This window comes from Botryllus schlosseri, chromosome 9 (genome assembly GCF_051294905.1).
Source record: "Botryllus schlosseri isolate E-star chromosome 9, Bs_hap1, whole genome shotgun sequence".
NCBI classification, from domain to species: domain Eukaryota; kingdom Metazoa; phylum Chordata; class Ascidiacea; order Stolidobranchia; family Styelidae; genus Botryllus; species Botryllus schlosseri.
Genome location: NC_137244.1, coordinates 24,877,372 through 24,981,562, shown reverse-complemented (window position 1 = coordinate 24,981,562; position 104,191 = coordinate 24,877,372). Strand labels below are relative to the sequence as shown.

Here is a 104,191-nt window from a genome sequence, read left to right as displayed (position 1 = left end):
TTCTTATGAATTGGTAGAAGTGTCCCCTTCCCCGATTCCAAAATATGGTAACCCACTGTAGAACATGATGGAAAGGACCGGTTGAAGTTTGTACCAGGGAATAGGAACTATCAATTTAATGTACTACACACCTACATCCATCAATGTCAAAAACGTAGTCATTATAGCGGATGCTGGCAATATAAAGCGATTGGTTCGCAAAATATTATTTATATATTTCGGTCAGACATGATATCATGTTGATATAAATATGGATTAGTAAGCGACTAATGAACTAAAACATGGGAACCACTACAACAAGAGCCAACTTCCCACCGTGAAATAGTCTTACGATTCGATTGAATGCCGCAAATAAGTTTGTTCCAACGAGTCAAATCACAGTATGATAGAAACATAACTTTGGTCCGAAGAATCATATGAAAACCTGGCCAGGTGTATTTCGAAAACCAACACATGGGTCGCAGCGTGCAATAGATATGTTAGCAATGTAAAATATCTGACTCTGAACGAATTTGCTATATAGTGGATTATTGTTCATAAATGCTGAATCGGAAATACACGTTAAGCAATTGGAGCATTATTTCCTGGGGGTGAATAGATGAATGGCGAGCTCGAATATAGTAACCGAATGGCCCTGCACGAATACGATAACCAAGAAGGAGGCGCCGCGTTATGTAAGGTTAACATATTTATGGATCCGGAAATACGAATATCCTGTTGTGTTGACTAAAAATAAAACAGGTCATTTTCCAGTCCTATTCCCAAAAGACCCGCTCTAAAATCCATTTTACAGATTTCCCGTCATTTATGGCGTTTTTAAATGTGGCAGTCCATCAGCCTGGCTGTTAGAGCTATAAAGGAAGACGAACTCCCGAAAAGGAGGTTATTTGGGTGTTCTCGGAGGACATTTTCGATTTCCTCAAAAAAATTGGACAAATCCTTCTAAAAGAGGACATATGGTAACCCCAGCTTTATGTGATTCAACAAGTATGACAACCGCAGTAAATTCTGTAGTATGGGTAATGTGACATTAGATCAGTGTTGTAGATCTGGCACTGAACAGTTATAGTGTTTGTACGTCGGGAGGCGGATTATAAATGAAGGCGGCGTAATAAAGCCGATATTATAGAAGAAGACAACTTCATAAAATCATTATGTACACATCGCATCGCATCGCTGCAGAATTCTATTCTGGGATTCGGCGGCTACGAAGGAAATCCCATTACCTGAACATGTTAGGGAAACTTAGCACCTAAATTAACCTCAAACAGGAAAGATTGAAAAACCAACAATATTAGTGGTAAGACAAAAGCACCGAGGCGCCGAGGTTTGATGATAATTAGACTTGAGGTCCAACATTCCACACCATCGCAGTCTGCGTTCCAATCGTTGAGAAATTGGATTACTAGTGATTCCACTTTTAACATTGTGAATATCTTCATTATATTGCAGGTAGAAATCGTCTCTCATTTTGGTGCTGCCCTATTTTGTAAAGCAGCCTCGTTCTTGAGGTTGTTTTTAAAACGGTAGGAAAATCCTCGTAAATTACATGATGCCGCATTGAAACAAAACTTGGCCAACATCTCCGAGAAAACAAATGACTCTTGAACACGCTTGGTTACCATAATGTAAACAAAACAAAGTAAACGCAATTTGCACGTTCCTCTCGCTCAGCAGCGACAGTATGAAACGAAACTTGAGTAGGGTAGCTTAGCTTGCGCAGGTACGCATAAAGCCAATACGCCCGAAGGCATTGCGAAAAACATATAAATCGAAAATAACGATTTCGTTGCCAGAAATGACGACGGTATTTCATGCTATTTCAGAATGCTGTTGGAGGTAGGGCTAGCTATAGTATTAGCCCTGCTACTGCGGGCCATCACAAACAAGCATGACGGCGCTAGGGATATTTACAGAAAGCCTGGTAAGTAGCCGATTTATTGTTCTGGTTTATGTATTAACGCGATCAATATTATAGTGTCATATCCCGAGGAATGACCACACCAATGTAATATTTTCACTACTCCTATTGCATGTTGCAAAGTATCGCACTGCATTGTGCGTGTCGCATTACGTATTGTGTGCTTTTTTCGATGAAAACATGGTGCACAACTATATAGTTATGGTTGACACCAGTGAATCCCAAACTTCTATACCGTCACACAAACCTCGCACATCCTCAAAATGTGCATCATGATACGTTTTTTGGGTGTATATGAAATAGACTAGATAGCATCAGAAAAACCAGTTGTACTGCGGTATAGGTTACGGCTACGCAGTTTTATGAAACATGATTTACGACAACATATTTATCGCGATGGAGATTAACTATGTAACTACTATTGAAATACTTCAACCGCTCAAAGTAATATCGAATATGTAGCTGTTTGGAAATTGGACCCTTTGCAAACTTGTACTTATTACTAAATATATATTTAGTCAACTTGAACGCGCCCGAAGAAAACCTAACATGAAAAACGAAATTGGCCAAATCAATACGAGCCGAATGTTTACGAGAGTTGTATTCGTACAAATACGGAAGTAATAAGATACATAATTGGCGCAATTGAATGAGCTGAGAACGCATCAGTCACAACATTAGCAGTCACCCTGCATATCAGAATGCACCTAAGAAATATTTGTCAGAAAATAAATATTTGTCACAAGCAGGCACTGTACAGTGTACATAGTACTCTACGAGTCTACGTGTCGTCTACAATATACTCATTACGTGTATACTGTATACTCATGTGGCAACTCACATGGATAAAATATTGATATTATTGGTGAAATGCATAATTGCAATCATGGCCAAATCACTGTCAATTCGCGTATTCAACATTCACATTTCTTCGCTATAACCTCCAAGAGCGGGACTCGACAATGCTGGCCGATTCCTTTCCAATGGAAAATTGAAAAAGCCAGTAATTTTGAGAATTACCATATCTAGTCCTCAATTTGAATGGTCAATTCGTGAAAGCTGAAAATTTGACAAAATAAGGACATGAGTCAAAAATAAGGACATATCTTATAGATAGATGTCAATGTGGTTTGATAGTTGTAGTTTCAACACCGGTCTTTCAGTAGCCCCTCAAAAGTAGTCCGCGGGCCGCAAAGAGTACGTTCAACAACCCCTCGATTAGTGGATATTTACCATCTGTGCAAGGAAAACAGGCCCACCAATGACGTTTAATCGGAGAGCACAGATTTATCAGCATCTATGCAACCCACCCTAAATGATGTTAACGGCGAGTCGTGAATTGTAAATTCGATGTACTGGTACGGGTTAACCGTCAATCGGCTTGCAAAGCTTGAGGCAATCGATACTGTTAACACTCAAAATGAAGACTTCGGAGGCATCCCAATCAACCAGCCCACATTTATGCATTGAAATCGTGATAAAACACTATCCCAGCTAAGCACCATTATATAATAACATGAAAAAGCAACACAAAACACACGAACTTCAACTTCAATGTACAGTTGAATAATATATTCATATTGAAAAAAAAACGCATATTTTCGGCTGACACTCGTCAGTGGCAATCAAATAAAACCATATGGCAGCATACGTCACTTTCCTCTATCGAATGTAACTTTTCTGAATATTATCAGGTTTGTTTTACCACATAAAATGGATTATATACTACGCAATTCACCGGTGGCGAATGAGGAATGTGTACGAAGAGAGCGAACGCTATGATCACGGTTCGGACCTACGTTTTCTCGAAGACAAGGGCGCCGTCATCAAGCCAGAGCTCGTCGATAACGGCCAGGGAGTGAGAACAAACATGGGAAAGGACTTGATGGAGAGAACGCAGACAGTGAAAGATTCGAAATTTGTAAGCTATATTGATTCCGCTCAAAGTTTGCCTTTGGTCGATCACATACACATTACACATACGAATCTCTTCGTCAACTAGATAATTCTGTATAATGAGACTAATTAGAGCAGCGCTTCTCAACCTTTTTGACTCGGTGAACCGGCAAAACTGCAAAACAAATGTTGCGGACCGAAGAACCTTAAATATACTTACAAATTAACCCAATATGTAATTACGACAAATGCATGCAAGATGCAACTCAGATGTAAATATTATAACTTCATTTCATACTGCCTTTTTGATATTACACGTGTCACACGTGGCTCTATTGACGTTTCTGTAAGGCGAAGACATGTTAAAATACTTGATTTTGATTGTTTAGATTCTTTGAAAGAAATGTGACTGTTGCTTGCTATCCGCTATTATATTGCAAAATGTCGCTAAATTCTACTATCGAAAATTACCGCAGTTTGTTTAAAAAGTATTCTTAGGTTTCACATATCACTATTGTCTTAAACGGGGCTTATTCAAGGCTACTTTTATGCAATTTCCATCAACACCTGTAACGTTACGTACGCTAAGTACAAATTAAACCACGAACTCTATATATTGCGAAACCACGTAGAAAAATACGTTCCAAATTTCTAAATCAATTTAAAGTTTTGTGTTTCATTTCTGTTATTATACAATTGAGTAGTATATTCGTAGTACCGGTAATCGTCAGCAACTAGAAGAGAATTGGAAAGAACATTGTATATCAACAATCGTATCACAAAATATGACGTCGCCAGCACGAAATCTCGAATGAAATTTCTGTTATTAATGGAAAGCCACAGATTTCATCCCTTTTCAAATTGACATATAAAATTCTGAAATAATTGCCGGATCGGCCGGAAAGTTGACACGGACCGGCGGTTGAAGACCACAGAATTAGAGCGAATGGCCAGTAATCTTATTCTAATCTAATTCGTGAAATGTTTCTGTGCTCTGTGCTTTTAATTCTAATCAATTTTCCGTTTGTCCTGAAATTGCTACAGAACTGTACAATGCGATACGACTCAAGCTTGGTGTGTACAGACATTCGCCATTCTAGTGCTTGCGGGAGTGAGCTCTGATTTGATATGAAGTGAACTTGAATTTTGATGTATTTTTTTCATTTCGGAATTTTATTCAATTTTTTCGAATTCAGTGATACTAATCATAATCTAATTAGAAAAAAAAACTATGTAACTGTAACTCTAATTCTGATCTAATTTGGAAAAAATGAAAATATTCTAATTGTTCAACTCTCGCTGCCCGTCGATCGAGGTTTCGAAAACTCTTCCCAGTTCTATGTTTGTTTGCGACTATGGTTGTAACACTTTTCGCGTGAAATTCGACTCGGAGCAGATCTCGAAAAAATGAACAAGTTGTAATGGTGTGAGAATAACAATTGAATCATCGATGAATCAACAACAGCCGGCGACTAATTCGAATCCACTGTTGTAGCGACAAACTGTAACAAGTTACGGAGCAGTGGCTCCGCCTTGTTAGTCACTCACCCCTTTCGAAAATTTATCAAGCATACGGAACACCGAATTTTTTGAGACAGCTGCTAAACCAATAAGTTTGCGAAACTCAGACGAATGTAAAATTGTAATAAAATTATATTTAAAATGAATCACTGGAACAATAACTTCAATCGACTGCAGGTGCGTTTTATATAACAGCAGTGTTTATTATTGCAATCGCACAAAATTACAGAAGTCTCATCGTTTTTATAGAGTAGATATCATATGAAAGGTCACAAATATTAAGTATGTCATTACTATCACTTCTATGACTATGATTCTATGATTACATTGATTACTACTACAAAATAACGACGCAACAGACAGCTACATCCCCGTGGAATTAGCTAAATCTCAAAAACATCGATTACCGGTAGCTGTGCACTTCAGAACCCTTTGTCAGCTCAAGAACCCCAAAATATCTGATTTAATTTTTCAAATATATATTGTTAGGTTGAATTGACATTATATTTAACGCTTAACCGGTATTTCACACAAAAATCCCAAAAAAATAAAAATTAAATATTAGTTATCTTGCTTGCCCCTTCTCAGTTCTCAATGAGATATTTGTTGCTGTTTCATTGATATCTTGATATGCATCATGATCCAAAAGCCACTTTCAGAGTATTGACTCGGGAATTTACACTGTCATGGCTTCCATAACAAGACTAGGTAGGTAAGGCTTTCATAGCAACAATCCAAAAATCTTCTCACTTTGATTCATTTATTATATCATTTACAATTACAAAAAAATACTGTATTGCGAAATCTATCAGAAAAGCTGCTCTGTTACCCACGGATCTTCATACCCCTTAACGTTCGTACCCCGGTTGGGAATCCCTGCCCTAAAGAGTCTGTGAACTGTGAATTCGGATCCGGTGTTACAGAAGATGAACGAAGCGAACATAAATAACGCTGATAAAACGTTGAACAACCTAGTAGCGATTGGTACATCCGCTACAATCGGAACAAAAAACTCTACGCGGGGTCTGCATTAAATGAGTGGCTATTGAAAAATTCACTCCGCGAACTATTTTCTGCGGTTGGACTATCGACCCAAAATATATCTATACATCTAAACTGCTTGTATTTATTCAGGCCATCGATGCCGTGTATTTCAACGGATTTCAAGTCAACAGTCCAACTATAAGCGAAGACGTGTCCCTCGTAATGGGCTTTACAAATAGATTCCAGGACTACGCAGAAATTCTGTTCTTCGTGAATGTGCCAGGAGTGGGCTTTTTACAAGTGAGTCTCATTTTATTAAGCACAATCGGGTTATTTCACGTAATTCCGATCAGTTAGGATTCAGCAAATATCATTCGGTGTCTTTATAGCACCCGGCGCATCCTGACAGAATCATATGCGACTCCACGTCTGACGAATATCAATATCACGGGCAAGGAATGACCTTGGAAATGTTGGAGCCAATGAGAAGATGGCGAATAAAATATAACGGACTTATGAGGTGAATTGTTATCAGCTAATACTGTAAATTTAATGTTTTACTGTCGTAATATAATATCTGCCCTATTTTACTGGCAATGTTCGAAAGCTTGTTTGCTTGAGACCTGTACGCCACAAAGACAAGATCTCCATCAAGATTTTGAGCAAGATTTAAACAGTGGGTGGGCCCTGGAATATTTTGAAAACGAAAAATGGGCTACTACTGCTGTAAGAAGTACAAGAAATACTTATTATTATTTATTGAGATTAAATCTGAATAATTCTGAATTCATTCTGAAGTATTATCCTACCAAACACGTCGTATAAACGCTCCTGACAAAATCATTTGATGCTGTGATTACAGTCGACGAGATCATCCGGTAAACGGCTCAGCCGTACAAAGAACCGACAAATCAGATTGCGTTTATACATAGTACGTAAATTGGGCGTAATAATTGTAATCCTCATTGGCGATACCATGTGTTGAGCAACAAAGACAGCTAAAAACACATGAATCAGAGCGCGCAACGTCAATTCGATCGGATAAATACCGCGCCGGAAGCAAAAATAAGAATTACGGAGATGTGAAACTCTGGGACACTTTGTTTGTAATTGCAGCAATCCCTATTCAATGAACGCGAATACGCATTCACCTATTTCTGTTGATAACATGAAGAAATAACCTTGAAGATATAACTAAGTCAACATCTCATATTAATGTCATTTCAAATCCATTTTTACAACAATGCATACGGGATTTTACGTATAAAAATGCATTTTCAGGTTGATGGACATGGATGGGCGGCATGTGACGAAAACGAGCGACAAATTGATCCACGTCAAATTTTCATTCACGTGAGTTATTCTGAAGAATAAATCATCATGCCAATATCCTATATCGGTGCTTCCCAAACAAAGGGATGGGAGTAGGGCTGGGCAAAATCGAGTACCTGAGTGATTCGATTCTGAATCACGTATTATGCTTCGAGTCGAGTCGAGTATTCGAGTATCACACATTATGACGTCATGACAGAATGTAATATGTCAAAGTTCAAATATGTACCTTGTATGCCACAGCAAAGAATATAATGCCTGTTATCCACCACATTAAAGATGCTTTGATATTTTTTTGACCATACCGATTTCATTGCACTTCGTGACATGGTTATGGGATGATTATGACTTCGAAAATGTGTTATTTCACGTAAGCTTTGTAGCTTTGTACTATGTTTCGTATGCTTCAATGCACCAATCAGTGTTTTAAGCCTTCCACATTGGAAACTAGCATCAAAACTATAATTCCCGTTGATAAATTAACTTTCAGTGGCGAGGAGCTTGTAATTTCAGTACTCGAAAATATCGTCTTTTACTACTCGACTCGAATCATTAAAATTAATACTCGATTCAGATTCGAGTACTCGAATCATTGTGCCCAGCCCTAGATGGGAGTCGCCAATTTTACACAAATGCTGCACATTATAGTATGCAACTATTGAGTATGACTCTATAATGCAACTATTGAACTTTCAATTCGGAGACCACATAAGCCCAGATCAATGATAATTGTTAATGATATGCAATGCAATTGCGTGTCGGCCGTGTGCATCTTGTTTTTGGTAAATGATTAGTGATTACTGTCGTTTAAATGTATGAAAATATACCGATATTAATATTTTGTAAACTGGTTCGCCGCCAAGCAAAATTCCATGGAGAATATAATGTGATTGCCACATTTTCCATCTCTAGATGCTCCGATACAGTGCAAGCCAAGGCAGACGAATCATAGCGACATATTAAAGTGACTCCAGCACTCACCGTTCCCAAACATTCAATTATTATGAACTATTTACTACATTTCCGAGCGCCTCACGCATATTGGATTATATATTTCATTCATGCAATCTCTTTAATCAGGTGGAAGTCCTACTCTGCCGTTATAAATTTCGACAAGGATATCAGTGCGTCTTGCATGGCTAATGCTTTCGCTTGCGAAGACTGGACAAGCGACTTTTTTGATAGAGTCAAGCGGTAAGTTATTCAAAGTGAAATACAACATATATTGCTGCGATAGGCCGATATTATATAAGCTAATGCTTTCGCTTGCGAAGACTAGACAAGCGACTTTTTGATAGAGTCAAGCGGTTAAGTTATTCAAAGTGAAAAACAACATATATTGCTGCGATAGGCCGATATTATACGTTAAAAACCGGTGTGCCACCGGCCAATATAACGTAACTCTAGTACTTATACAAACAAACAACGCAATGAAATACCCTCTTCTTCAATCCCCGTTTGCAAGCTTCCATGCAATGTCGCGACATAAACTCCATGCATATGGATATCTGGAAGGCTAAGCCTAGCTCACTGCACTGATTATACACAACACTGATTACGATCAAATTCTCAAGCAATCAAGTGATAGCTTAGTCTCCATGCACCACATCACATAAATATGAATACTCTTATATATTCATGATTATTGTCACCAGGGACCATGCGCATCAGACACACTACGAGCAATGGGGCCAACTTCAAGGGGTGCTGCAGATTGAAAACCAAGAACCCAAAGAATTGTTGATGAGGGGATTGAGAGATCATTCGTTCAGTAAACGGGAATGGAGACAATTTCACCGATACTTGATGTGTATGATCTATCTAGAAGACGGCACGAGCATTAGCCTTTCTTCGATATGCATGGACCGCACTCTATCAAGGTATACCGTATCAATCCAGCATGATTCACTACATAGGCTACCTACAACATGCAATAAAAGCTTGCAAATGTATGATTGTATAATGTATATATTCATGTTTTTCGAGGCTAGTGGTTGCCTTTTAGCAAGCCTTGGCAAATTCGCGCAATAGGTATAACTAAACTAGCCTAGTAAAGTCCCACCAAGTATTTATACAACGCAGTAGGCCACTGATAGCATGAATTATTATAGAGACCATCGAGCGACGTGTCCCTTACAATGCTTATTGCTTACGCAACCGCGATATCTACGTTATAGGTAGTAGCCTATGTAGGCCGGGGACTAATCATTAAGCGTACACAGATCACGCCGATGAAATGTGTTACAAAGTTGATGCGATAACGTTGCTATTCAAACATGGCATCTCGACACATAGGCTGAGTGATTTTTTACAACATCGCTTGTCAATATACCGGAGGAAACCACAACGTACTACACCAGATCGAATGCGGTCTTAGCGGCTAAGATAATATCTAATTCCAAAGCAAAACTGCTAACCTTTGACATTCGCAGTTTAATCCGATATGAATTCGTCTTTAAAGACTAACAATGGGATACATTGTACATCCGAACCACCAAAGAGAAGCTATCGACCATGTAGACATCAGGCTCTGGGAATTCGGCGAAGACGGGAAGATTCCGCGGGAAGTGTACTGCAACTTTACCGCAGGTATTAGATTGGGCGCGAAACTCGATGTTCTGCATATATTAGTACCGGAAAAATATAATGTTCCCTTGGTATGTATTTTCATTGTCCCGGTCATTTCGTTTCCGAAGTTTCGGGTAATCAAGTAATTTATATTCTCGTCATCTCTCGGCCTTTTTATAATCGAAGAGACTTTTTCAGGAGGAAAGAAGTATCACGTCGTTTGCCAAATACGAATTATCCCAGAATATTATAACGGATTCGAGTGGGAAGGAAAGATCGTGGAATCATTGGCGGATTACTACGTAAACGGCGTTCCTGGGAGAGGCGTTGCTGAGTTTACTTACAGGTATAGTTTTGCTTACGCGCACCAAGTAGGAATACTATTCTAATGGACCGATGCCTATCCTGGAAGCAGCTGTTGTGACGTATGACAAAATTCAGTAATCTTGTTGCTTCTGCTGACAGAGATTTTGTGCAGCAATTCAACATATCGCCCAATTGCACTCGTTCACCTTGCTGTCGGGCTCAAAATGGGTTGCGGTCAGGACCGTAACTGCCGCACCCCAAACCCCCCAATTGGGGGGGACGAGCTCGAAGGGGGCCCAAAATTATTTCGTGAATTAGCATAAATTATAGAGTATTTTTTGGAAATTAATACAACTTTTTCAAAAACTTTTCGCGCTCCGCGCGATTTCACGTTGCCAAATATCTTCATTATTGGGTACTCTTCACCCAAGAAAAAATACGCAAGATTTATAGAAATAGGCATATCGGCGTTGGCGATTACCGCGCCACTACGCACCAAGATATAAAGTTTGAGGCCATGTAACATGCGACTCCAAGAGGTGTGCCAGAACGATCGGCAGCGAGAAAACCTTGGCCGAAAAGGACTGCGCTTATGCTGATACATATAGGTTTAATTGTCCATAGGCGCCTAAATGACTGGCGACGAATGTTCCTGTCTTGGTAATCTGAACCAGACATCGGGTAATCGCGATTAGTAATCGTAATCGATTACGACGATCACAGCATTTTCAAGTAATCGTAATCGCAATCGATTACATTCGAAAAAATCCCGAAGTAATCGTAATCGACTACTTCCCATATTTAATCGATTTCTTTGTGAAAGAACGATTACTTGTTATTTGTACAAGGACTGTGACATAAACTGAACACTCGTGAACAAGAAAGAGATATTATACCAGTTATTGAGAGCACAAACTAGAGGTCGACCGATTATCGAGATGGCCGATTATCGAGGCCGATATTTAGAGCTTGTCCGATTATCGATATCGGTCTATGAAGGCCGATATCGCGGCCGATATTTTATATTAAAAAAAATTAAAAATATTGGAAATTCAATGCCCCGTGTTCTCAATCTCAAGAACTTGACGACGCAAAGGATAATATGTGACAGATTTACCATTGTATGACGAGTTTAATTTGGTGAGCATGCAGAGAAACTTTGCTTCCTGCATTACAATCTACCTTTTCTGAACTGATTTGCAATTCTGTATCATGTTTTGATTTTCGGGTAATCCCAAATTTCAACGAATGTTCACAATTAAGCAATAAGTCTTTTCAATTTCAGTTTTCTCGTTTGTTGTTCAGCTTTCTGTGGCATGAACAAGTGCCATCTTGCCTAATATATAATATTTTTGGCGCAATTGTTCTCTGCTCCTTCCATATTAATATCGGCCTATGATATCGGTTATCGGCCTTGTGAGCGTCGAAATATCGGTATCGGTATCGGCCTGTAAAAATCAATATCGGTCGACCTCTAGCACAAACGTCTGATTTTCAAATGCCACTGCTCATTATTACGTCAGACGTAGCCTATTAGCTTTGCTCGCCTTTGCGTAGGAAGTGTCCACACGTAGTAAATAGATATTCGATGTACATTAGTGTGATTGTAAGAAAGCCCACCGTGCTGTATATCGGTTTATCAATACATTTCAGACGCCACTACTTCGCATCAGGATAATTATTCTTAATCATCTCTCTGCCTAAGTTAAAATAGCAACTTTTGTATTGATGTTTGGTTATGCTTAGTTAAACTATAGAATGTAATAGTTCTAATTCTAGAGTTAAATGCAGTTTCACCGTTGCTGCTTGGCGAGCAGTAGGCCTATATGCAGGGTTGCCATACCGTCCTTATTTCTAAGATTTGTCCTTATTTTGAAGGGCCACGTCTTAGAAAATTCGACTGTCCTTATTTCTAAGAAATGTCCTTATTTTCGACTTGCGTCCTTATTTTGTCTTATTTTGAACCGCTTAAAAACTTCGATCGTTTTTCTCTGGTAGTGTTGCATAATATTCTAAAATTATGCTTTTACGTTGAGATTTTATGACATCATAAATGATAGGAACTCTCGTGACGTACACACCACAAGATTTGACTTCTAACTGGTGAGGGCTAGGGCAGTGAGTGGCGGTATAGCAGTTTCGTCTGCACCAAGCTACCGCAGCGGACGTCATTTTAGCACCAGTACCAGGTTCCTGCTGTTCGGTCTACAGCAGAATAAGCTCCAGCTGTGGGGAAGGCCGCATTTATTGCGTAGTGAAAAAAGGCGCAGTTCAGTCGACACATTGGTTAAAAAGTAGTAAAGCTATAAATCATTGATAAATTTTTCTAAATTATATTGCACTTGTGCATATAGTTTTAGCTGCTAATAAGGCTAAATCTGGTTAGTTAAAATGAGCAGGCGCAAAAACGTTTTTCGTGACGATTATGAGAGAGAATTCAAAGGTATCTAACGAAACTTGAAAGGTTTCGCACATTGTAATATCTGCAATTGTGACATTAACCTGGAGGCCCTAGGAAAGACCGCTATTTCAACTCACATTGATACCGCAAAACACAAGAACTGTGTCATAATGATTAATTTGAGCCAGTCTATGAATACTTTTTCCATAAGTCGATCAGCACCAACGACCACAAACTACAAGGCAGCTGCTGCAGAGGGTACCTGGGCATTCCATACTGTCAAACAACAGCAATCATTCCTCACCAACGATTGCACATCGTAATTGTTCAAAACAATATTCCCCGACTCCAACGTCGCAAATAAGTTTTCTTCGGCCAGGACCAACAGTACAAGCATTGTTACTGGAGTTCTTGCTCCATGCGCTCAAAAATGAATTTGTATAAACTTGGTGCACGGCATTTTTCCATCTTGGTTGACGCCTCTAATCACAACGAGTTGAAGAAGTTTGGTTTATCACCCTACGGAGGTGAGCGGTGCAATGCTGTTTCGGCCCAAGTAAACCTAGACCTATGAGCTGTCGTGAGATCCATGAAGCACTTTCTAATAACAAGGTGTTGCTGGAGCAGATTGTTTCTGGCGAAAAGTATGGTATGTGATATGCCACGGATCGAATAAATACAACGTATGTACAAAAACGCTTTTTCATGCTAATCTAATTTTTCGACTGTCCTTATTTTTGGGTCAATGTCGATGGCAACCCTGCCTATATGGTACGAACGCACAGCAGACAAAGGTTTAAATTTTTTACTCGTCAAATAAAACATTACGTTTTCCACGACGAAACATTAAAATCAACAGCTGCTGATATAGATCATAACTGGGCCGCTGTTTTGCCGTTTCTCGTAATGGCAGCTTGCGTTACATTATCTGCATTAAGTTGAACGCAGAATTTTATGTTCACTTTCTGATAATGCCCATATTATTTTACTCAAAACGGGCGCCAATCGCTATTTCACAATTCTTTACTGAAGATTTGGACTTGCCGCAATAGCCATCGGCTTATATACCATGTTAGCGCGGGTTGTAGCTAGAATCAGGATCAAAACAGCAAAAGCGTCCCCCAACCAAACTTTGGTCTTGGGCCCCCATAGGGTAGTCAATTTTGAAGTTGAAGATTTAATTTCGTCAATAATATTGGTAATTGCATTATATTGCATTTTTAATCCTATCTCAGCGCCCGATGGTCAGATTTACCTGAAGAGCGGGGGGGGGGGCGTAATTCATAATTATAACATCGGATATCTTGCAATAATTACTTTATTGTATGTTGTTAATTCGTGACCTCCGGTCTGTTATATCGCCAAAAGATATTGATTGTAGTGGCCCAAACAGCAGACCAAAAGAAAAACTTGCGTGAGACGCACACACAAATTGTCATGTCTAATGCTCTGTGGGTGCCTGGGTGGCATTTGCATCGTGAGCTCAGATTGGAAGGAATGTAACAATGGACACATACCCCAAGTTGTGGCCAATGTCTTTCTTTAATGGCACACTTCGTGGAGTCTCAAGTTGACCAAAACTGCATATGTCTTTTGATGTGTCGAGGAGCGGTATTGACTGGCACCTAAATGCCTATTACTATGAATTATGCATGCTTTATTTCTTGAAGCAGAGACGTATGTATTTCGAAATCAAGCTATCTAGAGATATTTAAATCGCAAAGCTCAAAGAGAAATTCCAAGTTAATGAAATCTCTCGAAAATACTCTATAATTTATGTTGGTTTACAAAATACGTTTGAGTCCCCTCCAACCACGCTCCCCACCCTATTGGGTAATTGGGGGTGCGGCAGTTATGGACCTGGCAAGAATGCAAATCATTGGGTGCGATAGACCGCCCTCTATAAAATGGGCAATGGGCACATTATGACGTAACAAGAAAATATCCCATCTTTTTTAAAGACAGTTGTTATATCATTGGGCCTTTCCAGCGAAATCCATGTATTGTCTTCCAATATAACTACTACGATGCAAAATAAATGTAATCGTGAGTAATCATGATTACTTTTCCAATGTAATCGTAATCGTAATCGACTACTTCCCGATTTTGCTGTAATCATAATCGTAATCGCGTGATTCAGAAGTAATCGTAATCGCAATTGATTACATTCATGAAGTAATCACCCCATGTCTGGTCTGAACCTCACAAGACAAATACTATCCCGCACTGAAAAATTATATGCCGCTGAAGAAATACCAATTTGAAATCGTGTGCTTCTTTTAGTTTAGTACAGGGGTGTCAAACTCGAATGACGTCGCGGGCCGGATTGAAACCTTCAGATAGCTTGCGGGCCACACCAGCATTTAAAGGATTCCAAAATAATACCTCAAAATCAATGTCATTGTTTTTCATTTGAATACTTGTCCTACACCATAGTATGTGACATTAGATTACGGATCATAGCGGTTTAATTCTAGCAACACTTTTATCTGCAAACAATGAAATTGGCAATGATACGAAGATTGGGCGGCTAAATACAGTTATAAACCGATAGAACAGTGGCCCTAACAACGATAAATAAGCGTTTCTCGTATTTCACGCTTATCTTTCTTATACTTCTATACCGCCTTTGTTTTAGTCGTATAATGTCGTCGACCGTGCGTATGCGTTGTAAGGAATACAAAAGTTTTAGCTGTAAACGCGAACGTTGCAATTAGCTTCATCATTATATATCGCGATTCGGGTGAATCAGAAGTGAAGCAGTAGTGCGACCACATTCATTTCAATTTATATTTATGTGTAACTATTATAATCGCTATGTAACCTGCATAAGGGCTTCTCATTGTCGTTTTCGCTCCTGTGAATAACTCGTTTTTGATCAGTTTGTCAAAAAGCTCTGATCTTAATATGCAATTTATTGCGTTCTACTAATTGGGTGTCAATGTAACAACTTGTTCCTAATGGTGGCTAGAAACCGCAACTTTGCAGTCTGTTCGCTATATAAAGTGACCGATGAACATACTCGACATTTAATGTCTTGAGGGATTATTTAATTGAATTATTTCTTCGTAAGAATCTCAACGTTTGTTAGAAATTTGCACGCATTTTTCAATCTACTCGAAATTGCTTCGCGGGCCGGATGAAATCATCTGGCGGGCCGGATGCGGCCCGCGGTCCGTATGTTTGACTCCCCTGGTATCGTAAGTTTATATGATTCTTCATTTTTTAATATTGCCGAGGTTATGAAATAACATCATGTAACTAAGTCATACCAACGGGTCCGCCCGCCCGAAGGTGTTTAATTATTATTACGGTTTGCAATTCTTCAATGACATTGACCATAAATTCAAATTGCAGACACGATCATGATCTGCGTACTATAGATGATTGCCCCAAGTCAGAAACAAAGATTTTCAAAGACTCGACTAGTCACCGAACAGATCAATCCCAAATCCTTGCGTTAACTCTGGAAGAGAACTTGTGCCAAAAAGAGTCATTGGTTGGCGGAAAAGGATCCCAAGTTGCAAGCCTTACGAACTGGTCGAAAGAAACGGATAAGGTGATAGATAGTTTCAACATAGATTTGCAATCACATAAATATTTATATACAGGTATTACTTGTATTTCAGTTCGTAGTTCCCTCTGGATTTTGTCTCACTACCAACGCTTATCGAAATTTCGTGGAGGTATGTATCAACAATTAATTGTGGTCGCATACGATGTAGAGTCCATCATTAAGAGTAGGCCAATAAATATTTAAAAACTGGCAATGTGGCATTTTTCAATCACCTGAAAAAAACATTCCATGATTATAGAATGAGACGGTTACGAATAATGTTTTAAACTGGATTAAAATGACGACGTAAATTTATGCTCAGCAAAACAAAGAATTGGGGAACTTATTTGAAGTCCTAGAGAAGGAAATATCAACATATTCAACAGAACAATTGAAAGATATGTGCTCAAGGTATTGCCGTCCGTCGAGTACGCATCTCTGTCACGCTTAACGTGTCTTCTTGCTATTCAGAATAATGCAAGCAATCGAAAAGGCAAAAATGAGTGACGAGTTGGCCTCGCTAATTGAGCAACGGTACACAGAATTGAATAAAAGCACATCCACATCAGTAAGTTGAAGTTATTTGAGACAAGACATAATCTGCAAATGTAAAAGTAATAGATTCATCACAGGTGGCAGTACGGTCCTCTGCTATCGGAGAAGATGGAGTCGACATATCAGCAGCCGGTCAGTTAGAAACTTTCCTCGGAGTCACAGGTTTGGAAAATGTGAGTATAAAATGACAGTTGTGTGAATTGAGCCTCGAAAACGGCTGAAAAACTGTGAATTGTATACATTTAAAGGTGAGGACGTACATCAAAAAGTGCTGGGCGTGCCAGTATTGCTACAATGCAGTGGAATATCGACGGTTTGCATCCTTTATCTTTTGATTGCAATAACCTTCGATAACGTGGATTTACTTCAGGCAACACGGACAGCCGACGTTGTCTACAATGGGTGTGCTTGTGCAATGCCTCGCACAGCAGGTCAAGGCCGCTGGGGTTATGTTCACTCAGCACCCCGTTACTGGACACCCAATGCATGTAATGATAAATTGCAATTATGGCCTGGGAGAGGTGAGATACAGAAAGATATAGGTCTTCTTTCCGTTTACACTATATATAGTACCGTTAACATTGGATGATTTAAGGGCAATCATTGTTGCCAAATTATTATCTGTTATGAACTGTATGGTCTTTGCGAATGATAGCAATTTTCTCATTTCACAGACTGTAGTTTCCGGGTCTGCAGAGCCCGACACGATTGTTGTTCATCACAGTCAAAACAACAACAAGAAAATCATCCAGAAAGACATCGGATCTAAGAAAACCATGATGAAGGAAATTGGTGAGTCCTTAGACAAGAGATACAATGGAAACTGTTTTGGGGGCAGATTTGAAGATATGTTGCAAGCTGATGTGTGTTATTTGTCGAAGAATCTTCAGTCAATCATACATTTGATACTCGTGTGATGATTTTGATTTGTGGTGGAAGTCCATAACTGACATGGAACTCTCATTCAGGAAATGGCACTGTGGAAGAGCTTGACGTGACACCGGACGAGGCATCAGCGTCTTGTTTATCTGATCAGGAGATATTCAACCTGGTGGATGTTGGTGATATAGTTCAAAGATTTTCGGGATCGGCCAGAGACATCGAGTGGGCAATTTCAATCGATGGGAAGGTGATAATGCTACATATTATTCAATCATTACTTATCATTAGGGCGATTTTTTTTTACCTAAAAAACGGAAGATTTTGACCTAGAAAATCTAAATTTTGACTTTTTTTGACCTAAAAAAACTGAAATTTGACCAAATTTTGACCTCACGTATGCAAATTAGGTGTTTTCGCACATAATGTTAAAATTGTACTACTTATCTTCATTTCTGGTTGGAACTGTCTGTTCTTACAAAGTAGATTGGCCTGAAAGAACGTTTTTGGCTCAAAAACTGACAAATTTTTACATGAAAAAACTAGTATTGCAACGAAAGCTGGCCCTATGAAGGATTGCAGTAGTTACATTACGTATTATGGTGGAATAATTAAAATTTGTTGTAGTACAACGAAAGATACTTTCCTACATTCTCGGGTAGAAAGTGTTTGTTTTGTTTGTTTGTTTAGTGGTATTCATGGTGTTTGTTAACTACTATGGTCATTTACACCAGGCCGATATTCTTCATTTTTTTCCGTAACTGCCAACATATAGCATGGCCCACCTCCAGGCTTTTTTGTAAGACACCGCTTACGCGGATGAGGTGGCGAGGAGGAGCCTAGGTAAACCTCCAACACTTAGCTATCGGAATTATGAAGTCGACCTCGGTCGGAATCGAACCCACACCCATTGGTGTTGCAGCCCCGGATTATACCACTGCGCTATCTCGGGTAGAAAGTGTCTGTTCTTACTAAGTAGCTTGTCAAGAATGGAGAAAGAACGTTCAACAGCAGCAGTTGTTAGCTGACAACACAGAAGTTGTGTGCACACTGCTTGCTGGTGATGCACCGTGTTGCTTCATTCTGACAATGTTGTCTATATCACAATTTTTCAGCTTGCGCTTCTTGATGTAAGAACCATGCAATGCCCAAGCAGTCTTGCTTCAGTTAGGATATTGCGGTACAATGATCATAAAACCATGTCCCTATTTGTTTCATTTGACCGTTTATGATTCACAATGAGCAGACGATGGGCCGCTTACAACGGTAGGCCTATAAAGTAGGCTACAGGCTGTAAATTATTAAATGATAAGTTCACAGACAGCGCAAAATCTACGATACAAACTAAATGTAGAGGTCAAAAAATGTTTGATTTTGTAAACAATTTTGACAAATTTTGACCTAACGCTACAATTTTGACCTAATTTTGACTTTTTTTGACATGTCAAAAAAAATCGCCCTACTTATCATTTGATAAATTATTGTCTGAACAGCCGACGTAAATTAAACCTACAATTATCTTACAAGTCCCAATAGTCACTTATACCTTGCAACAATATGAACACAATCCCTTATACATCATATTCATTACTTGGGAACGCATAAATCATAACAACAATCCGGTTTATTTGACAATCCTATAGGGAATGTTTATGCGAATTTTATCTTTGAAATCAGATCAGCCTGTTGCAAAGCAGGCCAGTGACTGGTGACCCGACAGAGACAGATTACGAGATGATGCACGAATTTGATTCTGCCATATCCAACAACAATTATTTCTACACTACTGCAAACATAGGGTAAGATGCACTCACTTTTATGGATGGTACTCATGATTTGGTTATACGGTCTCGTGCCCCAACTTGATTGATACATGGTTACATAATTGTCGAATATTATATTAAGTCATTGATACTCACTAATCACCTCCCGATGGTACGGGCACTGCCGTCACTGCTACGAGCCCAATTAAAAGATAGAGGAAAGACGGACAGCCTACCTTGCCCAATGAGTCTTTTGTTTACTTTCAGTGAAATGATGCCTGGGCCAGTTACACCCCTTACTGGATCAGTGTTTCTAAGGAGTTTGGAATACTCGATGCAGGTGGAACAATCTTCCATATTATCTAGCAAAAAGTTCATTTTGGCATATATACTGTGCGGTATATATACATGCGTCTATATATGATATATGTCAGAAATGTTCAGTATATGATCGAAATTTTCGATTTCACTCCAAATGTATGTATATTGTCGCATACCTAAATATTTCCAAAGCTATTAATCGACGACGTATCTGGTAATAACTTGAAGTGCTATGTATTTCGTGATCTCATCAATCCACTTTAAATTAAATGGTGGATTTGTTTCAAACAATGGTTCGTCGGCGGTGATCTGTACATTACACAATGCACATTTGCACAGCCTATGTTCATCACTTCATATACTTAAGAATCTTTGGTGTACTGTAGGGTTGTAAGGACTCGAGTCATTCTCTCAAAATACGGAAATGACCCGACTCGACTCGAGTCAATCTGTGCATTGACTCGACTTGGACTCTTGTCATTGCGCATGACTAGATCAAAGTCATATAACTCGAGACTCAGACGGTCAAGACCGATATTTAATTGTATATTCGAATAATAGTAAAGTAACCACATTATTGGGATTTCGTCTATTGGTACTGGCACTATGAAATGCGACCAGAAACTGCTAAAAGGGGGGAAACTAGTAGACTATAATATAGATGCGAACCGCTCGATATCACCAAACAGAGTTATAAAAAGTGGGTTTAAGAAGACTTTAACTCGAAACTGATCAGTCAACTCAATGACGTGGACTCGGACTCGACCCTCTGCCCTGCTCGCTGACTTGGACTCGGACTTGACTCGGTGGTGAATTGAAAATGACTCGACTTGACTCGAGTCAAAACTATAAAAGTGAGATTGACTTGTGACTCGGTTACAACCCTGGTGTACTGTAAACCACAACCAAAGACGACCACGTTATATTTGTAACACGATCGAGTGATCGCAGTAACAACTAGATGGAACTGTAACTATTCTCCTGAACTTCAGATATCTCTATAACAACTTCCTCTGCAGTTTCTCCCCCACTATTCAAAGTTCTATAATCTATTTCAGATGCTTTACGAACCTGCTGTACCCAGAGGTCCGTTTTGGTCCAACGATGTGTTTATCGTGTGTTGGAATGGCCATCTATTTATAAACTATACGGTAAGTGATGTGTTATCACTGCGAGACAGATTTTTGCAAATTTTGCGATGAGGCAATACAACTGGCGAATATACAAACAATAAAATATGTGTGTTGACAAGATTCTTTTTCCGTGAAGTATTCCCGTTTCAGTTTTCTTGGGTCCGCGCACGTCTGAAAATTGTGTAGCGTATTGATTCCAAAACAACGAATTATCACTGCATTCGTTAATTTTCATTCTGAACGTTTTTGTGCTGCAGGAAATGTTGAAGACAAACGAGTATCATGTGGCTCTCGTGAGCAAAGATTCCCTGGACGTGAATCTATTTGGGAAAGTCCGTACCGAAGTCTCACTTGAACACATAGCGAAGTACCATGGACGATCGGGATTTCTGCAGAGAATCATCAACTCGGTCAGGTTCTATCGGGTGAGCATCGCGGGATCATAAAGATATAAACATCAACACATTTGAACTACACGAGAGTGAAAAGTACATATTCTGGTAGAATCAGCCGAGATTGAATGTTTTCTGTCAGGGTGAATCGTAATCCACTATACCCCCGAGGTTTTAACTAACGCTTCACAGACCTGCTAATGTAGACGAGACTTCGAATGGGGCTCGAAATTATTTCGTCGGGCACAAAACCTTGAGTATTATTGGGCGGATTTCTTCAATTTGAAGATTTCGATACAATGAAAAGATAGGAAGATTTGGAACCACTTTGAGTAGTCTTCCAAACCAGACAACAGTAGAAAGTGACTACACGGTATAAAATGTAATGAAAAGTACAGTACAACCTCTTACAATCCAGTTTGTGAACAGTTTTGACTTTGTAAAGAAATTTTGCAGTTTTAAAATTTTTTTACAAACGTTATAAAATTGACGACTTTTTGGATTTTTTGATAAGTCATAAAATATTGGTCGTACTCGTCAGTTTAAATCACAATATTTTATATTCAGCATATGTACAACGCAGAACGCGACTTCGACCGCCTTGTACAGCGCTGCAAAGAAGATTTCCAGTTGAACGGCGATAATGCGAAGTCTCTTTACAAGTAAGCTACAAATCGATTTGAAAATCGCTGAAAATTATACCACGTCTCCTCGCTCAGGTCTATATCGGATCAGTTGCCCGATATTTATACCCAGGCGTGGCGGAATTATCTTGGATATGCCGCTGCGTCGGGAACTTCAACCACTGTATTGATGATGATACTGAGCCAAGGAAAATCAGGTGCGGTCGGCAACCCGTCATGGATATGTTTTGGTAATGTTTTTATCAACTCTTGCTCAATATTTCACAGAATGGAAAACGGAACACTATTCGGACGTAGCGATGATTTATGGAAGCTGCGAAAATCTGATGGAGTCAGTGGACGCGCCGACCTTGATTGAGAAAATCTCGGAACTTATTTACAAAAGCGATGACAGAGATGCATTTCTTAAGGAAACACCAGAGGTTAAATACAATACTACAATCAACTCAAAAACTTTTCCACCAATTAGAACACATTTCATTATTTTAGTAATATCCGTATATGAATAGAAACGCCCAGTGGTAACCAATAATAAATGTAGATCTTGTCAATTTCAGGGTGCTATCAATTGGTTGAGATCTCACAAGGGTGAGGCAGGGATAAAGTTTCAGGAATTCCTTCAGAATTGCGGTCACCGGTGCATTCGGGAAGCTGAGTTGCGAGAAGCATCTTGGGAGAGTGATCCAAACAAACTAGGCGCTTCGCTGCAAGTGAGCTTTGTTACTGTCTACCTCGTAAATTGTTCAAAATGCTGCGATAAATTAGAAACTAAGATGTAGTACATTGTACAATCACTTATTAATATCATGCACTTACCGATTCGTTTAAATATTCGGCTACATCTAGAACTATATGCTCAGGTGCATCGCACATGATATATGTCCCACGCATGTGCTTATACAGTATGATGGGACCAGAGGCTATCGACCCACGGCAGCCCGTGATCCTTTTGTGACATGATCTAGTCCTGGGGCAGTGACTCTCTACCAAGGAATGATCCGTCTTCGACTTAGTGTCTATACCTTGCATTTTACCTCGCACTCATGGCTTTTGTGGTAATTCAAATGAGACTATTGTCATAACGTATGATTTCAGTGATTAACACGTTACAGTATGTATTCTCGAACAAATAAATTCTTACTATAGCTCTCCTTATAACACTTTTAATGTATATGAATATGTTCGTGCGATATTATAACATATGGTTTAAAAATGCAGGCGTCGGTCAGAAATTACGTCGCAAAGAAACCAAAGGATTTGATATCCGTTGCAGACAGTATCTCAAAGATAAAGACTCCCCTTTCCTTTCTCGCAAGGTATGTTCTCGCACATTATGGCTATTAGAGTCAAAGCAACATAGAGATTAAGTAGGGTTAGCATACGTTCTCCTTTGGGAGGATTTGTCCTCATTTTTGAAGAAATCGAAAATGCCTTCCTATTTGGGAATCCGTATAGCTTTGGCAGGCAGGCGATTGCACAAGCACAGTCATAACAACGTCAAAAATGGCGCGCAAAAAACAGATTTCGACGACAAAGACGGCAAGGTTGACAAAACAAACTAGCGTTGGAGCGGGTCTACCGGGAGTAGATTTTTTTTAAATGACTTTTTTAAAATTTGTTTTTTAGTCAACACAAAAGTATTTCTAGTAAAAATTGTCAAATTACCCGTTACGTCGTCCGATTTTGTAAGTTTTGTTATGATTTGTCAAAAGTGTCATCGTTTCTGGATCTCAGAATATAGTACCGCTAGATTAAGTATAGTCCATCTGTGGAACCTATAACACGATAATCCGCATTGCTTCTTGTAAAAATGCTTCCAGCCTTGAATTTGGTTTCCATTTATAAATATTTTGATCAACTAATTTTAGTACATTACCTTATAAACAAACGTTATTATTTTTGTTCCTTTTTCTGAATATTTTTGTCTTAACATACTTCGCAACTATACATTTATGCCGAGATCGGTGTTCGAGTTTGTTCAGTTGCACCATCGTCAGTCGAATGCATCAGTACGACAGGCAAAACTATCGGATGCAAGTTTACTCTGATGCCACCTTTGTCTGACTTTAGGAATATTTTGAAACTGGCAATTCCAAAAGCAAGAAAATCCGTCGCGGGCCGCGAAAACGGCAAGTCGAGAATGATCAAGATCTGCGACGGATTCAAACGCGGCTATTGGAAACTCGCGGGCTTGCTGGTGAAAGAGGTAAGTCATATGAATATGCACCGAGGTGAGGGATTCAATTTTCAGCATACGATACATTATCCTACTACAGGGCTATCTGCCTGAAGCGGATCTTACATTTTTCTTGACTCACGGAGAAATCGGAAGACTGCTTAGGACTCGGTCTGCTTTGTTGGTCGGGAGGTGAGTCGAAAAAAATGAACTAAATAATATGGTTGTGTGGCCAGCTGATACATCATACGCCATGTACTCAGATAGGGTTAACATATTTTGGAATTCCGAAAGGTTAATTTATCTAAATTGAAAACAGCTGATTTTGATATAAATACTGCAAATCTCGGTGAGTTGACTAAAAACTCACTTTGACTCGACTCTCGAATTACCCACTTTTTACAATACTTCTGTGGTTCTGAATAATAAAAACTGATCATCACACTGATTTGACTCCCGAATGACCCGCTCGAACATCCCCATTACCTATTTCGCGTCATTTATGCCTATTTTCAGTCCATTAGTCTAGCTCTAAAAGCTGTGAAGAAGGTCGAATTGCCAAAGGGAGGACAGTCAGGCGTCCTCGGAGGACATTTTCAATTTCCTGAAAAAGAGGGACAAATCCGCATTCGAAAACCCGATCAAATCAACTTTTTGAAGCTACAAACTACTACCTTTCCCCCATTTATTTTCTACTTTGCCTTCATGTTGTTTGATTGCCGACATCTCGCTCTAATAGGACTAATTATAGACGACAACGCTTATCTAGTTGTCCGAATCTGATCGCAACGTTGGTACAGGGCGAACAAGCGCAGGAGATTTTACAACGACTCGAGAAAGTTGAATTTCGATGAGTTCTACTCTATTTACCCACCGCGACCGATTAATGACGAGGACGAAATCCCTATGATGATCGGGGACATTGTCGTGAACGGATTTCCGGTTAGCCACGGGACGGTGAAAGGTCAGGCCAGGATCGTTTTGAGCCTGGAGGATGCGCATGAGATTCAGGTGAGCAAAACTGGATCTTGGTTTGGTATGCATTTCCGCGTGTCCCTTATGTTCTTATGATTGTTGATGTACAATGTTCGTTTGAATTATTTACTGTAGTTGCTGACGATTGCCCGTGACGAATGTCATCTGAATATATTCGGGTTTATCTCAATATGAATATATTATTCGATTGTTTGTTGAGGTTCTGAACCTCTAAGAGTTCCTTATGCACTGTTAACGTGACTTTACACTTTGATTTTTTCGACGCATAAATACAAGGGTTGTTCAAAAATAACTTTTTTTAAATTTCACTCGCTTAGTGACAAAATTGTCTGGTTGCCTAAAAAACGCTACACACCAAATATATAGATTTTAGACGAGCATCATTTTATGAGAGGAATTCACTGGGCGTAATAGACCATATATCACCGGGACTGAATATATTTTCGAATATTGCACCTATTTCTTGGGGTCTTTTCATATTTTACGTAAGTCGCGAAGATGCATCCTGCAACTCCAATCAATTGTTAACAGTATACGACCCCCCATCCAAAACTACTTTCTGAAGCTACTGACATGAGTGCTTCGAATACCTTTACATTGTACTCTCACTTGAAGTAGCTTTGAAATGTTTCGGAAATCGCTGCTTCTATTCTTGTAATTGAGTAGAAATTGACGGCGTTGCTTATACTGGAGATCCAAGTTGACTACTTTAACTTCTTCGGATGGAATGATGCCTGTATTTGATATGCCCAGATAGTAAAGTACCAAACCTTAGGTAGAAGGCTCGCGCTGTGATATTACGAATGGGGAGTAGAGGTCGACCGATATTGATTTTTGCAGGCCGATACCGATACCGATTATCGACACGCTCACAAGGCCCATAACCGATATCATAGGCCGATATTAGTATGAAAGGAGCAGAGAACCATTTCGCCAAAAATATTATGTATTAGGCAAGATGGCACTTGTACATGTCACAGAAAACTGAACAACAAACGAGAAAACTGAAATTAAAAATAATTATTGCTTAATTGTGCACATTCATTGAAATTTGGGATGATAACCCACAAAGCAAAACGTGATATAGAATTGCAGATCAGTCAAGTAGAGCTAGATGGTAATGCAGGAAGCATACTTTCTCTGCATAATCACCCAGTTAAACTCGTCCTGCAAGGGTAAATCTATCACATCGCCCTTTGCGTCGTCGATGTCTTGAGTTTGAGAACACGGAGCATTAAATTTCCAATATTAAAAAAAATATATATAAAATATCGCCGCGGTATCGGCCTTCATAGGCCGATATCGATGATCGGGAAAGTTCCAAATATCGGTCTCGATAATCGTACCGTACCGTATCCACGTACCGTATACCTAGGGCTCTTCAAAAATGACTTTTTTGTCAAATCGTACTGGCTACTTGATAAAATTGTTAGGTTACCTAATTTAAGCCTACACACAAAATTTGGCTCAATTCCAGCTAGTAACCGCTTTGCTACAGGAGAAGAAAGTTTCTATTCATTATATAAAAATAAATAATAAAAAATTTGAAAATTTTCTGTTCACCCCATGAAAGTGTTAGGCTGTCTATAGAAACGATCCTCACCAAATTTGGTTCAATTCCAACCAGTGGAAGCGAAGTAATTACCGTCGAAAAATTTGGATTTAAATAAAATAGTATTTACGGTGACCGATTCTTTGTTTATTTATTATAGTTGTGCTCACCGTAAATACTATTCTATTCAAATCCAAATTTTTCGACGGTAATAACTCCGCTTCCGCTGGTTGGAATTGAAACAAATTTGGTGAGGATCGTTTTTATAGACAGCCTAACACTTTCATGGGGTGAACAGAAAATTTTCAAATTTTTTATTATTTATTTTTATATAATGAATAGAAACTTTCTTCTCCGGTAGCAAAGCGGTTACTGGCTGGAATTGAACAAAATTTTGTGTGTAGGCTTAAATTAGGTAACCTAACAATTTTATCAAGTAGCCAGTAGGATTTGGGGAAAAAAGTCATTTTTGAAGAGCCCTAATACACTCAAGCCTTCCAAATTGTCAATTTTGATTTGTGTTATGTTCCAATTGAGTCCTCAGAATACTTATTAACACTTATTAGAGGCGGAGTTATTGGAGTTTTTCATTGATAATTCTCGGATTATCCTAGATTGGTGATAATCCGAGGATTATCAACGAAAAACTCCAATAACTCCGCTTCTACTAGTTGGAATTGACTCAAATTTGTTTTGCATCGTCTTTGAAGACAGCTCAACAATTTCGTGGGGTCGACAGAAAAATTTGAAATTTTTTTTTTAATTTTTCATTATAAATTAAAAATTTTAATTGGATTTGCGGAGCCTTATACTTGATAGAATTGAACCAAATTTGGTGAGCAGCGTTTTTCAGGGTAACCTGACAATTTAATGCGTGACTGGCTGGAATCCAGAAGAAAAGTTATTTTTGAACAGCCCTACTGGTCCCCTTGTCTCTCGACGTTCCGTCGGGGTGAATTGAAGTTTTGAAGTTAATTATTATCCGAGTGCTTCACCGATATGTCCACTCTTCCATTAATGTAACGTATCTGTGCTTTAGAAAGGAGACGTGCTCATTGTACGAACTACAGACGTTGGATGGACACCATACTTCCCTTTGATATCTGGTTTGGTAACCGAAATCGGAGGATTAATTTCTCATGGTGCAACGGTAGCCAGAGAGTTTGGATTGCCATGTATCGTAGGTGCTAAAAGAGCTACTCAACTCTTTAATTCAGGTACGGATTTTCAATCATTTTCCTCTATTAGCGTATAATATCAAAGTTATTTTTATACGCAGGAGATCTTGTATTTCTTGACGGCGGAAAAGGAATAATACGAAAAGTGGAATCGACGTCGTAGAAGTTATGTCATCCACGGAAATTTATCTGAGCAAATATGTTTTTTATAATTGAGATATTTTTATCGAATTCATATAGATTTTTCAAAGTTCAGCTGCAATTTCGCTTTAAAGTTTGCCTATAATTTATAATCCTTCCATTCTGCTACATACATAGTATTTTCAAATGAAGCCTCAATTATTTTTTATATTCCATCAGCTTTAACAAATGTGATGCAATAATTCAAAGAAAATATATAAATGTTTTCGTCTTCATGGGTATGGGTATATGCGTACAGCAGGTTTTCATTTCGATGTTCGGAGCTTATGCCGCATGCCAATTATTTCATAACGCACAAGCGATGGCTAATACGTAATGCGGAGCAAATACATTCCCTCACTGATATAGCTGTTATGTGTTTTCCATCAAAAGCTACGTCAAATTGTGGTATGTGAAAGCTACGTACATAGCCTGCGTTGTCATTGTTTGTGGCCTTTATGGTGTTATCGACTGTAATAGCCGATATTCTATCTTTGATTCCATATCTGCCAACTTGTAGCACGGCCCACTTCGAGGTTTTTGCAAGACACTGCTTGCATGGAACAGATGGCCAGGAGTAGCCTAGATAGCCTGCGTGTGAAGATGGCTAATGTGAAAGAAACAGGACGCCAAATCAATCAGCTAATCTAGTAGGTTTTATATATTTGCGAATGTTAATCCAAGGAAATCTGCATCCCCAATCAAAATCATGAATTGAACCCCGATTTTCCAGAGTCTTAATGATGTCTTCAACCAAGTTTGATGTTGGCGAGTGACATATTTAGTTTTGCTGATGCAGTTTCCATTTCAATCTTGCAAACAAGGAGATTGGACGAGCGAAGGGCAATGGATAATTTGAAACCGAAATTAGGACCTCAAATAAAATATTTTCATGCTTTTCGTTTCCTCTTTTTCGTTTAGCTATATCGACACAGTGAAGACCAACGTGATTTTCACGACAACGCAACTGCTCCCTGCAACACGTAAAGACGTGCTACCCGCACTTCAGCAAAGCAATGTAGTTTACGAATTTAAGTGTCACTGTGATTTTGGCTACGTGGGAAGAACGTCAAAGCGCTTGCAGGAACGCATAAATCAGCATGTCCCTAGATTCATTAGAACACGCTCGGTGAAAAGCTCACCCTTAACTCATCCGCTCAAGATTGATGCGGAGCAATCAAAGGCCATAAATTCTGCAATTGGCAAACACTTGTTGGATAATCCCGCCTGTGCGAAAAATTATCGAGACGGCAGATTTCGCATACTCGGAAAGGGTCGCTCACACTTTCATTTGTGTGCCTTGGAGTCGACTTTTATCAAAATACACCAGCCAAGGCTGTGTCAACAAAAAGAGTTCGTGTATCATCTAAAAATAGTACATTGAACGCTCTCGTATTCGAGATTTCGTGCTGGTGACGTCATATTTTGTGTTACGATTGTTGATATACGCTGTTCTTTCGAATTCTCTACTAGTTGCTGACGATTACCCCTGACGAGTGTCAGCCGAAAATATTCGGGTTCATTTCAATATGAATATACTATTCAATTGTATATTGAAGTTCTGTACCTCAAAGAAGCTGTTAGCTATATCTGTATTAAATAACTCAATAGGCTACTTCATTAACGGCTAACAGGGCGCAGAGAAAACGCTCTCGCCTACACGCTTCTCCTGCTGCTGTTGTTATTCACATATTTGTGTATCTTTATCAGGTAGGCTACTTTACATGTGTGTGTGTATGTGTGTGTGTGATGGGGGAGGGGCTCAGTGCCTTACCTCACCGCACGTCACTGTATGGCATATACCTGCTTCCACTTGATCTAATGATCAACACAAAAGCAGAAAATAAAAATCCACATACATTTCCATGGCGCCATTATGCAGGGATATCGAGGCAGAACGACGACCGCTAAATACGAAAGCTGACTTCGAAGGCGTCTGCAACATGCAAACCTAACTATGTTTCGAAGATCAAGATACTGAGATTCATATTAATCTGCCAATAGCATTTATTCCTGTCGTACTATATTACTCGTTATTTCTTTTCCCACGGGTTTTATTGCCATTATTAAGGCCAATGTATAATCCAAAGTCCTAAACTGGCCGCATAAAAGCCGTAGTGCGGTAAAATTAGGTCGTATGGGTCACATTTTTACCATTTTTTAGTCAGCAGGCCCGGAAGGGTAGTATAGTTAAGTACTCGCTGTTATCCAATCCCGAAACGACACTTACCTACCAAAGCTATGAGATACGATAGAAAGCGTCAATCTCAATACTGTAGTGTAGTGTAGTTATTTGTTGTGAGTAAAGAATTGGACAGGAGATGACAATAATGTCGAATCATTGGTGCCCATCGATGTGTGACTGCTACCTGACAGGGTCTCGCTCGTATTCACAAACACGTTGAGCAGGGCTAAGGTTTATCAGCTTGTGAAGGTGGGTAAGAACTGCAGTAGGATTCGGATCATATCATATTATTGTCATTGTGAAGGTCATTACGCAGTACACACACAGCGTAATTTCAATTAATGACTGACTGACTGACTTCTTTTACTCGTCCATCAGTATGTATAGTGATAGACTCCACTAACCAGCAGGCTATTGTTTGTTCAGGGGAGTAAAGCTGTTGTGTTATTTTAATGGTGAAGGTTAAAAGAAATGATAAAGCAAATTTATGTTTCGTTCGACATGTTAGTGGTGGCGTTATAGTGTATTTTCACGCCATTGAAGAGCTTCTTGGAAGTACAGTATATTCAATTACTCATATTGAAATGAACCCCAATATTTTCGGCTGACACTCGTCAGGGGCAATCGTCAGCAACTAGTAGAGAATTGGAAAGATCATTGCATATCAACAATCATATAATTGTCATTGTCCAATACGGATACCTCTCGCTGGATTTTTTCGGATGATTATCGCGAATGCGCAACACCACATGAAGCAGTCAATATGGATTTTTTCGAGCATCTAAAATCGGTCTATGCCGCGATTCGTCAGAGGGACAATCATTTCGATATGCTAATAAACGAGGCTAATCAGAAATGTCGACAGGAGAAGTGGGCGATTTATAGAGATATGGGCTTCACAACCGCTGAAATTGATGCATTTTTTGCGTCGGATATCAATAATTATTACGAGGAATCACGGGTCGTAGAATATAAAGCACACTTAACTGTTATTCAAAATCATGATGCTGCTAACAGCGATGATAACAAAACGCTTAAAGGACTGGCGAAACGATTGCGAAGTTGCTGCGATCCTCACGGAAGAGAAATGCTGAGGAATTTATCGGAAAGCGCCAACTGCCTAATACTGATGGGCCGTATTTATATACTACGAGGTATGCAGAGTTGCGAAATGGAACAAAAACTGCATTTCATTCGTGCCGCAGTCCTAGTGAATGCTGCCATTGTACGGTATAGCGCTGAAGATAATATCGGTGAATACGTTTCTTCAATTGAAGTGTTGGCCTTTCTTCACCAGCAACTTCTGCGAGCTAGTTCATCGCAAGTCGGAGGAAACAACTTCATCCTACTTTCCTCCGACATAAAATGTCGATTAGAAAATCTCAGAAAGAGAGAATTGGCGACCTTGAGTAAAGTGAAGCGAATGAGAACCAAACAATCACCTTGCTCTGACACTGAATTAGTGGAAACAGCTGTAATAAATGAAATAAGAGAAATTGTGTCAGAAAACTCCCGTACCTATCGCAGTTTCATGTCAGATATCGCCAAAGAATGTCTCGAAGTTATGGGGAAGCCTCCGTGTGAATTTGCAATCGCGGGTCTCGGGTCTTTGGCTAGAGAGGAGATCACCCTGTCGTCGGATTTCGAGCACGTAATCCTTCTTAAAGACGGAACGCCGGACAGCTCCGAAATAAAAGAGTACTTTCGTTGGTTTACTATCATATTTCATGTCATTATAATCGGACTTGGAGAAACGATAGTTCCAAGCGTTGATATTGACTATATCTGCGATCATTATTCGTATGACAAGAAGAAGAATTGGTTCAAAGACTATTATACTCCTTGCGGAATATCTTTTGATGGCATGATGCCCCATGCGTGTAAATGTCCGCTTGGAAGGCAGCGGCCAACGAAAAAGTTCAACAACACCGTCGAGTTAATACAGACAGCATCGGGGATGGCTAAATTCCTTACAAGGGAAGAACAAATAAAAGACGGCTATATGTTACATGACGTTTTGAGTGTATCTTGCTTTGTATACGGTAGTAAAGGTGTTTATGATAAATTCGTCGAGAAATGCGCAGAAATACGAAGATCGTTTAATCCGACAGAATTGTTCGAGCAGCATCGGTACTTGTTGACTGATTTAGTGAAGAATTGGAAATCCAGTCGCACTGCAGGACTGCAATTCGTCGATGTCAAGAAATCTGTATACAGACCGATAACAGTTTTACTCCATTTTCTCGCCGTTATTTTTGATCTGCCATCGCGATCCAGTTTGGGCATTGTGGACGATCTCAGAAACCACGGCATCATCAGCGACGAATCGCATCATGCTCTGTCGTACTCAGTTGCGATCGCACTTGAGCTGAGGATGCGCTGTTATCAGACCAAACACGGACAGCGTAATGTCATCATCAACAGGGACATCTGTAAGATGGTCGGAAAAGAGTGCGCAGTTCATTACCGTGTAACCATTTTGACTTTACTGCGCGCTGTGCGTTTTCTCGCGTACCGGAAATTTCAAGAAAAAAGCGACGTTTCTTACTTAGTGTTTCCTACGCGGATTGGCGATATTTGGAATCGAGAAGTTGCTCTTTCGTCTTTTTATTTCAACGAAAATTACGGGGAAGTGATTGAGGATTCGCTTTCTTCAATCAGGATTCTTTTATCTCGTTATACGGACGGCCAATTATCAACTTCAAAGGCGAAATATTTCATCGAAACATACGTGGAGCTGCTGTCGGACTCTTTGCGCTGCTTGATTCAAAACGATGCCTTCTGTTCGCATAATCGTGAGCTTCTGGTGGAGCATGATCTCCAAGACATGTACTTTTGGTCTTGCTATATCATGGTGAGATTCGGTATTGGCGTCTCCACGAAAATTAATTTCCTTTGTGATCAGTGTTATTTACTTTTTCACCGGGAAAGGTATAGAGAGGCTAGAGATCTTTTAGAAAAGTCCAAGAAACTATGCATGAGTTCAAAAGGCGTGGATAAAGAGCATCTAAATCCTTTTATAGAGTTCGAGGTTAAGTTAATTGAAAAAATGTTTTCAGCTGACGAAGCGGTGCAACATTGTCGGCAGGCCTCTCAAGCATCGGAGCTAACAGCGTACCAAAGATGCTTGTATAAAATTGGGATCGGACAATCACTATTGCAAAAAGGCGATACTGAAAGTGGTACAAAGTTACTGCAAAATCTCATTTCTGATCTCACGACTAATTCCTTTGATGTCACGAAGGATGGGTACAGCATGTTACTGAGACTTATAAGCGAGGTGTTTGGAAAAAGTGGAAATCTTGGATACTCGATTAACGTTCTAGAACTGCGATGTGAAACATTGGATATGAAAATCGTAGGAAGTTATCCAGCGGAGAATGAGCTGTTTGTTAATATACACTTAACAAACGATTACAGATACAATTTTGGTCCTTCTTGGAACGTAGGAAAATATGCCAATTACACATACAACAGCTTGCAGCTGCAACGATCCCTGGCCAGAAACATGCAATTAATAAAATATTCTCACTCATTACAAATTTTCTCGTCGGTCAGTTACGAGGATATGATCACAATGATAAAATACACTCTTGGAGATGTGCTGGGGGGCTCGATCCTCGTGCTACCCGGATTCCCAGAGCTATGGAAACATACCCAGACTATTGCGTTGCTAGCATTATGCGAATGCGTCAAAGTAGAAGATTTTGAATTATTTGGTAAGTTGATCGGTGCTACATCCCATTGCGTGAGGGCAATTAAGTTGCTGCAACCTTTCTTCTATGCAACCTTCAAAGAATACACGACACGTCCCGAAGCGGATTTCATGATTGTCTCTTCCCAACGCGACATTTTTCGTGGTACCTTCTCAACCGTGCTCACCAACGAAAAATATATGCTGCCTACGGTTGTATCCAAATTCATGAAGTTCGAATTTGAGACGGCTGCAAAAATAACTTGGCGAGGACTGCACTGTGCGATCGCTGTAAGTGAAGAGCATAATGTATCAGACAGCATAACGGAGCTTTTCTTAACAATCGTGATGACAGTTATCATTGCCGGAAAGCGCAGCAATCCTGACTATGAAATGCGGAATTGTCGAGAGCTTTCGTTAAAACAGTCCGTATGGATGGAAGCGTTTCAAGTTATAGAATCGAAGAGAGTGTACGCTTCTACCTTATTTCGAAGGCATGCATCATTTTACTATCATCACCGTTCGCGGAGTACTCTATTGTACAATATGGCAGTGGACTTTGTGATATACGATCAGAGGTCGAGTGCAGCTTTAATATGGAAACTGCTCTTTTCTGGGCGGTTGAATGCTGCTTTGAGGCGCCGTGCAGTTTATTTGATTTATGAATCGGTTGGAAAAATCTGCGAGGGTACTCTGGAATTCTCTTATGCAAACAGGATGATATGACTTTGGCTTCGAGCTCGATACAAATTTTTGTAAATTGTTGCAGGCTTGAAAATTAGAACTGGCATAATACCCTTCATACACCAGATCTGTGTATAACAAGAATTTTTTTGCAATTGGAAGATCTCTTTCATCTAAAAATTTGAATTCCAGATTAGTAACACCGCGAAAAATTGTGGGACATGTTTCTGTATATTGATGAGGCCTAACTTAATTCATATATCTATGCTGGAATACATATGTGCTCGTGCAATCCATTACGTAATTCCGAATGTTCATCGTACTATATAACTATAGCATATGTGACATGGGTATATATATCGAAGAATTTGATTTTATAGCTCCATAGCCATGCGTTGATTGTGTTCGATAGGTACTTTTATCAAAGAGGTGGCTTTAGCCTCGGTGCCGTCAGATGTGCAGTTCGAAATCCTTTCCATAAAGTATCTGTTGAAAACGGTAATTTTCCACACTTCCAAGAGCACCAATAAACCGATGTCTCTCCATGATATCGCAATCTTCTATTGTACTGATTTGATTAATAAAAATGATGATGAATGTGTTGCATGCGTTATATGTAGCTCATAGCTATCATCCGATGCTCAGCAAGACTGGGGGATCAGGATCACAGATCACAGCTATTGCATATGAATAATGATTAGCCGTAGTTGAAGAAGCACTGCACTCTAAATATGATGTGGTCTCAAATTAATGATAAAATGGGGGAAAAAACTTTGGTCGAAGTCATTTCCTTCAGAAAGCCACCGTAAAGAAAATGCAGTTTAACGAAAATAATCTCTACTTTTGCGCTCAATTTATTTGTGAATTAGCGACGGAGGCTGAGTAAAACCAGGCTGTGCAATCGTTGAACGACTGGTTGCTCACACAGGTCATATCAGGGTGCCGAGAACATGAACGCACAGAGGCACAGTGACGTAGGCTATTTGACACCGATTACTTGATGACTTGAAAGTGACTCGAAAAGTTTGATTCGAGCCACGAGTCAACCCAAGTCAGGTCATTTTTGCAAAGTGACTCGAGTCAAGTCAAGTCATCTGAAAAACTTGACTCGAGTCAAGTCATCACTCGAGGCATCCCAACACGGGTACAAATTAATCTCATTCCGAGTTCAAGGAAGATCATTTCTCTCAGCCGGCTTAGCGCCCCCATCAGACGATTCCACGCCCCCAATTTGACAACAACTTACTCGACTACCAGTCAGTCCTCTTATTTTCTACTTCCCCTTGACGTTGTTTGATTGCCGAACATTTCGCTCAAATTAGACAACAAGAACAATCTATAGTTATCCAAGTATTATCGCAATGTTAGTGTACAGGGCGAACAAGCGCAAGCGATTTTACAACGACTTATGAAAATTGAATTTCAATAGCCTTAACTGAATATATTTTCGAATTTTCCACCTATTTTCAGTGTCATTTGTTATTTCGCGTAAATCGCCAGTATTTGCCCTGTAACTCCGACAAGACACGTCCAATTAACTGCTAAGAGCATATACGACCTCTCATCCAAAACTATTTTTCGAAACTACTAACCTGAGTACTGTGAAGACTGTCATGTTCAGCTTCCACGTAAAGTATAGTTTTAAATTGTTTTGAAAATCGCTGCTTCTACTTGCACTCTAATTGAGTAAAAATTTACGGCGAGACTTATTCTTGTGTAGCAGGTTGGCGATACTTTAACCACCTCTGATTGAATGAAGCATTGCCTGTATTCAGCACCGTAACTGCCGCACCCCAAACCCCCTAATTGGGGGGGGGCGAGCTCGAAGGGGGCCCAAAATTATTTCGTGAATTAGCATAAATCATAGAGTATTTTTTGAAAATTTATGCAATTTTTTCAAAATTTTTTCGCGCTGCGCGCGAATTCAAGTACCCATTTGTCTTTATTATTGGGTATTGGGCCATTACCGCGCCACGATCCACCAAGACATACAATCAAGTTTTGGGCCATATAACATGCGACTCCAAGAAGTGTGCCAGAACGATCGGCAGTGAGAAAACCTTGGCCGAAAAGGTCTATGCCTTTATGCTGGTCGAGGACTTCGTTATATATACAACATACATATAGGTTTAATTGTCCATAGGCGCCTAAATGACTGGCGCCGAATGTTGCTGTCTTTGCAATCTGAACCTCACAAAACAAATACCATCCCGCTGGGAAAAATTTTATGCCAGTGAAGAAATACCAATTTGAAATCGTGTGCGTCTCTTAGTTTAGAAGCTCACGTTTGGACGATTCTATATTTTTTGTTATAGCAGACTGGAAGTCACGAAATAACATCATGTAACGAAGTCATATCAACGGGTCCGCCCGCCGAAGATGTTTAATTTTTACTTGCGGGCCCTCCCGTTTGCAAGACACTTCACTCGGCTCTACCGGTGAATCTAATTACGTGAGTAGAGAGGACAATAAATTGATAGCATAATATGCAATCGCCGATCTGATTGACCGATTTTATCATAAATTATCGAAAATTTTCGCGCATCGCGCTGCCTCACAATACAGTACAGATGATTTCGTGACAAACGCGAGCAACGTGATGGCGGGGGGGGTCGTTTTACACCCTATGGGAGCCCAAGACCCACGTTTTGGGGGACCTGACGAGGTACTGTTTCGTTCCTGCCAATGTGTATACGCCCGAAGATGTTTAATTATTATTGAGTCGTCCTACCTTTTCAAACACACCTCACTCAGCTCTACTGGCAAATCTGATTACGTGAGCAGAGAGAAGATAAAAATTGATAACAATATATATGCAATTCCCTATCATACTGAGCGATTCAATCATGAATTCTAGAAATTTTCCGCGCTTCACGCGCTGAGGTGACATCAGCTGATTCACTAAACAAACTCCCAACAATTTGATAGACAGCGGTAAAAAGGGTATCGGCGGAGGGGGCACGCCCCCCAGAAGTTCGGCCTATAACCTTATGGGGGGCCCGAGACCAAAGTTTTAGGGGGGCCTGACGAAGTGCTGTTACGCCCCTGCCTGTATTTGATATTAACTACCAGTAAAGTTATCAAATCCTAAGTAGAGGGCTCGTGCTGTGAAATTGCGAGAGAAGAGACATCTTGACGATAGTCTATCAGTGGTTCCCAACCTTTTTCGACTCATCGCCCGTATCAAAATCGACATTTCGCCCCACATATTTTCGAAACCGAAAAAGAGGACATATAAACGGGAAAATGTATACAGCTTTTCAACATTATCCCCGAAACACCCGTCTCCGCGTATGATCGGTGGAAGTTTACCTTTTTTCAGTCAACTTTCGAGGCAGGTCTATAACAACCCGTTTTTCACGTGCATTTCGTGCCGGTTAGTTAACTATAGCCGTGCTAACGTTTTCGCCCTCCAATCGTCGACTTCTATATTCTCGCCACCCTGTTTCTCTAAATTGTCCACTGGGGGAGATATCGACCACGTTGGAACCACTGGTCTATACCGTATACTATACCCTCATACCTTCCAAATTGTCAATTTTTATTTTTGTAATATTCCAATTGAGTCGTCGCAGCACTTATAGCTATAATTGGGTGCCAATAAGATTTCATGTAGTATGCAATATGCATGCATGTAGTATGAGCCTACGGAGGATTTGCACCCAACGCAGTCGACGTATACGATATAGAGTGGCTGTATCTTCGAAATCGTCGACGGCTCAACAGTTATAGCATGTATATAAGAGATATCGGTACAGAATGGCTGTTCTGATCTGATAATGATGACCGTCGACCGTAAAATGCTGCATAATGATGTAGTCCTGGTTAGAGTTAATTTTGGTCTATTTATGACCGCGGCCTTTTTCGTCGAAGGAGAAATATTTACCGAATATTTTCAGTTGTCAATGTCAAACCAATGTGAAGCCACAATTAAAGATTCGTGGCTTCATGACTAAAAAAAAAACCATAAAAAACATTTTTGTTTTAAATTTATTCTCGTTGTAAATGCAACGCTGAGTACCACCAATGTGTTTCTTTGGTCACGCCCCTTCAACGTTGAATGTGACACTTGTAGTTGATAACCATCCCCTGATCCATCGACGTTGATGAATGCCCGAATGAATTGATGGATGTTTGTTTTTTATTCGGGATCCATCCCATGTGCTCATCTCTACGCAATGTTCCATATCTGTGCTTTACAAAGGAGATGTGCTATTGTACGAACTATACTGACGTTGTATGGACAGTTGGACACCATATTACCCGTTGATCTCTGATTTGGTAACAGAAATCGGAGGATTGATTTCTCACGCTGCAACGGTTGCAAGAGAGTTTGGATCACCTTGTATTGTAGGTACTAACTACTCAACTCTTTAAGTCAGGTACATATTTTGTATCAAACTTTCAAAATAGCGTTTAATATGATAGTGACATTTTTTCTATGCAGGAGATACTGTATTTCTTGACGGAGGAAAAGAGGATGATACGAAAAGTAGCATCAACGTCATAAAATTTCTGTCACCACAGAGTTGTATATGAGCAAAAATATTTTTAATAATTGCGATATTTTTGTCGAATTCATATAGATTTTCAAAGTCCAGCTGCAATTTAGCTTTACAGTTTGCCTATAATTTATAATACTTTCATTCTGTTACATACAAAGTATTTTCAAATGGAAAATGGAACCTCAATTATTTTCATATTTCATAAGTTGCGACGGGTACGCAGTATGCGCTTGTGCAATAACTCAAATAGTTTGCAGTTTATTACCGTCAATTAGGCTACTACAACCGGTGGATATACGAAAATGTCAATGTTTCCTCACACAGTCGATCTAGTGCCTCAAAGAGCAAAAGCATGCACCGTCCGCACAGATTGAAGTTCAATTTTCCGGAATATATCAGCTTCCACAATATCGCTGCACATGCTCTTTCGTCGTAAACGACACAATTCACAGCGAAATTATAAATTTGCGAAAACCGATCACTGCACCGATGATAAAATGAAGAAAGTTGAAAGCATGGATCGAATAGATAATATTCTCTGTTTTCTCCGAGATCGGCGCCTCTTAGCCATAGAGACTGCATAAGAGACATTTCACGACATTTTGCCAAATGCGGAAAAGGTTTTTCTCTTTTCCTCAAGATCATTACGGTGTAAACAACCGTTAGAAAAAGTTCTTCCAAGATTTCATGGTTATCGATATCGACGGCATGCAGCTGAAGTAGATTCCACAGAATGTTGGCACTTTTGCTGAACTCCAAATTCGTGTAAAGCGTGATAGCCTTATTCGCCGTGATGTTATATGAAGCATCAGTCGGTAGGCTCGTTTGAAAAATATATCGGAACAATACACTTTGATTATCAATAATTTTCAAATCAGACGCAGGGTGCGTCGCGTACCCTACAAAGAAACCATAAATAAATGGCTGCAAAATCTTTAACATTATTATGATATCAGGTGATTTTAATAATAATTCTGCGCACTCCGGAAGATCCCGATATTCTACGCTTTCACAGAGCACCATGATAGCAATTGATTTAGTCAGTAAACATTTTTTCGGATATTCTCCGACAACATTTCGCAAATAGCTTGTATTAAGATCTTTCGGCTCCTGCGAAAACTTGACCAAGGGCAGTATATCATCATAACGAACCGAGGAAATAATCATTGAGGTGTGCACCATTTTGACATTTAACATCATCAATAAAAGCGGAAGCTTATCATCATAATCACTTTGCATGAATGTAAAATTTGCGTATCTACCGAAGTTGTATGTTCGCCCGAAATTATACCTGTAATGGTTCTGAGTGTTGAGCTTGGCGACCAGGTCGGATTGGCCAGGAAATTCACCTGGTAGATTATGATCCAGAATCTCATATTTCATATCTAGTACACCTTCCTGGTATTTCGTGTTTTTGAAATCAGAAAACGCATCTCCAAGCAAATCCAAAATGAGTTTATACTCCTCACGCGAAAGCTCTTGAGAATCATAAAAGAGCTCTGACGTCAAATCTTGTAATTCCTCATTTGCTTGATGTTCTAATCCTTGCAACCAGCGCGACTTAGCAATTCCTATTTTGTATAAATAAGTCATGTACATCGTGATTTCGTTTCCTTTCAAGGTTTTTTCAAAATACCGGATCGCATCACTCGGTTCCAACGCGGCACATTTTATCTGAACTTCAATATGCGCGTAACGCTGCCATGGATATTTCGACCAGTTTGATAGTGAATCACGAAGCTGAATGGCCCTGTCAAAAAGTCGATTCGCTTCATCATTCTTAAAAAAGAAATGTTTGTATAGAACGTATGCTCTCATGGTGAAGTAAACCAGTTTTGTTGACGAATCTAATCCAAAGTTTTCAGCTATCTCATTCGCCCAAATATATAGTTTTGCGATATCAATATGTGACACAAAGGACCAAATCCCATCAGTATCACCAACTTGCGATCTGGTAATTGATTGATGGAAAGACTCACAAATGCATTTGAAATAGATATCCATATAGTAGCACGCTTGCGAAATCACAACACTACCGTGCTGATAATTGTTGATTACATCATCTATTGCTTTTAAAAGTTCTAAAATAGTTTTTTCTTGATCGCCGGAAAAATAAAAAGAAGATTTTAACATCTCACATTTCCAGATCTCGTCTTGTATAGATGGAAAAGTCAATGTATTGTAATCTTTCTTCAGCTTAAACCTGCGATAAGCAAAATCCTGTACGGCGATGACAAAAAAATGCATGGTGACCGTGTAGGTTGCGAGGCAATCTACTCCAACCTTCAGTGGCAAATCGCGGTATGATATTGCGTTTCGTTGGCGATGCTTGGTTTGGTAGCAGCGCATACGAAGTTCCAGAGCGATCGCAACAGAAAATGAAAGCAGGTGGTGAGTACTTCGGTCAATAACTCCGCGGGATTTCAACGCGTCGACTATGTCAAAACTACTCTGTGAACGCAAATGAAAATGAGAGGCCAGAAAATGCAAAAGAACTGTGATGGGTCTGTACAGAGTCTTCTTAACGTTTATGAATCGCAGGGCATCGCTTTGACTTGACTTCCATTTTTCCACAAGGTCTTTCAAAACGCCTTGTTGCTGAGAAAACAATATTTCCTGTGAGAACGCATTCTTTATTGTTTCACATTCTCCAAGAAAGCTCCTATATATCTCTTCACTTCCATAAACAAGGCAAGTTGTCCCGAGAACATCGTTAAGCATGTAGCCATGTTTAAGCTGCTCCTTTTCTGTGAGAAAGCTCCCCATTACCGACGATGTTTGTATTAACTCCACAACATTATCAAAGTTCTTTGTTGGTCGAGACCTTCCAAGCGGGCATTTGCAAGCGTGCGGCATCATGCCATCAAACGCAATTCCACAGGGCGTGTAAAAGTCTTCGAACCAATTGTTCGCGGTGTCCGCTGAATAAGGATCACATAGGTACGGTATGTCAACTCCTGGAACGATCGTTTCTCCGAGTCCGATGATTATTACGTGAAAGATGACCGTGAACCACCGAAAGTATTCGCGTATTTCTTCTGCATCAGGTGTTTCATCAGGCAGGATGATAACATGCTCAAAATCAGACGAGAGTGTTATTTCCTCTCTAGCCAAAGAACCGAGTCCGACAATAACAAACTCACACGGTGGATCCACCATGACTCCAAGGCATTCTTGAGTAATATCATTCATCAATCGAATGTAATTTTGCGTGTTGGCTGTTGCAATTTGCTTCACAATGGTTATAAGTTTTTTTTCGTCGTCAACGGAGCATGCTTCGACTGACATTTGTTTTCTGATTTTCTCGATATGCTTTAGTTTTTTATGCTCTTCCAGTCGAAGCTCTGCTATCTGAGCTCTTTTGCTCTGGCAAAATTCTATGAAATTATTTTCTTTCTTTACAAACATGCTCGCATTTGAGATAGTCCCGTGCAGTTCTTTTAATGATTCCATTGCTTTTTCGTAGTCTTTGCCTTCTGGTGACGTGATACGATATCTCTCAATTGCTGCATTTATTAGCGTTGCGGCACGAATAAAATTTAATTTTTGATCCATGCTATCCTCATGTTCTTTTGCAGCGTACCAGTTTCCATACTCGAGGAGAACTCCAGCAGAATTCCCTAATTTGTGTCGATATTCTCTGCCAAAAACGTCACAGCAGTTTCCGATGTCGTCCGAAAATTGTTTTGCTCGATTATTATTACCATCTTCATTTTCCACTGACAAAGAGACTTCTTCGTCATCGGTATCAGAACTATCCTCATTTTGATATTCTTCAACGTCCATGGGGCCCATACTACGGTTATCAGATGATTCGTGTCTATTTTCCTCCTCAAAAAATTCGAAGTCTTTCGACGCCATCAGAGCTTTAATCATGACATCAGGACCGCCGATTTCACTGTAGATGCCGTATTCTCCATCCGTTCGAACTAGATCGCTTGCATGTCGCCAAAGATTTTCCAACACGTCTCCACGCGATCGTATTCTATCATATATTTCCAAATAGTCATCCACAGGGATTTCGATATTTTCCGAGCTGCTTGATAGCTGGCAGTTCATATTGTCCGCACTTTTAAATGTATGAATGATATTCTTATTATATGTTAAGTAGCCTATATACAACACATGAAATCGTTTGTGCCTTTCCTTGCCTTGCGAACTTGATTACCGTTACCATACATGATACGATAATTTGATTGATTACTGATAACATACATATAATCTAAAGCAGGGGTGTTGAACTCAACTTGGATCGCGCGCCGGATTCCATCGCTTGGATCGCTGGCGGGCCGGACCAGTTAAATAATTCCAAAATGTCACCTCAAAATCCATAGCTACGTTTTTCCCTAGAAGGATTTTTTATCGAGCCTATGCATAACAGTTTACATTATATTACAGATAATAGGGTATATGTGTAATTTGCCCACGAAGCACTCACTACTAGGCCCGCAATATTTCCTCTTTTAGAGGCATTTGTCCCCTTTTCTCAAGAAAAGTGAATGGTCATATGACGACTCTTAAAAATGCCCAAAACTTCCGTTTATTGCATTTCGACAGTGTATCTTATAATTTCAACAATACGTTTATCCAAAAAAATATATGCATTCTCCAGCATATATCGTTGATGTACTCACTACCCATTTATTTCCATCCTTTCCCGACGCACGGATGCGTTGCTTGCAGATCATAGCTTGCAGAGTCCATATCGCCGCGTTGACGTGTTATACAGTTTAATAATAACAACATAAATTTCAGCAACGTAGCGAATTCAACTCGCACCGCTGAGTCAAACGGTAATGATGTTTTAACTCAATGGAAAATTAATTAAATTAAATCTCAATGCACTGATATTCAAAAATTTTCGCGCTTCCTGCGTGTAGTGTGTAGAGGCGTTATAACCAGATTCAGTAAACAGTAGGCCTATAACAGATCTCGCTGATAAGTAGCGGCAAAAAGGTACAGGCTGATGGGGGGGGGTATCCCCCTATGGGGACCCAAGGCCAACGTTTGGGGGCTGACGCAGTGCTGTTTCGGCCTATATGATATCACACAAGCCAAAGACAGTGCGGTATTGATGGCTGACCGTGATCGCTCTGTTACAATGACTTCATTTCATCCCAGCTCATCCTCGCTGTATGTCTACCGAATGACCTCCAGAATGACAATATAATCCTAATCTGACTACAATTCTCACCCACGTCACAAACTGATGACAATTCTTAGCAGCCCTTATAAACGTGAATATGAATACGAGCGAGTTTCTTAGCGGCCACACGCCATTCACGCTCTTTGTTGTTTGTGGTATTCATTGTGTCTTTCGACTGTACATTATACAATGGTCATTTACAGCAGGCAGATATTCTTTATCGTAATTCCGTATCTGCCGAATTGTAGCACGGACACCGCTTACGCGGATCGGATGACGAGGCCGAGCGCAGCTATAAACCTCCAAACACGTGGAAATGATTTCTGGAATCGCCCTCGGTTGGACTCGAACCGCGAGGCCGCGACCCATTTACGTTGCAGCTTGGTGATGCTGTTCTTGTGATAGGTTGACATAAGAGTGAGCACTTAACGGTCGAGAACAGGGACAACTTTCGTCGTATTCTACGTCAATATCCATCCCTAAGTACAGATATATGTATAATGTGCAGTAGGGATGGGGTGAACATGAGGTTCATGTTCGCGTTTTGTGTGTGAACCTCAGATATTTTGAGGTTCACGTTCACAAACGAACCTTGGAAGGTTCTGCACTGTGAATCTTTTTCATATATTACCATTTTCACTTCATTATACCGTCTTCGATTGAAATTTATTGCATTTCAGCTGCGGGCCACTCTATGCATGGCGCTGGAAGCATAAAAAAAATCAACACTAAACGAGCATGCACCTTGATAATCTCAAAAAGTTTACCTACTCTGTTGCAAAAATTTAATCGAAATATTCAGCTTTCCATTCGTGAATGTTTAGTGACTTTCGGCTGTGAGCTTGACCGACATGACACAACATCAAGAGCAAAATACACTACATGTAGTCAGCTGAACGATTTTTATCAATCAATGGAATTGCTATCGCTGTCTGATGTAAAAAATCTAGTTGGTGTACGGCGTCAATGTTGACTTCATATGATGGCCGAGACCTTTACCGCGTAAGCCTATATTCCCTTGCAAGCCCTTGTCGAAATTGTAGGCAAAACTACAGAAGATGTTGATTTTATGGGATTAATATATAATTTGATTGCCCCAGTTATTACATTTGGTGACGTTTAAAACGTCACTATGTACTTCAGCATGGTGGCACTACGTGGCCCGAGTCGTCACTAGGTATCCTGGACATTAATATAGGCTATCACTTCACTGAAATGTAGGGTTGGAATTGCCAATATGACGTCACGTGACGTCATGAGGTTCACGTTCGCGTTCACACAGAACCTTTCAAAAAGGTTCGCGTTCATACGAACCTGAACCTTTCAGAGGTTCACACCATCCCTAATGTGCAGTACACATATTGGCGTTGTCGCACTGTTTGAGATGGAATATTTTGAGATCATACTTCCTGATTGCAAGATATATCAAAAACGACGGGATCGTACATTCTATTTAAGGGCTTCTTGGAGGTACAGAACTTCAATATACAATGGAATAGTATATTAATATTAATATGAACCCGAATATTTTCGGCTGACACTCGTCAGTTGCTGACGATTACCCCTGACGAGTGGCAGCCGAAAATATTCGGTCTCGTTTCAATACGAATATACTATTCTATTTTAAGCAGACCAATCACAGGGCAGTGTTGTACAAATCATGTACCTGCGTAAGATTTGAAAAACATTCAATTGATCGAAGTCATATTTTTCGAACATATTCATTAGAAAACAACGTAAGACAATAAGAAATGTTAAAGACAAAATGTCACTGTTCAGTGTTCAATTGACTTGAATGAAGTCACGATGGTGGAATCTGACATTGCAAGCTAGGTATGTATGTGCGAGGCTTAGAAAAGCGATGAACTAAAGCAGGACGCATGAGTGCTCACTATCTGGCGATAGTTGTCACCTCGATCCACCAAACTGCTTAGTAACAAAAATAGATACTCCCGCTTCATCCTAATTACACCACACTTCCGCACTCTATGGCTCGTTTGCTGTTAGTTTGACTCGCACTTGGGCATAATCTCTTTAATTTAGTATCAATAACACCCGTTTCTAATATGACTGGTACCGATGAACGGTATGCCGAGAGGTCGCTGTTGGACCAATACATTACATTCATTGAAGGGACTAAAAGGGATTAAAAGAAACTAACAATAAAACCATAAAGGTAAATTAGCACATCGCTACTGTAGCTGTTAATTATGGAATAATAGAACGAATAGTTTACAGATGTGTTGAAGGGAATCTTGAGATCGATTAATATACCGCATCTACAATCTTGCACGGTTTCGGAGATGTGTGCAACAGGTTTACTACGTCCGTCCAGTCATTTAGTTCCCATTGAGTTAAACATCATTAATGACTCTTCGGCTTGAGCCGAATTACTTACGTTGCTGAAAGTTACGTTGTTAATATTAAACTGTATAAAACGTTGAAACGGCAATATAGATACGGTGATTAAATGCAAGCCAAGCATCCATGCTTCGAAAAGGACAGAACCGAATGGGTAGCCTATAGTGCGTGCTTCCATAACAAGTCGCATATACTTCTCTATCAACGCACGGATAAATGTTTGTTATGCTAATATTGTGCAGCTACCTACATCGTTCTTGTCTATTCTGTTTTAGTGTTAAGTGAACTGATATCTACACTTGTGTGGTATGGCAAACATACGTTTGTATTCTCGAACAGTAAGTAATAAATACTGTTGAAGCGATCTATACTTGGATCACGAGACAAATGTCCTCAATGTTCTTCCTTGCATGGTTGGCATCGTAAGTGCACTTAGCCTACGTGAACTACATGCTTTGAGCCGTTTGTATATAATTGCGCACTGAAATTGCGCACTAGAATCGTTTTATAATTGATTTGATGATTGAATATGATTCAGATTATATGCATGGTATCGGTAACGGAATCAAGTTCGCAAGGCAAGCAAAGGTAGTAACGATTTCATGCGTTAGCTTGGCATATTCATACAGTACAGACAATATGAGCAGCCCGCTATCAAAGCGCTCGGAAAGTATCGAACTCACCGCGGATGACTATTTGAAGGTATATGATAAAATACGATCGAGTGGACACGTTTTGGAAAATCTTTGGAAACATGCGACCGATCTAGTTCGAACGGAAGGAGAATATGCTATTTACAGTGAAATCGGTGTTTCTGGTGTCATGGTTAAAGCTCTGATGGCGTCGAAAAACTTTGAATTCTTTGAGGAGGCAAAAAGACACGAATCATCCGATGACCGCAGTATGGACACCGTGGACGTTGAAGAATATCAAAATGGGGATTGTTCTGATACCGATGACGAAGAACAGTCGCCGTCAGAGGAAAATGAAGACGTTAGAAATAATAAAGAAACACAATTTTCGGCCGACGTTGGAGACTGTTGTGATGTTTTCGGTAGGGAATTTCAAAACAAATTGACAACTTCTGATGGGCTTCTCCTTGAGCATGGAAACTGGTACGCTACAAAAGAACATGAGGATGAGATGGACCAAAAGTTAAATTTCATTCGCGCCGCAACGCTAATAAACGCTGCAATTGCCAGATTTCGAATCACGTCACCTGAAGGCAAAGACTACAAAAAAGCAATGGGATCTCTAAAAGGACTGCACGAGACTATTTTCAAGTCGACTATATATGTAAAGAAAGTCACAGATTTCATAGAATTTTGCCAGAGAAAAAGAAGTCAGATAGCGGATCTTCGTCTGGAAGAGCACAAAAAACTGAAGCATATCGAGACAATCAGGAAACAAATCTCGACCAAGGCATGCTCGTTGGACGACGAAATGAAAATTACATCCACAGTGAAACAAATTGCAACAGCCAACACGCAAAATTACATTCGATTAATGAATGAGATTACTCAAGAATGCCTTGGAGTCATGGTGGATCCACCTTGTGAGTTTTCCATTGTCGGTCTCGGTTCTTTGGCTAGAGAGGAAATAACACTCTCGTCTGATTTTGAGCATGTTATCATGCTGCCCGACGGTACACCTGATACAGAAAATATACGCGAATACTTTCGGTGGTTCACGGTAATCTTTCACGTACTAATCATCGGATTCGAAGAAACGATCGTTCCAGGAGTTGACATACCATACCTATGTGATCCGTATTCTCCAGACACCGCGAACAATTGGTTCAAAGACTTTTACACTCCCTGCGGAATTGCGTTTGATGGCATGATGCCGCACGCTTGCAAATGCCCGCTTGGAAGGTCTCGGCCAACAAAGAACTTTGATAATGCCGTGGAGTTGATACAAACATCGTCGGTGATGGCAAGTTTTCTTACGGAAAAGGAACAGCTTAAACATGGCTACATGCTTAACGATGTTCTAGGGACAACTTGCTTGGTCTATGGAAGTGAGGAGATATATAAAAGCTTTCTGGGAGAGTGTGAAACAATAAAGAATGCGTTCTCACAAGAAAAATTGTTTTCGCAGCAACAAGACGTGTTGAAAGACCTAGTGGAAAAGTGGAAGTCTAGTCAAAGCGATGCCCTGCGATTCATAAACGTTAAGAAGACTCTGTACAGACCCATCACAGTTCTTTTGCATTTTCTGGCCTCTCATTTTCGTTTGCGTTCACAGAGTAGTTTTGGCATAGTGGATGCGTTGAAATCTCGCGGAATTATTGACAAAAGTACCCACCACCTGATATCCTTCTCTGTTGCGATCGCTTTGGAACTTCGAATGCGCTGCTACCAAACCAAGCATCGCCAACGAAGCGCAATATCATACCGTGATTTGCCACAGAAGGTTGGACAACATTGCCTCGCAACCTACACGGTAACCATGCACTTTTTTGTGATCGCCGTACAGGATTTTGCTTATCGCAGGTTTAAACTGAAGAAAGACTACAATACTTTGACTTTTCCATCGATACAAGACGAGATATGGAAATGCGAGATGTTAAAATCTTCTTTTTACTTTTCTGGCGATCAAGAAAAAACTATTTTAGAACTGTTAAAATTAATCGATGGTGTAATCAGCAATTACCAGCACGGTAGTATTGAGATTTCGCAGGTGTGCTACTACACGGAGATCTATTTCAAATGTCTGTGTGAGTCTTTTCATCAATTAATGACCAGATCACAAGTTGGTGATGAGATAATATGGTCAGTTTTGTCAGATAATGATATCGCAAAACTTTATACTTGGGCCAATGAGACAGCTGAAAACTTTGGCTTGGGTTTGTCAGAGAAACTGGTTTACTTCACCACGAGAGCATATGTTTTACACAAATATGGCTTCCCTAAGAATGATGAGGCGAATCGAGTTTTTGACAAGGCCATTGAACTCCGTGATTCGCTATCAAACTGGTCAGAATGTTCTTGGCAACGTTACGTGCACATTGAAGTGCAGATAAAATATGCGGCGTTGGAACCGAGTGATGCAATCCAATATTTTCAAAATGCCTTAAAAGGAAACGAAATCACGCTGTATATGATTTATTTGTACGAAATCGGAATAGCCAAGTCGCGCTGGCTGCAAGGATTGGAACATCAAGCAAATGAGGAATTACAAACTTTGGCGACGGATGTTTTTTATGATGCGAAAGAGCTTTCGCGCGAGGAGTACAAGATTATTTTGGATTTGCTTGGAGATGCGTTTTCCGACGTCAAGAACACGAAATACCAGGAAGGCGTACTAGATCTGAAGTTTTCGGTAATGGATCCCAACGTAGCAGGTGAATTTCCAGGTCAAGTAGACCAGGTCGCCAAGCTCAATACTCAGAACCATTACAGATATAATTTCGGACGAACATACAACGTCGGCAGATACGCAAATTTCACTTTTATGCAAATCGATTATGATGATAAGTATCCGCTTGTACTGATGATGTTAAGCGTCAAAATGAGGCATGCCTCAATGATTGTTTCCTCGGTTCGTTATGATGATATACTGCCCTTGGTCAGGTTTTCGCAGGAGCCGGAAGATCATGATACAAAATATCTCCGAAACGTTTTCGAAGAATATCCGAAAAAAAGTTTACTGGCTAAATCAATTGCTATCATGGTGCTCTGTGAAACCGTGAAATGTCGGGATCTTCCGGAGTGCGCGGAATTATTGATAAACTCGCCCGATATCATAACAATGTTAAAGATTTTACAGCCATTTATTTACGGTTTCTTTGTAGAGTACGTGACGCACCCTGCTTCTGATTTGAAAATTATTGAGAATCAAAGTGTACTGTTCCGATATATTTTTCATTCGAACCTACTGACTAAAGCTTCCTATAACCTCACTGTGAATGATGCAATTATGCTCTACACGAATTTGGAGTTCAGCAAAAGTGCCAACATTTTGTGGAAAATACTTCAGCTTCATGCCGTCGACATCGATCATCATGAAACCTTGTTAGAACTTTTTCTAACAGTGGTTTACACTGTCATGATCGTGAGGAAAAGAGAAAAACCTTTTCCGCATTTAACAATATGTCGCGAAATGTCTCTCATGCAATCTCTGTGGCTACAAGGCGCTGATCTCGAAGACAACAGAGAATATTATATATTGGATTCTTCCTTTCAACTTTCTTCATTTTATCATCGGTGCAGCGATCGGTATTCGCAAATTTTTAATTTCGCGGTAAATTGCGTTGTGTACGACGAAAGACGATGTGCAGCGATATTGTGGAAGCTGATATATTATGGAAAATTAAACTTTAATCTGTTTGGGCGGTGCATGCTCTTACTCTTTGAGGCACTGGATCGAATGTGTCAGGACGAGACATTGACATTTTCGTATATCAACCGACTGCAGTAATTGTGCAGGCATGCACTATAGTCGGTAATGAAACTGCGAAAAATTTGTGCATAACCGTCGTGATTTCACTTTCGAGATTTTTCAAATGATTTTTCTTGCGGGATTTTGTGTTCAATTGTAATGATCAATAAAGTAGGCTATGAATCTATAGTCGTTTCTATTATTAGTAGGGTCATCACTTTAACCCAGGGGTGTCCGACGTTTATGCTATTCAGGGTCGCATTTCTATTACTTCTATAGCCAACAGATAGCCGTGAAGGACCACATGTAGCCCTACGCCAAGTCTACACGTGCAATTTGCTACTGGGGGACTTTGCATCGCGCCCGGCCCTGGTGGTTTCTGTGCCATCACTGTTTGCTTGTGAAGTATTTTTTTTTTTGATTTGTGTCGAGTAGTTTGTTTTTTCGAGGACTGAGATGATACGCTCTTCGTCATTAAGAGTTGATTTATCAATGAAAGTACAGTTTGAATACTATTTTATACTGTAGGGGACAGAGATTAGTCACATCGCAGCACACGAAACATATGGTTCAAAGCTATGCACGTTAGTGGAAATGAAATATCCGTGAAGATATATGTGAAGTCATCTTGTGCATGACGGGTAGTTACAGAACCATAACGATCCAGCTCAAAAAGGTTGGTCGCCTTTCTCTCCCGCAAAAGCCTCTTGCGAAAAATTTTGGCGTCGCCATTTCTGGGCATCATCAAAATGAGCCATATAGCAATGAGCAGTAGTATTTATATTTGCTGGCAGGTCATCAGAATTTATATTAGGGTTGCCATACGTCCGGAATTCCACTGTTTAAACTTGCGTCCGGGAGGAATTTCTAAAAAATACCTAAATGTCAGGAATTTTGAAGGCTTGACGTAGGCCTATAATTGTTTCGTAAATCATCATAATAACATTAATTTTAGTGATATTTATGCTGCATGATATTTTTCTTCCCGTTGCGCGTGATTTACTATGACATTTATTGATTTTAATATGGGGACTACCACCCTCGCAAAAACTGCAATTAAATATAATTAAAAATAACCTTCATTTATTGAAGTAAGCCTAATTCTAATCGCAATTATAGGAGAATGGTATATTCCTAGACATAGTTAAGGCCGTTAAAATGCTTTATTCAAAGATAGTGGTTCCAAACGCGCGGGTCGGTTTGTTGTGTTTTCATTCTGGCGTTTGCGAAGATGTGGCGCGTAATCAGCTTCCAAAATAAACCGTGAATAAGTCTGGGCAAAGGCGCTGATTTCCTTTAGTAATCAGCTCGAAAAATTATGATCTGGACCACGGAACATTTTCCCATTGGAGATGAAGTCGCAACCATAAGAGATTGGAAACCACTGGATATGGGGTGTAACGATGTACAATTACGCTCCCTGTATTGTCGAAGTCATCATCCTCCACCAGCTCTACCGCTAACTCTGATCATGTGGGTCGAGAGAGGATCAAACTATATATTAATATATGGAAGAACCAATATTATTGACAGAATTCATTCAAAAAATTGAACGACTAGATGGCAGTGTTGGGATGACTCGAGTCAGACTCGAGTCACCTTTTTCGTATGACTTGACTTGACTCGAGTCACTTTGCTAAAATGACTTGACTTGACCCGGCGTATCAAAAATGTGGATTGACTCGTGACTCGGAGCAAAATTCAGGAGTCAATTTCAAGTCATCAAGGAATCGGTGTCGATAAAAATTACTGTACCTTGCATATGGTCGGATTGCTCGCGAAACGCTCGTGTAACCCGTGAGAGCGACTATAATCATTCAATGATCGTGCGTTTCACTGTGCCTCCATTGTTCTTTCACAAATAAATTGTCCGCAAACGAAGTGATCGAAGCTTAAAGCTTACGATGTCGTAAACTAGTATTGTAAAGTAATGTAATAGCAAAATGTATATTTCTGTTTTCTGTTCTTACCTTAACCTAACCTCTTGTTTTATTGAAATTGAATTCGAATATAGTTTATATTGGCATCAACCATTGGCGCAGGCTCGAATTGTATCATATCAATTTGTAAATGGGTTATGTATTGCATCTTAACAATTCGTTTCTCTATTCTCTATTCTTGCTGGTAAACTGAGGCTATGCAATTACTTACGTAGTTTACCAGTTCTACGTATATGTGAACGATACAGCGCCTTCTTGCGTGTATATTTAACTCTATATTCGTTCATTGGTTCAGAATCAATGACCACTCAATCTGTATTTCAGGCAGCTAGCAAAATCCAATGACGTAATCATGCCTCATACTTCGAAAATGCAACTTGACTTGAATTGTGACTTGACTTGACTTGACTCGACTTGACTCGAGTCACCTCGAAAAATCGATTGACTTGACTTGACTCGAGTCAAAATGTGCAATGACTCGAAATGACTCGTGACTCGAAGGTAGTGTGACTTGATCCCAACACTGCCAGATGCATAGAGAAACCAGATGCATATAGCAAGTCCCCCAGAAGTTGCATAGATTACCCTATGGCGGGCCCAAAATCAGTGTTTTATTTGGGCGGAAATGGGCTGAAAAAATGTGGTTTCGGTCCAGGTTACGCAACACACAGTCACATACTCCTGCTGAACCGGATCGTGACCATTTCAGGTCTATAAGCAAAGCTTTGCTAGTGTGACGTCATATCGACACACAATGTGCTCATACCTCATTTTGAAATCCACTAGAGGGCGCTAAAAGTGACCGGAATTCGGGTCACAGAAATTTGGTAACCTTAATTTATATCCGATATACACTGTATTTATTACTTTGATGTTAGTAGCAGAGCTACTAATATAACTAACCATATGTTTATTTGCGAGTGCTGAAGACCTCCTCATGTAACTGATGATCAACGATACAGCAACTGCCGCAGAGACTTTATTAACCGTGCGACCGCCGATGCGGCTACATACCAAAGAGCACGTTAAAGCTCGTGGCACCGCTACTGCAACTGTCATAGGGGGCTGTGCAGAGCACGGCTGCTAATCATTAGGTATATAGGATATAATCGGAGCATTCGTTGAAACGACCAAGGGATAGGTCTAGAAATCACGCTCGTTTTTTTTTTATCGTTAGACATTTGTAATTGATCGCGAAGATATATCCTTCAGTGATGGAAGTTGTCGCCCGAGATCGGCTGCCACACGACCAACACATATACGTTTCCCTATAATTTTGTAGCACTACTGTCAATAGTTCTGTGTTTCCTTGGTTTTCTTTACTGATGCTATACTTCCCTAATATAAATTCACGACATTAGACTACCCTGCGTACAGTAACATCAAGAATCGCTCCCCCCCAAATACATCCGCCTACTGATCGAGTCACATGAAGATTCCGGGCAGTTACACCCGTGCCTGTTGTACGTCGCATCAGCTCCAAACACGGTTCAATTTATCGGACCAACCCTACATTAATCACCAATGGTCTGTACTCTTATGCAATGTGTGGAATACGCAGCCCTCACTGAAACGCGTGTATTCAATTACGTAATTTCAGTAACAACGTCCCTATATTACGAAAATCTGATTTATTATAAAACACGATAAATGCAATTTGGTAGGTTATCATTGAGGCAATTCGAGCCCCCCCCCGCGCTCGTCCGAATCCACTAAAGAGTAGCCTGCAGAGACGAGGACATACCCATTCTAGCGACTATACATTACAAACATCAAAAATGTGCTGAAAGGTAGTCCATGCAAGGTTGGTATTGCAAGTGGATCTCCTGAAAAAGTCACAGTTCAAATAAAAATTTCTGATTGCGGTGTGTCATAGTTATCGTGGAGCGATTGTGCCTAGAAGGGAAGTGTGGAAACACCACATATTACAGTGTCCTCCTTGCTAATCTGGGGAAGAAACTTCCAGAATAGGATGGAAATAGGCATAAATTAGCTCAATCACCACTCAACCCCATCAAATATCAGATGAAATAGCGGCAGTCATATATATATCACGGATGGTTGATTACGAATACAATAATTCTGCAGTATAAGGTGGAAACGAGATTTTATTTGATGTTAGGGACTTTCTCTCTAACCCAACAGTACATTTTTCAACGATTTATCATCGGCAAAGATATTACATATTCTTATATATTCGACTTTAAATTATATTATCAAAGATTACCTATATATAAATGAAGCAAAGCAGAAATAAACAAGATACAAGCGGGAAAAAAAGCATAGGATATTAATATAGTAATGCCTTTTGCCACATATTTAAGAGAACATGTTCACAGAAAGTAAAGAATCACTGAAATCCCAGACATTTATTCGGCCAATGGCCATGGCGTATAATTTGGTACAATATGATACTGTATCACAGGTTTGGGAACCATATCATTCGATTTCAGCGCATATCGCATTGACAACTTGTTGAAACTTCTCCGGTTGATCCGCAAAAAGATTATGACCGGCCGCTTTGATCGACTAGAATTAACAAATGAAATCATTTAATGCACTAGAAATGATTGTGATGACAAAATATATCTACTCGAATGTAGGTGCACTATAGGTCTTGAGAAGACACAGCCTAAACATACTTCCGTCGATTCGGTATCTGGGATAAACAGACACTTTATAAGAATTAATATGCATGAATACTTACATAAACATGAACATCATTTTCAGGAAGTAAATTTTGTGACTGATTTCCACAGTCTTTGTCCATCCATGTCCTAGCTCCATAAATAAAGCTAACTGGGATCCCCTGCTGCAGATTGCCTGAAATAAGCAACTGAATAATCACGTGCTACAGAACAAAAAAATGGAGTTCATGTGATCCATTACTTACCGATACGTTTCATCAAGGGGTACCTCGCAAAAGTGACTTTCGTGGTCAGGTTCTTGAAACCACACTCCCCACTGTGAAAGACTGCGTGATGAGATAGATCGACAAACAAAAATAATGGTTATCCTGGTTGCAATGCATGCAATCAGTCAAGCGAGAGAGATATTGTAACAGTAACACCACAGATGAGTTTCTGTTTTCTGCAGTGGACTTGAACGTGTGTTCTATAAAGCCATAGAAATTAAGTATATTGAAGTGAATGTCCGGATTCTTATAGCCTGGACAGTAACTTCCGTACTTTGATCCCCCGGTAGGGGACTAGCTGGATATGTACACAAGATTATTTCGCTAAACATAAAGTAGCCTAGAGAAGTGGTTCTCAATATTTTGACTTCGCGGACAGGTAAAACTTAACCAAAAATCTTGCGGACCGGTGAACCTTAATAATCTAAAATTCACCCTAAATATAGTTACGATAACTTGGGTGTAATATTGGAAAAATTTATTGATGACTTTTTGATACTAGATATTTATATGTGGTTCTATTTAAGTTTCTGCAGGGCGAGATTCGCGAAGTCCTGTTAAATACCATTAACTTGATTGTTCGGTGTCCTTTGGAAGAAATCTGACTTTGCTATTTGCTGTAGGCTCTATTATACTGTCCGAAACGAGTTATAGGCTACTTTTTGTCAGTTTCTTATAACACTTGTACCATTGTCCGAACGCCTGACCGTGACCATGAACTGTCTATTGCAGGGGTGTCAAACATACGGCCCGCGGGCCGCATCCGACCCGCCAGACGATTTCACCCGGCCCGCGAAGCAATTCTGAGTAGTTTAAAAAAGGCTTGATTCATTCAGCAAATTTGTAACAAATGTTGGCATATAGGAAATACTTTCATTAAGTAATCCTTCAATACAGCAAATGTTGAGCATGTCCAATTTGTTCATAGGTCATATTATATTCACCCAACTGCGGTGTTGTGGTTTCACTCTAGTTACCATCAGGAACAGGTCGGTGACATTGACACCCAATTTTGAGAAGGTAAAAAAGTGCACACCGATTTCCAAGTTTTCTGGAAGAATCAATTAAAACGTGTCATTCAGAAAGGCGAAAACGCCACTATGGAACCATTATATGCGGGTTACACGGATAATATATAAGTTCCGCAAAAATATTATTCCAATCTGTGGTCGTACTGCTGTGCCAATTACGACTCAAAAGGTCGCAAGAGAAAGTCGAATCGCGATTCAATAATGATACGCCACATCCAAATGTCCGAGTTTACGGTTAAATCTCATGTATTCCTCACGACGCCTACGCAAGCTGACGCCAGATTTCGACTGAATCCAAGAGAGCATAGAAATATGCCAACTTGTATCGTCGTTAGCGCCACTGTTTTAGCGTTTCATGTCTGCCGATTACCGTTTTTGTGCCAATTCCATTATTCACGAATAAAGGTTTTGCTAGAACGGTACCCTGTTCAAGTGAAAAACAAGGGTATGAGGTAACATATGGAGTCGTATAATTGGTCCGGCCCGCCAGTGATCTTAGGGTTTGAATCCGGCCCGCGACTCAATTTGAGTTTGACACCCCTGGTCTATTGCAAAACCATGCAAAAAATACGTTCAACACTTATCAATAAATTGAAACTTTGATGTCTATTTCTCTAATAATGGACAATCAGTCAACTTCGTGCATTTGGGAATTGAGATATGAAATTGTAATATACCTGTCAGGCAGGAAACTGGCAGTTAAGAACCACTGGCCTAGTATATTTTTGCATATTTATTTAACCTGGAATTTTTCTTCGCGCGTTTTAGTGCCTTTACCTTTTGTGATTTTAATATGGGTACTCCTTCACCCAAATAAATGCAATAAACTTTTAAAATATGAGACCAACACAGAAGAGCCGGTTTTGTGCATTATTAGACCTTTCTATAAGCTATGTTTAGAATCGTGAAACGTTTCATAGGGTCATAGAGAAAAGGTATATCAGCAAATGGGAATGAAAGGCATAGTTGATTGTACTATTTCATCTGGGAAAAGTCTTCGTAAAACAGATGGAAATGATAGCGACAATGTGACATACCCGATTTTTTTTCAGTATTTAAGGAATAATTTGGAATACATTTCATTTTAATCTATAGTGGAGTTGCGGTTTAACTCACCTTGGATTTTGGGCGTTGCAGTGATAGATGTAGTCGAAAATAAGGGGAACTCCATTTTCATCTTTCAGATCTACAAACTTTGCTCCCAAGTCCTTAGTTGAATGAACAAGCCTCGGCCCTGAATCGCACCAGATAGAATTCCGAATCAAACATATAATAATAACAACTAAGTTGTGGCGATACTACTAGAGTAGACAACCTTACCCAAATGACCAGCACCTCGAACTACAGCCAACGGGAGGAATGGACTGAGTATCTTCGTCAAGCCCTTCACCCAAATTGGTATCCGTCGCATCCTCTCTGGGTCTTCTTTATACTCCGGAAATCCCCAAGGATCAACCAATATTAGATGTTTCACACTGCATGACAAAATTTCGCGGACTGATACTGGACGGACGATCCATCAAATGAATGCAAGAACTATCACAGACCACATCCTGGTATGGTCTTCGGGCTTAGCAGTCATACTTTGCAGGGTGAAATACGTACATTGAATAGAACAATCAAGAATACAGAATTGACGTTTTTCAACATTCATTCTGTGCCACAGCATAGTGGCAATTCGAAAGCGATTGTAGCCGCATAAACAACGTTGGTGGATCATCCATAAAGCACAGTATCATTGGCTATAAAACTAACAATAGATTACCTTCACCTACAGGACTTTTTCTTACCTACTTGGATATTTGAGAGCATAACAGGCAGCAAGATACCCGCCAAAACTGTGGCCCATCAGAATCATTTTATCCAGCCCAACTGCCTCCCGCCATTCCTCGATTGATGCCACGAACTGACATTCGGATTCCATAGCATCATCGGGAAACCTATACTTTTGGATCATGTACCAGAGTTATTGGAAGATCAAAATTCCGAATGCAGTATATTACTGTGGATGACTACTCCGACCGAATCCAAGAAGATCGAACGAGTACACCGGTCGTTTACCAGTTATTGCATCGTAGTTGAGAGCCTGGTAATGAGAGATTAAAAAATATGGGTATACATGCTATTATAGTGTTATAAAATCTATATGTGTCAAGAAAGGATATTGCAGTGATCTAAAATAAGGATATGTGCACTTTGTGCATGGTTCAATTTTCCCATGGCATACCTACGATATTTAAAACGTACCAACGTGATTTCAGAGAGAATGGGTCAATTTTTGAAGCGGGGTAGGGTGAAATTATTAATTATGAAGATTTCATAGAAATGATCCAGTTTAAGTCGGGATTTAAGCTATTTGTTGAGATGGTATCCATTAAGGATCTTCCTAACAGCTTATCCAAGTCTAATAATCCCACCCCCACCTTGATCAATAAATACCGACAAAAATGAATTATAGGTTCAGCATCGGTGAATGTTTCAGCCTTTGAATTTGTCTCAGCTAACGGGGAGCAATAACAACCGTACTCAAATCACATGGTAAAATTATCGAAATAGCACATTTTCATTATCGATGTAGCAGATCTTAATAACACAATCAGGATGAAACAAACTATAACAGAACGCGAAGTATACTCAATACCCACCCAAAGGCCAACCCCGCCTCCCATACCGTGCACCATAACCAGTGGCGTTTTTTGTTTAATCTCTTCGTTAAATATTAAAGTCCGAATTCTATTGCCAGACTTCAGGTCAATGAATTCGCTTTTGTAATTTGATTTGACAACTGAAAAAAAAACAAGATATAGTTTGATTTCTGAGAGGTGAAGCAAGAAAATTGGAAAATATGAACGGTATAGGCAGACCTAATCAGCATACTTGAAAGCATTCTTTCTTCGGATTTTATCAACAGATTTGTTGATGTAGGTATCCATCGCAGCCAGCTGAACCATCCTTCGTCACAATTAGCCCTGAATGAAGACATTTGTATTGACAACAGAAAATAAAATAGCTGTCCGTCTCAAGAAATATTGTAGAGCATTATTTCCTTCCTCGAGATATCACTCTTGTATCACTAAATCAAACAGAATACGGTGCTATAAAGAAATGAAATAAACGCTTGGTTGTATGCGCTCAATAGGAGTAACGACTAATAGAATCAGAATAGAGTTTGTTCAATATAAGCACATCGCACACAGCTCAGACAAAGTGCACGATGGAACATTAATCACCAATAACGAACGAGGCTAGAACGAAGGAATAGGGAAAACATTTCGGTTAGTCTGGTACAACTAACGTTGGTGACATGTTGGTCATATATTTAAAAAATTAAGGTTACCTTTCAACCTGAGCACCTATGCTCGAGACTCCGCTTCTTTCGTTCATGTTCCGCTGGTAGTAACTGTACGGGCGATCTTCGCTTGAACGCGAACGTTACGCAACATTACTGTGTAAACATTTCTTATATTGCATAACCGACTGCGTGAATCAGCATGTTTCCAATGTCATCACTATTTCTAATATATAGCTGCGAATAGTCTGTGAATCAGACTATTTCAATGATTCAAATTAGATATGGCACAATATATTTTATTGGAATAACGACGGCAATAGGCCTACATAATTTTTCCGTGCGTTTTGTTCATTTTTGGTGTTTAATCTGAATCTTTGTAGTGAGATGCTCATCCCCGGTGTGGCGCGGCTTTGGTAATACCGAGCCTCGTCTATACCTTGCTTATCTGTATGTAGGCTATAGGCTACAATCAGTGCTTCTCAACCTTTTTCAGATCGCGTCCCACTTTTCATCCAAATTTCATTGCGCGGCCCACCAGACACCCTTTCGCGACAAACGTTCAAACCACTGCTAATGGGCGCCAGTTTTTATGTTTTCAGTGCGGTACAGTCATCTCGTCGCGCCTAGTAGTACAAAAACATCATGAATGCCACAGACAAAAAAGCGAATATCCAATCAGCAATTCGTCTATTACGTCGAATTAACGGGTTATGAGGAGCTTGATTTGCGGTAATTGGGCTGGATTGCTGCATTTCCCGATCAACGTTCGCAAAGACTTTGAAGAAAGAATGAATTTCAATCTCACGCATCAACAATAACGCACTGTCGGATTTCACGCTCCAATCAATATGATCGTGACGAAAATCTGACTCCCGAATTGTGAGCACGGCGACGCAGCTTGTGGCGCAAAACAATTTAATTTGGAGGAGGAGAATGTGAAATTACTTTTCTAATCTTGAGAATATAAAGTGTTTGGAATATTTGGGAATTTGATAAGGGGCCCACGAAAATTATTTGAGGTCCCATGAAAATTATTTGAGGTAACAAATTCAACTGCAATCAATGTAGTTCCGAAAGCACTATTCAAGTTCAGTACCGCCAGTCACATATTTGAGGTAGCCTATCTCTGCATTTCTCTGAGAGCTATAAAGGTGACTAACATTTCAAAACTGGTATTTTGCGAATCACGCAGCCTAATTCTCAAATCTGAATTTGACGAGACCGGACTAGTACGGGACTCGTGCACTTTCGGACCAAAAACACATTTTCTCCGTAAGGCTGTAGTGAATTCGGTCCGAAAGTGCACGAGCCCCGCAGGTCCGTCAATTACATGTTCCGGAATCATCATCCGAAAGTGGAAGAAATTGTTGAAAATTTTGGCATTTTTCGTTAATTTTCGACTTGCGTGGTAGAGAACAGACCTACAAATTGGGATCTATGATCGTTTAAAATGTCTTCGCGGCCCACCTGAAATGGCTTCGCGGCCCACCGGTTGAGAAGCACTGGGCTACATGACATTTCACTCATTTGTATTCTTGTTGAGGGTTGACAAATAAAGATTCTCTCTGTTTGTGTGAAAGATAGTAGTAGCCTACGGCTTTACCGTAGCGTACTTGTCTCTATCATAGGTCACTGCGTAGCTGAAAATGTAATCCTACGTTGGCCTTGTCAATGTCAGTCCACCTTATCGCACGATTCTGGTTTCGAAATTTGGTATTGGGAACTATAGTATGTATCCAATTTCGCCATTGAAATCGTGGAAACTACAGGCCAGCGGCCAAACACTGTCTGCTCTCTTTAGGACTGGTGTGACCACCATTGAGTAACATTTTCAGTCAGAATACGCCATCTTGACCAATAAATTCGCGTTCAGCCCAAACAAAAGTTTGGTTGCCAATGATTCCTGCCGACCCTAGCTGGAGTAGTCGCAAATACGATTCCGTACCCCAAAGCGATGTACGAAACGCGCGTCCCGTCACTGTAGCGCACATATTCAATTGGGCTACGTAATTTGCTTGGGTGGCAACACCCCGTTACGAGCGCACCCTGCACACTGTGTACAGCAAGATTATTAGACTAAACAGTACACACACATTCACTGCGAAAATCTGATTTATTATAAATTACAATATCTGGACTATGGTAAGGTATCAGTGAGGCGATTAGTAGCTATCTCGAACTTTATCGCCTTGTCCGAATCCACAGTACAAGGGAGGACAGACCTCGTCTGACGGTTGTCCAAAGATTAAGACACGGTACCGAAAACTCGGGATTGCGAGTTAGTTTAGTTCCATCTGAAGAAAAACTTGATGAAGAAAGTCAGGAGCTCAAATGAAAATTTGCGAAGATGTAAGACGTGTCATACGCATCTCGTACCGAGCAAATGCGATTGCGTCTACAATTTGGAAAATTCTCTCAACTACAGCGCCCTCTTTGGATAAACCCAGGGTGAAACTTTCAGAATATCGTGGAAATAGGCAGAAAATAGTTCATTCAACACAGATAAAATAAAGGCAGTCCCAAGTTGGTGAATGCTTGATTACTGATAGTCATTCTGCAGCAGTGTGGAAACGAAATTTCATTCGATTTAGGAACTTTTCTGTCGCAACAGAACATCTTGCAGCGCATCACGGTCGGCAAACATAGATATTCTAATTTAAATTCTTATCAAAGATACACGTATAAATGCAGGAAAATAGAAACAAAAGGATTCAAACGGGATGAACACATTCGATCGCATGTGCCGGCAGAAAGTCATGAATCGCTGAAATTGCTCAGAGGTATGTAATTTGGAACAGTCTGAACCAAATTCTTGAAAACCATCATTCTATATCATCACAAATAGAATTGACGACTTGATGAAAATTCTCTGGTTGATCCGCATACAGATGATGACCGGCAGCTTTAATCGACTAAAATAGACAAACCAAATTCATGCACTAAAAATCATTGTGAGGAGGAAGTATATCACTGACATTCGGTTGTGTTACTAAATTTTATCGCAGCCACAACCTGATCCAACTGGGGCAGTCAAATTAGGTCTGGAAAAGACACAGCCTACAAATAAACTCAGCAGTGACCGATATCATAGTTCTGGTCATGGACAGCATATGGTCATCCCAAAATCCACCAATTGGTTTCCTCGTCCAAATTGAAACTAACCGCAGTTCTTATTAATTATCTTTTCCATATCGATCATTATTTTGTAAATTGGAAGTAAATTGATGCGAGAGGAGCTCGAGTCATCTTTTATAAACACGACTTGTTCCCAGTTATACATTCTGATAATCTTTCCTGGTTATTGGTGGTATCTTGGAGCCGAGATAAACCTATATTTCTCCCAGGGTTGTATGATTCGATACATTCCATATGACTTATTAACGTCTCGTACATCAGGACCGATAATTAAAAAATAGGGCCAAAAACTGGCCTTCGATATCACACAAGAGTTTCGCAGGAGTGAGTTGAGCCTGACTTGAACTCGATATTCAAAACTAAACACCTTGACTGTGACTCAGACTCAAGTCTTAACACTGTGACTTGAACTTGAACCATTCCTCCCTGACTTAGGCTTGACTCGGTAATGTAGTGAAAATGACTCGAGTCAAAACTATAAAAATCAAACCAACTTGTGACTTGGAACCTTGTGACTTAATTCTAATCCTGATCTCTACCCTACTAACAAGACCTTCTAGAATCTAGATAATTACATATCACATGTAAAAAACAGACAATACGCATGGGGGGAATTTGAGAGTTATAAAGTTTACAGATAAATGTAACAATAACTTACATAAACTTTAACATCATTTTCAGTTAGTAAATTTTGAGCCTGATTCCCACAGTCTTTGTCCATCCACGTCCTCGCTCCGTAAATAAAACTGACGGGGAGCCCCGGCTGCAGATTACCTGAAATGGGCAATTGACATCGTCAAGTGCTGCAGAAAAACAAATTACAGTTCTGTGTATGATCGATTACTTACCGATTCGTTTTATCATAGCATTTCTCGCAAAGCCGATTTTAAAGCTCAGATTCTTGAAACCGCACTCCCCACTGTGAAAGACCGTATGGTCAGATAGGTCAACAACAAAAAAACATCAATCACCGGGTTGCAGTCAATCAAACTAGATATTTTTCATTGGGAAATTTCGTAACAGTGGCAGCAAAGATGAGCTACGGTAGCCGGTGCTCAAACCTAAATCACAGCATGCTTGAACGTCCGTCGTCAGACTTGTACACACTCCCATTTAGTTAGTTGGCAGTCTTCTAACTAACGTATTTTTTTAGTAGTTCTACATCTAGTTGCAGATTTTGAAAATTGAGTAGTTCTAGTTTTAGTTGCGGATTTTGAAAAGTCAGCAGTTCTAGTTCTAGTTCTAGCTGCGCATATTGAAAAGGGAGTAGTTCTAGTTCTAGTAGCAGATTTTGAAAATCGAGTAGTTCCAGTTCTAGTTGCGGATTTTCAAAATTGAGTAGTTCTAGTTTTAGTTGCAGATTTTGAAAGGTCAACAGTTTTAGTTCTAGTTCTAGTTGCGCGTATTGAAAAGTGAGTAGTTCTAGTTCTAGTTGCAGATTTTGAAAATCGAGTAGTTCCAGTTCCAGTTGCGGATTTTCAAAAGTCGGCAGTTTTTAGTTCTAGTTGCGCTTTTCGAAAATCTAGTGGTTTGTACAAATCTGACCGTCGTCCATACACCTTCGAAATGAATGAAATTGAGGCGACTATAAGGTCAAGATTCTAATTACGCGTCTCAGCTTTTATACAGAAGAACACGGCACTCCGAACAAACAGCAAGTTTGGTTATTACAAGGGTAGATGAGCAAGGTGCTCAAGAAATGAAAATGATTCCAATATTTTATCTAGGAAATGATTAGCATCCCTGAGTAATGACCAATTTAGAATACTTCAGTAAGTCCACTTCATTCTAATCTAAGCTAGTTAGAGTTGAGGTTTACCACACCTTGGATTTTGGGCGTTGCAATGATAAATGTAGTCGAAAATAGGGGAGGTTCCACTCTCATCTTTCAGATCTACAAACTTGGCTCCCAAATCACCCCGTAAACGAACAAGGCTCGGTCCTGAATTACAACGGCCAAAATTTCAAGTTAAACTGAGAAACACCACGTCGGGAATTCGGTAATCATACCTAAAGGACCAGCACCTCGAACTGCAGCCAATGGGAGGAATGGGCTGAGCACCTTCACCAAGCCCCTTGCCCAAAACGGTAGCCGCCGCAACCTATCTGGGTCTTCTTTCCACTCGGGAAATCCCCACGGATCAGCCAATATCAGGTGTTTCACCCTGAAAGACAAAATTGCACAGGGTGATACTGGTCAATCCGTCAGATGAACGCAAGAACTACTACAAACCACATCCCGGTATGGTCTTCGGACAAGGTAAAAACGCGCACAGCGAATAAAACCATCAAGGATGTAGTATTGAAATTTTACAACATTCATTTTGTGACACAGTAGAGTGGCAACTCTAAAGCAATTTCAGCCGCATAAATGACATTCGTGGTTCACTAGTCATGCATAAAACACAATTTCATTGACTATAAAGCTGGAAATATAACACTTGAAGGACTTTTTCTTACCTACTTGGATATTTGAGAGCGTAACTGCTAGCAAGATACCCGCCAAAACTGTGGCCCATCAGAATCATTTTATCCAGTCCGACTGCCTCTCTCCATTCCTCTATGGATTCCATGAATTGACATTCGGATTCCATCGCATCTTCAGCAAACCTAATTTTGTATCGTCGAGCACAATTATTGGAAGATCAAAATTTTGAATGTTGTATATTACTGTGGATGACTGCTCCGGCCGAATCCAAGAAGATCGAAGGCGTACACCGGACGTTTACCGGTTATTGCATCATAGTTGAGTGCCTGATAATGGTTAGATAAAAACATTTATACAGGAAGGCTACCCGCTACAGATGATAATATTTTAAAAACTATACTTCCTATTTCATGTGTCAAGTGTGATATAAAAGCAGGGTGTGCCAGTGATCTTTAATAAGTGTTATGCAATTTATGCATGGTTCAATTTTTCGATGGTATGCCTATGCTCTCTCAAAATATACATTGATTTTGTGGAAAGTGGGCAAGTTTTTCAGCAGGGTCAGGTGAAATTATCCAATTCAAGTCAAAATTGAAACTACTTATTGTATGTGATATGGCACAAAGGAATCCTAATGGCTTATCGAACTCTAATAATGCAACGCCCACCTTGATCAGTAGGCACAAAAATCATTTTCAAATACAGAAAGCTCAAGTCCTGGAATGAGTACAGTACCATACTTACATTGTAAAGAAATAATCAAAATAGCACGTTTTCATGATCACAGTAGCAGATTACAGAAAATTGCTGATGAAACAAACTATAACAGAACACACAGTAGCAGTTCACTCACCCACAAGCCAACACCCCCTGCCATTCCATGCACAATAACGAGTGGCGTTTTTTGCCTTATCTCTTTGTTAAATATCAAAGTCCATATTCTATTTCCAGACTTCAAGTCAATGAATTTCTTATCGTAAATTGATTTGACAACTGAAAAAAATGATACAGTTCAATGTCTCAGAGATGAAGCAATTAAATTGCATTATATGAACGATGAAGGTAATCATGTACTTGAAAGCATTCTTTCTTCAGCTTTTATCAAGAGATTTAACGATGTAGGTCTCCATCGCAGCCAGCTGAACCATCCTTCATCACAATTAGCCCTGATGTGAGTAATATGTAATGGTAACATAAAAAATATGTTGCCAATCACAAATATTTTAGAGTTTTATTTCATTCTCAGTTCTTTTTAAGAATCCGGAACTAGAACATCTTCAACTACTTGCAAAACCAGTAGCTCAAGCAAAGTGTATACGAAGGGATTTAATCAAAATGGTCTCAATCGAAAGCTACTTTAGCACTGATCCCAAAAATAAAAATGAAAATTTAGTTCATGTACTGGAACCTCCCGAAAATTGACCTCAAAGTCTGAAACCAGCATTGTTCTTAACAATGGGAGCGTCGGTAAACGGGGCTAATATAACCCAGGAATATGGAGATCGTCTGGGTCCGCCTATACGAGTAACGTTGATAACATGTTGGTCATATATTTGGAAAATTAACCTTACCTTTCAACCTGAGATTGAGAGCCTGTGCTCGAAACTTCGGTTCTTTCGTTCATGATATACTCGCAGTAGTAAGTGCAGCGATAATGCTTCGAAATGAACTTTGTTACTGCATTACATCAGAGTACACTCTGATTACATAACCTCTTACATGAATCAGCATATTTTCAATGACATCACTATTTCTCATAGCTGCGAATTGTAAATCAGATACTTTCAATGATTCAAATTGGATATGAGACAAGACATTTGTTGGGAATACAACTGCAATACATAATTTTTGACAGTCGACGTACTAATCATGTTATTTCACAGCAGTTATAAAAATATTACCTTTGCGAAAGTAAATAGTGTTTGACGTCACTGCTATCGTTCACAGATCACCACGCAGCTTGAAATAAAGAAAAGCAATCACTCAAAACAACTTTGGATTTGTAGCCTGGCGTATATTATCGAATTTAAAAAGGTGACATTCGATACTAAACTACTAATATTCTGGGTCAGAATGGGAACCAGGGAAGGATGGAGTAAATGCCCAGAAATATGTTATATGAGATGACTCAAGTAGATGATATTAAAAACGCCTAACTTGTCGGAGATGCTATAGTTTATAACCAGCGAACCCTTATTTTGTTTCAGTGTAATGACGTTAGAAGATTTTTGAGACGATACTCTGAAATCATGGATAAGTTCTATGAAAAAGATGCGGGTGGGGCTACCTATCGGTCTGGAGACTCTATCAAAAATCTTCGCATGAGGTATTGACTGCTAATATAGTAAGAAGAGTGAGAGTGTTGTTTGCAGCATTTAAATTTCCCATCCTAGTCTTCCTCCACATGTTTATTATACATATTCCTCATCATGAGATATTTATTTCAATTATTCCAGCTCGTATACATAAAAATTGCAGTATTTGAAAGTGAAAAATCTGACAAATTTATATCATTTGACTACTAAACACTTCCACTGAATACCAGACCACGATTTTGATGTGCTGACTGTGCCTACTGACCTATGCCACATTCATTGCCACCGCTATTCCTATGCTATTCTTTATTTCTTTTTATTCAGTGTGCATGCCTCCTTTAGTCCTATTTACGTGATCTGGGCCAATGTGGTTGTCTGATTAAAAGGAGCTTCGAGTAGTTTCGTCAACCTCTTATCTTTTCATTTTATCGCAGTCTTGTAGTGATTCGATCTTATGAAAATTTCAGCATACTGAATCTGAATCTGACCAACTTTTACCCATACTAGTCTACCGGTATACACTTTTACATTTTCTTCATTTTACCAATAACACTAATACTTTTAGATTTGGCACATAATATATGATCATTGATCAGATATGTTCCTTCTCCTCTTAGGTTATAAACCTATCCATTTAAGAGGTAATCGTCACAATGGCTTTAATCGATTGTGCAAGCTGTGATAAAAATTCATGTCAAGTCAACATATAAACATTTTGTACTGAATCAATACTAGTTTGCCCTCTATTTTACCGAACCACGACCTGACATATTGATCTCGTCTTCTGACACCTGCCACCTTTTTCATCATCTTTTCTTTTATATTATTTTCCTTTACTTTTCATTCAGTGTGCATGCCTCCTTTTTTATATCGCCTTGGCTAGGTGGGTGTCTGATATCGAAGACTAACTCCAAGTTGTTTCGACACCTTCCTATCTTTCATTGTGTCGCAGTCTTGTTGTGTATTGAAATAATGAAACTATTAGCAATGAATTTAATTGGGTTTCAATTTTGATGAGCTGTTCGGGACACATAAAGGCTGAAAAGAAAGACACGGTCTAAAATTAATGAAGCGAAATGAAAATTTCTGCTGCATCAAGATTTGAATGCTCAATGTACAGTACACATACCTTTAAAAATCCTGATGTGCCGCAACCATAATAGGCTTATACATTGTCTGATGCAAATCAGCCTATTATGTATTGACTTTTGACAGCATTACTCTGCAACGTGTTAGCCCTGCGATCTTGGGGTTCCTGACATCAAAGACTAACAGCTCTGGTGAAGATTCCTCAACCGGAAATGAATCACAATCCACTCCGAATTCTACTAAATTAAATGAACACGGGCAAATGATATTGGATGAAGAGAAGCTTCTTTGCAGCTGGCAGCAAAAGCATTTTTCTGCTGTGAGTGTCATTATTATGTCGAGTAGTTTTCATCACATTTGTCATGGTAGTTGTGCAGTGCATTTCACCCATTATGGGATTGGTGTCCACTGTCCAGTATATGTATAACATCTCAACCGGCTTGCAGGCTGTCGCGCATTGGCCTATGGGTTAAGTGGGAGTGGTAAAAATAGGTTGTTGATTGCCGCTGATTGGGAGTGTTAGAGATGCTTGTCTTATGAACAGGGATCGATATCCCTGCTTATGAAACACTGTTCCTTATTAGGGATGGGCAAATCGAGTCAAGTAATCGAATTCGAATATAGTATCAATTGCTATAATTCAAGTCGAATAAGTAGAAATTATGATTTTTTGAGTTACAAAATGATATACCACTTGCCCCTAAATTATTTTATCAGCATTAGCTGTAGTTGGTCCATGTAGTCATCGTCGGTAACCAAGTAGATGTAGAAGTAACATTGTAAGTTTCTACTCAAGTACAAGCGGAAGTATTCAAGGCCCGGTTTTGCCTGAAAATTTAACGCTACCAAGTAGAAATAGTCTAAAGTCATAATTAGTGGGGGTAGACTAAACCTGCATGAAATTTTGAGACTATTCAATTGTCTTAATTTGAGCTCCTTTTCTACTCTTAGAGAGAATTTACCCACTACAGCACCGCTCCTGCAAGAGGCTCTGTGCAAGACATCAAATATTTTGGAGAAGTTCAAAAGCTCAAGGTAACATTGAAAGTCTAAAATTGATATGATGATACCATGTCACATCATATTAAATGTACAGGGCCCTAGATATCTTGGAAGTAATTTCGCATTCAATTTCCGCTGGCGATTTTAAACTGTCAGTTTTGCGGATAATTTGGGTCCATTTCTGTGCTACGAATAGATATTATCTTGGCTCAATAATTTAATACTGCTGTGAGAATGTATGTCATGTTTTAGGTCGTGTTCAAGATGTATTAAGATTGGTGCTAAGAAAAATTATTCACCTCACCATTATGTGAAGGTTTAGTTCCAAATTGACTACTTCCTACCAAGCATTGGAGTACCGCTTGTGTGTAGAAAATGAACCCGAAATGACCACAAAGAATACCAGGCCACACATCATTTGATATAATGAAACATTGTTACCGGCACATGATATTCTCATGACAGGCAAGATGCTGGTACATATACTGGAAAAAATCATTAGATCTTTCAGTATACCTTTACTGAATTTGAAAGTCATCACGATACCTCCGTATATCTGAAATTTATCTTTCCAAAATCACATACATTTCCAGAATAGACGAGGCAGACCCAACAATCGGTTATTTACGTTCTGTGATGAAGATGCATTCGCACCATCTAACGAAAACATCCCAGCCATGACAAATTCTGAAACTGAAGTTCCGACGTACCTAGCAACCAATATTGAGGGACTGCGTAAGCGAAAACCAGCGTCAGGTGTTGGAAATGCATTATCATCGAAGTTGAAACAGTAAGTGAATTCATCAGTTGGACTATTAGTATTAGCCGTAAAATAAATTGGATTGATGTAGCCGTGTAAACTGATTATCATCAACGACGTAAATGCATACAATGGCTGTGACGGTGTCTTGCAAGAGGCTTACTATTCCTGTCATAAATATTGCTTTCACGACAACATCCATTGCAGTACGGTACAATAACACATTTATTAAACTCTATGACTTTTCAAGCCCCCCTTTCAAGAGTTCTGTCTTAGTCAATCGTCCGAATTCAAGTCTGTCAGTAAACTCGCCACTCTTGCATAATCATGAAGTTTAATGTACAGTATTGAGTATATAGGCTACAAGCAAATGTTGTGGTTTCAGTAAACAACACTACCAGAACAACCAGAATTAAATGCAGTTTGTAAAATTCTGTGTGGCATGACTCGATGGACAAAAATAATGCTACTTATTTTTATAACTGCAAGAGGTAGTATTACATTTTCGTCAATGCATAATAATGGATTTCCACAAAACTAAATGGCTAGATCACAGAGCTGGCTGCAAAATAATTGATTTACTACAAACGTATGGAATGTTATTGGAACTCTATGACTATGTGATGCAGACTGCGCCACCTCGTAACCTTGTAAGTCAGCGCCTATGGATGCAGATATAAACACAAAAATGATCATAACACTCCACAAATTTATGTGATTCTATCCAATTAAAGGTGAACTGGTGATCATCACTTCATACTGCACCAACCCAACTCAATTTATCGGTATCCTTATAGGTCTTGTACCATTTATGTTAGCACTGCCACACTCAGCGGTACACCTCTGTTTGGCTCGTACGGTGTTGCACGCTCCACCATCTTGATGCAGTCAATAATCGGACAGACACTGGTGCACAGGGTACAACCGGTGCATGATTCGTTGATTTTAGGCAGATGCGTTAGCGGGTCGAACTCAATCGCTTGATATCCCGAGTCGTTGCAGACCATGTAGCACTTTCCGCAGTTGATGCACATCTCCGGGTCAATCAGCGCGACGACTTGTTCCTTGTTGCTCAAGTCATTGTAAGTTCCTATCATGGGAAGAGCTTTACCGATGACGTCTGTAACAGACACTACTCTTCTCACTGCTGCAGTTAGAGGTCTTTCAACGCTGGGTAACTGCCCAGGATCCACTGCTTTTTTTTCTGCCGCGATTATTCTGTCGCGCTCCTTTTTGTATGAACCAAAATTTGGAAGATCTTTACCGATAACATCAGAGATTCGTTTCACATTTTTGCCAAGCTGATGTACTGGCGTCGGCGGTGATTGGCCGTCCCATGCCTTGAATTCAGGGGAGGAGCCAAGGTATAGCAGCGTCTTCAATCCTGATATGTAATCTTGAACTACAGTAAAGTCTTGGTTTTGAACAGCGCTGCAGACTTGAAGTACACTGGCTCCAGCATGGAGATATTGTAGCCCAGCATCTGCAGAATCTATGCCGCCTGTTGCTAATATCGGATAGCCGGGCAATGCACGGCCAATTGCTGACACTGCTCGAAGAGCTATGGGCCTGATTGCGTTCCCTGACACCCCACCGTAGGTTGTACGTTTGGCAGATCCAACCCTTGGCCACGCACTTCCATTGGAATGGAGACCCATTAATCCGGATACTGTATTAGTGGCCGTTACCCCATCAGCACCGCCTTCTTTTGCGGCTGTCGCAATATTCACGATATTAGTCACGTTCGGAGTCAGTTTGGCAAAGAACGGTATTTTTGTAGCATTGCGCACCCATTTGCATATGTTACGAACCAATTCAGGGTCCTGACCGCATGCTAACCCCATGCCTCTCTCCCCCATACCATGAGGACAGGACAAGTTGAGCTCAAGAGCATCCGCACCGGCATCGACGGACATGCGTGTTAGCAAAGTCCAGTCATCTTCACTGTAGCCGCACATAATGCTGGCGATGAGGATTTTCTCTGGAAAATCTCTTTTCAATTCAGTGATGCTCCTGCACCAGTATTTGCAAGTTTTTTCACTGATCAATTCGATGTTCAAAAACGATCCTTGACCAGGTCCGTAAAGATGGCCAGAGGTGGTGCCGCGGACGATGCGTGGTGATACATTTGTTACTATATCTTTCTCGAGTGAATAGGTCTTTGTCAACGCGAATCCCCATCCTTCTATGAAGGCTCTTCGAATCATTGCAGATGTAGTCGTAGGGGGAGCGCTAGCCAAGCCAAACGGATTCTCGAATTTCAACCCACACATTGTAACGCTGATGTCTACCGAGTCAATGTCAGTGAAATAATTAGGTAGGGCAGGCTTGTCAGACACTTCTTTGCCATCCAACTTTTGAAGGTATTTATGCATGAACCATGATGCAGTTTTTCCGTCGTTCACAGATTCAACTGTAGTATTTGCCTGACCTGCCAAATCTCCACCACAGAACACCCAAGGTAGATTAGTTCCCATCGTGTCATTGTCGACACGAGGAAGGCCGTACGAGTTGAATTCGACTGGTTTGAGTGCGTGACACACTTTCTCATCAATGAGAGTGGAGCCGAAAGCAGACAAGATGTAGTTTGTCTTCAACTTTGTAGTCTGATCTTCATCCACGATCCAGTTACCTTCATCATCTTGTGTGGTACGGGCGAATTCCATCCCTGTAATCCTACCGTCTTCACCCTTCATGACCTTGAGAGGTGATAAAAACGGAAGAAATTCACACTTTTCTTCCCTAGCAAGCTCCATTTCCTCCGGAACGGCACGGATGTTGCAGAATCCTTTACGGAAGACGACGAATACTCTTTTTGCTCCACAACGCAACGCAGAGGTGGCACAGTCGAATGCAGTATCACCGGACCCTAGTACAATAACTGTTCCACCGATAAACGATGGTAGTTTTTGACTGCAAGCGCACATTCCAGGTTTTGACCCTTTAGCAACTAAAGGAAGAAATTCCTTTGAGGTATAGTAGCCGTTGTCTTTAGTCAGACCCTCGAATACCGGTATAGTTTTAGGCTCTGGCAAGCCTATCCCGAGAAATACGGCAGAGTATTTGTCTTCTTCAAGAGACTTTAAAGTAATCGATCCTTCCATCAGTGGCTTTCCAAGCTCAATCTTCACGCCCAAGTCTTTCATCTGTTCGATCTCAAAATTCACGACATCGTAAGGCAGCCGAAATTGCGGTATTTCCGAAGTGCTCAATCCGCCTATGTAGTCCATCTTTTCATATATAGTTACGTTTGAGTAACCCAACCTCGCCAGAAACGTAGCACAGCTGATACTCGCCGGCCCGCAGCCCATAAGAGCTATTTTACGCTTGTACGTGGGATCGTCGCGGGTTTGCGCTTCAATCTTAGGATCGCGAGCCTGTCGAATTCCCATATCACGAAATATCTCGGTGGCAAACTGCTGCAACCCGCCTATATTGATCGGACCTTCCTCCGTTCCAAACAAGTTACAGCCGCCCACGCAAAGATCACTTGTGGGACATACCATTCCGCAAGTCAAACCGAGTGGGTTGTCTGAGAAAATTTGTTTCGCAGCACCGTAGTAGTTCTTGTTGGCGATGCTGGTGATGAACGCCTTGATGTCAAGCTGAGTTGGACAGCTTTTCTGGCAAGGCGCGTCTGCGCATTTTAAACATCGAGCTGCTTCTTTCAAAGCGCCTCTTTCGCTGAGAGTAGTATGCTTGATGTCATCGAAGTCGTTCTGCAACGGCTTGCATGTTGAACAATTCTTGTCCGAGTTTCGCTTCCAGTGCGTTCTGGCGCGTTTTGTAGCGACAGTCGTTGTTAGCTTGGCGTGTTCGGTCTTTCGGGGATTGAGTGCTAGTATGCTCTCAATATCTGGTAAATCTTTGCTCAAATCGTTAGTAACGGGCATTGTATTGCCAGCCTATTTTACCATCACACCTGAAATATATACAGACACTGGGATCGATTCTTTCTACTTAATGAGTTGAATACCTAGAAATCCCTATCAGCACGACAATTGTGACGCAATAAATCTCCGATTACATCACATGTTCACATCTATGTACTTCGAAATTCGGAAACCAAGCAAACTGAAACCCATTTACCCTGTGCAATCAGCTCGATACTACTTACGAAGACATTCGTCACATTTACCTTCGGAAGGTTGTCATGATGATTTCTCGTGAAGTCGTGATATCTATCAAACGGAGGAATAGTGATGCTTTTTTGCTACTCTAGGTAGATACGTGAGCTAGCCCATCATGTATAAACTACGACAGGCTTAATCGATCTTTGAATACCTCTGCATGTCTACAATCTACATATCTCCTCATATAGACCGGTAGCATATGCATTTAACGAGAAATATATGATAAAATTAAACTGAACGGAATTATTCAAATTCCGGGTTAATACGATGACAGCCGAATGGCACGTAAAGCTTTATAATACACGCTGTGTCACAGAAGTTAGCTCTGTAAGCCTATCTACCATTTTAGTGACCACAGGCTATGTTTGTTTTCGCAAATAGTTCATAATTCCACCTATTGACTTCCATTACATGATTTCCACGAAAAGTAACATGCGGCTCCCGGCCCGGCTGTGGAAGTGGTAGCCTTATATCGAGACTCGACGCAGCTTGCGCAATGCGCAGTATGCAGCCTGTGCTGCTATGTTTGCAAAAATCCTTATCACGGGTTACCTTAAATATGCCGCTAGTAATGCAAATCGCTGACTGCGGCGCATGATCGCAACTTAACTTTTCGTTGTCCGACTCCGTGAAGGAGAGAGGAGGCGGAGGAGATATAGCCTGCGATTGAATAGCAACTTACAGTTAGGACCAGAACTGAAACTGCGACACGCCTCCATTTTATCAAGACTCTCGTCTCACGTTAAGGCTATATCAAGTTATCACTTCGACATTGTGGTGACACTGCAGTCGATTTTCGACATCGGACTTTGCTCAATGCTCAGTTTTCCTTCGTCAGCGTAATTATGCATGTCACAATTGTCACATGCCGCGACCGCAGCTTGGCAACATCGAACATACCTCAGTGATTCGATTATGAATCCAGTGTTCGAGTATCACTGAATAATGTCACAACAGTAAGAAAGATGTGGGAAGTTCAAAGATGCACCTTTAGATTAGAAGTAATACTAGGCTCAGATTTGAGTATCAAACCGCGAAACATCTGCAAAAGCCCTCAGCACCGGCCTGTTGCTGCCAACTAAGAACCGCAAATCGAGCTTATTGTTTGGGTCTTCGCGGCGTATATAAGCCTGGCTGTCCATTGTCTCCGCGATTTCCGCACTTCTTCAATGGCGAAATTGGATACTAGTTCACAATAGCGAATCTCGCTTACTGTGTCACCTAACCAGAACTGTGCGATACGGCGGATTGATATTGACACAACTTAGTAACGGGAAATACACCAACCCATATCATCACAATATTAACCAGCCGAACCGACATCGATGTTTATCGAGTACATTCGTGGCTATCCGAGTTTAATCCAGTTCTTAGATATTTGCGGTAAAGTCAATTCTATGCCTTCTCATGAGCACGGCACGAGAATAGCAAATGATGTACATTGCACAGCTAGCTTGACTCGCTTCGAGCCATACATATCTCCTGTAGCATTTCCCGGAAATCAAGAAATTAGATTTGAATTAAAATGAGAGCGTAGGCACATCACAAATTAGATTAGAATTAGATTGCGAGTATTTCGCTGTAATTAGTCTAATTAGATACCTTGAATTATGTCAAGTCTGCCTGCCTGGCGACACAACTCACGCCAAACAATCCAGCGTAACGGAATTTTTAAACCGCGCTTTGACACACAAGCTATTAAACATGCTAGGTTGTTAAGGAGACGCACATATTCGCAACGCAATAGTGACCATTATTTCCTGCCTCGTAGGAAATCCCTTGCTGTCGTGCAGCGAATTGCTTTCTGCAAAATATCTTCGGCGCACGCAATTGCTTTTCAAGTCGCCCGTTAATGATCGACCTATACCGCAAACACTCGCCTATCAACAATACGGCAACGGTAAATACGTTGGCCAACGTCCCGGCGCTAAACTCGCAGGTCTTATCCGCAATGCTTAAGCAAATCTTGCTTTTGCTGACCGTGAAGTTATACCGTCAGCATATGCTGCGCGCGACAAATTCGGCGATGATCAAATAGAGCTTCCGCTCCACACATACGCTTCAAGGATTAACTTGATCATCAAGCAGCGCACACTCTTTCCAAATTAGGGTTATGCAAACTACGATTCCAATCCACATACGTCACAGAAGAAACTTAGATAACTGGATAATAATTCAAGCTGTCTAATTGAACTAATTAGTGCGAAATGCCGGTAAGCGATTCTATAATCTAATTTGTGAAATGTTTCTATACTCTTAAAGGGGCACTGCGCTCTAAAAATGATGTGGTCTCAAATTGAAGGTAAAAGCGAACAAAAATTTTTGGCCCCAGCCATTTCCTTCAGAACGCCACCGTAATGGAGCTGCAATTTATTGAAATTTCTACAAGACCACCTGCCGCGGCTGCTTAACCCGTTACATGGCACGATGTCTTCATCGTCGCACTTGCTCGGCGCGATAAGGCAGTCACGCAGAGAACGAAACTTAGACACATTTCCTTCATAACATCAGCTAACAACTATCTAAATTTCGTTCTCTGCGTTACTGCTTAATCGCGTCGAGCAAGTGCGACGGTGAAGATATCGTGCCATGTAACGGGTTAAGCAGCCGCGGCAGCTGGTCTTGCAGAAAATTTCAATAAATTGCAGCTCCATTACGGTGGCGTTCTGAAGGAAATGGCCGCGGCCAAAAATTTTTGTTCATTTTTACCTTCAATTTGAGACCACATCATTTTTAGAGCGCAGTGCCCCTTTAATACAATTCTAATCTGATTCCTGATTTTACTGAAAATTTTTTTTTTTTTCAAATTTCTCTCGCTCAATGATAAAATTGTCCAGTTGCCTAAAAAAATGCTAGACACCAAATTTGGGTCGATTCCGAGCAGTAAAGGCCGTGCAATCTTAAATTGAAATTTCAATCATTTTTTAAGTTATAGTATTTACGGTGAAAAATTTCGACACTTTGATATGACCAAATATCGGGTTCCAGGCATGCCTGAAGGGAAAGCGATGCATTTTTCACGCGTTTGTATCTTGATAAACGCCTGTGATCGAGTTTGGACGATGAAATTGCTAATATATGAAAAATGAATACGTCACTGATAACCTGGAACTGGAACTATATTGGAAGAGCCCCGTGAAAACGATAGTGATATACATCACATGTGAATACTTTCGTCACTGAAATCCGGGACCATAAAGAGAAAATAAATTGCCAAACAGGTAAAATACAGTAAAATATATTTCCCAGACTAGATGCGATATCTTTTGTCGCACTTGTGTGAATTTCACGTAATCAGAGCAAATGAGCTTTCGGGTAACAGCACTCCGCAATAAAGCGCATTGCCGTATTATTAGGCTAAGTGAAGACAATTGTATGGAAAGACAATAATCAATAATCTGGATATAATATTTTCATCCGATCAAGACACACACAATGCGATAAGACACCATGCGATGTAACGAACATAGGAAGGTGCAGAACGACGCGCGGCCTCTTAAACTGACATCCACCACGGCCTAGTGCCCAATGTCACAGTTCCTTTTTCAATGTCCCATTCCTTGCAAGTGCTTTCTTTCATCTGGTCTTTTTTCACCAAATCTCGAGGATGATATGAAGTGGTTCAGAAGAATTATAGATAGGGAAGATATATCATCATTATTATCAACCAACTGGTAACATGACATGCCTCAAGCATCCCATTATTGGTCGGCGCGAGTTCACTACGGTACATATAAATGGCCTATGATGATGCAGATCCGCTAAAATTCGAAAATAATGCCGCAGCATTGGTAATGCGCCTTGTGGAGGTATATAGGAGTCGTGAAAAGCAAATATCATAACGCTTTGCGAAGAAAACAGCCAAAACGTCGTTAAATCTACATCGGCACGTCAAAAGATACCTTCAGGTATCGATATTGACCTGGGAAATATATTTTGATGTATTTTACCTATGTGTCAGTTAATTTTCTCTTCATGGTGCCCGATTTCAGCCTTGAAAGTAGTTTATTTGCTAATATATTACCATCGTTTCAACGAGACTACTTCAATGTCGTTGACTCATTTCCAGCAAATCAGTGTCAAATTAATTTTTCATTAATTAGCAATTTCACTGTCTCAACTCTATCACAGCCCAGTATCAAGATGTAAACCCGTGAAAAAAGCATCGCTTTCCCTTCAGGCATGCCTGCAACACGATATTTGGTCATATCGAAGTGTCGAAATTTTTCACCGTAAATACTATAAATTCGACAATGGTCGAAATTTCAATTTAAGATTGCACGGCCTTTACCGGTCGGAATTGACCCAAATTTGGTGCGTAGCGTTTTTTTAGGCAACCTGACAATTTGATCACTAAGCGAGTGAAATTTGCAAAAAAAATCGTTATTTTTGAACAACCCAAGCGAAACAAGCCAAGCTCGGTGTACACACAGACATTTGCCATCTCGTGTTTACGAGGATGAACCCTAATTTGATATGAACAGAACTTGATTTATGTTGTGTTTCTTTCCCATTCGGAATATAATTAAATTTCCACTTTTTTTGCAAATTCAGTAGTTCTAATTCTTATCTAATTTGGAAAAGCTGGCAATTTATAGTTCTTCAACTCTGCACTGAGCAGTGAGCCGCACTCTTTTCCAATTTACGGTCATGCAAACCACGATACTAAGCCGCAAACATGTAGAGTAGCAAGCACTAAATATAGATATACTTTAAACTCAACGTAGCCTAGTTGTATGCACTTCTCTGTATCAATATATGTTGGCCACCACATAAGTATGTAACTACAGAGGTCAAAGCGCGAGAGGCCTGAAGATAGTCGTGGAAGAACCGAGCGATGAGTTTCGTCAGCACAATCACGTGATCACCACTCCCGTGCACAGGATGCTCATCATGGCGGATTTAAGCCCAGAAGGCCAGTGAGTTAAGTTCCCTTTCGGTTGTGATATATATGAAACAAATGTGATATATATGGGATATATGTGTGATATATAAGATATACCAGAGGTGCCCAGTAGCTAAGTACTTCAAATTTTACGGTTATGACTTAACTACACTGCTTCTACCGCACAGTTTTCAGTTTTTCTGGCGAAACTAGGCCTAGAATACTGGTACATCTTTTACTTGGCATCATGTACACATCGTAGTTTACAGCCTAGAAAATCATTGCGAACAATGCTTCTTTGTAACAACGAACCCAGCCATTCGTACCGACTTTTTTTCCGGGTCATACCGCAAGCTTGTACGATTTTCTTTCTTGTTTGCAAGGCTCGGACAAGACCAGACCTTTGAGACGTGCCTGTGCGAGATTGAATATGACGAAAACGGAGTGTTGAGTGTGACCCCTGACTTCACGCGCAACAAGCTCCCGTACAGGTGACATTGTCGCGAGTTTGCTTATGTTAAAAGCGTACATTTTTTAATGATCTATTCAAGTTCTGAACCCCAGAAAGTCTCTTTTATGTTAAAATTGCGTTCTCTCGATGATCTCGTTTACTGTTTACAAACAGAGCGGAGACGAGATTGACGAGGGACATCTGGCTGTACAAAATCGACAATGTCTCCACCGCAATGAGCCGGATGGATATACAGAAGGAAGCCAAAGTATTAACACAGGTAGGGTATAGGAATCGTAGCAAATCGTACTAAAGCTATACCGTAGATCAGGCTAGTCAAACTCAAGTTGCGTCGCGGGCCGGATTCAAACCTTCAAATAGCTCGCGGGCCGCACCAGTCAAAATATGCCAAAATATTACCTGAAAATCCATACCCGTGTTGCCCACTTGAATACTCAATTATCCAGCCTACGAATCATAGGGTTCTATTCTATCAACACCTTTATTTGCAAACAATGGAGTTGGCAAATTGTCGATGATTGGTAGGTTGAATACAGGTATATTGCTAAAACAGTTACTTCAACGCCGATATACGTTGGTATATTGCTATGATTGCTTTGTTCTAGTCGTAATCTGACAAACATCCCGTACTGTAGGCGTTGTGAGGAATACACGAGATTTAACTGTAAACGTTGAAATTTGGTCCTATGTTATTATGTTGCTATTCGGGTGTTTCTGGAAGTTGAGGAGCTGCCAAGTCCTCAGCGTGAATGAAGTGCGTCCACAACTATTTTAAATAGACATTTTTGTTGCAATTTTGTTCTCCATGTAGCCTGCATAACTCAGTTTCTATACCTGGCGTTTTCACTTCTGTGAATAACTACATTTTTCCACAAAACTCTGTGCTCAGTGTGCACGTTTTTTCTTCTCGGAATTGTGTGTCAATGGCAGCGACTTGTTTCTGATGGTGATTACACAACACCACTGTCGGCTGGTTATAGTGTGGCATATGAGCAGACTCAACATTTTGTGTCTTTAGGGATTAATAAATGACAGTAGGCTATTTCGTACTAAAATTTACAACATTTGTCATAAATGTGCTGGGTAATTCAGCCATTTTTCAGAATTGCTTCGCGGGCCGGATGAAATCGTCTGGCGGGCCGGATGCGGCCCGCGGGCCATATGTTTGACACCCCTGCCGTAGATTGAGTGATACTTATACATTATACATATACAATACATGCAAATGCATATACTCAGAGGTGGTGAAAGTAGTCAGCGTTGCTACTCAGGTAAAAGTTGAAGTAATGCCGTACACTTTTATTCAATTACAAGAAGAAGTAGCGATTTTCGAGACATGTCAAAACTACTGCAAGTTGAAGTTGAAAATTGTAGTCTGAAAAGTGGGCTGCTCAAGTAACTAGTTTTAAAAAATAGATTCGGTCGAGGGGTCGCAAAGGGTTGTTCGAAAATAACTTATTTTTTCGGATTCCGGGGATTCACTGATTAAATTTTTAGGTGTACCGCGCACCAAATTTGGCCTGATTCCAACTGGTAGATGGGAAAATTTTGAATTTATCATAAAAATAAAATTTTCAAATTTTAGTGTCAACCCCATGAAATTTATTTTTTCATTTGTTTTGTAATAAATTCAAAATTTTCAAACTCCTGTGCGTTCACATCTACCAGTTGGAATCGAGCCAAATTTGGTGTGAAGCGTTTTTTTTCTGGCAACCAAACAATCTCTTCGATGAATTCCCGGAATCTATAAAAAAAAAACATTATTTTTGAACAAACCTACTGATCATTTTTGTTGTTGACTTATGCATGAAACCTGTTTATTACTACAAGTTTACAAATTTGATTTAAAATGAACTGTGAAAGACGCAGATTTTATAATACTTTACGAAGATTATAAAAGATGCTTTCTATGTTGAAATGCCTGTGGACGATATTGTCGTAATTATGTACTTTATAATTAACTGTATAATTGTAAGTATTAATTATATAATTCATTTTTGTTTTGATTCGTTTTAGCTGTACAACAAGCACCAGCAATATCTCACCGAGCTCGTCGGGCAAGAATTTGAAAACGTGAAAAACGGCATCGTGCGTCTTGTGCTGAACGGAGAAATCGTGTCGGCGCAGTCTTTCGAATACGACCACCTGCACGTGGAGTACTTTTTGGACCTGCCCAGAAATTGGTCTTGCGGGGCGAGTAAGTCGTGTTTTACATGCTAAGTTATACTCGCGACAATAAGAGGTCAGCCACACAGGGTCTCAAGTCGAGTCGTTTTCAATTCACCACCGAGTCAAATCCAAGTCAGTGAGTAGAGGGTTGGTCCAAGTCGCAGTGTTGTGACGCGAGTCCGAGTACAATTCACTGTTCAGTTTTGAGTTCAATCCGTTTCAACCCACTTTTTCATCTCTGCTCGAGTGATATAGAATGGCTCGCATTCATAATATCGTAATTTTCCTCAGACCTAACAGTTTCTGGCCCTATTTTCCAAGTATCAGGACTGATAGACGAAATACCAGTCATGTGGTGACTTTACTATTCTTCGAAGTTACAATGAAATGTCGGTCTTGGCCGTCCTAGTCTCGAGTCATATGACTTGGTTCGAGTCACGCGCAATTACTCTGGTACAAGTCGAGTCAACACACAAATTGACTCGAGTCAAGTCATTGTACTCATTTGAAAGAATGACTCGAGTCAAGTAGAGTCACCAAAAATCGTGACTCGAGTCATTACAACCCTAGTAGAGAATTGGGAAGAACATTGTATATATTGTATATTGTGTAAGCTACATTGCATATACGATGGGTCCATCTCAATATCAATATGCTATGAAATCGTATATTGAACCCGAATATTTTCGGCTGACACTCGTCAGGATTAATCGTCCATAACTGCCAACGTTATATATGAATATACTATTCAAAACGTTATTTCTGCTTCTGATAAACTACCAACGATGACTGCTTTGAATGCGAGATATGCCATTGCGGCTCATTCGCGTGATGCGCAGTATTTAGTGTTATGCTGACAAGTATTATCTACTTATCACTTGTCTGTCGAAAGTGATACTTAACGCCGATGTGTCAAGTAATGGAGATAATAAACCAGGCAATCTATAATGTCTGCACGAAGAACGTTAGAGTACGCGGCGTTGTTACCCAAGCATAACTAACGTCATAGATGCCATATACAATTAAATCAGGGGTCACCAACAAGCGGCCCGCGGTCATATTTAGTTCTAAAATATATTTGTTGCTGTTTAAGCGCAAGAGGGCACGGCGAAAAATGGTAGTACTTCGTTCCTGACAACCACTGCACGTAACCTAACAGAATTACCAATCATAACAAGCCGCTAGTGTGCATTTGAAGTGACCGTTGTGCCTCGTAACCACAGGCGCCGAACGCTAATTTTCCTTCGGTATGCGGGTTCGATGACGTCACAATGAAATGACGTCATGATCGGACGGAATTGATAATTAGGATCAATAGCATCAATTCATGAGGGTCAAGTGCATGCATAAATGCCGATTACGCAATATCTTCGTGTTAACAAACTTGCGCGTATGATAAGCTCGTCAACGAGTCCGGAAGTGCTATCAATTAGCGAATCCCTGATCGCTAGCGAACAATTAAATACGCTGCTTATCAACGCGTATTACGTAACCTCGGCGACGATTTGCGCAAGGCAAAATGCCAGAGTTGTTATGGAATCTGTTCTATAATGGCACCGATTTCAGGTTGTTCAAACCTTTCTCGTCTTTTACAACTCAAGCCTTGACAGTCGACACACATCTTCTGATGGTTGTGTTTGGGTATTAGCGGGATTCACTTACGCATGCACGGCGCACGAACAATCGCACATGTCTGCGGACCAGACATGGGGTGATTACTTCACGAATGTAATCGATTGCGATTACGATTACTTGTGAATCCCGCGATTACGATTACGATTACGATTACAGCAAAATCAGGAAGTAGTCGATTACGATTACGATTACATTTCAAAAGTAGTCACGATTACTCACGATTACATTTGTTTTGCTCCTAGAACTAATTTCAGAAGAGATATTGGAATACAATATAAGGCTTACAATGAAAAGATCTAATGAGATAACAACTTTCCTTATAAATCATACGTTATTTGCTTGTTACGTCATAATGCACCTATTGCCCAACTCTATACAGGAGTATTCGTCGCACCCAACGATTTGCATTCTTGCCAGGTCCGTAACTGCCACAACCCAAACTCCCCAATAGGACCAGGAGCGAGCTATAAGGGGACTCAAAAGTATTTCGGAAATCAACATAAATTATTATAGAATATTTTCAAGACAGTTAATTAACTTGAAAATTTTCTTCGAGCTTCCGGATTTAATGTCTCTAAATAGCTTGATTTTGAAATGCATACCTCTCCCCTCAAGAAAAAAAGCATGCATAATTTATAGGAATGGGCATTTCGGTGGTGGTCATTACCCCGCCACGACACACCAAAAGACGTATGCAATTTCGGCCAACATGCAACTCCACAAAGTGCGCCATGGGTATGTGTCTATTGTCAGTAACCGCGCTCTGTGGGCGTAACGAATAGTCCGGTCCTTCCAATCAGAGCCCCAACAATGCAAATGCCACCCGGGGCACTCACAGAGGAATGAAGACGTGACAATTTTGCGTGCGTCTCACGAAAGTTTTCCTTTAGTCTGCTACGTTTGGGCGACTACAGTATCTTTTGATTATATAAACGACGTTAGTTCACGAATTAACAACATACAATAAATTAATTGTAACAACATACTAGATACTATAATTATGAATTACGTGCCCCAGCTCTACCGGTAAATCTGGATGAATAGCAATATAATGCAATTATATACCAATATTATTGACGAAATTCAGTCATCAACTTGAAAACTGACCACCCCATGGGGTCCCAATACCCAGGGTTGTAATGACTCGAGTCATGACTCGACTCGAGTTGCGATTTTTCGGTGACTAGACTTGACTCGAGTCATTTTTCAAATGCGTAAATTGACTCGACTCGAGTCAATTTTTGTATTGACTCGACTTGTACTCGAGTCATTTGCATGACTCGAACCAAGTCATATGACTTGAGACTATAACGGCCATGACAGACATTTCATGTAACTTCGAAGAATAGTAAATTTACCACATTATTTGTATTTCGTCTATCAGTCCTGATACTTGGAAATAGGGCCGAAAACTGTGAAAACTGATGAAAATTACTATAATATGAATACGAGCCATTCTATATCACTCGGGCAGAGTTGAAAAAAGTGGGCTGAACCGGATTGATATGAAAACTGATCTGTGAACATAACGACTTGGACTCGTACTCGAATCAAACACTATGACTCGGACTCGACCCTATACTAGCTGACTTGGACTCGGACTTGATTCGAGGGTGAATTGAAAATGCCTCGACTTGACTCGAGTCTGAACTATAAAAGTGAGATTGACTTGTGACTCGGAACATTGTGACTTGGTTACAACCCTACCAATACGAACGTTTGGAGTGGGGGACGAATTGCTGTTTTGGTCCTGATTGTACCTACAGCACACGCTAACATGGTGTAGAAGCGGTTGGCTGTGGCGACACGTAGAAATGTCGAGTGAAGAATTGTGAAATAACGATTGGCGCCCGTTTCAAGTAGAGTCATATGAGAATAAGATAACGAAAGCTTAAAATTCTACCTTTCACTTAATACATATACCGCAAGCTACGGTTACGAGAAACGGCAAAGAACGACTCGGTTATGATCAGTGTTCCCTCTAAGCTGCGCACGTGCGCAAATGCGCATTGCTGACACGGTCTCTGCGCACAGAAAATCTAAGTTGCGCACAAAAAATCCGAAGTGATGACCTTTTTTTAGTCGTAACGCACTGTTGTTCAAGTGTCTGTGCAGTGACTTGGTAAGTGTGCGCAGACTTGTCAAAATTAGAGGGAAAATCGGGTATGATATATATCAGCAGCTGCTGATTTTAACCATCGTAATGTTTTATTTGACGAGTACAAAATGTACACAATACATACGTATACTACATAGATAGGCCTACTACTCGCCAAGCAGCAGCGGTCAAACTGCGTTTAACTAAACATAAGCAAACATAAATACATAAGTTACTATTTGAAACTAGGCAGAGTGGTGATTATTATCTTGCTGCGAGGTAGGGGCGTCTGGAGTGTATTGATAACCTGATATACAGCATGGCTTACACTGTTCTAACAAACACAAAACAATCTACATCGAATATATATTTACTACGTGTGGATACTTCTTACGCAAGGACTAGCAAAGCTAATACTTCTGACGTAATAATGAGCAGTGGCGTTTGAAAATCAACCGTTTGCGCTATCAATAACCTGGTCTAATATCTATTCCTTGTTCACGAATGTTCGGTTATGTCATATTCCTTGTACAAATAAAAAGTAATCGTTCTTTCACCAAAAAATCGATTAGATATGTGAAGTAGTCGATTACGATTACGATTACTTTGGATTTTTTTCGAATGTAATCGATTGCGATTACGATTACTTGAAAATGCTGTAATCGTCGTAATCGATTACGATTACTAATCGCGATTACCCCATGTCTGCTGCGGACATTCGATGTCATTCAGTTTGAACAGCGATGTCACTCTTTAATTACAATCGCTAACCAGCAAACACCTAACGGCATTGTCACCAAGCCATCGAGAGATCGGAGCCAACGCATGCTAGGCTCTAGACGCGATAGTTGGCCGCGATGATATCTTTCGTACCAGGCCTGTGGCAGATGCGATCTCGTAGGCAAGCGATAATATCGTGTGCGCCAATGCAGATGCGATAGTGCAGGCGGCGATGGTACAGTTCGGACCGGGCCTACTGCTGATGTGAGTGAAACTAGGCTTGTTGGAGACGCGATAAATCAGGCAAGCGTCCCAAGCGATGATTGCCGAGCGCACGGCAATCAATGACATAATTTCGCGATCATCTCAGCGGGAGGTCGCGTCGCGTTACATTGTGCACAGACAAATCTCGCTAATTGGCGACGCGCTTGTCGCTAATTGGCCGCCCGCAACGGGTTACCTCGCTCACGTAAGCGGTAGCAGGTAATGTCGTAAACGGAAATACATTGCGATTCGTTCTAAATAACACAATCGGGGATTATGCAGATACATGCCAAACCGAATTCTAGGTATGCCGCATACCTAAAAAAAATGTCTAGGTATGCGTGGCATACCTTGCATACCCAGGTTCGGCGCCTATGCTCGTAACTGTTATCTGTTTCATTCTCAGCCAACAACCTGGCCGGGTGCACGCATTCCTGTGAGACGAAACTCGACAGGAATATCGAAGTCGCGTACTTCTGCCACCCGTTCAGTTACGACGCGTATCTCGTACTAGATCAGTCTGACGACGGTATGATTTTTCGCATCTGTTCAATTGCACGACCAGATATTTCTAGGTCTGATTCAAATCTAATCTGTGAAATGTGTCTATGCACTCATTTTAATTCAAAACAAATTTCTGGTTCGCCTGAAAACGCTACAGGAAAACTGTATAGTGCGAAACGAACCAAGCTTGCTGTACAGTAGGGCTCTTCAAAAATGACTTTTTTTCTCAAATCGTACTGGCTACTTGATAAAATTGTTAGGTTACCTAATTCAAGCCTACACACAAAATTTGGTTCAATTCCAGCCAGTAACCGCTTTGCTACAGGAGAAGAAAGTTTCTATTTAATATATAAAAATATATAATGAAAAATTTGAAAATTTTCTGTTCACCCCATGAAAGTGTTAGGCTGTCTATAGAAACGATGCTCACCAAATTTGGTTCAATTCCAACCAGTGGAAGCGGAGTTATTGCCAGCCAAAAATTTGGATTTGAGTAAAATAGTATTTACGGTGAGCACAATTATAATAAATAAACAAAGAATCGGTCACCGTAAATACTATTTTATTTGTTGTATTTCTTTCTCATTCGGAATTTGGTTCGATTTTCTAATTTTTGCGAATTCAGCAATTCTAATTCTAATCCGATATCGAAAAAATGTGCGGCTATACCAATTCAAATCTACCTTGGAAAAAATCTGTGTAGCTATAATTCCTATTCAGATCTAACTTTGAAAAGCTGAAAATTTTCTAGTCGTCCGACAATGGTTGAAAGCTCTAAACGTCGCTCTCACGCAGAGGCGCCACAAGAATGGCCGAAGATCTTCGTCCAAGTGATATCTTCCGATACGTGGGGCCGACGCAGGGCCGAGGGTTACGGGTATATCACGGTGCCTACCGCGCCCGGACATCACGTAGTGAAGGCGCAGTGCTGGCGACCAATCGGTAACGCCGGCCAAGAAGCGGTGACGTACGAGCTGAGAAGGTTTTTCATTGGCAGCGCGGCCGAGTTGGAAGACAGCACGTACTCGGCTGTGCCGAGCACGTTTGAGGTATTGTTTTACTCTACGAGACACTTCGCTTTTCTGGAAATATCCCTGCTTTGGGTGTTTGGTAATTGCTCGTGATTTTTATATTACGTTCAAGTAATTTCATAATGTGTCCTAAATATAGGTAGTGGAATTCGTGCTGCATAACAACAATTAGGGTTGCATTTAAAACAAAACTGTTTAAAACAACGCCTTTATTTAAAACATGTTTTTTATTGTTTTTTTAAGCCATGACGTCACGAATTTTCAAGTGTGACGTCATAGTGGATTGACATTGACAATTGAAAATATAGGGTAAATATAGCTCCTCAGACGAAATATCTGTACTAAAAATGTTGAACCGACTATTTTGAGGGTTACAACAATCCCATATCGATATATTGAAATGAACCCGAATATTTTCGGCTGACACTCGTCAGGGGTAATCGTCAGCTACTAGTAGAGAATTGGAAAGAACATTGTATATCAACAATCGAATCACAAAATATGACGTCACCAGCATGAAATTTCAAATGAGAGAGCGTTCAATGTACTATTTTTAGATGGTACACTAACTCCTATTGTTGACATAGTTTTGGTTGGTGTATTTTGATAAAAGTCGACTCCAAGGCACACAAATGGAATTGTGAACGGCCCCGCCCAACGATTCGAAATCGGTCGTCTCGATAATTATTCGCACAAATCGGATTATCGAACAGATATTTGCCGATGGCTGGATTAATGGCCTTTGATCGATCAGCATCAATCTTAAGCTATCTGCTATTTCAACAATTTCATTGCTGTGTCTGATTTCAAGGACTACTCCACGTCGTTTCGACACCTACTTATCTTTTCATTGCATCGCAATCTTGTGGTATGTGTTGATTGTGTGAAATTCTTAATAATAAACTGTACTTAACTGAACCAAACCGAAATAAGGCCTTTCGTGCTAGCGATAAGAGCCCGTAGTCCAGTGATGCCAGTCTAAAATGCTGTGTTGCGTATCCCTGCCTACATATTTCCGAGACGATTTTGATTCCCTCGAGACCGGCCGGTCGTATCGTTGCTCTTATTCTCGAAACTAATGTCTGAAGAGACTCTTCGAGGTGCAGTACTTCAATATGCATTTAAATAGTTTATTTATTCTGATATAAACCCGGATATTTTCGGTTGACACTCGTCAGGGATGATCGGATCATGATTGTTGATATACACTGTTTTTTCCAGTTCGCAAGTAGTTGCTGACGATCACCCCCGACGAATCCCAGCCGAAAATATTCGGGTTTATTCCAACATCAATTCCATTTGTGTGCCTTGGAATCAACTTTTATCAAAATACACCAACCAAAACTCTGTCAACAAAAGGAGTTCGTGTACCACCTAAAAATAGTAAATTGAACGCTATCTCATTCGAAATTTCATGCTGGTGACGTCATATTTTGTGATACGATTGTTGATATACTATGTTATTTCCAATTCTCTACTAGTTGCTGACGATTACCCCTGACGAGTGTCAGCCGAAAATATTCGGGTTCATTTCAATATGAATATACTATTTCATTGTATATTGAAGTTCTGTACCTCCAAGAAGCTCTTCAACATCAATATGTTGTTCAATTGTAAATGAATGTCTTTCCGTTTGTGTCACTTGTCTAAGATAGCTTTTCGCTCTGTTTCAGGGCAAGGTTTTGAACAAGTACGGCGTGCGAACGGAGTCCACCGGTTCGGTTACAATCAGGATCAACTGCATCACGCAAAAACAGCCGGACGCGGTCGCCAGCGACGTGGTAACCGACCACGTTAGGAAGCGCAAGCAACAAACCGCGTTGCAACTCGCCAAGGGGAAAGCGGCCAACGAAGCTATCCACAATGTCATGGGTAAGGACTGCGACTGCTGTTCATGATCGCGCGCAGAGGTCGGCAAAGTAGTCATATTTGGAAATCAAGTAGAAGTGCGTCTTGTAGTGTCGGTACAGAACTACTACAATTGAATAATATATTCGTATTGAAATCAACCAGAATATTTTCGGCTGACACTCATCACGGGTCATAGTCAAATTGAATTGAATCCGATTCTCTACTAGTCGTTGACGATGACCCCTGACGGCCCTGACGTATGTCAACCGAAAATATTCTGTTTTATTTCGATATGAATATATCTAGTGTCATATTCCAAGTGAGTATAAAAGTATTCTAGGCATAGTTTTGCGTCAAAAACCGAAAACTGTTAAGTAGACATGGAAGTAGATTACTCCCACTTCGGTTTAACACTTCTCAAAGGTAAAATAACTCGCTTCTTGTACTTTTATTTGGTAAAGTAGGATGTAGAGTTAGGGTATATTTGCATTGTAGCGACTCTCCAGGGTGCGCTCTTCTCGGTTGATCATTTGATTGGCTTGATAACCAATTAGCGCTTCTATCCGTTGCCTTTTCAATGTATTGTGTACATGTCGCGGTAGTTTTGGTCGCAGTTACTAAAATCGCTCGCAATGAACGCAGCTCCGGCTCTACGCATATACGTAATGTGTGTATAAGCATATGCATAATGTATATATATAACTCCATGTACGATATAGCGTTAGTATGATTCGCAACCTTTCTTCAATCAGACGCGTTTCTGCGAGCGAGAAAGCGCATGCAGTCGGCCAGGGAGTCTGTTCCCGAGCACATACGCAACACTGTCGCCGACAAAGGAAAAGCGCCGCCCGCTACAGACCAGTTACAGAAGCTGAGCGACGTCCTATCCGGCAGGTCGACTTGGAAACCCGCGGACGCGGACGAATCAACGTCATGAGAGCCTTGCCGTTTTGCGGCTGACAGCTAGCGCTGGCATGCTAGATACTTGCGATTTTTCTGATGATTTGCTCAGCGTGGAATGTGTCGGAATTTATCACTATTTATTGAGTTCTATTCATGTGGCACCAGGGCTAGGCATAATATCAAGTGAAGCAAAAATCAGTTGTGACTTTTGACGACAGTCCCTGATTGAAATCGAGAACGCAACTGTGTAACAATTGATTAAAAATCTTCAATCGAATCTTGATCGAGATCTGGCTCTCTAAATTGCATTTCTGGAAACGTTTTAGGGCCCGTGACAGCGTACACTTTTATAATCTATTGTCTGTCTCTTCTCTCAATTTTTGGTAGTCGGCGCCGGCATTGACTGACCCGCCGCCGGCTTTCTTGCTTTGATTTGCGTACGAAACGACCTTATCCAAGCATGGTCTTTGAATGGGATCCATTTGCTGGGTTTGGTTGAACGCTGACATGCCTACGTTTCTTCGGAAGAGTGTGCCGTTTTGTTATTTTTTCAACTACCCTACCCCACAGCTAATCCAAACCCTAACCCAGAAATTTACGATTTCCCGAAGCCTAACCCCCACCGTAAATCTAAGCCTTACTTAAACCGCATCCTTACGATAGGGTGTATATCCAGGTAAACATCACTTTCTGGTAGCAATTGTGCTTTCACGCCATTTAAATGGGTGAATATGAGTCAAATACACCATTTCTTAGAGTTATGTATCACAGGGGTGTAGTGCGTTCTCTTCTACTGTATCAACCAAGAAATTCCGAAAAGGTGCTCCACGTGAACACACCCCTGGGATATATCTTCATTAGGATTGTTGTGTTTACTAATTTCCACTCATTGCAAGGGGTGTGACAACACAATTATAGGTATCTGAAAGAGTCGTTAACATGATTTACACCACGCGCTATGGTGGACATCTGATAAATGCACCTATTTCCCCCCCATAAATTTACAGCACACGGACCATACGAGGTATCGATCAGATTTGTAGCATGTATGACGGTAATAACACATTCTTTAATTATTGATTGACGGTTTCGTAAGTCGTTTCGCGGAGACATATTATTAGCGAAAAAACGATTCGTATTGAATGCGGGATGGCATTGCTATTTTCAAGCTGTAGAATTATTCTGCTTTCTTTGGTCGTTTCTATCGGAGAAGATGTGATGCGAATATTTTGTAATAAAATCTATGAACTACCTCTGCGTTGAAGTGCGAATAGGCTTGGCGTGCCCGTGCTACTCACAGGAACTATTTTGGTAAACATAACCGTCAGAGGCACCATATCGTAGTTTCCGCCTTAATTAAGGGCGTGCAATGGTAATTTTGGGAGATGTCGCGGACCATTGGTACCGTACTTAGGTATTAGCTAATACGATTAAGTACTATATTCGAACATGACTTCACGTATCTATTGACTAGAATTTTACGACCCTGTGATATTTCTGTATGAGTAACATTCGTGACAACTTCCTACTGCTGGTTAAACCAGATTTCCTTAGAATGACCGGGATTTTACGTTGAGTATAGGCAGCCCTGTTCAAGACTGATACAAACCGAACCTAAACCATTGCAACGATGTGTGCGCCAGATTAGATCCAACGACGTGTGTTGACTGTTGAGCTAGTCTCGAAATCTTGTGATGTTTTCCGATCCAAGAAATGGATAGCCAAACGATTGAATTCCCGGACACAAGGCGATGGCATTCGATTACTCATGATACACTTGAAAGACACATCTATGCCTAGGGTTGCATTAAAAACAAAAATCAATTATAAACAAACATGTCTAAAACAAGGCTCTAATTTAAAACATGGGCTTTTTTTGTGTTTTTTCAATCCATGACGTTACGACTATCCAATTATGACGTCATAATGGATTGACATTGATAAAGAAAAATGTAGGGTAAATATAGCTCCTTTGACGAAGTATCTGTACTCTAACTGTTGAACCGACTAATTTGAGGGTTCCAAACATCCCATATCAATATACGTCGGGTTAACCTACGATACCTGCTTGAATCACATCGCAGTTCTCCAAAATAGGGCTATCCGTTTGATAAGTGGCATGGGCCGATATGACCGTCTTTCTCCAAGGCAAGATATAAATCCCTAGGGGTATTGAAAGTGCGCGACCTCTGCTAAGACCATGTACCGGTATCATCATGGTGAATTCCTTTCTGCTTTTAGCCGCATCTTTACGCCATCTGCCGGTGCCTGGTGTTTATATAGCTCACTGGTATCCCCTCCTACAGAACTAGATCAGCCACATCTGGAAATATCTATATACAGAATTTAGCCGCTAATGTGTGACAGAGATCCTTAACTTTTGTTGGTCCAAGGATTTGGAACTCCTTATCAATGGAGCTCAGAGGTTTGCCATTTGCGTCATTCTGTCGGAATTTTAAGTCTCAGCTCATTTCTACATATTGAGACTTGAGAGTATGGTCTGGTATTTATTTTGAACTAGTGTTGCTGTTTTTGTTTTTTATTCTTTTTTACTTTTACTGTTGTCCGTTTGCGTTTTGGTATTTCTGAAGTGTTACTGCTGACTGACGGTGACAGTTGCATGATATAAATGTACTATCATTACGCCTTGACTACAGCTGACTTGAAGACTACACATCTTGTTGTGGTCGTATCGCTGTGTTTGTCTTTTTTACATATTTGTGTAAACTCTCATCGTACAAATAAAGAATCTGTCCGTCTTAATCGGGTGGGAATTGCCCGTAGGCGGGTAGGCTCATACAACGTGTTTTTTGGAAAGTATTTACGCAATTATGCAGAGGTGATCAAAGTAGTCAAGAAAGCTACTCAAGTAGAAGTAGCGACGAAAAAATCTACTCAAGTACAAGTAGTAGAAGTACTTCTTCCATGAGCCACCTAAAACTACTTGAAGTAGAAGTAAATTTGACACACTTTAAATCTACTCAAGTTGGTAAGTAGTTATGAAAACAGTCTTAATTCGTTCACATGGACTGTCAAAAGCTGCAAATTGAGCTATGTGGAAGGCGCAAATGGCTTGATTCGTATTGATGCATCCCAGGAGGTATCAATTTTCGACAGAATAAGCATTCTTTCGCATCATGGGATGCAAGTTATAGTATTGATATGAAAATGCGATACTAACCCTATGTTAACTAGAAGAGCCCGTTTTAGAGAATATCATGGCATGGCGCCCTACCCCATTTTATAAGGCCCCAAGTTTAGGCGAGGACAAATACGGAGAAGTTGTATCGGGTATGGTTTCAACACTTTGCGCGATTAGAATACGTTAATAACAAATATTGTGGATCGTAAAATTTTTATTTAATGTAGCTTTATTTTCGGAAAATAAAGGCATTTGCTTTTATGCTTCAACATGTATGTTCTGCAGACAATAGAACTGAAAGTAATCAGAACTCAAAGTATGATACTCGGAATTGAAAGTGAAATACAAATACCACTTCTAAACAGCGGAAAATATATTTCAGGTCTTTTGTCCATAAAGCTTCAAAGGTGATCTGCCAAAACAGATGTAACGTTAAAAAAAGCCGGATTTTCCAGATTAGCAGGACACTTCGTGGGCTGCTAGATTACGATATGACAGGTAATTGCTAGATTGCGAAACGGTAGTTCCAAACGTTATGGTGGGCCATAATTACTATGATGAAATATTTGATATGTACGACAATGCAGTGTGAGCGGAACCAAGCAATCCGGTATCTAAATTATATTCACTGATACTTTCGTGAAAGCATATTCGTCACTCCATAACTACTGTGCGCGAAGTGCAACAAAATTTCGGGGCTTTACTTGACTTTTATTAATATTAAATGTTGGTACTCCGTGAAAACAGCCCCGAAATTTCTCGGGCTATCTTTCGTATTAGGGGATTAAACTAATTCTACTTGACAAACTGAAAATAGCGAAAAGTAAGTAAGTAGATCACAAAATATCATGAAGTAGAAGTAGGGAAAATCAGATCTACTTGAGTACGTATCAGAAGTAGAGGAAAACTACTTGAGTACTTCCAAAAAGTAGATTTGAAAAGAAAGTGGGCCTATAACATATACGTTGACTGTTGTAATATAATGCTCATTGCTCATCGTAGCACGGCATCGATATTGAACACATCCTCAATACAGTCTGATTAGGTTTGTGCAGCAACAGGCGAGATCGCGACATAAAATCACCTTCACAAAGGTTGCTACAGCCTGTATATTTTAAGAGACTCCTGGACCAATGCTTAAAAAGTATGGTCACCAAATTCTGCCTTCGTGTAATGTGCAGAATGCGCTGCGTAGGACTAAGATGGATGCGACCAACAATAGGCCTACACAAAACTAACAGCAGCGTAGGCCTACTAAAACGAAAAATAATCTTCTACTGGTCGGAATTGAGTAATTCCGTAATTGCGAATATAGTTAGACTCAATCGGCTAAATCAGGCGTTTTTTCATTTTCAGGTGGGGGTAGGCTACAAAGCAAGAAATCGTGTGACAATCAAACACGCGAAGGGTGAAGAAAAATTTTGCTACTTTTTAGGTTATTGTAATGTACGACGATTTACTAAAAATGTGACTGCTGGACCCTGGATCTGCCAATGCGTCGGAACTGATATTTTAGTCATCAACATCCCAAGTGTCGCGGCCAGACTAATCATATTTTTGGTTGGCCTTGCAAGTTCACAATCTGAGCAATTCAATTTCGATAATATAACAGAATTTCGATAATATAATGGGAAATTAGCTCGCGGGCTACTCAAAACCCCAGTATCATACACTTTGAGTTCTAATCAATATCGGTTCTTTTGTCTGGATAATATACATGTTGAAGTATAAAAGCAAGTGTGGTAATGCATTTAATTTCCGGAAATATAAGCTACACAATATGGCATTTTTACGGTCCATCATATTTTTTATTAACGTTTACTAATCGCGCAAAGTGTTTACACCGTATCCTAAACAACTTCTCCGCATTGCTCTTCGACTAAACGGCGGGCCTTATAATGTGGGGAGGGTGCCATACCATGATATTTTCTAAAACGTGCTGTTCGAGAAAACAGAGGATTAGTATCGTATTTCCATATCATATTCAATAGGCCTATTTCATCCCATGATGAGGACGAATGCTTATGCTGTTGAAAATTGGATACCTCCTGGTATATACATCAATATGAATCGAGCTCGGCACCATTCGCATAGCTCAATTTGCACCTTTTGACAATCCATGTGAACGAATTAGGATCGTTTTCACAACTACTTACTTACTTGAGTGGATTTAAAGTCAGTCAATTCTACTTATACTACAGGTAGTTTTAGGTTGCTTACGGAAGAAGTACTTCTACTCGTACTTGAGTATATTTTTTCGTCGCTACTTCTACTTCTACATGAGTAGCTTTTTTTGACTACTTTGACCACCTCTGGAATGGACAACACCGAGAATGGACATTACCGGAAGTGAAAGGTATGCAATGCAGGCATGCTATACATAGGCTCTGTACAGATCGTGTGTACGTGCATGATGGCTTTGCTACATTCGGTGTCGATTCTCAGATATAAATTTCTCGACAGCGCCGTCTCAGGAGGCTAAGTTAGATTATTGCCATTGGCCATTCTCGGTAATGACCAATCTCGGTAATGTTCATTCTCGGTAATGTCCATCCTCGGTAATGGTTTTCTCGGTATTGGTATAGAACTGGTCCCGTGATCCCAATAAAACTCAGACCTGGTTCGCAGTCTAAACCAGGGATGGCCAGACTCCGGTTCAGAAGCCGGAGCCGAAGCAAGATTTCATTGATTTTTTTACCTAGTTGGACCACTGAGCTATATAAAGTTGGACTGGATCCGGATTTTGAATTTGCGGTGACGGTCGTATTTTAGCCCGATTTTTCGAGGAGGGTTGGTGCGATGACATGCAAAATAAGGTCAAAAACATGCAAAATAAGGTCAGTCGCGACATGCAAAATAAGGTCAGTCACATGCAAAATAAGGTCAGTCGCGACATGCAAAATAAGGTCAGTCCGCGCATAAATCCAAATCTATACTTCAACTCCAAATCCAACTCTTTTTCTTATGAAAACGAAATTCAAAATATCTTTCCTGTATAGTAGCCTACTTTCAACAGTGAAATTCCTTATCTATATCATAAGTCTTAAGATGTTTCAATCAAAAGATAATCATGATTATCTTGATTACGAAGTCAGTCGCATGTAGAATATTATTATCAGTCGGCGCGTAAATCCAAATCCATATTTTAATTAGAAATCCAAGTCTTGCTCATATGAAAAATAAATTTAAAATATCTTTCCTATATAGTAATTTCATGATTGAGATTCCTCATCTATATACTAAAGGTGAAGATGTTTAAAACAAAACATAATCAGACGATTATTTCGATTACGAGGTGATTAGTCGCATCTAGAATATTAACAGTCCGTGTATAAATCCAAATATTTACTTCAAATCCGACTTTTTTCTTGTGCCACTGACCTTATAGTCCGCAATCTGCATGTGGCGACTGACCGTATTTCGCATGCATCTGACCTTATTTTGCATGTGACTGACCTTATTTTGCATGCGACTGACCTTATTTTGCATGTGACTGACCTTATTTTGCATGTGACTGACCTTATTTTGCATGTGACTGACCTTATTCTGCATGTCGCGACTGACCTTATTTTGCATGTGACTGACCTTATTTTGCATGTGACTGACCTTATTTTGCATGTCGCGACTGACCTTATTTTGCATGTGACTGACCTTATTTTGCATGTGACTGACCTTATTCTGCATGTAGCGATTGACCTTATTTTGCATGTGACTGACCATATTCTGCGTGTAGCGACTTATTGCGACCTTATTTTACATATCACGAAGACCTATAAATTCAGGGACTGGTATATTATTATCATTATTACAGCTCACAACACAACAGTGATGCTTATAGCCCGATTAGGGCTTTGTGGTCCACGACATCACATTTTATCACACAGTTTAATGCATTTCTTCATGAGCTGAGCAGTCTCTGTATCTTCAAGGCTTTCATCGGTTCGTTATTTTCGACTCATAGCTTATAGCTCGATCCACTGTCATATCTGGGCCTTTTAAGTCACCGCAATTGCAGTGAGGTCGGTGATAAGGAGCCCATGTAACCTCCGACACATATAAGTTAGTCCGAACCGGGATTCGAACCACTCCCCTTGGTGCTTAACCAACTACGCCACTCGCAAGCAAACTAGTAAAAGTTATTTATATAACATGTTGCGGCGAGTCGTCAAGCTGTTTGAAATACATTTCTGCGTGGGAAAATAAACCAAGCTCTCTGCACATTCCGCTTATTTTCATCATTTTAAAACTGCGATACAATGAGAAGATAGGAATAGGTGTCGAAACGACTTGGAGTGGGCTAGTCTTTGAGATCAGGCACCCGCCTTAACCTAGCCGAAGTAGAGAAGAGGCATGCACACTAAATGAAAAGTAAAAGTAGATAATATAGAAAAAATGGGGTGGCATGATGGCGGCTGGCGAGATCGATAGTAGGCCTATTCATCTAGAAGAAATTGCTTGTATTTCGACTTGAATGCGGACATGCTCGGCGATTGTCGCATAGTCGGGAGATGCTGTTTCACCACTACAGGTCCGGCAACTTGATAGCGCTACGCGTTTTCTTGTATTCCGCCCTGATCATATGGTAGTTTTTCTTCGTTCAAGCATATGTCGGTTTCCAGATTTTGACGGGCAACGAGAGCACATTTATAAGTGCTATTTAAAACTACTCACTTGAGTAGTTTTCATAGTCACCTAATTCTACTTAAGGATGTTTTTGGCTGCTTCGAAAAGAACTTCTACTCGTAAAAAACGCCTGTTTTTTGTTAGACCCAGTCTCGAGTCATTTGACTTGGTCCGAGTCATGCAAAATAAGTCGAGTCAATGAGTAGAGTCATTTTTAATTTTAAAGAAAATGACTCGAGTCACCAAAAAATCGCGACCCTGCATAAGACCGACTTCAATTATGCTTCTTGAACGCGGCAACCCGCTCGGCACTAACTACTAAATTACGGGTTTACCCCTGACTCCAGTAAGCAAATATTTAGTTTTACAAACCTTCTTTGAACTTTGGGCTTCCTATTTATGACAGGCCAGCTCGTCCTTTATGGGTGATAATGACACATAGTATTGACGCCACTGATTGACTTCATTTATGAATATTAAGCACATACCGTGTAATTCGGTTTCGGGATATGAGAATGGTGATAAGGAAGGTTTGGTGACTTCTGGTGACAATAATTGTCACGGCTTAATTTGCTACATTGACATTATTTTGATTCTGGATTACGCAGATCAATTGTGACTAAGAACCTTTGCAGTTACGACGCTTTTAAAGCTCGTAAGTACACGGAGGTGTCAGAAAAATGAATTGATTATAGGAACGATCGTGCTGAAGGTTTGTCGAAACACGTTACGGTCCAATTTTGTCTTTTCCTTATAACAGCCGACGATCTATATAATGCAGACTTTTTCAGAGTTCAATTGTACATTTTGTATGATCAATATCCAAAAAAAGTCCTCTGGAATGTGTCCTATAAGTTGCTTAGGGATATCTAGATATCCCTGGATTTGTTGATTTAATTTAAAGAAGATATCAGTGTTGGGATCACTCGAGTCATGAATTGACCCAAGTCAGACTCGAGTCAACTTTTTCGTATGACTTGACTTGACTTCACTCGATTTGACTCCAGTCACCTCTAAAAAACGAGTGACTTGACTTGACTCGAGTCACCTTCGAAAATCGATTGACTTGACTTGACTCGAGTCAAAATGTGCCATGACTCGAAATGACTCGGGACTCGAAGGTAGTGACTTGATCCCAACACTGGAAGATATACGCATATGCTACTCGTTCAACGCAATTCACGCATAAAGATAGGCTAATTGCAAAGTTCAATTCGTACAACGTGTCGTTCCGAGAAATATCCGACTTTAATTAAATATATAATATTATAGTAGGCCTATGGCTAAATTATTATAGAAGTAGGCTACTTGAAGTCAATGCCATTTCGGGAATCTAGTCTTGCCATTATTGTTTATTATTGCCAATACGTTAGACCACAGCGATAACGTAATTGTTAGGGCCATTCAGTTAACAGAAATATGCCTCGACTAGAACAATATTTCAAAATTTATACTCAAAATGGAAAGTTGTACGTACATCATCAAAGAGGCTCATGCCGATCTAAATACCCTTGATTTCGGAAAAGAACTGCGTGAGCTCAGAAATTACATGAAGAAGCGATTCGACAAAAACGATGGGAAACAAATTATGGAGCTACAACGACAAGACATTTCATCATCATCATTGGTTTATTAGCAATTTTATCAGTTCAATACACCACAAAAAAATGCGATACAATGAAAAGACAGGAAGATGTCGAAGCGACAAGGAGTAGTCTATGGAATCTGACACCCACCTATGGCCTAGGCGATGTAAAGAGGAGGCATGCACACTGAATGAAAGTAAAGAAGATAGTATAGAAAAAGAAAGCGACAATAAATAGGGCGGCATGTCATGGGAAGCGAGATCGATAGGTCAGTCTTGGTCCGGTAATCTTGAGGATGGACTGTATTTATATAGTAGTAATTCGCCAGCGCTGTATGCAAAACTGCAGAAGTGTCAACCCTCATCAGTGTCTGTGAAATCATTTTACGTCCAAATCGTAACTTCAGAGACTCTAACATTCCACACTAGGATGAAACTGTACTACAACAGTGGGTTAAAATAAAAATGGATGTCTATTACTGTTATGTTGCGTATGTTTTACTCCGTAATTCCGTGAGTAAAAATACGCAATTTTCACATAAAGTCATACAAAGTCATATTTTCCAAAAATTAAAGTCATATTATTGATTTTTTAAGGTCATATAAAAATGGCCCTAGTAAAAATGAATGACTGTTTGATTTTTCAAGTGGAATATGATCTCTTCTGACATTAATCGTATCTCCGTGTCATTGCCAAGGCCCCAAAAAGGTCCTGTGCAACTTGCGAATCGCTCACTCGACCTTTAAACGAGTTTTAAGTAGTTATTTATAGTATGTGTTAGTTTATACTGAGATCGCCATCGTGTATTTTTCATTTTTATATCCTTTGATATAAATTTCTAGCCTAATAAATTTATTTTTATCCGCTCAAGACACACAATGCAGTATGCAATACATATGACACACCCGATATAATGAACGGATAGAAGATTGCTGAAACGATATGCCCTGGCCCAATGCCCGATATAAAACTGTTCGCAATATATCTTTTGACGCTTCTCCTTGCTCTCTTTATTTACTTTATATTTTGTATAACTTTGTATTCGTCATTCACCAGGTCTTTTTTCAAAAGACGCTGTATATGAATACTGACGTAACATCATGTCTGCGACGAGGAGCCCGGACATCAATTTACATTATACAGTGACCGTCCGGCCGAAGATGACAGCGGTCTCAAACCACCTCTTCAACTTACAATCCATGCATAAGAAGCAAACAATTCAGATTTTCTGGCGCCGGCAGTAAAGACATAATGACCTGACGATATACATCCTGAATCAAGCACTTTTTTAGTAATGGCTGGAAGAGCCCGCCGCTGTAACTTTACTCCCGATCTTCCCCTATATTTGGATATGAAATTTAAATCATAATGTAGGCATGCAATTTGCAGAAAAGCAAAATAGGATTTTGATTTTAAAATCACCAAAGGAAACAAATAGAACGTTTTAATTTTCGCGAGGACATATACCTGAATTTTCATTCGAATTTTGCAATTTCAATGTTGAAAGTAGGGTGGGTAGCAAAATATATATTTTGATTTCAAGTAGAAAAAAGTTGGATTTGAAATTATGCTTTATGCGCGGACTGTATGCAGAATATAAGGTCAGTCAAATGCAAAATAAGGTCAGTCCATGCAAAATAAGGTCAGTCACATGCAAAATAAGGTCAGTCACATGCAAAATAAGGTCAGTCGCGACATGCAAAATAAGGTCAGTCACATGCAAAATAAGGACAGTCACATGCAAAATAAGGTCAGTCGCGACATGCAAAATAAGGTCAGTCACATGCAAAATAAGGTCAGTCACATGCAAAATAAGGTCAGTCACATGCAAAATAAGGTCAGTCGCGACATGCAAAATAAGGTCAGTCACATGCAAAATAAGGTCAGTCGCATGCAAAATAAGGTCAGTCACATGCAAAATAAGGTCAGTCGCGACATGCAAAATAAGGTCAGTCACATGCAAAATAAGGACAGTCACATGCAAAATAAGGTCAGTCGCGACATGCAAAATAAGGTCAGTCACATGCAAAATAAGGTCAGTCACATGCAAAATAAGGTCAGTCGCGACATGCAAAATAAGGTCAGTCACATGCAAAATAAGGTCAGTCACATGCAAAATAAGGACAGTCACATGCAAAATAAGGTCAGTCGCGACATGCAAAATAAGGTCAGTCACATGCAAAATAAGGTCAGTCACATGCAAAATAAGGTCAGTCACATGCAAAATAAGGTCAGTCGCGACATGCAAAATAAGGTCAGTCACATGCAAAATAAGGACAGTCACATGCAAAATAAAGTCAGTCGCGACATGCAAAATAAGGTCAGTCACATGCAAAATAAGGTCAGTCACATGCAAAATAAGGTCAGTCACATGCAAAATAAGGTCAGTCGCGACATGCAAAATAAGGTCAGTCACATGCAAAATAAGGTCAGTCGCATGCAAAATAAGGTCAGTCGCATGCGAAATACGGTCAGTCGCCACATGCAGATTGCAGACTGTAAGGTCAGTGGCACAAGAAAAAAGTCGGATTTGAAGTGAGTATTTGGATTTATACACGGACTGTTAATATTCTAGATGCGACTAATCACCTCGTAATCATAATAATCGTCTGATCATGTTTTATTTAAACATCTTCACCTTTAGTATATAGATGAGGAATCTCAATCATGAAATTACTATATAGGAAAGATATTTTAAATTTGTTTTTCATAAGAGAAAGACTTGGACTTCAAATTGAAATATGAATTTGGATTTACGCGCCGACTGATAATAATATTTTACATGCGACTGACTTCGTAATCAAGGTAATCATGGTTATCTTTTGATTGAAACATCCTAAGACTTAGGATATAGATAAGGAATTTCACTGTTGAACGTAGGCTACTATACAGGAAAGATATTTTGAATTTCGTTTTCATAAGAAAAAGAGTTGGATTTGGAATTGAAATATAGATTTGGATTTATGCGCGGACTGACCTTATTTTGCATGTCGCGACTGACCTTATTTTGCATGTGACTGACCTTATTTTGCATGTCGCGACTGACCTTATTTTGCA

The 104,191-nt window shown here is 40.1% G+C and overlaps 7 protein-coding genes across 10 annotated transcripts; 3 read left to right on the top strand and 4 right to left on the bottom strand.

Moving 5' to 3' along the window:
- The first annotated feature begins 870 nt into the window (after positions 1 to 870).
- On the top strand, positions 871 to 28,620 carry LOC145445966 (rifampicin phosphotransferase-like). Its single transcript, XM_080324132.1, has 32 exons — positions 871 to 1,924; positions 3,616 to 3,842; positions 6,473 to 6,622; positions 6,712 to 6,842; positions 7,604 to 7,675; positions 8,735 to 8,848; positions 9,310 to 9,534; positions 10,116 to 10,243; positions 10,421 to 10,568; positions 16,287 to 16,488; positions 16,559 to 16,615; positions 16,808 to 16,896; positions 16,957 to 17,053; positions 17,118 to 17,213; positions 17,289 to 17,353; positions 17,411 to 17,561; positions 17,715 to 17,832; positions 18,009 to 18,169; positions 19,597 to 19,718; positions 19,950 to 20,022; positions 21,062 to 21,154; positions 21,394 to 21,561; positions 22,096 to 22,190; positions 22,248 to 22,369; positions 22,440 to 22,594; positions 22,730 to 22,882; positions 23,391 to 23,488; positions 24,243 to 24,378; positions 24,449 to 24,540; positions 25,149 to 25,359; positions 27,936 to 28,113; positions 28,176 to 28,620. Exons 1-32 carry the CDS (start codon positions 1,828 to 1,830, stop codon positions 28,235 to 28,237), a joined length of 4,086 nt encoding a protein of 1,361 aa, XP_080180258.1. The 5' UTR covers positions 871 to 1,827; the 3' UTR covers positions 28,238 to 28,620.
- Positions 28,621 to 31,008: 2,388 nt separating this feature from the next.
- LOC145446339 (uncharacterized) lies at positions 31,009 to 35,418 on the top strand. The gene has a single exon (XM_080324604.1). It carries the CDS (start codon positions 31,203 to 31,205, stop codon positions 34,857 to 34,859), a length of 3,657 nt encoding a protein of 1,218 aa, XP_080180730.1. The 5' UTR covers positions 31,009 to 31,202; the 3' UTR covers positions 34,860 to 35,418.
- A 4,113-nt stretch (positions 35,419 to 39,531) lies between these two features.
- Positions 39,532 to 44,622, bottom strand: LOC145446338 (uncharacterized). Its single transcript, XM_080324603.1, has one exon. The coding sequence runs from the start codon at positions 43,379 to 43,381 to the stop codon at positions 39,602 to 39,604; it is 3,780 nt and encodes a 1,259-aa protein (XP_080180729.1). The 5' UTR covers positions 43,382 to 44,622; the 3' UTR covers positions 39,532 to 39,601.
- Positions 44,623 to 55,076: 10,454 nt separating this feature from the next.
- On the bottom strand, positions 55,077 to 61,710 carry LOC145446354 (1-acylglycerol-3-phosphate O-acyltransferase ABHD5-like). 4 transcript variants are annotated; one of them, XR_013917273.1, is made up of 10 exons: positions 60,435 to 61,710; positions 59,975 to 60,066; positions 59,743 to 59,882; positions 59,101 to 59,183; positions 58,888 to 59,037; positions 58,418 to 58,572; positions 58,214 to 58,331; positions 56,046 to 56,126; positions 55,860 to 55,975; positions 55,077 to 55,681 (listed from the first exon to the last, which is right to left on the bottom strand). XR_013917273.1 is itself a non-coding variant. In XM_080324621.1 (10 exons), exons 1-10 carry the CDS (start codon positions 60,479 to 60,481, stop codon positions 55,592 to 55,594), a joined length of 1,062 nt encoding a protein of 353 aa, XP_080180747.1. In that variant the 5' UTR covers positions 60,482 to 61,710; the 3' UTR covers positions 55,077 to 55,591. The 4 variants fall into 4 exon arrangements, 1 of the variants encoding a protein (XP_080180747.1); XM_080324621.1 differs by having other exon boundaries at positions 56,046 to 56,116; XR_013917274.1 differs by having other exon boundaries at positions 55,648 to 55,681; positions 55,860 to 57,117.
- A 773-nt stretch (positions 61,711 to 62,483) lies between these two features.
- LOC145446353 (1-acylglycerol-3-phosphate O-acyltransferase ABHD5-like) lies at positions 62,484 to 67,648 on the bottom strand. The gene is made up of 10 exons (XM_080324620.1): positions 67,524 to 67,648; positions 67,027 to 67,118; positions 66,806 to 66,945; positions 66,196 to 66,278; positions 65,985 to 66,134; positions 65,535 to 65,689; positions 65,349 to 65,466; positions 64,373 to 64,443; positions 64,183 to 64,298; positions 62,484 to 63,301 (listed from the first exon to the last, which is right to left on the bottom strand). The coding sequence occupies exons 1-10, from the start codon at positions 67,574 to 67,576 to the stop codon at positions 63,212 to 63,214; spliced, it is 1,068 nt and encodes a 355-aa protein (XP_080180746.1). The 5' UTR covers positions 67,577 to 67,648; the 3' UTR covers positions 62,484 to 63,211.
- A 412-nt stretch (positions 67,649 to 68,060) lies between these two features.
- LOC145446347 (tectonic-like complex member MKS1) lies at positions 68,061 to 93,034 on the top strand. The gene is made up of 13 exons (XM_080324615.1): positions 68,061 to 68,084; positions 68,160 to 68,278; positions 69,483 to 69,675; positions 70,308 to 70,391; positions 70,952 to 71,148; positions 80,042 to 80,170; positions 80,520 to 80,627; positions 80,762 to 80,867; positions 82,625 to 82,805; positions 87,901 to 88,023; positions 88,794 to 89,047; positions 90,703 to 90,901; positions 91,633 to 93,034. Exons 1-13 carry the CDS (start codon positions 68,064 to 68,066, stop codon positions 91,815 to 91,817), a joined length of 1,899 nt encoding a protein of 632 aa, XP_080180741.1. The 5' UTR covers positions 68,061 to 68,063; the 3' UTR covers positions 91,818 to 93,034.
- LOC145446342 (dihydropyrimidine dehydrogenase [NADP(+)]-like) lies at positions 71,436 to 75,410 on the bottom strand. The gene has a single exon (XM_080324607.1). The coding sequence runs from the start codon at positions 75,009 to 75,011 to the stop codon at positions 71,928 to 71,930; it is 3,084 nt and encodes a 1,027-aa protein (XP_080180733.1). The 5' UTR covers positions 75,012 to 75,410; the 3' UTR covers positions 71,436 to 71,927.
- Positions 93,035 to 104,191: the final 11,157 nt, after the last annotated feature.

What these genes read in the sequence shown, in the direction of transcription:
- LOC145446342 (XM_080324607.1), bottom strand. Translation starts at nt 75,011, where the DNA reads ATGCCCGTTACTAACGATTTGAGCAAAGATTTACCAGATATTGAGAGC.
- LOC145446339 (XM_080324604.1), top strand. Translation starts at nt 31,203, where the DNA reads ATGGATTTTTTCGAGCATCTAAAATCGGTCTATGCCGCGATTCGTCAG.
- LOC145445966 (XM_080324132.1), top strand. Translation starts at nt 1,828, where the DNA reads ATGCTGTTGGAGGTAGGGCTAGCTATAGTATTAGCCCTGCTACTGCGG. An exon ending in GTTTGGAATACTCGATGCAG is followed by an intron (nt 20,023 to 21,061) that starts GTGGAACAATCT and finishes AATCTATTTCAG; the next exon opens with ATGCTTTACGAACCTGCTGT. An exon ending in ATCTATTTATAAACTATACG is followed by an intron (nt 21,155 to 21,393) that starts GTAAGTGATGTG and finishes TTTGTGCTGCAG; the next exon opens with GAAATGTTGAAGACAAACGA.
- LOC145446347 (XM_080324615.1), top strand. Translation starts at nt 68,064, where the DNA reads ATGTTATATGAGATGACTCAA. An exon ending in GATTTAAGCCCAGAAGGCCA is followed by an intron (nt 80,171 to 80,519) that starts GTGAGTTAAGTT and finishes CTTGTTTGCAAG; the next exon opens with GCTCGGACAAGACCAGACCT. An exon ending in CTGTGCCGAGCACGTTTGAG is followed by an intron (nt 89,048 to 90,702) that starts GTATTGTTTTAC and finishes GCTCTGTTTCAG; the next exon opens with GGCAAGGTTTTGAACAAGTA.
- LOC145446353 (XM_080324620.1), bottom strand. Translation starts at nt 67,576, where the DNA reads ATGAACGAAAGAACCGAAGTTTCGAGCACAGGCTCTCAATCTCAGGTT. An exon ending in CAGGGGGTGTTGGCTTGTGG is followed by an intron (nt 66,279 to 66,805) that starts GTGAGTGAACTG and finishes AACCATTATCAG; the next exon opens with GCACTCAACTATGATGCAAT. An exon ending in AAAATGATGTTAAAGTTTAT is followed by an intron (nt 63,302 to 64,182) that starts GTAAGTTATTGT and finishes TGTCTATTTTAG; the next exon opens with TCGATTAAAGCTGCCGGTCA.
- LOC145446354 (XM_080324621.1), bottom strand. Translation starts at nt 60,481, where the DNA reads ATGAACGAAAGAAGCGGAGTCTCGAGCATAGGTGCTCAGGTTGAAAG. An exon ending in GGTCGGAGTAGTCATCCACA is followed by an intron (nt 59,038 to 59,100) that starts GTAATATACTGC and finishes CCAAAAGTATAG; the next exon opens with GTTTCCCGATGATGCTATGG. An exon ending in CCCCTTGATGAAACGTATCG is followed by an intron (nt 55,976 to 56,045) that starts GTAAGTAATGGA and finishes TGCTTATTTCAG; the next exon opens with GCAATCTGCAGCAGGGGATC.
- LOC145446338 (XM_080324603.1), bottom strand. Translation starts at nt 43,381, where the DNA reads ATGAACTGCCAGCTATCAAGCAGCTCGGAAAATATCGAAATCCCTGTG.